Source organism: Phascolarctos cinereus, unplaced genomic scaffold, assembly GCF_003287225.1.
Source record: "Phascolarctos cinereus isolate Bilbo 61053 unplaced genomic scaffold, phaCin_HiC Scaffold_8;HRSCAF=390, whole genome shotgun sequence".
NCBI lineage: Eukaryota > Metazoa > Chordata > Mammalia > Diprotodontia > Phascolarctidae > Phascolarctos > Phascolarctos cinereus.
This window is the reverse complement of record NW_027556291.1, coordinates 11,566,826-11,711,004: the sequence shown is the minus strand read 5'-3', so window position 1 is coordinate 11,711,004 and position 144,179 is coordinate 11,566,826.

Below are 144,179 nucleotides of genomic sequence, written 5' to 3'. Positions count from 1 at the left end.
TAGCAGATCTAAAGCAATATTATAAAGTGGGAATCATCAAAACTACTTGATACTGGCTCAGAAACAGAGTGGTGGATCAATGGAAGAGATTAGGTGCATAAGACACAGTAGTCAATGTCTATAGCAACCTACTATTTGATAAACTCAAAGACTCCAGCTTCTGGGAGAAGAACTCACTATTTGACAAAAACTGCTGGGAAAACTAGAACAGAGTATGGCAGAAACGAGGCGTAGACCAACATCTCACACCGTGTACCAAAATAAAGTCAAAATAGGTACATGATTTATACATAAAGGGTGATACCATAAGCAAATTAGGAGAGCAAGGAATAGTTTACCTGTCCGATCTATGGAGAATGGAAGAATTTATGACCAAACAAGAGACAGAGAACATTATGAAATACAGAATGGATAATTTTGATTACATTAAATTAAAAAGATTTTGCACAAACAAAATCAATGCAACCAAAATTAGAAGGAAACCATAAAGCTGGGAAATAATTTTTGCAGCCAGTATTTCTGATAAAGGCCTCATTTCTCAAATATATAGAGAACTGAATCAAATTTATAAGAATATAAGTCATTCCTCAATTGATAAATGGTCAAAGGATACGAACAGGTAGTTTTCAGATGAAGAAATTAAAGCCATCTATAGTCATGTGAAAAAATGCTCTAAATTGCTACTGACTAGAGATATGAAAAATAAGACAAGTCTGAGGTACTACCTCACACCTATCAGATGGCCTAATATGACAGAAAAGGAAAACGATAAACTTTGGAGAAGATGTGGGAAAATTGAGACACTAATGCAGTATTGGTGGAATTGTGAACTCATCCAATCATTCTGGAAAACAGTTTGGAACTGTGCCCAAAGAGCTATAAAACTGTGTGTACTCTTTGATCCAGCAATACCACTACTAGGTCTGTATCCCAAAGAGATCATAAAAAGGGAGAAGGACTTACATATATAAAAATATTTATAGCAGCTCTTTTTTTGTGGTGGCAAAGAATTGGAAATTGAGGGGATGTCCATCAACTGGAGAATGGCTGAACAAGTTATGATATATGAATGTAATGGAATACTATTGTGCTATTAGAAATGATGAGCAGACAGATTTCAGAAAAAAAAAAACCTGGAAAGAGTTATGTGAACTGATGCTGAGTGAAGTGAGCAGGATCAGGAGAACATTGTGCCAAGTAACAGTAACACTATGTGATGGTCAACTCTGATAGACTTAGCTCTTCTCAGCAATGCAATGATCCAAGACAGTTCCAAAAGACTCATGACAGAAAATGCTCTCCACATACAGAGAAAGAACTATGGAGTCTGAATGCAGATTGAAGTACATTATTTTCTCTCTCTTTTTTTTTTGTGGCTTTTCCCTTTCGTTCTGTTTTTTTTTTTCTTTCCCAACATGACTAATATGGAAATATGTTTCCATAATTGCACACGTATAACCTATGTCAGATTGCTTGCCATCTTTGAGAGAGGGGAAGTGAGAGAGAGAGAGAGAGAGAGAGAGAGAGAGAGAGAGAGAGAGAGAGAGAGAGAGAGAGAGAGAGAACGAGAACTTTGGAACTCAAAATCTTATAAAAATGAATGTTGTAAACTATTTTTACATGTAATTGTAAAAAAATAAAATTCTATTTACAAAAAAAGACAGGGATGGACTAAAAAGAGAAAAAATATGGACTTTAGGGATGGTACCTATTTTGTCTAGAAACTAAGTCATTATGGAGATACAGGATTTAAAAAGTTGCCTGGATTTCTCTTAAATAGTGTACTCTCTATAGCTAAAGGGATTCCTACAGTAGGGAAAAAGGACTTTTGGTATATTATACTGTACCAGAATACATCTTCCTAGCTTTTTTTGGATACTAGTCATTAAGATGTGTCCAGTCCCACAGAGGGATATGGTTTTGTCTGGTAAGGTATCTCAAAAAGTAGAGTCCCAACCAACGAGGGTAGCAGTCATCACTTCAAGAAAATTGGATTGCAAAGGCAAAAATGTGGTTTCTCATTTAGAATACCATCACACAGTTTAACGAGCTGAATTCTAGTTGAGATGTTGTCTTGATAACTTTGTTTGGGATCTTGGCTTGCTCATTATCTTTATCCAGCTGCAAGAGAAGTAGATTGGTGAACTGCTTGGCCACTCATTGGGGAATTGAGGCTGAATTCCAGCAACCAATCAATAAAGATTTATTAAATGTTTGCTGTGTTCCAGACACTGTTCTAGCTGGTGGGGATACAAAGACAGAAAATTAAACAATCTCTCCTTTCAAAGAGCATATATTCTACTGGCAGAGGCAACAGGTACATATATAAGCCTACACAGAATAAATACAAGGTAACGAGAGAGGGAGGGCGCGAAGGGCCTCATGGAAATGGTAGTGGTATTTGAGCTGGATATGATGAGGTAGAGTGGAGGAGGGAAGGCACTGTAAGCATGGGGACAGGAAATGGAATGTTGTGCCTGAGGAACAGAGATGAGGCCTGTTCAGCTGGACTGTAGAACCTAGGAAGGAGAGGATATTATAAAGAGGCTTGAAAGGGAGGTTGCAGCCACACTGGGAAGGGCTTTGAAGGCCAAACAGAGGAATTTCTATTTGATCCTAGAGGGACTAGGGAGCCACTGGAAGGAAGTGGAAGCTTCATCCAGTTTGAGAAGAGTAACGTAGGTTACTGATGGAGCTGGAGATGCCACCATTCCATTTTACATACTCCTTGGGCCCATAATCTCATCGTTCCTTTTTTTTGTGTACAGTCAGGTTCAGGGATGCCAATGTGGATTGTAAATGTAAGGGGGAAATGACAATTCTTAAGGCTAGAGATACTCGAAGAAAGGCTAGTTATGAAAGAACTCCAAATGCTTAGATCTTAGTTAGAGACAGAAATGAAATTCCTCTTCAAATTGTACAACTTACTGCTGATTAGTATTAGCAGATTATGAAAAAAAAAGTGACTTTAGGTAGTCATTTTCCTCTTCAATTGAGGAATCTATTCTTGGGGAAATAATCTATAGGGAAGTCATCTTTCCTGTAGATGAAGGCAACTCTGGAATGTGAGTATTTAAAAATTATGGCATTTATTGGGCCCACACCTCACTCAAAGTCCTCTTCTGATATCTCCTTATGGTATGGAGCCGATGGTGGCTTCTCAAAGGCTTTACTAGTGAACCACATGCTCTGGGATCTGGTCCTTCTGACTTTGGAAGGCCTTGTGTATGGGCTTGCCCTGGATGGCCACATGGCTTTTCTCTGAGAATCTGCCTAGCTAAGTTTGGGAAGGATCATCCCCAGCAGCCTGGCCACCAGGGGATGAACTGTTTCATGTTATAGAGACTTAATAATTTATATCCTAAGACATTTATTCATTATTAAACCAAAGGCACATTTGAATTAGGAAAAATCTCAAAGAAATGGGTTACAGGGGGTAGCAATCTTAGTGGAGGGAATATCTACACTGATGAAGTCCTAACTCAATTGAAGTAGTGGCTATATCAAGACTGTATAATTCTGAGGGGTAGGAGGAGGGGGGATCAAACCACCTCAGATATGGGAGAGATCTCCAGGCACAACAGTGAGTGGTCTCATCAGAACACTGAAGGCCAGGGAGTTCAGTGTAGTTGGACTACTCTTGGCTCTACCAAAATTACTTTGCCAAAGGCTGAATGTGGGCATGGAAGAATGTATGTCCTAAAAGCAAGGTCTTTTATAAACAGGCAAGTCTAAGTTGAGAGCAAAAGGTGAAGTTGGGGCATTTGCACTGCAGGCCTCTTCCATCCCTAGATCTCCATGTGTTCCATAAACCCTCTGCAAAGTGGGGGCACCATGTGGACTTGAGACCTTCCTCTCAGGCCCTTAACATGATGAAGTTATCATTCTTCATCACCCTTTTTTTAGGAACACAATCAGATCATTTGTTTCCAGCCATGATTGTCTTTGATAAGATCCCTTATGCCACGCATGTCTTCCATTCAATTCATCGCTGAGAATATTCTATTAGGCAGTTTGGGCACAGTGGGGTTACATATGGGAGCTGGCCACGGAATCAGAAAGAACTGGGTTCAAGCCTCGCCTCTGACACATGCTGGTTAGGTATCCCTGGGGGACTCCTTCACTTCTCAGAGCTTCAGGACAGTCTCTGTGACTACAAATGGCAGAAGAATTGCTGGTCAGTTTTCTCACTGCAAGTTCTCTCCATCAGCGAAATCACTGGTCTGAAAGCAAAACCAACCTACTACAGCCTGTTCATGCTATGCCAGGGGTGGGGAATCTGGGGCCTTGAGTGTGGCCTTTTGACTAAGTCCAAGTTTTATAGAACAAATCCTTTTATTAAGGGGTTCTATCCTCAGGGCTCAGTTCCTCAGTCTCTTTAAATCCAACGACCTGCCCCTTTACCTCGTTTCAGCCACATGTGGGGATTGCCACACCCTGGATCTCACCACTCATTACCCACAAGTGTTCTTCCTTAATCAACAAGTTTGCCATTCCTCTATCTGACCACAACCTCCTATTATTCTAGCTTTGCTTATGCCTTGTCCAGGGCTTTCTCTCTAAAAAAAAAAGTATATGTATATGTATATGTATATGTATATGTATATGTATATGTATATGTATATGTATATGTATATGTATATGTATATGTATATGTATACACACATATGTGTATATGTGTATATGTATGTATATGTATGTACGTATATGTGCATATATATGGAGAGAGACAGAGAGATAGAGACAGAGAGGTAATATTTAGAGAGAGGGAGAGCACTAGGTGACACAATGGATAGATGGGCCTGGGACCAGGAAGACTTACCTTTGTGAGGTCAAATCTAGCTTCAGACACTTACTAGCTGTGTGACCCTGGGCAAGTCATGTCACCCTGTTTGCCTCAGTTTCCTCATCTGTAAAATGAGCTGGAAAAGGAAATGGCAAACCACTCCAGTGTCTTTGCCAAGAAAACCCCAAAATGGGGGCACAGAGAGTTGGACACGACTGAAAAAAGTGAACAACAACAACAGTTTTTATCTATCTGTCTACCTGATGGGGAGCCACTGCTGTGCTCACATGGAAAATTTAACAATTGGCTCAGGGGCCAATTTGAGCCAGCTCCAGTATACCACCGGCTTCCCCTCTCTTATTTTCTGGTTCAATCTCAGTCTCTACTGGATTTTCACTCATCTCATGCTCCTAAATGTGGACGTTCCCCCAGGGTCTGTCTCGGGCTCTCTTCTTTCTCTATACTTTCTCTTGGTGACCTTCTCACCTCTCATAATTTTAATTTGTATCTAGATGTAGATGCTTCCCAAATCTATGTCTCTTTTGTGTGCTTAGCTGTGGATATCCACCTCAATCTCAACATGCTTCAAACAGAGCTCATCACCTTTACCCCAAATCCTATCGCTTCCAAACTCCCCTATCTCTGTCAAGGGCATGATCTGTCCAGTCTCCTAGGTTTATAACATTGATGTTATCTGAGATTCCTCACTTTCTCTTATCTCACATATCCAATCAGTTGCAGAATCTTACTATGTCAGTGACATCTCTAGCATTTCATCCCTTCCCTGTTACTCACATGGCCACTACCTTAGTTCAAGTCCTCATCATTTCTTGCCTTGACCATCACAATGCTCACCTAAATGGTCTTTTTGCTTTGTCTCTCTAGCATCAAGACATGCTCGCAACCCAGGAAAACTTTGAGACACATGAATAGATGTTTGAGCTGAAGAGCCAAGGATGAGCCAGCCAGCCAAAAGGATGAGAAGCCAGTCGTGAAGATGGATAACCAGGGATTTCAAGGCACAGTGGAAAACTGTGGATGGAGCAGCAAGGGGACCCCCTTTCCTATAGCAGAACCTCTGAAGCAGTGAGCAGATTGGCCAAGCTCCTATCATGCCTTGCCCAAGCAGAAGAGTTGGAAAACCCATAATGTTGGGCCTGGACCCATCTTGTACCAACTCCACTCTATCCTTTACCTAGCTGCCAAAGTGACTTTCATTTAGCACAGATCTGAATACCTCACTCCCTGGCTCAATCAACTACATTGGCTTCCTAATGCCTCTAGGATAAAACAGAAAGGCCTTTGTTTAGCTTTTAAAGCCTCATCGTAGTGTAAATATGTTTAACACGATTGCACATGTGTAACCTGTATCACATTGCTTGCTGTCTTGGGGAGAGGGGGAAGGGAGAAAAATTTGGAACTCAAAATCTTATAAAAATGAATGCTGAAAACTATCTTTACATGTAATTGGAAAAAAATTAAGTACTATTTACAAAAAAGATGAAGCCTCATTGTACATGATTCTGCTCCCACATGAGACTCCATCTCCCATCTGTGTGGCCTTGCAGTGGCTGTTTCCCAGCCTATATGTAACTATTTTGCATTTATTTGCTTGTTTACTTATCTATTTATTTATATTCTGTATTTCCATGTATTTCTATACTTGCTCCCACCATTAGAAGGTGAACTTCTTTAGCAGGGATTTTTTCATTCTTTGTCTTTGCATCCCCAGGATCGAGCACTGTGCTTGGCATACAGTGAGTGCTTCATAAATGCTAGTTTATTTATGGCATAAAAACGGTGTGATTCTTAGCACCCTCTAGCCCTTTCTGGGCCATTAACTCAGAAACAGAATAGAAATGCACAGAACAGAGGGCTATTGTGTTTTTGCTTTTGTTTTACTGCGGGTCGATAAATTTGAATCATTTCATGAAATCCAGCTATTTAACATGTTAATAGGGAAGAGAGTTCCTTTTCCTTCAGGCTCAATTTCCTTGTCTGTGGAATGTCGAATTATGGGCTTTTTTGGTCTGTTTGCTTTTACCAATCCACGTTTTTATTGTTCCAGTCAGTCATTAGGAGGCTGCAAAAAAAACCCTTCCTTTGGAAGAGTCTGCAGAATCACTGAAGATGCACCAAGATCTGAAAACGGGTCCAAGCCCAGCAGGAGGAATCCTCATCGACAGCCAGTCCTTTATGACACAGAACCCAGGCCCACTGGCATTCCCCAACACCTGAAGATGACACTGAGACTAGCAAGCTTGGCAGGTGGGAGGTGAACCATTTAAAGGATGCTGTGGCTTCCTGGGCAATACCTCATTTGGTGATTGGCATATGCTTCCCATTTGGCAATGAGTCTACTCTTAGATCTCACTACAACTGGGAACTTTCCTTCTCATCCAACTGGCAAAGCATGGGAGGTGACATTGCTGACAATCTAGGTTTTCAGGGGGGAAAAACCTGACCTCACTAACCAACCTGCTACACTGCTGGGTCTAGAGGCACTTTCTGCCATGCTGATGGCATGAATACTCTGCTTTGCTGGGGCTGGGTCCCAAAAGGGTCAGGTCGCACAAGTATATATGATAATGTTTATATACATACATACATATATATATATATATATATACACACACACACACACACACACATACATACACACACATATACATACATACATATGTATATAATGTGTGCATACATATATGTATGAGTGTATATGTGCATATATGTGTGTATATGTGTGTGCATATATGCATATATACATATATATATTTACACACACACAATGATGTGCTATAATATGACGATATACTCTGCATACATTGAACTATATAAGAGATAAGAAGAGACAGACCTTTTGTTTCCCTGCAAGAAGTAGTATGTCCCGAAAGCCTTAATTGGGTAGTATGAGATGTTGACGTCTTACCCCATCTTGACAGCCAAATCAATGTTATTGAAGGCAGCCTGTAGGCATTTGTGACAGCCTACAGATTAATACCCTTAGCCAATTTCCAAATGGCTGTGACACCCTCAGCCAGCAAAGTGTGTTGGTTTCCTGGGTTTGAATCAAAGGCATTTCCTAAGCATGCTTTAAACAGGTAAGTTTGCATATTGAAAATTCCAACCCCACATACCTGGTCCAAATCAAATTGAACTTTACTTCCAAGCTGTTAGTTTATCGCACTGTGTGAAGATGTGTCTGAAATAGCTAATTAGGGAGTTCAGCCTCGTGTCAGGTTTGTCCAAATGGAGTCAGTCTGGCAGGCAGTATTTTGGGAAGGGTCTACATCTCATCCAAATATATGCATTAGAAGTGCAGACACAAGTTCTCTGTTTTGTTTCTTTTGAATTTCCTAAAGATGCATTTTTAAAATTTGGGGGTGATTTGCATTCTATTCAAATCAATTTCCATGCCCCTAACTCCAGAACTCATAAGCCATGCCCTTATCGGAGTAGATAATTTAAAGGGGGAAACGAATTCAAAATACCTGCTCTTGCAAGAACTAGGAGGGAAGAAGATTTATTTACTTGAAAGGGTGCCTAGCAACTGAAAGTGCCAAGGTGCCAGCTTTGAGAAGGGATCACAAAGGGAAGAAGAGGAACATGAAGAATGATTCTTAGTTTTGCTGCTATTTTTGGCTCTGGCTGTATTTCTTTTTGGTATCAGGTGGTTCTAAACAATCCTGAAATTGGCTGTCAAGCTCATCCAGCAGTTAATAATGGCATCGCTAATGGTTTGTAAATTTCGACAGCTGCCATCATACCAAGCTGAAGCCTGAACCCAAATAGCATTTCATTCTACTGAATTAGGGGGGTACATAGGGCACCCCAAACCAAAACACACATGGGAATGGAAGGGAGTTCATCTATTAATACCTGTACTACCAACAGGCTTCCATTCCCCCATATATAAGGTGAGTGGTTTGGAAAAGATGGCCTCTCTGGTTCCTTCCAGCTCTAAATCCTGTGATACTAGATGGGAAATAGTACAACAGAGTAGACAGAGTCTAGGGTTTAGAGTTAGGAAGACTTGGGTTCAAATTCTGCCTTCAATATTTTCAAACTGTGTGATTCAAGGACTAGTCACTCACTCACCCGCTTAGCTCCTCATCTGTAAAAAGTGTCTAATAATAGGGGCAGCTAGGTTGCGCAGTGGATAGAGCTCCAGCACTGAAGTCAGGAGGACCTGAGTTCAAATCCGGCCTCACATCAAACACTTGACACTTACTAGCTGTGTGACCCTGGGCAAGTCACTTAACCCCAATTGCCTAAAAGCAAAAAACAAAAAAAAACAAAAAACCAAAAAAAAACAAAAAAACAAAAAAAAGTGTCTAATAATAGCACCCGTCTCACCCAATTGTTGGGATGATCAAAGAATACAAGCCAAGTCATTTGCAAACACAAAAGCCCTATTTTAAAAGTAGATTGTAAGCCCTCTCAGGGCAAGAACTATCTCACTTTTGTATCCGTATCTACAGCAGCTACCACAGTGCCTGGGACAAGAGAGAGGCCCAGTAGCGCAGTGGATAGAGTGCCAGCACTGGAGTTAGGAACATCTGAGTTCAAATCCGGCCTTTGACACGTACCAGCTGCGTGACCCTGGGCAAGTCACTGAAGCTCTGCCTGCCTCAGTTTCCTTATCTGTGAAATGGGGATAATGATAGTACCTACGTCTCAGGCTTGTTGTAAGGATCAAAGGAAAAAATAAGTGTAAAATGCTTAGCACAGTGCTTGGCACACAGTAGGTGCTATATAAATGCTATTATTATTATTATTATTATTTTTAATAAATGCTCATTGATTAATTGTCATTTACCTGGTAGGGTGGCTGAGAGGAGCAAATGAGATAATGGCTGCCATCTTGAAAGTGTTACATAAATGTCAGCCATTATCCAATTCAGTGCGCATTTATTAAGCGCCGGGTTAGATGCCAGGGATACCAAAAGTGAGACCCAAAACACAGCCCTTCCCTTCAAGCAGCTTCTATTCCCATGGAGCAAAAGCCTGGATTTTATGTCTCTTAAAGGAGGAGGGAGGACAAGAGTGTGAAGGGAGTGATCCCTTTATGTACTTCTTCCTCTCCTCAAGAAGAATGTGACCGAAAGAGCAAGAGCAGGTAGAACAAACAGGAAAAGGTACCTTGAAATGATCGTGGGAAAATGATAATGCCTCTCCTGGCTGGCCCCTAGATCCAGGCATTTACATACTGCCGGGATTAGATGAAAATGAAATAGTCCCTGCAATCAAAGAGCTTGTGCTCTAACAGGTGAAACAATATGTGCTCAGCTAAGTCTCTCCAGACTACATACCACAGAAATTAAAGGTGGTTAGGGAGGAACGGCAGGAGCAGACAGTGCTTCATGCAGTGGTTGGGGAAGACCTGGCACTCTGTGCTTTGGGCTTCTTAGCCTGAGCTGAGTCTGAAAGGATGGAAGGGATTCTATGAGGTAGAGGTGAGAAGAGAGTATATTTTAGGTATAGGAGATATCCAGGGTAGAGAAAGAGGAGACTGAGTGCCATGTGAGGAAAGGAGGAAGACAGTTTAGCTGGACTATAGAGCATAGTATACTCTCAGAGAGGTATGTGTAACGAGGTTGGAAGGATGGGTTGAGGTCAAGTCAAGAAGCACATTTATATTTTATCCTCAAGGTAACAGGTAACCGTGGAATCTATTCAAGGGGGAAGTGCCGTGGCCTACCCCAAACTTGAAGAAAAGCTCTTGGGCAAGCCTAGGGTGGGGAGAGATGAAGCAAGAAGATCAGTTATAAGGTCACTGCAGTAATCGTGGTAAAAGGTGATGAGGGCCCATTGAGGCAGTGGCAATTAGAGCAGAAGGGAATGGATACAAGCTACAGTGGAGGAAGAAACAAATTTTGTCAACTTGAAGAGCACATAGGGTGAAGAAGAGGCAGGAAACAAGGACAGCACCAAGGTCGTGAGCGTGGGTGACCGGAGGGCCAGCAGTGCCTTCAGTAAGAGACAAGTTCCATAGAGGGGGCATGCGTGTGTGTGTGTGTGTGTGTGTGTGTGGATATATGTGTGGGTGTGTGTAGGTATGTGGAAGTGTGTGTGGGTGTATGTGGGCGTGGGTGTGTGGGTGGGTGTGGGGGGGTGGGTAGGTATGGGGGTGTATGTGTATATGTGGGCGTGGTAGGGGAAGACAAGCCTCTTTTGGATGTATTGAGGTTGAAAAGTTGCTAATATGGCATTCTGATTTAACCCTGTCCCTCCACAACCACGTAGGTCAGTATTTCTCAAAACAAACCTGTCTAAATGTGGGATAATTTATTCCAATACTTATTCTCTCCTTGGAGATTGCACTTACTCATCTTTCGTATGTTTCCGTTGTTGGGAGGGGGGCAGGCTAATATTCTGTCCACTTGATTTTATTTTGGGGGTGTACCTCAGTTACCTCTCTCTTTGTTGTTGTTCATGATTAGGCTCAGGTTGGCAGGGTATGTCATTCTGGGGACAGCTTTAGTTCCTGGTTTTTGGCTATATACTGTTTGGATATAGACTATATATGCTAGTATACTATTCTATTCCTTCCAATGATTTCTCATTGTTGCAGAATAAACTTATGTTATTCCAATTTCCTTTCATTTATTTTGAAGGTGTTCCTTCTGGTCACTTGCAGAACATATTTGTCATTGAAATTGTTCAATTTAACCACTATGTGTTTTGAGTTTGAAGAACAGGGTTGGTTTGTTTCTGAGAAGAGCTATGAAACAAGACTGACCCCAAAGTGGGTTTTAATCCTCTTTCCTTCGGGCCCATAACTTCCCATGCTGATCCCCCACCTCATTTCTTTTCTCTTGTCTCTTCTTTCATTTTTAGCTTGAACAAATCAGCTTATATTGTATCTTGCAGGGTGGAGACTGGAAAGGATGATCCAGGAAGAGTCTCCACAATCTTGGGGATCCCTAACCAAGGGCTGGCCACTAATCATAAGACAACAGAATTTTTAGTTTTAAATGTCCACTAGGTAGTCGTTGATATGAGAATGGAGCTCAGGAGAGAGAATGGGGACTGACATATACACCTGGGAATCATCTTCACAGAAATGATAATTAAATGTATGGGAAAGGCTTAAATTCATAGAAAGATGGAAAGACCAAGGGAAGAGCTTTGGCAATATATCCCCAGTTAGAGGGTGGGTGTGCCATGGATGAAGAACCAAGCAAAGCAGACTGACATGAGGAGGTCAGACAGGCAGGGAAGAGCAATGTTACAAAAACCTAGAGAGGAGGAGAAGAAGGAAGTCAATAATGTGTCAAATGTCGCAGAGAGATCAATAAGGGTGAAGACAGATAATACCACCAGATTTGACAATCAAGATCATTGGTAACTTTGGACAGAGGAGTTTCAGGTGAGCAGTTAGGTTGGAAGTTGGACTGCAAGAAGGCTGGGGAGTGAAAAGAAGTGGAGATGAGTACAGAATTTGGATGAGAAAGGGAAGAGATATAAGACAATAACTAGATCAGAGTCTAATAGAGGGTTTTCCTTTCTTTTTTTTTAAAGGATGGTGGAGATGGGCATATTTACAATCATGAGGGAAAGACTCAGTAGATAGGGAGATATTAAGGATTAGAGAGAATGGGGATGGTTGATGACATAAATTGCTAGAGGAGATATGAGGTTGTACCCCTGAGCTCTGGGTAAATTCTTAGGCTAGCACAATCTTCCAGAGCATCTCAGAATTTGAGAGGTGGAAGGGACTTCCATGACTACGTAGTACAATCCATACATGAAGAAATCTTCACTGTGTTGTATACCTTCACTGTGTTACAAGTGCTGCTTTTCGAGATCCAAAGAGGAACTAGCCAAGTCTCGAGGCTGCCCATCCCACATAGGGCCAGCTCTCATTATTATCAGGATTTTCTTAGCATTCAGACCAAATCATCCTGTTGGAAATTTTGCCCTTTTTTTTTTCCTGGCTTTGCCCTCAGGCCAAATGGAACATGTCTAATCCCTCTTTCGTATGACTACATTTCAAATACTTTATGACAGTTGTAACAGGTCCCCAGAGTATTTCGATAAACATCCCTGATTCCTTCAGCCAAACTTCATATGACATGAATCCAAGTCCCTTAACCATCCTGGTTGCCATAATCTGGAAGTGTCTCATTTTATTTATTCATTTATTTATTTATTTATTTATTATTATTAATTTTTCTTGTGTCTCATTTTATTAATATCCTTCCTAACCTACACTGCCTAAAACTAAACACAAAAATCCAGATTGTTCCCTGGCTATTACCTCTAACCAGGACAGAGCTGTGAGTGATCATATTACCAAAACAATCCAACAAACCCCATGTGACTGTATAAAGAAATTAAAAAAGCCCAACAAAATACAGAACAAATTTATGCTAAAAATCCTGAAAAGCATAAGCATGGAAGTATCCTTATTCAATAAAATATGATCAAAGTTTTATGCAAACACACATACACATTAAGATAATTATGAGGTTTTACCTCATAACCAGAAAAATGATGGAGAGAATCAGGTGGAGGGCCTGTGGTAAGACAAACAGACTAAAGCACTCTGGAAAATAATGTTATAAAGTTATAAGAGAGTTCAAATTTATGCAAAAAAAAGTGATTAACTTATTCAAACTCTTTGATTCATTCATGCTACTATTAGAATATATTAAAAAGGAGTCGAATGGCAGGAACAAAGAAATAAAAGAATTTAATAAAATATTTACAGCATCACTCTTTGCAGAAATTGTAAAAATTTGAAATAAAGTGGGTGCCAATCAAGTGGGAAATGGCTGAACATATGGTAGTAAATGAATATAATGGAATATTATTATGCCAAAGGAAAAATAATATGATTTTAGGGTGGGGGTCAATTGAATCAATTATTTCAATCCATTTAAAGTGACTACCTTAATCAAGGGAGAAAATCTCTAGTTAATCAAGTGATTAAAGGCATTAAAACAGGTGTTGAAAGCCCTTAATCAAGGAAGGACTGGAAGCCATAGGATGAGTTGAAAGGATGTTGCACAAGAAGTGGACTGAAATTGGCAGAAGAGACTCAGTCAGGCCTTGTGAGTCTGGGGAAAAAAAATCACAGCTCAGTTCAGAGCCCGGTAATTTGAAAGGTAGGCCAGCCTAGAGAAGCAGGCAGTCTCTTGTTTGGGAAGAGAACATAAGCTTCTATCTCTTCCTTTCAACCTTCATGACAGGAGCAACTTGAGAACCTTGAAAGGTTTAGGATTTGGACGTCTTAGTGATGTCCTAACACTGTCTGTGGAGAAGCAGCGGCAATTGGAAATGTCTTGGAGGACCAAGTAGATACACTGAGGAAAAATGGCTTCAGAACTCTATGAGAGGGGCAGCTAGGTGGCACAGTGGATAAAGCACCAGCCCTGGAGTCAGGAGGACCTGAGTTCAAATCTGGCCTCAGATGCTTGACACTTCCTAGCTGTGTGACCTTGGGCAAGTCACTTAACCGTGATTACCTTGCCCCTCCCACCAAAAAAAAGAGAACTCTGTTAGAAGCCTACCAGAAAGCTACAAAACGCCAAAGGGGAGGCTCATGAGGACTCCTCAAAAGGAGAAAAGCACTTCTATTCAGCTAGGAGTTACCCTTTGCGCATGTGCTCACTAATTTTGAGCCCAATTTCCTTTGCACTCTGTATGTTCTTGGGAAGAACAGCCCTCCAGTTTGGGATATATATATATATATATATATATATATATATATATACACACACACACACATATATATACATATATACATATATACAATATATATTTTATATATGTATACATATATATATATACACACACACATATATATACATATATACAATATATATTTTATATATGTATACATATATATATATATATGTTTAGCGAGGCAATTGGGGTTAAGTGACTTGCCCAGGGTCACACAGCTAGGAAGTATTATGTGTCTGAGGTCACATTTGAACACAGGTCTCCTGACTCCAGGACTGGTGCTCTATCCACTGCATGCCACCTCGCTGCCCCGTTGGGGGATATTTTGTAACCCCTGTTCTAACAGTACTTTCTGGCTTCATTGGACAATAGTCTGCATCCTGCACTCCATAATCCAGCCAAATTGACCTCACACATGACATTCCCATTTCTATGCCTTTGTACCTGTCATCTCAGGTGCCTGGAATGTACTTCCACCTCAGAGACCTTCTTTCCCTTTAAGATGCATATTATACACCATCTTAGGCACAAAGCTTTTCCTAATGCATCCAGTTGCTGGTACTTTCCCTCCTACACTACCTTGGATTTAACTCTTTTGTATACACTTGTCTTTATCAATTTTGCTATATATATATATATTTTTATATATACTGGTTGCCTCCCCCAATGGAATATAAGACTCTCGGAAGCAGCCGAGGGTGGATCTGGGGCTGACTTCCTTTAAATGAGAAATTCTTGTGAATAATTTCAACTGTTGCCCAGTATTGTTAATGTGACCCTTGCTCACAGGAAGCAATAAGATGCATAGCAGACCTGGGCTGTTGGGTCATGTGGCCAAAGCTTTTCAAGCATTCCTGCATTTTTTGCTAACTCCATTTGAGGCTTTTTATGTTTAACTTATGCCAGACTGTCTCTGTGGAAAATCTCCAATAAGATCAAGATTCTGAGCTCCTGACATTAATATAGTCAAAGATAAAAATACAACTTCATGATCACCCTCCCCCTCACCTGCTTTTATCTGCACAAATATTGAAGGCAATGTAGCATCCACAGTAGAAAAAAGTGACGTCATTTTGTCTAGTGAAAGAGCACAGCTCACTGACTGAATAACCAGCACTGATAATATGCTAATAACACAGACTGGATTGCCTGTAAACTCGCCCTGGACAGAAAAAGACCTGGGAGGTGAGACTGATACTTACTGCAGCCTTTTTTTATTTAATGAGTAATTCATTGTAATTAAAATGAAAATGAAAGAGCTTTCACTCTAGGCCCCTAAGACAGTTTATCAAGGCTGCAGCCTACCTTGCTGGAAAGGTGTATCCCATCACATTCTCTTTTCCAAGGAGGAATTCTATCTTTAGTGTCTCTCTCTCTTTCTCTCTGTGACTCTGTCTCTTTCTTTGTCTTGGGGCTGAGTTTTTGGCTACGTAATTTGGGGAGAGAGTATAATCTTTCCACTCAGTGGATTCAGGTTAGCCTCAAGAATTTGGCACAAGAAGTATCCTTGGACAGAGATATAGTCCATGGGGCCATGAAGAGTCGGACACGACTGAATAACTGAACAACAACAGGAAATAAGCATGAAGCTATGTCAGGGTTAAAATTCTCATTTCTGTCTTAAATGAAGGATTTCACAAGCACTAAGGAATACTTCTTCCTCCTGCCACCCCCATAGTGCTTTGAGGAATCATTCCTTCCTCAGTTTACCTGAAATGCTATTCACTGTTTGCAAATCTCTTCAACCTCAAAACAAAGGAATCAAGTGCTAAACATAGAGCTATTGAAGCTAAATCTACAAGAGAAGAAGATAAACTTTCCAGCAAGGTAAAAATCTCACAAACCAATCAAGAAGTACTTGTTCTTCACTTACTCTGTACAAGACAATGAATTGTAGTAGCTTAAAAGAAACGCGAGATGCGCAAGTTTAGAGACATCTCCACTTCAAATGTTCATATGTACTATTTGTGTCCAGCCTCTGGTAGAACCTTCTGAGCTCGTATGGGTCTGATCAGTCACAGTTTCTATGGGCAACTGGCACCCAGGGCAGTGGGAGGTCAGAGTTAGAGATGAGATGGTAGAGTCTTTGGGAAGGAGACTGACAGTGGTCAGAGCAGGCAGTTGGGGTCTCCATGATGTGTGACACTGATCCCAATCAAACACTGCGAGGCTGAGCAGAAAAAAGGGCAGATGTGGGGCATGAGAGAAAGAGGCGATAGCACAGAAATTGGAAAGGAGCCCATGATGGAACCCCAGGAAGAATACAGGGGAAAAACAAGGTTAGTGCCAACAAATCAGAAAATCAAATTCAAAAGAGACTAGAGTGGAAGAGAAATAAAGATAAGGACAAAGAAATAAGACAAAGAAAAGATATTTGTTTTGTTTTTTCAGGGCTGGGAGGACAGTAAAAGAAAATGACTAAAAAACAGGAGTTGGAGGAAGGAGGGCAGAGAAGATTTTGAGCTAATCATTGAACTCAGCAGGGCTAGAGAAGGGACAAAGTATTCACTTAAAAGAGGAAGAGGATTGAAAAAAAATGGTGAAGTACATGGAGGAATGGACAGATCCCCAAATCAGCATTTTCAAAAGAATATACGTATTTTTCAGGACATTGGATTATCACAAAAACAGACCATATCATAGAACACAAAGAAATTCTAAATAAATGTAAAAAAGGGGCAGATAAACTAGTCATGTCCTTTATGGAATACAACACAAGAAACATAATGACTAACTTAGGGAACAAAAACTGTCAAAGCTGTCCCCCCTGGTTACTTGTTATCCTTAGTATCACTGGCCGAGTTCTGTGGGTGCTTGGTCCAAAGCTGGGGGAACTGAATGCTTCTGTGTTCACTAATGAGTTGTCCTGATGGGATCCCTTCTGCTCCTAACACTTCTGTGTTCCTCCTACTGACAGCTGGCTTGCCTTGTCAGCATCTGTCACTCTTTTAAGATAGGATACTTACACCTTTACTTGTCATTGCTATTTTAAAAATTCTTGTGGCAGTTAGGTGGCACAGTGGGTAGAGCTCCAGTCTTGGAGTCAGGAGGATCTGAGTTCAAATCTGGCCTCAGACACTTGGCACTAGCTGTGTGACCCTGGGCAAGGCACTTAACCCCAATTGCCTCACCCAAAAACAAAGCAAAACAAAACAGAAAACAAACAAAAAAATTCTTAAAACATATGAATGAGAAAAAAAATCCTTCACTTGGCCTTGTCACCCACTCCCTCAAACTACTATCCTCAATTTCCTCTTTTTCACAAATTCCTAGAAAAAGAAATAAGCACCTTGCCTCTACCTCCTCTCTTCTCACTGTCTTTTAGACTCCTTCTGATCCTTGCCACTTGAATTAAGTTGTTTTTTTCTAAGATAACCAACAATCTCATAAATGTGAAATCCAACAATTTTTGAAATCCTCATCATCTCTCCAGGGTTTTAAAATTTTGTTTTTTTCAATTAACAAGCATTTACTTTCTCTTTCTCCACCACCTCTTGCCCTTCCCCAATTGAAAGAAAGAAGAAAAACAAAACCCTTAGAATAAATATAGTCAAGCAAAATAAATGTACACATTGGCAAGATCCAAAAAAAGTATGTTTCAGTCTACATCTTAAGTCTATAACCTTCCTCTTCCTCAAAAGGTAGGTAGTATACTTCATCATAGATCCTCTGGAATCACAGTTGGTCACTAAATTGATCAGAGTACTTAAATCTTTCTAAGATTTCTTTATATTATTACTGTAATTATATAAATTGTTCTCTTAGTTTTTGTACACTTCACTCTGCATCAGTTCATGCAACTCTTCCTAAGTTTCTCTAAAACGGTCCCTTTTGCCATTTCTTATGGCACAATAACATTCCATTCCATTCCTAAGTCATAATTTGCTCAGCCATTCTCCAATCGATGGATAATGCCCTGATTTTCTCATTCTTTGCCACCTCAGAAAGAGCTCTTATAAAAGTTTTTGTATGCATGGCTCCTTTTTCTTCTTTGCTCTTTTTTGGGACATAAGCCACATCAAAGGGAATACATAACCTAGTGAGTTGGGGAGTATAGTTCCAAACTGCTTTCCCCATGGCTAGATTCATTTCATACCACCAACAGCACTCATGTGCTTGTTTTCACACAACCCTTCCAACATTTGTCATTTTCCTCTTTTGTTATCTTTGCCAATCTGATAGGTGTCAGGTGGAGCCATAGAGTTACTTTACATTTCTCTGTTAGTAACTTGGAACATCTTTTCATATGGCTATTGACCCCGGGCAAGTCACTCAACCTTTCTTTGCCTCAGTTTCCTCGTCTGTATCATATGGGGATAATTATATCAATTACCTCATGGGGTTGTCATGAGGAACATAAGAAATAATAATTGCAAAGAGCTTAGCACAATGTGGGGCACATAGTAAGTGCTATATAAAAGTTAGCCTTCAGCTATTATTATGATAACATGGATTTCTTCCTTTGAAACTGCCTATTTATATCCTTTGACCCTTTACTACTGGGGAATGGCTCTTAGTTTTTCATGCAAACAGTTATAATTGTGCTGAACTTCACTCTATATAGTCCTCTTACACCTTTTTTTCTCACTTCTTTTCCCCTAAATCTCTACCACATCTTCCCCTTTACAAAGGAAATGAGGGTAGATGCAGACTACGTCCACTCTCCTGTCCCTCTTCTCTTTGAACAGATACCATAGAAAGCTTTTGGTCTTTCCTTTTAAGCCATCTTCCTCATTGGCCTTCTATGGTGGCAACTGGTTTTGCTTATTACTAATCCATCTCTAAACTCACCTCCCTCTTATTCCCTTTTCTACTCTCCTGGTTGCCTTCTCCTTCCCAGTTTCGCACAATGTATTTCTGCATCAAAATCTTTGCATGTGTTTGACCTGGCCTCTTTGACCACTTCAGGTGGAAGTGAAGTTCAACCATGGATATACTGAAGCCACAGACCTGATCAGGGCTCAGAATCACATGGCTGCTGCCAATTTCTCTTCCTTCTTGTTGCCCATTATATGTCATTATGTCTATATGACTATTATATATACTACTTGTATGTAGACACAAAGAGTAAAATTAAAAATTATATATATATATATATATATATATATAATGTGTGTATGTGTACATATATGTATATACATATACACATACATACAGACAGAGAGGGAGAGAGGTAGAGGTACAGAGGAAGAGAGAGAGAGAAAGAGAGAGAGAGAGAGAGAGAGAGAGAGAGAGAGAGAGAGAGAGAGAGATTGAGAAAGAGGTATTATACCCCTCAAACTTGGTTCATGCTAAAGCTGAGACCTTAACCACCATTGGGCCTACTCCTTGTACATTTACACTTGTACCAGGCATCTCAGAGATGCAAACCCAGGGACAGAGCAACACAGATGTAGGTGAAGAGTGGACAACCTGCAGCCTCAAGGCCACATGTGGCCCTCTAGGTCCTCAAGTGTGGCCCTTTGACTGAATCCAAACTTCACAGAACAAATCCCCTTCATAAAAGGATTTGTTCTATAAAACTTGGACTCAGTCAAAAGGCTGCACCTAGAAGGTCATGTGTGGCCTCAAGGCTGCAGGCTCCCCACCCCTGGATGTAGGTACTTTCTGTGCCTGCTCGCTGCCCACTATATACATCTATTTCTACATCTATACCTACCTATAGGTATCTGTATCAGCATCATACACACATTATCTAGAAAGAGTCATTAATCTCTCTTACTCTCTAGATACTTAAATCTCTCTCTATATAATGCTATATACACATATATATCTATCTATCCAGAGGTGGGAGGAGGGAGGGAGGGGGAGACAGACAGACAGGGACAGAGAGATAGAATTCCTCAGGCCTAGTTTATGGCAAAGATGGGACTGTGATCACTAGGTGCCTGTTCCTCTTCCTGGTGCCCTTGTCAATGACTGTTTTGAGACCCAGGTTAGAGCTCATGGCCCATAATATAGAAATATGAATATAAATATACACATATATTTATTTTGACATCTATATCCAATTTTAATTTAGTGAGCACTATATATATATATATATATATACACACACTATAATATATATACTTTTATATACCCAATACACTGCCATATATAATGTATATGTGTATGTATACATACACACACACACACACACACACACACATACACACAGAAAGACAGAGAAAATAGAGACAGAGAGACAGACACAGAGAAAGAGAAACACAGACAGAGAGAGAAAGGGACAGAGAGACAGAGACAAAGAGAGCTCCTGAGGCCTGATTCATATTTAAGCTGGGAACATGATCATGACTGTATCTAGTCCTTGTCCTGGTATCCTTGCACAAGGCCCCCTTTTAAATCACGTCCAGGGACAAAGAAACACAACTGATATATAAATATACATGTATATGTGCGTATATATGTATGTGTGTGTATATATAAGCACATATCTTTATATTAATATACATTTATATTTCTTTTGTATCTATATATTTAGTGGGCTATCTAACATACATCATATATAGGATATTATTATTATTACTATTATTTTATATATATACAATATATAAAGACAATCATTTCCAGAGAGAGAAGAGGGGAGAGAGACAGAGACAGAGACAGAGACAGAACACTTCAGGCCTGGTTCTGACCACTACTATGCCGAGTCCTGGTCCTGGTACCTTTTATACAAGGCCCCTCTGAGGCCCAAAGCCAGGGACAGAGAAACACAGCTTCAGGAAGCTTCTATTCCCTACTCTTAGTCTAGAACATATAAGTGATGAAGCCAAAGCAACGCGAACGGTTGGTTTGGGAGTTTATCATCACAACACAGTCTGTGAGGCTGCCGAAGGCCCCAAAATATGCCCGAAGGCCAACATCATTAGTGCTCGGGCTGAGGCCCCCAACGAACAACTTACAAAACTGGACATTATCCAACACGGAATAACCCTGCCTCCAGCCTGGCTCCATTGGGCCTCTGAACCTGGAGGGGTGGCCAGTCTTGAGGAAAACAGAAGCCTCCACAGAGAAGGAGAGGCCTCAGGAGAGAGAGAGTGAGGTGGCACCAGAACAGCCTCACGAGTGCGAACAAGTGGGCGGTCCAGGAAGGAAGTAGGAGAGAAACCGCGCGAAAACGAAAACGAGGCTCACGCGCACCAGCTTCCCCGCCCTGCCTTTCCCGCCTTCCTCAGAAAGTCTGCACGGGAGCAAAGGCGCGAAAAGTAAAAAGAGTGTCATGTGCACCAAGATTCCCGTCTCAGTGCGCCTGCTCAGAACAGCTCAGCTCAGTGGCTGTTTGGGGCCACTAAGTCGACCGCCCCCAGTGGGAAGGCGAGTAACTGCAGCTGAAGGGTCTTCCACAGAGGCAGTTGGAGCCCCTCTCAACAGAGAGCCTAGAAGGTGCGCTTCGCCCAGCGAGTCCTGTGTTTAGGTCCTGCCGCTGATTCTAGCCAGCAGTAAGACTCTGGGCAAATCCTGTGGCCTCAGGCAATCGCATAGGAGAACTCATGTCTTAACTTGGAGAGTGCAGGCCACCTCACAAGGTAACACTGGTGTATCAGTAATATGCCAGAGCCATCAAATTTTCACATGAAAGATGCTTTTAAAAAAAAAATACCAGCAAGCAATCCTAGACACAGACCTCAACTACCATGCACTTCCCTCCCCCCACCTCTGCCTTTCAAGAGAATCCTAAATGCTTGTAAGTTGCTTTCAAAAATCAGACATGCACACAATCCTAGAGCTTAGCCACAATTACCAAACTTCCCTGACTTTGCCCTCTGCCCCAGACACATACATTGAATCACAGCTCCTTGGCATAAGGGTGTGACAAATATTTGTGAAAAATAGCAATGCTAGATAGTCCTAAAGAGAAATCGCATCCACTGAGTCACTGCTGTCACTGATACCTTTTCCCATTTCTGTGTTTTCTTTCACATTTTTCCCCTGGATACTCTAACATTCTCTTTAATATTGCATTCCTCCTCCATTCTCTTCCCAGAGAAACAAAAACCATTATAACCTTGCTCAAGACATAAAACTCATGCCTTTTCTATTTCCTCCAGTACCTGATAATGATGGCTAATATTTAGAGTTGCTTGAAGATTTGCAAAGCACTTCCCATGTGTCATCTCATCTGACCTTCACAGCAGCCCTGTGAGCTATAAGCTTTTCTTTGGCGTTCAGTTATTTTTCAATTGTGCTTGATTCTCCACGACCCCATTTGTGATGTTCTTGGCAGCAATACTGGAGTGATTTGCCATTTTCTTCTCTGGTTCATTTTACAAATGAGGAAACTGAGGCAAACAAGGCCAAGTGACTTGCCCAGGGTCACATAGTTAGTAAGTGTCTGAGGCAAAATTTGAACTGAGGAAGATGAATCTTCCTGACTGCTGTCCCAGTGCTCTAATCACTCTATGTACTTTGTCATCTAGAAGTATAAGCTGCAGATAATAAAATTCCCATTTAATATATGAGAAAAATGAAACTTACAGAGGTAATATGATTAAGGCAGGTCTATTCCACTAAGAAGTGCCAGAGCTGGTATGTGAATTCAAGTTTATCACCCAGGCCACTCTACTTCCCTAACATCAGTCAGTCAGTAAACATTTCTGGTTTTGTTTGTTTGTTTTTTGCTTAGGCAATGGGGTTAAGTGACTTGTCCAGGGTCACACAGCTAATAATGTTATGTGCCTGAGGCTGGATTTGAACTCAGGTCCTCCTGAATCCAGGGCCAGTGCTCTATCCACTGTGCCACCTAGCTGCCCCTCAGTAAACATTTCTGATGTGCCTACTATGGGCCAGGCATTGTGCTAAGCTCTGGGAATACAAAGAAAGGCACAAAGACAGTCTCTGCTTTCAAGGAAGCAAGGGACAAGCAACTACATACAACTAAACTAAACAGAGGATAATTTGGGAATACTTACCAGGGAGAAGGCACTAGAATTGAGGGGGATTAGAAAAGGCTTCCGGTAGAAGGTGGGATTTGAATCAGGACTCAAAAGCACAGACGATAAGGGAGAACATTTCAGGCATGGGAGGGGGGTAGCTAGTGAAAACGCCTAGAGCTGGAGAAATAGCAAGGACACCACAGTTGGGAGATTTTGGAAGAAGTGGTGTAGTGTGAGACTGGGAAGGTCGGGAAGGAGGCAGGCTATGAAGAGCTTTGAATGTCAGAGGATGTTATTTTTGATCCTGGAAGTGATAAGAAGTCACTGGAGTTTATAGAATAGACAAGTGAGACCTGAGCTTAAGGGCCTACATCAGGGTGGGGGCAGTGTCAGAGGAGAGAAAGGTTATGAAGGATGTTACGAAAGTAAAATCTACACACCTCAGCAACAAATTAGAAATAGTGGGCATAAAGAACTGAGGGGGACACCTAGGTAGAAGATAGTGGTGTCCTCAACAGTAATAGGGAAATTAGGAGAAGGGAAGGTTTTGGGGGAAAGATAATAAGTTTAGTTTTGGACATGTGGACTTCAAGATGTCCATGTAGATGTTTATGGGACATCCACTCTGAGATATCCAATAGGCTCTTGGCAATGTGAGATGAGAGGTTAGAACTAGAGAAAGGGATTTGAGAATCATCTACGTAAGGATGATAATTGAATTCATGAGAGTTTATGAAATCACCAAGTGAAACAGCATAGAATAAGAGCATAAGGAGGCCAAATATGGAGCGGGGGGGGGGCACCTCCAGTTAGTGAGCCTGACTTGGAGAATAATTGGGTAAGGAAGAATGAAAAAGAGGTGCTCAGGAGGAGATGCAGGAGAGAACAGTCTCACAAAAGCCTACTGAGAAGAGAGTGTTAAGGAGAAAAGGGTACAGAGAGGTCAAGAAGGATGAAGATTGAGAAAATATCAATACATTTGGCAATTAAGAGATCAGTGGTAATTTTGGAAAGACCAGGTCTAGTACAATCCAGAAAACACAGGAAGCCATGCAATTGACTAGGTATTATTTTGCAAAGTACAGTTAATCCCATCTCTAGCTGCAGCTCATAAGAAATGTCAAAAGCCTAAAGATCATTAGGATCACCTACGAGTACCTTCCAGGCTAAGATTGCTTTCCTTCTGCTCGCATATCTCTTGTATGTACTTGCGTGAATGCTGTTTCCCCCATTAGAACAGAAGCCCCTTAAAAGTGTAAATGATTTTGTTTTGGCCTTTCTTTCTATACCAAGCACTCAGGACAGTACTAATTAATGACTGCTTGTTAACTTACTAATTGACGTATCACCCTTCACCAGAGTAACCTTACCCATCCTTACCCATTGGAGAGTTTCTTGTTAATTTTTAGCAGGAAAGTAACGTGATCACTCTGTTCTTTGCGAAAGCTAGAACAATATTTTGCATTCAGAGAACCTAGATTCCAATTCCAACTCTGCCATTTGCAATGAAATGGTTACTGGCAGCCCACCTTATCTGTTGGTGCCTCCGTATCTCTATCTGTGAAATGACCTTAGAAAGCCTCTGCATTTTCTCCCTCTATGATTCTATGCTTAGTAGAGGAGGCTAATGCGGTAGTTCAAGCTTAAAACAGTCATAAGTAGGGTATGGGCAGTGGCAATGGAAAGTAATGTGAGGTTGAGAGATTGTAGAGAAAAATCACAAAGAAAAGTGAGTCCTAATACTGAACAAAGAAGCTAGGTGATTCAGTGGATAGAGCATGGGGCCTGGAGTCAGAAAGACCCTAGTTCAAATCTGGCCTCAGACACTTACTAGCTGTGTGACCCTGGGCAAGCCACTTAACCTCTGTTTGCTAATCCACTTAAGAATGAGTGGCAAACCACTCCAGTATCTACCAAGAAAATGCCATGGATAGTGTGCTGCGTGGAGTCGTGAAAAGTTGTACATGCCTGAACAGCAACAACAAGTTAACAAACAATTAAACCTCATCCATGAGTTTGTAATGCTGTTTCCTCTGAACAGAGTAGAAATTCCTTCAAGGAAGGAATGTTCTAAGCGCCTCGGTCCAGGGGAGGGAGAATAGGAGGGGATCTCACCCCATCCAGCACTCCTGCTGATCAAGGGGATATCAGTCAACGTTTAACAAGTAGTTATACAATCCGTTTTTTTAGGTTCAATCTGCATTATTCGTATTTTCTTAAGTCTAGGCCCTCAATCAAACAACAAAAAAAAATGAAGCTCTAGTTTGTAGCCTGAAGATTTCCTAAGTGTAAATGCTCACACTGAGTTTAACAATCTGCTTCCAGCTGGCTTCATCCCAGTCCAGTCGCAGGGGCCTCCTTCAACCGACAGAAACTGGCAGTGGAGGGTCTCCTCCTGCCTTACCCACCACGGACAACTCTCTACTAAGCCCAGGTAAGAGGAAATAGAATCAGCAGATTTTGACTGACTAACCCGGAATGTTTTGCCTGTGAGTTGGGAGCCAGCTGCATCTGGCTTCTGAGGAGAGAAGCCATTTTAGATCGCTTTTCAAAAAGGCACATTTCTCCATGTATCAAAGATGCCAGAGGATGCATCTTGCCCAGAGGCAGCGGGTGTGAACTAATGAAACTCTTCTGATACCTTTCAGCTTCACTTCCCTTGTCTCTTCTTCCCTCCCTGGCTGCCCCCTCTACTTTTCAGAGACAAGTGGGCTCAATGTCCCTTTCATCAGTTCCCTAGCTTGCTCTTTCTTCCCAGTCTTCCCTGTAATGGTCCCTGGGCCCCAGCTCTAATCGCTCAAACAACTGTCTTTCCACCCTTTGCAGATCACTGTGGAAGGGTGCAAATTAATTCCAACTTGAAATTCCTGCCTGTGCTTGTCTATGGGGAATTTTATTTACTCGCTCCTTTGCTTCCCAGCTCTGTATCTTTTTCCTGAGGGCAGAGGCTTTGTCATTGCCCTCCACCTTGTGCATGCCACATGTCAATTAACACTTTTTGAGTGTCTTTTGAGAGTTCTCACACCTGGGGCTTGGCCTGGCTTGGAACCAGATTCAAGAGCCCTGTAATGGTAGCATTGGAGGACGGTGTACAGTATTTTTGTGAGTTCTTCCAATAGCTGCTAGAAATCCACAAACATTTATCTCTCCTTGGAGAACAGCAGAGCCTGGCTCCAACTTTTCCACTGCCCTACAGTCAGTCACTGAACTCCAGGTAAACTTCACCTTTTGATTTTCACAAGACTTCAGGTTGGGGAGCAGGGCTGGCTCAGCCCCTGATTCGCTTGGGATCATTAACAAATAGTATGGCTTTAATGGAACTGAGAGCTCTCTGAGAACAACATGGGGGGCGGGGAGCAACGCAAAAGAACCAACAAGCCACAGCCATTACAGATCTACTCTTAGTTCAAATTAGTATCCATTCCAATTTCATTACAACAGAGCGAAGTGGAAGAAATGGGTCCCTCAGAACCACAAATCAATACATAAACCCTGATCAATGGACACAAGACTCCTCTGGATATTTGCAACCTCTCAGAGCAGTTTGGCAGGCTGGAGCAGGAAGCAATCCATTAGGTTCTGAAAAGAGGAAAGCCAGTAAAGGTAGGCTAGATGTCAAATTCTGGCATCCCTCATCCATCTGGTTTATGGGAGCTAGCCTCTTGAGCCTCCACTTTCATCACCTGAAGTTGAGTTCTCCTACAGATACGGAGGCTTGAATTTTGGAACCTTTAATTATTTAGTAATTGTTGGGATCCAGAATGTGTGTGGGGGGGGGGCAGCAACAAGCAGAAATGGACAGTTTCCCACTGGAAAATGGGAACCCTCATACTGGCCCAAGGGCATCATGTTGATTAAATGTTTCAAAAATAGGAATAGAAAACCCCAAACATATAAGTTCCCTCTAGGCCTGGTCATCTTCCTTTAGAAAATGAAGAGCTAGGTGTACCCCTGCACTTTTCCTGGTAGGGAAAGCATCTGCTTTTCATATGGCACAGTTCTCACTGATATCATGCTTTCCCCAAAGAGAAACTTCAGCGTGTGGCCATGATTAGTCACAGGCTGCATCTGTCACACTTTATCATGTTCCAGCTAAATGAGCTATCATAGCATCCCATGAATTACTGACACATTTTGGAATCTATTCCTAACCTGCAACCAAGATTTATGGCAACCGCCACCACAAATCCCAAGGTGACTTGTTCAGTTAGAAATGTGGACTGAAATCACATGAAGCCATCACTGGGCTATGACACAGCAGTCTTGCAATTAGCTACTCGCCAGGGCTGAACGACAATTTATGCCCATTAAAATTCAGAAAGAATATAAAAAATACAGATGTTAAGATTTCATATATATATATATATATATATATATATATATATATGTATGTATATAAAAGTATGCATATATGTGTATGTATATATTATAGACTGCAGTTGAGTTTTAATATTTTCTGGGTTGGAAAAAAAAATAGGAGAATTTGGTCTCCAGGGGCATTGGTTTTCATAGCCCCATCTGAAGAAGTCTCATTTTGAGCTCTACTTGGTACTTAATTCATTGAGTAAGGACTCAATCCTGAAGTATTTTGGACTTGTGGCTGGTTCCCAGAAGAGAAAATCTGTCAAAACCTTTTACCTAGCCCACTAAGTTAGCCCTCTGGTGAAGTCTGGTGCCCCCAAACAGCGTTGGAGAATAAAGTTGGATAAAGAAGGCATTGTGGGTTAAAATGCTATTGACTATTTGAGATCAGAGGGAAGATGGGCCTATGTATGCAGCATCCAAGCCTGGTGGGGAAGGAGAACTCAGAGTTAAGAAGAGGTTGTGAAAGATTTGTGCCTGGAGAGACTGAGTCAATTGTTCCACTGGGAATTTGGGAGGAAGGAGATGATATTAAGCTTTGACATTCAGAAGAATTCTTTTAGTTCTACATTGTCCTGTAATTATTACGGCTCTGTGGGCCCCTGCTTGTTCTGCAGCCTCCGTTTCTGCCGAATGGCTTAGCATACCTACAGTGAGAAAATGTGTAAAAAGGAAAAACGCAATGAATTTAATAATCTGTAGTTGGTTTCACTGCCTTAGGAGAGGATTCTAAAAATATATAAATTATTTCAGGGTCACTTAAACTGCTAGCGAAGAATGTAATTATTGGTTAGGGTAATGAAGACTGAAGCTAATACTCAAAGTGACATTCCCCCCCAAATTAAAAAGGAAAGTTTTCAACTACTGCAGCATTCATTTCTAAAGTGCTTAGAGAGCAGAACGTTCAGATACTATGGGCAGTTAGACGCTGGTGAACAAAATTCCCCTCTTAGGCTTTTAAAGGGCAGAATTTTTCTTTGTTCTGCAGTCACTTGGCACGTAGAACCCCCATCACTTAAGTCTGGGGGAGCAGCAGGGTTATATCACACAGAAATGCATAACCAGCACCATTTTGGAAAGCACTAGTTGGGGGAAGGGAAAATACGGCCTTGCAAACAGGAGAATGTCAGCAGGCAATCCTTTGTATTTTCTACTACCAGCCCAAGGTTGAAGCAGCACCCACTCAGAAGCACAAGAAACACCAGTCATCTCAGTGGTAAGTCAATCTGACGGTCAAGTTTTGTGAGTTAGGACCCAAAGGAAATGACTAGGACTTTGGGGAAATCACTGTCAGAGAAATAAAAAGAAACAGCACTACTCTTACCTGAAATGAGCTCTTAGATGGTCAGTCAACAAGCATTTTTTAAGTGTTTACTCTATGCCAGGGACTATGCTAAGTACTAGGGATATAATGAGAGACAAAGCTATCCTCAAGGATTTCACGTGCTAATAGAGAACGTGAAATAATATCATTCAATGCCTGATAAGCAACAGCTTATATTTCAAGAAGGATAGTCTTTGGATTTCATAGGACAGCGGGGTCTACGCCTACATGCCAAATCATATGGAATGCACAAGTATGGTTGGTTCTGTTTATTCAGGCGATCTCTACGGCTGCTTGGTGGGATGGGGACTCATCCTGGGCCCACCCCTCACAGGGCTGCCTTACGTGGCTCACAATGACATGATGTTTTGCTTTTCTTCTGGTAGACTGTGTCAGTGTCACCTTAGCCTTGCCATGTCCCCCTCTGCTGCCCAGAAATAAGTGCAGAGATGTGAAGAGGGGAGCAGAAGGCCCCTGCTTGCATCTAATGTCCCCAAGAAAAGGAACTGAGCCGTCTACCTATGTACCAGGATCTTGGGGTATTGGATTTGGAGTCAGGGGCTTGGGTGTGAAGGTTGGCTCAGCTATTTACTACCTGGGTCACTTCACTAACTTAGGGTCTGTTTCTTCCCATGTAAGATGAGCGGATGTCTAGGGTTCCTTTAAGCTCTAAGACTACAATTCTCTTTGCCTTGATCTTTCCTAGAAATCAATTTTAGTATGGACCTGATAAGTCTACTTTTCCTTCAGTTCTACCACCACACCATCAAATCAGAGAGGAAAAAGTGGTCTCCCAAAGCTTTCTTGTGTTTCTCTTATAGAATGATTAGGTTTGAAAAACAAAGCATTATGGATTCACAGAAGAGGTTGGACCTTGCCCACTTGAAGAAGTTTTCCTGTTCCTGCAAACCCTACTGGTGGAACATCTAAACTTGTGTTCACCAGAAAGGGGATGCTGAGGATTAACCTGGAAGATCACCTGTCTACTTCGAGTAGACATATTTTTTCCCAGTGGGTTGGGTTAGCTTCAAGCTCCCAGTTTCAGTGCTCAAAATTCCCTTTTCCTTGACCCTATAGAGATTTTCTTTTAAAATTTCCCTATCTATGGTCCCATTTTTCTGTTGGGTCTCTTAAGGCTGCCTGGCTTTTTAATGTAATGGTCATCTTCATATCTTAATAAAACAAATATTGAATTATATGCATGACTGGGCAAGCATGACATGGCTTTTGCTAGCATATGTAAGGTGTAGAAACCTGGGGGAAGATCCTATTCGATTGAGGTTCCATCTCAGCACACTGCAGTGCACTGGAAATGAGTTCCAGCTTAATGGTGCTGAATAAGAGGGTAGTGGGGAAAGGTGGAGATCACTGATTGGAACCTAATTAAAAAACACCTGATAAAAACACATGGCGCCAGATGGTAAAGTCAATTTCCCAGTACTCTACTGGCCCAGGGATGGAATGTGTTGACATTCCGCAAGGGTAGACTGACAATATCAGTGGTGAAACCAAAAGGATTTCTTTAATGGGGTTAGACTTTCCGTTTAAAACTACTATGTACCTCAATACATAAGTGGAAATCAAAAATCTAATTCTCTATTTTCATCAGCTTCCCAAACTCTACAACACTTTCTAGTGCCTATTACTATTGAATATCCCCAGTATTCACTTAAAAATTAAACAGTAATAACAGCATACTAATACAATGACATAACACAATGGTGATAGTATTATCATAATATGACATGACAATATCATCTTTTCTTGGAATAATTATTTCTCTTCATTTTTAAGAGCAAAAATGTTATCCCTATATAAACTTGTACTGAAACATTGAGGACTGACAGAGAGCTACTGTACAAAATCTCAAAATAGGAGTAGGGATCAAAACGAGCCTTCACAGTTTCCTCAAGAACAGGCTGTGCTATCGTAACCTGTATTTCCTTTTCTGACTTGTTGAACAGGAGATCTCTGTAGACAGAGGAAACCTGGACTTTGGCAAAGCACCTGAGAGATTCTCTCTTGCTAGTCATGTGGACAAAATGGAGAGAGAGAGAGAGGCAGGCAGGATAACAGTACAGGCAGGCACAGTGTGGCTGGACTCAAACAGCATTCTCATGAATAGTTCCATGTTAGCATGGACAGAGGTCTTTAGTGGAGTGGCCCAGGGATCTAAGCTCCACTCTGTGCTGTTCAACCTTTTTATCAATGACTTGGCTAAAGGCATAGGTTGCCCACCAGTTGAAGTAGCAGGGACAATTAACATATTGGAAGATAATCAAGACTGAAAAAGGTTTTGCAAGTTCAATATGAACTAGGAGGACGCTAATCCTGCTTCCATTCTGTGCCTGAGTCACATGACATCTGAGCTCTTACCTTCAGGCTTGAGAGCCACATTGCAGGAAGGACAACGAAGGCCTGAGAGCATCTAGAAACAGGTGACCAGGATGGTGAAGAACTTCAAAACTGTGCTAACTACAAACTTGTGGAGAGAAGTGCAAATGTTCAATCTGGAAAAGAAAAGCTTTCCAGGGGAATCTGAGTGCTGTCATAAGATTTTAAAGGCTGCAGTTTCATGTACAATCATCTTTTTTTCTATTCTACTATGTTATGGAAATGCTGGTTTTATTTCTTAAGGTCAGAATAAATAAAATTTTAAAAAGGGATAGAATCAGAATAGAATGTTAAAAATAAATATAAAGAAATAAAAAGGAGGGATTGGGAAAGGCTTCTAACCCTAATGCTCTATGCTCATCATGGCTTCATCACCTTATATGGAAATGAAGTCCTGAGAATGCCATGAAAAAGCTTAAATGCAAGTAATTACGTGGGATTTTGTACAATATGCTCCCATGCTTTATGGGCATGATTAAGTAAAGTTATATATATGTGATTTTCTTTGGCAGGCTTATTGCCACCTGAGCACTTTATGTAATGCTTGAACTGCTTTGTGAGAAGAGAAAGAAAACTGTGATACATACATATGTATATGCACATATGTACATATATGTATATGCATATCTATGCAGACATATATACATGTATATGCACACACACGTACATTCACGGTAGAAGGTGCAGAAGAAGAAGGACTGCCAGGAGCCTAAGGGCAGCATGTCCTTAGCAGCCCACTGTGCCACAACAAGGAACTTGTAAAACCCTGGGAGAAGAATATTCATTTTTTTTCCCCCTTGGTGTGTCCTTTCTAGGATAACATGTAATTCACAATTGACCAAGGCTTTCAAAAAACCTCCAGAAAAAAAAAAATCAGCTTTTTCTAAGGGAACAATACTGAACAGTAAACACCCTGGATTTTATAGTCTTTCCTCTCTCCAAAGAAATTTGGGGTAGGGGCAGGAGAAGCATCTTGCTTTCCAATTCATTTCAGGTGGTGAAGAACCTTTGCCAAGAAGTCTGGTTGGTGTCAGAACAGAAGCTTCAAGAAACTGGTTGAATCTTAGGTTGATAAAGGTTACTGGTTTGGTTTCAAAACATAATTTTTTTACATCTTTCATTTTTTTGTCCAATTATATCTGTCTCTTCATGACACCTTTTTTTGGGATGGGGTTCTTGGCAGAGATACTGAAGTGGTTTGCCATTTCTTTCTGCAGCTCATTTGACACATGAGGAAACTGAGGCAAACAGGGTGAAGTGATGTGAAAGATGTCATGGAGGTAAGCATTAGTAGGACTTGGTGACTTCCCAGATATGAGGGACAGAGGGAGAAAGAGTCAAAGGTAAGTTGATGGTTTTGCATGTAAGTACCTAGGAAGAGGATCATACCATTAACAAAAACAGGCAAGTTGAGAGAAGAGGCCGATTTAGGGGGAAGGATGATAAAATAGTAGGTACCAGTCTGAGAATGAAACTTGCCCCCAGCATTACTAGAGAGTCAGACCCCTTCCCTGGAGCTTCCCTGGAGTCCACACAACTCATGGCACTAGTGAATTTGCTCTAAAATGAGGCTCTTTCGCTTGGGGTTTCTCAGGTCTGGCCCCCACGTGGCCCACCAGCATCTCCCGTGCTGGCTCCTGCCTCTCCACTGTTCTGGCTTGCATGCTTAGAGCTCCCTGCTAGGCTAGGTTAAAACAAAAGCATCTGGAGCTGAAGTGAGGAGAACAAATAGATGTGAAATGGAACAGGTTTGGCGGTATCTCTACAGAGATCTCTTTTTATTGATGGAAGTGGAAATTGTGCCTGTGAACCATCACCTTAATGTCTGATGTGTTCGAGGAACGAGCAGAATAGATGCTAAGGCAGATAAGGTAAGGAAGTGTGGCATTTGCCTTACTAAATAGACGCACAAGAAATCAGTACTGGACGCAATACAATTTGAAAGGTACTCAGAAATCGATTTTTCGAGATATCTCAGAATGGGAAACTTCCAAAAAGAACAGAGAAGATAATAAAAGATGTTAATACTTAAAAAAAGATGACTGAGAAAATATCAGCAACTCCAGACCCACAGAGTCACTTTCTGATCTCTAGAAAACCTTTCTGAGGATGGTCAATGGTGTCAGGATCAATGACATCCTTAGCAAAAAGCCAAGGAGAAAATGAGCAGGCTTCCCCAGGTGATCGCCATTTTAATGGTAAACAACTGTGGGGGGTGGGAGGGGGGAGGCTCTGGAAGTAAACACGATCGCTCTGCTTCTAGAAGCCTAGCCACAGAGTCACTTTCCATGGGGGCTTTTCTTTAGTTTTTAATTGCACTCTTTAATCGTCCCTGCTGGACACCACTCTATTTATTCCTGACCTTTTCTCAAGCTTGTCAGACTTGTTTTGACATTTACTCTGATCCTGTCATTTGTTATCATCCAGGAATTTAATGTGCAGCCTCCCTTGTCACTTTAGGGGGAAAAAAAATGGAATGTTAACAAACACAGAATTGAATCTGGTGGAATACAATTCAGTATCCCACATTAACCTTGAACTCTGGTTAACGTCTCTCACCCTGGCTCCTTGTCTCTTACCTGCACCGTCACTGAGGTTCAGATAAGAAAGGAAAGGTCAGGGGGTAGGCTCGATATAAGGGGCTACCTCTTCACCTGTGGGAAGGTCATAATTTGAGAGTTATTAAAATGACAGTGCTTATATTCTTCGTCTTTAAAAACACCACATGGCATGCTTAATCATGCCATATACTGCTTCAGATCCCACCTCCTAAAGCCCATAGCCCCAACCCCCATTGGGGAATGTCTTGCTAATGCAGAGAAAATATTCCTCTATTGTGACTTCCCAGTGAAGGCTGACAAACCTGTTCAGGGTCTTTTTTCACCAGCATTTTCTCCTTGCTGCACCCTCTCGGTTATGGTTCACTAGAGTACTTTGTGGGTGATTAAATTCAAATTTATTTTTCTATCAATATAAGGTTCTGAAATGTGCCCTCATGCCCATAAGCTGTATTTTGTGCTAACAGATAATAGGATAATTTTCCTAATGAAAATATGTAATATATGCTATACCAGGGAAGTTTTAAATTGTGGTAATAACTCCTTTTTTGGTATCTGTAGTCTCTACTTTTTTGATTTAACTTTTTGTAAAAATGGCTAGTGATTTTGCTGATTATCCTCAAATGGCTCAATATGCACATTCTTAATGATACTATGAATAAATTTGTCAACATTTTGCTGGATAAAACACCTATTTGGGGGAGTTTATAAACAGCTACAAAAACCTATTCAAAATAAATTCCTTTAAAAATGTTGCTGACAATTTGCTTTTTAAGCCAATTTTAGAATAAAAGGAGCTATTTTTAATTGAGATAAGGGTTTTTTTTTGTTTGTTTTAAATGAGCAATTTACTAATTCCAGACAGTATTTATGTGCACTCAAATCTTTTTTTTTTCTTTAATAGAACCTTTTGACAGGAAATAACTGCTAATGCCTTAGGCCCTCTGTGGGAACCCACTACTCTGCTCAGGCCCTTCAGTAACTGTTTATGAATATACGATGGAAGATGTTTGTCCAACATCAGGTTGATGGTACAGTATGTGGCTTCCACAGTAACGTAGGAAGGAGAAGGTAGGATCAAGAGCTGGAAAATCAGGAAAACCTGAGGACAGCAGAACTGGGGAATACCTACAGTTCTCTCTTGGTGGGAAGAATACCCCACTGAATAGTTTGAGTTAGTAGAAAAGCCATGATGTAGGATTAACCTAATTAGAGGACTCTGTTTTCACAGGCCCCAAAATGGATTGATAGAAACTATCTGCTCTTCATCTCCCAACCTTCAATTTCCACGTTCTGTCAGTACTCAGTGCTGGCCTATAGTAAGCAGCTAGAAGCAACTGTCCAACTTCTCACCTTTCTCTGTAACATATAAGGGGATGGAGGCAAGAGAAAGAAGTCACTCATTGTATATACTCAATGCATACAATGTGATTTTTTCCAATTTATTTAGCTATCAGTCATGTATTGAATTTCTGGGAAGTTATCATCTCACTCCAGTTTATCAGATGGTCATTAGTGAAATTTCATTCATTCATTCATTCATTCATTCATTCATTCATTCATTCACTCACTGAGACTGGGTCCCTATCTCATCTAAGCTGGAAGTGGAATGACCTTTTACTGGCCCAATCCTACTACTGATTAGCATGGGAGCAAAGACCTGTTCTGTTTCCAGACCTGGCTGTTTTGCCTCTCCATAGATAAAAACGGGAGAGTTCATCATTACCAATGCCCACCACCCAATCTGGCCTGGCCTACAGCAGCTAAAAACTCCAGAGCTCTAGCAATTCATCAACATTAGCTTGCCTGTTAGCAGGGATTACAGATGTATGCCACCATACCTGGCAAAAATCCATCTTGAAAAGGAAGCTGCTCTTGTTCCCCATTCTGTGAGGCCAATTACACTTTCTATTGTAACTCAATTTATTATTTTATTCATAAGACTGAGGGGGAAGGTTATTATTTATGCTATGTGTGTGAGAAATCTGGGAAGCTTCCTGGAGATGGTGGCTTTAGAGATGTTTGTTAAAGGATGGCTAGGAATTGAAAAAGGAGAGATGACATTCGAGGAATAGGAAACCATGGGAACAAATACTTAGAAACTGGGTTTGGGGGGGCAAAGCATAGTTTTTAATGTTAAGGAGGTGGAATTGATATGACTTAACAGTGGACTGGATATGGAGGGTTACAGAATAAAGAGTTGAGAAGGCACTTCTGGGGTGCTAACCAGGTGGCGACATCAACAGAAATTGAGAAGTTTAGGAAGAGAGTAAAGAGAACATTGGTGATAGCTCAACATGCTAATTCACAGGTCAAATCATAGTTCATGTAGACAAACAGCATTGCAATTGTACCGATAACAATTTTTTGGCTACTGGCCATTTCAGCAACATAAAGACAAATCTGTGGAAGTTGAGATGAGACCTTTTCCCAGGCTCATGATTTTGGTTGGAGATTCTTGATGCTACAGTTAATTCCGAGAATGGTATAAATGAGGAGATAGATCAGATGGTAAGAGCAAGACTACAAACAGGCCATAGCTTTCATTTCTATTAGCATAGCTCAGAGATTACAATAATTCAGGGAAGCAGGCAACGAAAAAAAAATGAAGCCTACACCTACTTCCTCCAGAGGCACGTTGTAGATAAAAGTGATAAAATAGGTGAAATGGTGCCAAATCAGTGCAATATAGATAAAGTTGAATATCAATTCAACAACAAAAGCCTGCCTTCAAATGCTAAGGAAGGGTGATAAGTTCAAAGTCTTGGACTCAACAATCCAAAAGTTCTTTCCTTCTTTCACAGGAATAAGATAATATATACATAACACTACAAGCTCTTGTTGAAGAAAACCCCCAAGTAAATACGAGGTGATCTTACTCCAATTGCCACCTATAATTACATGATTTGTGGTGTTTTCTATATTGTATTTGTTATCTGACTACTCTATTGCCTGCTATTGATTTCCCCTTGATTCACCCCTCAAGATTAAGTGATGCATAATTTGCTTACAGTTTGATATTACCCTGTCAGTCTAAGTAACATCGGTGTGAACCGATACACGTAACTCCTAGGACTGCCAGATAGCAAACATGTCAAAACCAGAAGATGCACTTTCCCCCATTTAATAACAACTTATACCTCTCATCAAAAGCTGCTTATGGAATTTCTGCATATTCTATAGCTACCTGAGTTCTGGGTGGAGGATTCTATTCAAGTTTCATAATATTTTGACAAAAATATTCTCCCACCAGTCCTTGGAGATTTAAAACTCGCTACTACCAAACCTCCATATTGGGTTAGGTCTCAGGCTGAGGGTGAGGATTACAATCCAGGCTTTGGTAAAGAACGCTAAGGAATCCTGAAGTGCAATGCACTGAGTTCTTCATTTCATTGATTCGTACTCAAATTTCAATCCACCTCTATAAAGCCTGAATCAGGCTTTGTTTGGATGAGTGTGCCCAAAGCAGTGCCTCATTTTTTTGGTGTGATTGACTGGTCCTGCTGGAAGAATCCCACTAAAATGAACCACGCACTTTCCTAGACCGAGATCTGTTCTTTCTAGCTCAACTGGTCTGGTGATTGCTTCTACCTCCTCAAGAGCTCATGTATTTGTGCCCTTTTCTCCACTTGTGGCCACCAATGTAGTTTCATCACCTCTCACCTTGGCACCTGCAAAAGCTGCCTGATTAGACCGCCTGCTTCCCATCTCTTGCCTGTGCAATGCGTATTTCCCATGGGTGGCAAAATCATCACAAACAAGCCTGCATGAAGAACTGAGGGGACATCCAAAAAAATCAGAATCCATTATACAATTATGTTCCAGCAGAACTGAGAATTTGAAGAAAATAGATGAATACCTATAAGCATATTGTCATGAAAAGAAAACTGTTTACAATTTAGAATGTCAATAAATAGCTTGATTTGGTCCCCAGTTACAAGCCAAGGCAGGGAGAAGGATCAGACAGAGAAGGGACAGTCTATGGGACGAGTGACCTTATGAATATCAGCCAAGGCCCACAGGTAACTAGAGAATACAGAAAATTCACACTCAGGCTGGTTCACATCTGGTCAGACATGGGCCTTGAGGGTAGCAGCGTTTCAGGGGAGGAGACAAAGACTGTTGAATCTGCTCATCTGTTGTTTGCCCTGAGCAGACTCAATTTTTTGTTTTTTGTTGTTAAATGTTATTGTCTGAGGTTTTTTTTTTAATTCTTTTTTGGGGGGTGGGTGGGGAGAGTTGGCCTTCCCCACCTTCTTGAATAAAGGAATCCAAATCATGGGAGACTGTGTGCATGACTACACATTTACACTGCAAGAAAGGGTTATTCTAAAATTGTATCACTCATTTCAAGAAAACACCTTATTAAGCAATTCATTAAGCACTTAATAAGCATTTTGCTAAGTAGAAGTCCCTGTGTTAGGTGCTCAGGATCACGGAGACAAGGAAAACAACAGTCTGTATCCTCTGGAGCTGACCTACTATGTGGGGATACATATTAAGCAGTTAAATAAACACACACTGATCGGAGAAGAGGCAAAACTCTGCTAACTAGGGGATCAGGAAGGGCTTCAAGCAGGAGTGGATACTCGAGCAAAGCCCTAAAGGAAGCTTAGAATTCAAAGAGGTTTTGCCAAGGTGGGAATGTGTGCTGAGGATGGAGACAGTACAAAGGTACAGAGGTAGGAGATGAAATGCCAACTCAGGTTGTCTGGAATGTGGAGTGTGTGGAAGGAAAGAATGCAGTAAATAGGGAAGGGCCAGCTCCTGAGCCAGCTAGCAAAGGACTTGAAATGTTAAGCTGAGGCTTTGTATTTTATCCCACAGGCCACAGGAACAGCTTAAGGTACTTGAGCAGAATGACAGAGTCAAACTTGCACATAAAAAAAAAGTTTTATTCATGTCTTTTGTTTTAATATGCTGGTCTTTCCCAGAAAGACCCCCATCCCTATTCCTTGCCTTCATTGTGAAAGGGATCTCCTGTTTTCCTATTTTTTAAAAGTGATATGGTCTTTTACTTAGGTCTTATAACCATTTGGAAATTATTGTGGTATATGGTATAAAATGATGGTTTAAATCTATATGCCAGGGGGAAAGTAGAAAGAACAGTTGCTCTCTCCAGTTTTTCCAATAGTTCTTGTCAAATAGAGAGTCTTTCCCCAAGCAATTTATGGCTTTATCCAACACTGGGTTTCTCATTCAGTTATTGCTGATTCTTTAACTGGTTAGGTAGCCTCTTCCACTGAGCTTTCCTTTTTAAACCAATATAAAATAGTTTCTGATTATTACAGGGTTACACTATTATTTAGAATCTGGAAGTGCTATCCCCCTCCATTCCTTGTCTTTTGCATTTTCTCCTGAAAATTCTAGACCATTTGTTCTTCCAAACAAATATTATTTTATCTAATTCCACCAAGTTTCACCTCAATAATTTGACTAGTATTAGAACTACATCCGTAAACTACTTTAGGTAGTATTGTCATTCACAATTATGTCCTAGCAAACCTGAGAATCTGAAGGAAATTGATGACTACAAGGTAGAAGTGTTTTATTATATTTATATGTCTTCGATGTTTCTTGGTAGAATGACTCCTATCTACTTTATGTCTTTTGTAGTTATTTCAAATGAAATTTCTCTTTCTAGTATTTCATCTCGGCTTCTGTTAATTCTATCTAAAAGAGACAGTAGTTTGAGGATTTATTTTGTGTTTTGATACTTTACTGACATTCTTACCCATTTCAATTAATTTCTTTATTTTCTAGGGTTATCTAAATAAGACATCAACTCATCCGCAAATGGGACTAATTTTTTCCAGCTAACATTGATGTCTATACTTTCTTCTTCTTGTCTTAATGCAATCACTTGCATTTGTAGAACTGTGTCATAATAATAGTACGTGCGTGCATGTGTGGATGTGTGTGTGTGTGTGTGTGTGTGTGTGCATGCACCTAAGAGTATTTTTGCTCTATCCCTTCATTTTTGAGGAAAAGTTTCTTATGTCTCTCTATTGCAAAAAAAAAAGCTAGCTATTTATTATTTTTTAATTAATTTATTTTGATTTATCAATAATCACTTCCATATGCTTTTGAGTTTAAAATTTTTTCTCCCCCTTCCTCCCTACCACCCTTCCCAAGACAGCACACAATCTGATATAGGCTATACATTTACATTCCTATTAAACATATTTTCACATTAGTAATGTTGTAAGTAAAAATTAAAACCAATGGGAGGAACCATCAGAAAGAGGAAACAAAACTCAACAGAAGAGGAAAAAAAATAGCAATTCAAGTTCCATAGTTCTTTCTTTGGATGTGGATAGCATTTTTCATCACGAGGCCTCTGGAGATGTCTTAGATCCTTGAATTGCTGAGAAGGGTTCAGTTTAACAATCTTAGTCATTGCATAACATGGCTGTTATTGTGTACAAAGTCCTCTTGGTTCTGCTCACTTCACTCAGCATCAGACCATATAAGTCTTTCCAGGTTTTTCTGAAGTCAGCCTCTTCATCATTTCTTATAGCACAATAGTATTCCATTACATTCACATACCACAACTTGCTCAGCCATTCCCCAATGGATGGGCATCCTCTCAATTTCCAATTCTTTGCCACCACAAAAAGAGCTGCTATGAATATTTTTGTACATGTGGGTCCTTCTCCCGTTTGTATTGATCTCTTTGGGATATAGCCCTAGAAGTGCTATTTCTGGGTCAAAGGATATGCACCTTTTTATAGCCCTTTGGGCATTAGCTATTTATTTTCAAAACATTCTTTTTATCCCATTAAAATAATGGCTCTTCTATGATGATACATTTTTTTAGGGTTTTTAGTGTAAATAGGTGCCATAGTTTGTTAGATTTTTTTTCTGCATCTATTGATATTGTCGTGTGCATTTGTTATTTTAAGTATGATTAATTAGGTTAATTGTTTTCCAATTATTGATCCATTCTTGTGTCTCCAGTAAAAATCTGGTTTATGATGAATTATATATATATATGTATATATATACATATATAAATATATGTATGTGTATATATTTACATATATACGTACATATGTAGAGAGAGGGGGGGAGAAAGAAAGAGAAAGAGGGAAAGGGAAAATATACTATAGTCTTTTTCTGGGATTTTATTTAATTTTTTCATTAATACTCTTTAGTAATATTGGTCTAAAATTCTTTTGAATTTCTTTATCTCTCCTTGTTGTAAAAACAGTTGGATAGAATAAATTCTAAATTACGGAGAATAATTTGTGTTCCATAGTTATTAATCAATTCATCTTTAAGCATTTGCTAAGATTCACCTATAGATTTTTTTCTGGAACCAGGATTTTCTTTTTGATAGTTCCTAAATGGCTTCTTTAATTTCTTTTTCTGAGACTGAGTTAAGACTTCTGTTTTGGGGGGTTAATTTGGGTGTTTTATAGTCTTGTGACAGAGATGAGAGGAGCATTATATTTTCATATATATAACCCTTCATGAAAGATCTACCCTGATACTAGCAACCTTCTTCTAGGTCTTTTAATGTTTTATGGATCCCAGGGCAGGCACCCAGGCTGACAGTGACACCCCAGGTGGTGACCAGATGGACTGAATTTTAGGGTGCATGTCTATTCCACATATTTTCAGGCTAGTCAACCTAACCAGGTCAGCTTCTAAAAAGCAGAAGGAGTATAGGACAAGACGATCAAAACACTGGCAATATCAATCTGAAGTCAGTAGGATTATGTAACTTTATAACAAAAAAGGTCATTACTAGGGATTCCAAGAAAAAACATTTATCCATGTTTGTGTGCTGGGTGTGGCATTCATTTGCCTATACAGACTGAAAACAGGTGAATTCAAAGAACCAAACATTTAAAATGTCACGTAATTGTTTAATTCATGCTATATATTGCTTTATTTAACTTATAGAGGCTAGGGAATAGGGACTGGACGTGTCATTTCATTAGTAGAGGGAGGAAACTCCCTCTATTTATGCAGATTTCTGCTGTTACTGTTCTCATTCCACTGTGTCTGACTATTGGTGATTGTATTTGGGGTTTTCTCAGCAAAGATACTGGAGGGGTTTGTCATTTCCTTCTCTAGCTCCTTTTACAGATGAGGAAACTGAGACAAACAGGGTGAAGTGACTCACCCAAGGTCACACAGCTACTGAGTGTCTGAGGCCAAATTTGAACTCAAGATGAGCATTCCTGACTTCAGACCTGGCACTGTGTGCACTGTGGCGCCCCCTAAGCAGCCCAATAGTGCAGGCCCAATAGTGCAGGTACCCACTACCTTTCCTGCAAGTGAATAAATATAATATGTAGCCACTGTAAAACCTGATGAGTAGTGAGTTTCTAGTTAGCCTAAGGAGTTCCACAGAAGCACTTTTACACAGATAAACTAAGTGAGCACTGGACTAGGACTGCGTGTCGTACTTGCAATGTCCTCTGAAAACTCAGCCATGCTGCCTGATACCCAACGTAAATGGATGTAGGGATTTACACAGCTTGACCCAGAATGGTCCAGGGTGAGTCCTTATGCATTCCCTCATGAATCTAGGTCACATGTACCAGGGATACAAAGATAGAAGCACAAAGAATCCCTGCCCTCTAGCAGCTTATATTCTACTAGGGAGAAAGAAAAACAATGACATAATAGCAAATGCTCGCTAGCCATTGTCATTGACTTTGCAAAGAGCTTCCCTATAATTCTCATTTGATGACATGGACACAGATAAGTAAATATAACTTACATACAAGGTAGTGGCAGTGGGAAGTATTAACAAGTAGGCAGGATAGGCTCTTATTGGAGGCTGGATTTGAGCTGAGCTTTGCTGGAGGCAGTCAGGGATTCTAAGATGTAAAGATGAGGGGGAGACAATTGAAGGCATGGGAAAGAGCCTGCACAAAGGCGCTGAAGTGGCAGATGGAGAAGAGGAAGGATGGAATGAATGTGTAGAAGTGTGTGGAGGGAAGTAATTACTCATCACTCTAGATCAGACATTCTTAAGCTGGGGTCTGTGAATTTGTTTTTGTCCCATTTTGATAAATACACTTCAAAATAATGTGCTTCTCTTGTACTTCTATCTGCTTGATTTAATGCATTTAAGAACATGATCCTGAGAAGGAGTCCCTGGGCTTCAGCAGACTGATGGGCAAAAGGGTCCAGGACACAAAAATGGTTGACAACTGTTATGCATAGTCAGGTTGGAGCAAGGTCATCAGGAGTTTCAAATGTGAAATATACAGATCTGGTTTTTATCCCAGGAACAAAAGAGAATCATGGAAACTTCTTGAGCAGTGGATAGACAATTCCATTCACAGTCTGAGTAAGGGGCTGTCTATGTCAGGTGATTTGAGGGGCAATGAAAGGCTCCCTTGTCCCAAAATGTCTCCCTTGCCTTTCTGTCATAGCACCAGAAAAACAATTCCTGGAATCATAGCATGCTAGAGCTGAAGGGGACCTTAGAGCTCATCCGATCTAGCCTTTTGTCCAAGATGATGACACTCGGGCCCAGAGAAGGGCAGTATTTGCTCAAGGTCCACCAGCCAGTCCGTAGCAAAGGTGGGACTTGAACCAAGGTCTTAGGATTCCATGTCTACACTGTGGGTAGCAGGGGCTTGGTCACTGACTGTGCTGCTTTCTCCAGACTGTGGCTTTTCATTAGGATGGAAAATGTGCAGTGCATTTGGGAAGCTTAAGTTCTAGGCACAGCCACCGCCCCCCAAAAAGGTGATCTGTAAAGAAGCAGTTCTCCAGGCACTTTGACGGTTTCCCCCAAACGTTGCATGTTGGGAAGCTCCATGAATCTAGTGCTGTGAGGATGGGGAGAGCGAGGGGGCTTATGTCTATCTCAGGTGAGGCAACCGAATCTGCAGCTCTTAGGAGCACTGCCAACTTCCCTTCCTGATAATGGACGCAAAGTGATATTAAAGTCCCCTCATAACATGTACTCTGAAGGAAAAAGTACCAACTGCATGGTGGCTTTAGTAATCAGATACTTAAATTTCCACAAATACTTCAGCCTAGGAAGAATCACTTTTCAAATGCTCCTTCTCCCCCTCCCCTTCTAGCTCCAATTCATCTCTATACCATGGTAGAGCTGGTGCCCAAATGAGAGCCTAGGGAGAAGGAAAAACTAAGGCGGACCATTCCAGAGGGAGAGAAGCAATAAGTATTCATAGGAGAAATAAGATTGAAAAAGTCATTAGAACTGCAAGCAATTTACAGCCATCCTTGACCTTTTCCAGAGACAAGGATGGTCTATTTTACGGTGAGAAACAGTCTGTTTAGAAAAAGCAAACATTGGTGCTTGGGGAGGAGTTGTTCAGGCTGCTACCACTGTGGATGGCAAGGTTTCATGATCCAGAACTCGGAATTTTGTTTATGATCAATAGCTATAACCTCTTTGAGATGTTCCTGGCAAATAGCCCATCATGTTTGTCCTTCATTTTCATTTCATTTTGTCCTTCATCTTTGATTCACCATTCATCTTTGGGCCTGTCTCTCATCCTGCTCACAATGACTGCTGGGGAAATAAAGCATGAAATAGGGAACCTCACGTGGACTGGGAAACTTTCTTTGCCCCGATTTGACCATTTGTAAGCGTCAACTTGAAACAGGTTCATACTGGGACTGGAGGCTAGAGGAGCAGTCCATGTGGCCCCAAGCAATAGATTTGGGGCAGGGAGTCTCTTGTGCCCAAAGCTATGCAAGTGACAGGTTAAATTCCATTTTTATGTTGTGATCTTTCTTCAATGAGAGTGACTGCTTCTTACAGGAAAGATAGACTATGTGGGAACCAGTGACAACTCTTATCTTTATGACATGTATCAATTTATATCCAAGTGACATAAATCACTTTTTATATATTTTTTCTGTAATGGAAAAATACTGTGGGGCATTTTAATAACCAATAAATTATATGTTTAATGAACCAGACCCAAATATAAGCGGTATGAATCAAACACCCCTTAGAGTGAGGACTGGCTAGAAATTCAGATCACATTGGCTCCAGGCTATTAGATCCTCAGTAATAGACAAGAGGAAGGCTTATGCTTCATCTGATCATCCAGATGAAAATTCTTCTTGTGACTTAATCACTCATTTTCAGACCTTGCTCTCTGATTTACAGCTTAAAATGTTCCTCAAACAAATCGGCAGTGAAAACACTCAGTTTTACCTTTAACCTCTGGAAACCATTACTCTAATACAGTAAATCCATCAGACTTGGGCATACTGGAGGGCTGGGGGTGGGGTTCTCCTGCACTCACTTAGCCTAGGTGGCAATGGCCTTTTCATGCCACACTCCAAACACTATTGGAAGCTCCAATTAAAATAGTTACAGAAATGGGCATGCACAGTGTGTATGTGTATATGTAGATGTGCATATACGTATGTATGTGTGTATGTATATATCTATGTATGTATGTATGTATCTATCTTTCCCTGGAAATCATTGTAGGAATGGCTGACAGGATGAAGAAAAAAAAAGAAAACAAACAAAAAAACCCATATCAAAAAAAAACAAACCCCAAACTTGGGGCACTGTAATGACAGTATAAAAGCCCAGGTCACAGGATCACAGGCTTAGAGCTGGAAAGGCCTTGAAAGGTAACAGAATCAAAGGTCCAGAACCAGAAGAGACCTAAGAGCTCATCTAGTCCAACCTGACCATTTTACAGGTGAGGAAACTGAGGCTCAAAGAAGTTAAGTGACTATTCTAAGGTCATACAAGTAGTAAAAAAGCATCAGCTTTGGAGTCAGGACATTGGCATTCTCTATTTACTAACCACTTATGTGACCTTGGGAAGGTCGCTTAATTTTTCTGGACCTCAGCTTCCTCATTTATAAAATAAGGAAGTTGGATTGAGGCTCCTTTCATCTCTGGAAAAAATATATCTATATATGTATATGTATCTTCATTCATATGCCATATGTTCCAGAAAGAATCACTCAAATAGCTTTGCTTAAGTTTTACTAAAAGAAATGCATGCTGTCGGGGCTGGTGGCGGGGGTGGGTGGGTGGGATGGGCATGAGCAATGGAGTATAGCGGAAAGCAAAGTGGCCTAGGAGTCAGGATTCCAGACGACTCCTTCAGCCCTCAGGTTCCTCATCTGAGTAGCTTGGACTAGATGGTATCCCAGCTCTCAAAATTCCATGATCCTATATTACAAAGGTCTGAGTTGGCATATGGGATTCTATACAAGTGTACTGTACTTTATGCTACAGATATGTTTCAGAAAAGTTGCAGACGTCAGATTTTTGTAAATAAAAATCTATTTTAAATTCAGATACAGTAGGAGATATAGTTATTTAAAGAGACTGAGTGTTGTGGAGCTCTCTGCAAAGTAAAGAAACAAAACAGCCCCAAACCTGATTTAAAAAAAAATTGTGAATGATCATACCCTATTTAAAGAAAAAATTTCAATTTTGATATACTGGGTTTATATCAAGTATTGGTGTGTTTTACATAATAATAGGAATCCTTTCTAATGTACCGTTATCTCTGGGAAAAAATGTAATCACAGAATGAGAAGCTCAAGAATTGGAAGGCCCTGCAGTGCTCACCTGATCCAGTCTGTATCTGAACAAGAACAGAGTCTACACTCTAGCTCACAAGTGGTCAGCTAGCCTTAGCCTGAAGATTGCCAATGAGAGAAAAACCACCAACTCTCGTGGCGGCCTGTGGCATTTTGGACAGTACTCACTTTGAGGACCTGTGAGGATTCAAATGGATATGCATATGCATATGTACATGTATATGTATATGTGTATGTGTATGTATGTGTGTGTATACGCACACACACACACACACACACACACACACAAATGTGTACATTGCTGTTGTTGTTGCTACTGTTTCACTCTCCATGACCCCATTTAGGGTTTTCTTGGCAGAGATCCTGGAGTGGTTCGTCATTTCCTTCTCCAGCTCATTTTATATATGAGGAGACTAAGGAACAGGGTGAAGTGACTTGCCCAGGATCACACAGCTAGGAAGTGCCTGAGGCCACATTTGAACTCAGGTCCTCCTGACTCCAGAACCAGCACTCTATCTACTGTGTCCCCTAACTGCCTCAGTGTAGATACATATGTGTATATAAACACATACATAAAAGTATATCCACAATACACAGATGTATTCTCTTTGAATATATACTTGGGTATGTGTTTGTGTGTGTGTGTGTGTGTGTGTGTGTACATACCTTCTCTCAAATATGCTGTCGTCTGCCTCTCCTGTCTTGTTCTAAGCTGTCTATCTTGGAGATAGACCAAGGGGAAGGTAGAGAAAACATGTAGGTTTCAAGCTACCTGAAAGTCTATGTGGCAAGTCATGTCATATTCATATTTGGAAGGTCTATTCCCAGCCCCTGCCCCATTTCCCCTTTCCTCAAATACTGAGTCATTTCTTTCTCCAGCTGCATTTTCCAAATTTGTCAAGATGCATTTTTGCCAATTTGGGGTCAATGGGAATTTCAGAGAGATTTGGGTAAACCTGAAGCAGTAAATTCCCTTAGGCATCAGGAAGAAACAGGAAGATGGCATTGGTGCCCTAGTGGCAATAGAAGTCATGAAAGCAAATTCATTCCTCCCTAAACTTATAGATGAAAGACTAAATTGAGGGACAGAGTTGGCTACCAGGCCTTCCTGAAGCCTCTTGGTTAGAAGGGGTTCTAGCTCTTGTCCATCACTGTATATTCAGGTCAACAACCCTCCTTGGTCAACAGTATCAAAGACAGTGGATCAATCCAATGTAATTATCATTCTCTTAAGGTGACTTAGGGTGACTAATGTTTTGAAATGAACCACAATAATTTCTTCTGCAGATTTGAAGACAGATTGCAAATAACAGGGGAAAACTGGGGGGAAATGCAAAGAGCTTACTAGCTCAAGATCCCAGGACACCATTTGGCATCACTTGGGAGGGAGTTCAATTCTACTCTCTGCATGCTGTGGCCTTCCAGCATTGCTCCAAGGATCAATAAATTAGAGTTTAGGGTGTGAGCTGTTTTCACAACAAATCAAAAGCAGTAGAATCATCTGACTGTTGTGACTGTAGGCCTGGTCAATGGATGTTCATAACAGGGCAGGCAGCTGTGGGTTTCCCTATAATTAATAAAAGTATCATGCTGACAAAATGCTTTCCTGACTCCCACACAGTATCATGCACTCCAATGATACAATCAGCCAGAGGACATTTGCCTTATTTCCTTTTCCTTTCTCTTCCTTTTCCTAGCATTGAAGACCAGCTGCTCAAAATATATCCCAAAGTAGAATGTGTGGCTTCAGAAAGTGGGGAGATCCTCCTTCATTTGAGATTTGCCAGCAAAGGCTGGGTGACCACTTGTCTGACACCTGTGCATGGGGTTGGGTGACCGACTCTGAGATTCTGTGATTCTGAGATGCACAAGAGACCCAATTTTATGACAAACAATACCTTTGTCTCCGATGAAGAGTCAATCCTTTTTGCTGCCAAGGGCAACCTCTCTTTAAAATGTTTGTGGATACCTTTTAAAGATGTCATTGCTACTTCCCAATTCCTGCACCATAGAAACCTTCCGTGTAACAAAGATGAGCAGTAATGCCAGATGAACCAACACAGAACTCATCTCTCACTCAAATAGAAATGGGGCCACTAAACCATACAGAAGAATCCCTGTGGGCAGCATATCGACTTAGTTTAAAATGTTATGTTGTCTGTTTTCTTATATTTTATTTTGTTAAAAATTTTTCAATTACATTTTAATCTGGTTTAGGCTGGACACGAGAGTGTCGTAGACTGTGTGTCTGCCACCTCTGTCTTATAGAACATCAAATCCAATGGCCTTTTCTTAGTCATTATCATTCTCGACCTCTCTGTTGCATCTAATATTTTTGATTATCCTCATCATCTTGAAATTTGCTCTGATGGTTCTCTTCCTGCCTCTCGGAATATTTTCTTTATCTCACATTAGCTTTTGTCCCTCCTGCCCTTAAATGTAGCCATTTCCCAAGATCCTTAAAAAAGGGCTAATGAATATGGATAGACAGCTTTCAAAGGAAGAAATCCAATCAATAACCATGTGAAAAATGCTCTAAATCATTAATAATCAGAGAAATGCAAATTAAAGCAACTTTAAGTTTTCACCTCACACTCCCCAAGGTTACTATCAGTGCTTACTACAACTATATCCCAAAGGGATCAAAGAAAGAGGAATGTGACCTATATGTACAAAATATTTAAAGCATTACTTTTCATAGTAGCCAAAACTAGAAATGAAAGGGGTGTTCTCCTTTTGAGGAATGACTAATAAACTATGGCATAAGCATTTCATAGACTATTTTTTTGTGCAAATGAAATTATGAAATGGAAAATCTCAGAGGAAATGAGGAAGACATCTATGAACTGATGAAGAGCAAAATGAGCAGAACTAGAAGAGTGTATATGACAATGACACAGAGAATAAAAACAACTTACAAAAACTTCAGAAGATGTGAAATGAAAGACTCCCGTCACCTACCAGAGAAGCAAAGAACTTAAAATGCAAAATGAGGCATACGTTTTGGGGCCTGGACAATGCAGGAATTCTTTTTGCTGAATTATGCATGTTCTTAATAAGGGTTTTATTTTTCATTTTTGTTGCTTTTAAATTGAGGGGAGTGGTCAGTGGGAGGGATAGATTACAAATGTATGTCAAAATAAGTTATTTTTAAAAGTAACATGCTAACATAAGAATGCTAAAATCATATGAAAAATGATCACAGGATCATGGAAGCTGGAAGGGACCTTAGTAACCAGCTAGTCCAACTTTTTAATTTTATAGATGAGGAAATTGAGGCCCCAGGTGGTTAAAGTGACTTTCCCAAGGGCATCCAGGTGGTAAAACACCTGATGCAAGATCTGGCCCCCGGTCCTCCGACTCCAGAGCCAGTATTCTTCCCACCATGTAGTGCTATGGACTAGTAGTTCCCACTCTTTTCTTTGTAACTTGTATGCGCCTTCAGTCTCTGTTTCGTATCAGTGTTAGTGAACTCCCTTCCCCCAGCTACGTTATAAACTCCTTGACAGAAAGCTGTGATACCTCCACGGCTCCTTTGAAGTTCCTTGGCCTAACAGTGCTGTTCAGTTGTTTTTAAGTTGTGTCCATCTCTTCAGGACCCCATTTGGGGTTTTTTTTGGGCAAAGCTACTAGAGTGGTTTGCCATTTGCTTCTCCAGCTCATTTTACAGATGAAGAAACTGAGGCAAATAGAGTGAAGTGACTTGCCCAGGGTCACACAGCCAGTAAACATCTAAGGCTGCATTTGAATTCAATAAAATGAGTCTTTCTGACTCCAGACCTGGCTCTCTATCCACTGTGCCACCTAGCTGCCCCATACAATATATTAATACATATATTAAATATACTATTATATGTGTGTATATTTTTTTCTCTAACATATACACATACTACTATTGTAATAGGTAGAAATCTCCAGAGCATCACCTTAAGGAAGAGCTAGAAGTGAATATGTGATTAGCATGCGAACTCACTGTGTGACCTTGATCAAGTCCTTTTCCCAATTTAAGCCTTGGACTTCTAGCCTCTAAAATGAGGGGGTTGGCATACCATGTGTTTGCAATGACTAGTCAGCCCCAACAAGCTGTGTGGATGCACCTCCCTCTCTCTTTGTTTCCTTTTTTTCTTTCCTTCCTTCCTCCCTCCCTCCCTCCCTCCCTCCCTCCCTCCCTCCCTTCCTTCCTTCCTTCCTTCCTTCCTTCCTTCCTTCCTTCCCTCCTTCCTCCCTTCCTTCCCTCCTTCCTCCCTCCCTTCCCTTGGAGAAGGCAGAGTTCTATGGCAGCAGATGTTGCACACACTGTCTGACGTGGCTGCTGTGTTGGCTGATTTTTCTGAAGTGCTGTTCTTTGTTACAAGAGAAGGCTCTCTGGATGGCAAGAGGGGTGAGGAGGTGGACTATATATGGAAATGATGGTGATATAAAAACAAAAAATTTCAACAGGAGCCAAAAAAGAATAAAGACAAGGATAAATAAATAAAAGGGGGATGCATTTCATGATCACTCAGGTCCCCTCCTGCTCTTAAAGGTCCATGACATTGTTTTCTGAGGGGTGGTTGCTGGTAAACAACAATCATTTCTTCTAACACAGGAGGGTGTTTGGGAAATCATATGCATCACAGAAGCACATATGGTTCTTGGAAATCATGAACACCATTTCCTGTGACTGAAATTCAGTAGACTAAATGATTTGGAATGAATCGAGTGATTAGAATGATCCTCTGCAGAGGAAGCTAAGACTAACAGGCCTGGTTTCCACTCAGGGTATAATAATTGTCTCAGGAAACGATTCAGACTCACATGTTTGACTTTGTTTTCCTGTGGTAATCTTTATCATGAGAATGAATTCCTAGTGCCACTTTCTCTTCATTAAATCTTTGTCATGAGCTAGCATTATCAGAATTTTAATACCTCACCAATTCTGTAAATTTCTCGCCTCCATTCTCTTCTGACCTTTTTAATATTCTGTGTTTAGATTACTTTACATATTATACTGTTTTACAAAATGCTCAATGCCCAGCAATTCCTCTAACTGGATGTAAGGCCACAAATGAGACTGGAAAGCACATATGGCTCATTATGAGGCAGTTGGTTTCATAATTGCGACACTATCCAGACCTAATCCACTTTCATTGTGATCACTAGGTTGCCTGTAACATTGAATTTCTCCTCAGTGTGATCACCATCTGCATTCCTGCACTATACTTCAAGGTAAAGAGGCAAGGTGAAGATTCACATTGGTGAATCTACAACGAAGTCTCATCTCTTGGATTCCTCATTCTCTTGGAATTTTCCTCTTTCAGAGGAATAAAGTGGTACCCATCAAGGGGAAATCATTACACGTTGTCCACTTCTTCTTGTTGTATCAGAGGATTCTCATTGCCACGAATGGAATTTAGGGCATTTGCATCCCATATTCCCATGCCTGAGTGTCCCCAAGCATTCAAGAGTATAGGTTTTAAACCTAAAAAAAGAGAGTAAGGAAAAAATTCCTGCTCATGTATGGCCAACGAGCCCATTCAGAGCATCTTTAATGTAGGAACAAGAATAGCAGTAGAGATACCTGAAAATTTATCAGAGATAAAATCCAAGAGAGAGCAATAAATCTGATAGCCTCAGATGTATATAGCAAAACTCACAAAAAGCAAGATGAACTAAAAATGCAAGAGGTAAATTTGACTTTATGGGTATCAGTGAGACTTGACAGACTAGGAATCATGACTGGAATATGGCAGTGGAAAGGTGTATATATATTATTCAAAAGAAACAAGTTAGGTAAAGTGAGGGGGACACAAAGCATTTTATACGAAGAAGATAAATTTCTGTGAGGCAAATCAGGAAGAAGAGGGACAAAACAGGGTAGAGAAAGCTCGGCTAAAGAGAGATATCAAGAGATATCAAGAGGGAGAGGAAATCAAAACAATGTTGTCATCACACCCAGACATGTGTTGGCACTCTCACTCTACTAAGGAGGAACAGTTATCATTCCTTGACTTAAAGATAATTTCATTCTTCCAAGGGCAGAGGAACCAGTGAAGATAATTTTTCTTCTGGATGTAATTCCTCCAACAAAGAGGAGCTGGTTGTTGGGGTGGTTGCGATGAGGAGATTGTGGGAGGGCAGTAACTCATTTCAGAATCTGTCACAGACAAAACCAGTCTGACCTGGACTAAAACTCTATACGGAGAGGCATCTATGGATGGGCAAGGGTCTCTCAAGATTGAACTTGTGATGACACAAAGAGAAACAACTCTGATGAGTGAGAAAAGGGGAAATCTAAAATGATGAATGTGGATGCACAGGGAACTCATGAATCAAATTAGATAAAAAAGCCAAGTCTAGAAAATGGATATGCAAAGGATGAAAAATATAAAAGTATGTTTCAATCCTGGAAGAACAGTACTTTGTAATTACAGTGCTCATGTTTACCCCCCTCCCGAGAGAGAGAGAGAGAGAGAGAGAGAGAGAGAGAGAGAGAGAGAGAGAGAGACAGAGAGAGAAGAAAATATACAGCCTTCTCTTTGCAGAGATGGGGAACTGTGAGCATGGAATGTTACATATATTGTTAAGCTCAGTTGATATTTTGGTTAGTTTTACTAAACTTCTTCTTTTTCCTCTTTTTTATTCTTTATATGTATTATATTTTCTCTTTTCATTCTTTATTATAAGAGATAGCTCTCTGGGAAAGGGAGGGGAAAGGAATATAATAGGAAATGAAGATGATGTGAAAATGAAAGCTATCACTAAAATATGAATAGAAGGGAAAAAGTAAAAAAGAATAGCTAAATTTCTGAATGAACTGAGGCTAGAGAGAAATGTAAAGGATAACAAAAAGAATTTTTAAAGTAGGCATAGTGTGATGGCTCTACAGGGAATGGAAGAATGTTAATTTATGACAGAGAGAAGGCAAAACTACTCATTCTGTTTTTCCAAAAAGAGTGACTTTTGGACTGGAAAGGACAAAGAACCATATGGCTAGTAGGAAGATGAAATATCCAATAAACAGGGAGATAGTAAGAGAGCATCCCAAAGTCCTTGCTGAATTCCAGTCATCAGGTCAACATCATAAGGCCTATTACTGGCAGATTGCTTCCTGAGAATCACTGTCAGTGAGCTGTTAAATAATCTAGAGGAAGGGAGATGTGCTGTAAGATTGGAGAAAGACAAATATCTTGATTTTCCCCAAAAAAGGGGAAAAGAAAGGAGTCTGCAAACTTTAGGCCAGTGAGCGTGACTTTGATCCCTGGCAAAATTCTAAAATGTCACATGAAAGGAATGATTAGAGAAAGAGAAGCTGTGATCACACTGGTACCTGAAGAGTGTCCAGAGGATGGCACTCAGGCCACTGAAAGTTTACCTTGAGCCCATGTCATATGAGGAGAGGTTGAAAAAATAGAAATATTGAGTCTACAGAAGGGAAAAATATGACAGCTCTCTTTAGATGTTAATTTAGGCTTGATGTTAGGAGAAACTTAACAATTGTAGTTGTTCAAGGTTAGAAGCGGCCGCCTCAGGAGGTTATGGGCCATCTCCTCTTGGAGGTCTCCGAGCAATGACTGGCTGACCACTAGTTGGGCATGTATTAGGATGAATCCACCCTCAGGCACGGTTTGGACTAGGTGGCTGCTGAGGGTCTGGATAAGGTGTGAGTTGGTGTCGAATTGGAGCCTTGGAGGTTTGGGTTTTAGATCTGGCACTTTCACCAACTGGCACCATGACCTTCAGGAGGTAACTTTACCTTCCTGGGTCTCAGTTTCTACAATATTAAACTAAAGGATGATGAAGATGATGATGATGATGATATCATGACAGCTGTGATGAGGATGACGGCTGGCTTTTCGATAGTGCTTTGAGGTTTGAAAAGAGCTTTATGTGCATCATCCCAAACATGTGAGTTACAATCATCCCCATTTCATAGATGAGAAAACTAAGCTATAGCAAGGAAAAGTGGCTTGCCTTTGGGCGCATGGTTAATAAGTGTTGGTGGCAAGATTCTAAGCCGGGCCTTTCTGAATCCACGGCCCGCCTTCTATCCGTAGTACTCAATGCTGCCTACAGTGCTAAGCCCTTTTTATTCCAGCTGTAAATTTTGAGGTGGGCCTGGTGGAACTGCTTTGGTTAGGAGCCTCCGTAGGGATAGTGCTCTGTCCAGACATGTGGGGGAGAGGGACAAATCCATGGGCCTGCTTGAAGATGTCTGTGCACAGATTTTGCTTTTTCTCCTCTGGACAAATGCTTTTTTGCATCCAATTCTCTTGGTGGACGAATCCCACTTTGACTGGGATTGGAGCATAGGAAGAGAGGAGGTGAGGAAGATGAAACAGGGCCTATTCGGTGCCAAAAGTGTAAAGCACACATGGTCTCTGTCATCATGTGAAACATCATTTTCACCTGTGAACAAGGTACCTCGTCATCACTTTTGTGAGTTGTGGTTTCTCAAACGCATGACATTTCAAGACAATCAGCTCAGTGGGCAGGTATGCCAATGTAACATTCCTTGCCTACTAATCCAGGTAGGGTAAAATAAAAATTCAACAACACCTTGCAAAGTTTGATAGCCAGGCTTTGAGACCTTGTTTTTTATATGATAAAAACACTTTCATTTTGTACAACATGAGCTGGAACAGTCTTGTGGAATAGGCTGGCCAAAGGGAAAGGAGTGTCTACAGCGATGTCCAACATTGTTCTGCCCTTAACCTTCTTGAGTGACTGAAAGGTAGCTAGGTGGCACAGTGGATAGATCTCTGGGCTTGGATTTATGAAGACCTAAGTTCAAAACTGGCCTCAGACATTTACTAGCTATGTGACCTGGGGCCTCAGTTTCTTCTACTGTAAAATGGGGGGTCATAATACCACTTACCTCAGGGGGCTGTTGTGAGGATCAAATGAGATAATATTTATAAAGTGCTTAGCACAGTGCCTGGCACAAAGTAGGCACTTAAACGCTCATTGCTTTTGCCTTCATCCTCCTCCTGTTATGTTTTCAAAAACCCCTTTCTTATATCATCCCTGGGAGTTTGGCCATGCAGGTAGTAGCTCCATTTTTCCTGATGAAGGAACTGAGACTCTGGGCTGGGGCCACGTGATATGTAGGGTCCCTTCCCTTCTAAGTCCATGACTGTATGATCCTAAGACAATTCATGTGGCCTGCCTCTAGTTGCATGGATTTTACGTCTGTGTCAGAGGCAATCCTGGGCTCTTTCCCGTAAGCTACAACACAAGCCACTTGCTATACAGAGCTCAATAACCACTGCAATGTGTATAGTTCTCATTATTTTAAAGTGAAAAGAAGGCATTTCTGAAGAAAACATTCTCTTGGGGGTGATGAGTAAGGTAGACTGTTTCCTTTCTTGTAGCTATAAACTTTATTTTCTGCATTCTAGAGTTTGAATGATTTGGGGGCTGAAAATACCCAGCTCTGTTCCTAGATGCTTTGCTGAGCCAATTATAAACGGTCTTGGGGAATGAGGTGAAGAACAGAAAGAACGTTGTGGGCCAGAATCCAACAGCTATCTGGTGACAATCTCATCTTCCAAGTTGTGGCTTTTGTGTTTATGCACACACAGCAGAAAGGATGACCTACTTACCAATTGTCATTATTGCCGACTTTTACATTTTGGGGAAGGTGTGGGGAAGGGGGCAGACCTAACAACTTCAACCATGTAGGAAAGCTGCCAGGATAGAAGTTTTCTCCATAGGTGTGGACTGGCTATGCATCTATACTGAGGGAGCTAGGTGGCTCAGTGGATAGTGTGTTGGACCCGGAGTCAGAAAGACCCAAGTTCATATTCAGCCTCAGATACTGACTAGCTCTGTGACCCATGGCAAGTCTCTTAACCTCCGTTGGCCTCAGTTTCCACATCTCTAAAATAGGAATAATAAAAATACCTATCTTTTAGGGCAGTTGTGAGGATCAAATGAGATAATATTTGTAAAGTGCTTTGCAAACCTTATGGTGCTAAATAAATGTTAGCTATTATTATTACTTACAATTTTAGAGAATAGATAACTACACAAAAATGCCAATAGTTCTGTGATCTCATTAGTGTAGACATTCCCTTCAATGACGTAGACCACCACCTGTCCCGGTGTGCCCAATCTCACTTTCCCTTGATGTCACAGTATCAAGAGAACACATGGAGAACCATTGGTTAACCTTTACTCTTGCCATGTGACTGGTCCATCTTTTGCACTCATATATTTCTCTGATGCCATCCTTAAATACCATTTCTCATTCATGACTCATCATTTGTAATGTGTTAGAGCCCACATAAGCTCACCCCACACCTCTCCGTTTCTGGGTTAGCCACATTTTCAATCCTTCAGAGACTCCTGTGTCCTACCAGTTGTATTCGAGTAGCATTTGGTGACGTCTACCAAGGAGAATTAGCATGTTACAAAGAGCTTTGGGAAAGTAACCCTTCTATCTCTCACTCTCAGGCACTGCTGGGTTGCTGTCATGTATGAAGGACTTTCCAAAGTTCTCTGTCCTGAGTAACAAGTGGCCTATGTGGCTTTTCACAGAAAACCCTGACTCTTCTGCTAAGGAAGCATATAATGTTGATCATGAAATGTCACTCCCTAGATATGGTTTATATGTGAATGAAGAGCCACCTCAGCAAAAAGTCAGGGCTTCTGGATAATTTAGTGACGGGAAATTTTTTAACCTAATGGGACTCTGTGTGACAAAAACTTTTAAGATGATAATAGTCTCAGATAAATTATGATCTGCTAGTTCAACCCCCAGAAGGAAAGAATTCCTCTCTACTATGTTGCCACAAGAGTTACTAGAGGATTTATAGCTTTTGCAGGAAGACTTTAATATTTATCTGAAAGAGTCTGAATTAGAGGGGAGAATTTAGAATAAAGCAGCGGATTCCCTCACTGGGTGACAAATCTTCCCACTTCAGAATGCCTAAAAAACCAAGGCATTATCGCTTGGTTGTTTTCTGATCTGGCCCAGAGATGATGGGACAGTTTGGTTTCGCAGAATTAAGAAGGGATTGAAAAATGAAATGCAGAAGATTAGGAGAGGGCCTAGAGAGTAGCATGGGTAAGCATCCTCTGTTCAGAAACTTGAGGCAGTGACTTCCCAGCAGTCAATGGGCAACTCTTCCAAACAACACTTTACTGTTGATTCCAATCACCACATTAATTCAACAGTTGACAACCCTTTTAATGACATCAAGTCTTAGCCAAAGTGTGCACACGCATGCGCACCGCACGCCCCCCCCCCGCCCCCCAGACTTTGTGTAGCTTGGAAGCAGCCAGAGTTTAGACAGGTAGATCTCTAAATCAACAGAAAAACAGCACCTCTCTCTCAAGGAAGCCACCAGGGATAGCTTACGTGCTAAGCCTGTTAAGGAGGGGGAATTATCATCAATGTCGGTAGACACAGGCAAGTTGAGCAACAGATGTGGGTAATCCACAAGAACTCTGGCATCCAACAACTGTCTTAGCTGTGCCCAGCTGCGCATCTGCCAGAGCTAATCCATCATAACACAACCTGCTATTTATTTGCCTTACAATGATGGGAATTTAAGAGGAAGATGAAAGAGAACCAAGGCCTAAAAAGTAATTAAGAATTTTCTTGAATTTCAACTTCTTCCTTCGATCTCCAATCATCTGCACTGTTGGCAAGATAATCCAAGCCTTAATTGTAACGATAGTAATCATCTACTGCTAAATTAATGTGGTGGGGGGAAGAGGGGAGGCGGACAAGTTTTCTGGGTATTTTTTTACGTCATGTGCCAACTGCCCATGAAATCATTTGAGCTGTTGCTGGAACTTAGATGAGAATATTATTTGTCAGGCAATCATCCATACATAATTCATATTCTGGATCTTTTATATAAGAAACATCTAATAGTAATCTAACCTTGCATAATAATGCTAAATAAATAAAGAATTTGTGGGTTATCACAAGCAGCATAAGACGAGAAACAAGATGGAGGAATATCTACTAACAAAGCTCAACTAGATGAAACAAATGGCCCATATGCTGTCCTAGAGCACGCAAGATGAGCATGGCATTCTCTTCTTGACACATGCCATCTTCCATGTCACTCACAGTTGGTTTCTATCCTTTTCAAATTCTTATTTTTCATTTCTTGTCTAACCGATGCATGAACACAGTGCTAGGCTCCTAGGTTCTGCCCCCTACGTTGGGGGATACTTAGTGCTGGCCAGGCATCTTACCAAATGCAGCATAATGTTGGTCACAAGAGGGTTATTGCACAAACATCATAGAAAAAACAACTCAATGCTAAGGTCTGCCTGTTGGTGGTAGCATTCTTGTCTACTAAAGATGGCATACCTATACATTCACTATAATTATAAACAAAGCTCTGCAGAATGACGTTCTTGGCAGATGGGTTTTGTCTTGATTTGTCCTAATCCAATTTAATTCAACGAGCCTTTAAGCAGGGTATAAGTAGCATGTGCTATGTGCAAAACACTGGATTAGATGCTCAAGCTATAAAGGTAAAGTCAAGAAACACATCTATATCTATATCTATATCTATATCTATATCTATGTATATACATACATAGTTTAAGGTGGGAGAAAACACCAACATTAGAGAAATTAGAAAAGGCTTTCCATAAGAGGTGGCACCTGAGTTCAGTCTTGGAGGAAGCTAGGGGTTCTAAAAGGCAGAGGTGTGGAAGGAGCATGCTTCAGGCATGGGAGATAGTCTGTGCAAAGCTATGGAGGGTGGGATATGCAAAACGAAGTTGAGGGAACTGCCAGTTTTGCTGGAAGAGAGACTATGTGAAGGGAAGAGTGATCTCATGGAGGTGGAAAGTTTGAAAGAGGATTTTAGGGGAGAGAAGGGGCACATTTAGCAAAATGGAAATGCTATGTGTTTGTAGCTCCCCCCCCCCGCCTTAACAGGGATAACTCTTTCAAAACCAGGGCTGGCGCTGCTCTTCCTTTTGTCTTGTTCCATAGTGGGTACCCAGGGTGTGGCTGAACACTTGGCCTCAGTCTAGCCAAGGTGTACTTCTTAATTCAACAGAAGCATTCCTTAAAGCTGGCATGGCCTAAGGCTGAAGGAATACCATACGTAGGGCCACATGGCTACGGAGAAGATGGAAATAAAAACTCTTATGGAGCAGTTTGGGAGGAAGCATCATTTATGGGTTGCCTTTTTACAACCCCCTGAGTACTTCTTGAATTAATCCAGTTCAGTATGAGAGAGCCATCAGGAAGCATTATTTCCACTATTAGCCACGGGGGAAGTTCTTGTGACTTGCTCTTTTGCATCTGGCAAACATCTAGTTGCGATATAACAAATGTCATGGAGGAAAGATTGATCTCCAGATTTACTTGGGAGTCTGGGGTGGGGGGGGTGGAGAGTTCTCTTATTGGCAGACCACTCGGCTGCCTCCCATCCCCACCCCTCCCAGAGTTTGCTGCAGAATTATGCAAACAAGAAAGCCATGCCCAGGTTCTGCTCCTCCTGCCTGACTGCAGCAGCCCCACAAGAGGCTAGCTGGACCAGTGGCATGGCCTAGCTGGCACAGAGGCTGGGCATCCCAAAAAGGAAATAAGGGAGGCCTCCCGAGAGGGAATCACAGCAACTTGCCCAGATGAGCAAATTACATTTTCCTCTTTGAACTGTTCAGCATTTGCCGGGACATCATTTGGGGATGCCTTTGGGTCCCATTGAATCCCCATGTAGAGAGAGAGTATGTGTTAATAGAGGGTCAGAGTTGTGGCTGGGGAATTGTATCTGGAAAGTTATAGAGGATGAAAATCTGGCCTGAAAGAGAATCCAGTTCTGAATGCTGCATTATGACACATTTGCACAGAAATACTCCCTTACTGGGAAGCATTTTTCCAAAAGCCTCAGTGCCCCTCAGTCTTGTACCATGAATGTCATTTCGACATCAGAACACCAAGTTCTTTGTATGGGCTTTGATGGGTCAAGTAGCATCCCCTTCCTCTACACAGGTCCTCAATTATATGTGCACAGCTTGTAATGGCTCCAGATACATAGCTTCATCAAAATCACCCATGAGTCATTCCTGCCCTACCATAAAGCACAAACATGGAGGCAGTAGGATGTCATGAGTCTCCCGGAATGGAATGAATTCTTATCACAACCAGATTCTCCTAGGCAAGCCACCTGAAGCTAGACAGCAATGGAAAGCTTGGCACAAAATGGTGAACAAGTTCAGAGTTGGTGTGGAGTGCCACGTGAGTCCCCTTCTTACCCCCAGTCTGGGGTTCCTCCTCCATCTCCGCCACGCCTCCTGAGCACCTCCTACCGCCATGTGTTCCCCTAGGAGCTCATCTCTTGGGTAGTTCCTGAGTCTAAGCAAGGGTTAAGTCTGCGAAGGTGATTCAAGCTAGGGTATCCCTGGTTTTAAATGGCCATGGGTTTTTTCTCTCTTAGTCAATTATCACATTTCATATTTGCTAAAACTATTTTACCTGCCTTAGTTCTGAAGCAGTAACTAGAAATTAAACATCCGATGACAAGGCCAGTCAGGACTTATTGGGGGGCGGGAGAGAGAAGGGTAGGAAGATGGTGTCTGTCTGCTACATGGTTGCCATATGAGTGGCTCAAGTGGAGGACAAAGAAACTCTGAGAGCTGAGCTGTGAACTGCTGGCCAACCAGAGAGGGAGGTGCCCGTTCCAAGTGAAGGTGGCCTGCAGCACGGGAGGGCCAGATGATACTGAGATTTGTGTTCTTGGTGCTGTTGGGGGTAGTGTTCAGTCATGTCCAACTTTGCATGACCCCATAGGAGGTTTTCTTGGAAAACATACCGGAGTGCTTTGCCATTTCCTTTTCCAATGGATGAGGTAAACAGAGGTTAAGTGACTTGCCCGAGGTCACACAGTTAGTGAGTATATGAGGTCAGATGTGAACTCAGGTCTTCCTGACTCCAGGCCCAGCACTCTATCCACTGAGCCATCGAGCTGCCTCTACTGAGATTTCTCCAATGCTTTAAATATATCATCTCATCTAAGCTTTACAACTACCACACAAAAAAGATATTACTGGTGATACTATTCCCATTTTACAGATGAGGAAGCTGATGTTTAGAAGGATACAGTGACTTGCCTAGGGCCACACTGCCAGTAAATATCAGAGACAGGATTGGCACCTAGTCATATTGTCCTGACTGCAAGAGCAGCAGTCTATTCACTACATCCTGCTGTTTCTCACAGAGCTGCAAAGAGCAGCAGGTGTTCTACACAGAAGCCATAGCCACAAACAAAACATCAGTGTTGACCTACAGGGTGGGAGGGAAAGGGCTGCTGGCCACACATTTGTCTTTTCTGCCACATCTCCAGAAGGTGACCAAATCATCAGCAGGGTCATCTGAAATGTGGACAGCATTCTAGACAGGGCATGCCACGTGCAGAGAGAGAGAGGTGGGGGCAGGGGGAGGAGGGCAGCCACTGGCCAGTTAGCCGTGTGTCTATGCCTCTGAATGAGAAAACACCAGTTAGTGATTTATGGAGGTAGCTTTCAGGACTTGCCACAGTTTACTTCCCTGTCATTTTGCATCCATGAATTATTCATAGTTGGACGAGCCATTTTTCTGAATTTAAGCAACCCCAGAATAGAAATGCAAAGGTTTTATTGAACTAAATACCACTTAGGTCTATGCAAACTTCAGGTATGATGCCAGTTGGTCCATAGGCTCATGATACAAAGCCATCCATTAAACCTGTTCAGCTCCTTTTAAGCTCAACCCTGTTCCCCTCCAAAGGCTGCTGCCATGCTTTCCAGAGTAACCCACCTTTGAAGGATCCTGTTTGCATGCACCAGACTACCCTAATCTCTGTCTTTTTATAACATTTGCTGCTAGAAGTTAATTACACAAGTGGTTCATATTTTTCATTCCAATCCATCATGACTCTTCTCTTGTCCAAGGTGATAAGGTGCCATTTCTATGTGAATTTCCACTCCACTGGGAGAATTCTCACATTATGACCTAAACCAACACAGTCTATTTCTGCCTTCAAGATAGGAGAGAACGAGATACGCAAATGCAAAGAGCAACCAGCATATCTTAATGAATGTTCCCTGTCACTCCAAATTACATACTGAGGACAGCTTTCTGGCACATTAAGATAGAACAACGGGGGAGCACTTTGAGTTTTCTCCTATGGAAGGGTTATGGTTTTTTGCCAGTATCAACAACAGGAGAATTTAGTCTCCGAATTCATTGAAATCAGGGGACCCAGTTTCAAGATCATCTCCCATATCTGCCTGGTACTATATCACTGAGTTTCCCACATAAAACAACAAAAAATACTTGCTTACACTGAATGACTAGCTCCCCAAAGAGAGATTAAATGAACCTCTTCTGGTGTGACTGGGATCAACGATTGACAGCTAGAATGGACCTCAGCAGTCATCTAACATTCTACAAATGAGCCAGGAACAGACTCATCGGAATTTGTAGAGAGCTTACGGGGACAGGAATTGTGGCCGCCTGGCTTCAGCTGTGTGGGGCTTGCCTCTATGTCTCCCATCCTAACACTTTCATCCTCTTATTTTAATTTTTAATGTTACACTAAAGCTTTAAAAAAAACATCACTGACAATGAAAAATGAATCCCCTCCCAGAAGAACTCTCCCTTATAACAAAGAGCAGCAGTTAAACAAAGCAAATCAACATATGAACCAAGTCTGACAGGGTATGCAGCATTCTGTGCCCATAGTCTACCAGCTCTACTGAGAGGAGGGAAATATGTTCCATCACTACTCGTGGGGACTCAAGACAGGTCCTTACATTAATCTGAATTCTGACTTTTATTTAGTGTTACATTTTTTAAAACATCAGTTGTACTCACTGTTCTCATTTTATTCTTCCTAGCATCTAAGTTTTCCTACATTCCATGGCAATAACTTCCTTTTAACTCTCTGTCTCAGCCAGCCTTAGAAGGAGCTATGGTACAATATGGTACCATCTCATGTGATATGTCAGGGAAAGAATAATAGCGATTATATCAAAATAGAGATACCTTCCTGATTTCTTTCCATTTGGACATGGCTACTCGGTGATAGACAATCTGATGTCTAGGAGTAGGAGAAGGAGCAGAGCATAGTGTGATGGGGGAGTGGCCAATAGTTCTTGGGGAAGATATAATGATTCTCTGTCTTGTTTCAGGTCTAAGAGCAAGCCTAGTTATTCTCCACCTGCTTCTAGTCCTCCTTGTGTCCATGAGGGACTAAGGGACCAGTACTGTGAAGAGACAAAGGTTCTTCTGATTAACTGTGGAGTCAGAAAGCTTTTCCTTAATGGTGGCAGAACTGCTGTGAGTTGCCAGGTTGGGGGAAGGGTGGCTGTCCTATCTCTCAACTCACCATGTATCCATGAGCACATGGCACCTGGGGTGTGTGTGTGTGTGTTTTTTCCTGATCTTAGGTGAATGAATATTCCGAGGGGGAGTGCCTAGGTGACCAGAAGATCCATCAGTGGGCCTGCCAACAAATAGAGCAACAGAATTTGCTGGAGTGATAGTAGCCAATGACAGAGAAAGTGTCTACAAATAGAGGTAGAAAAACAGTCACATGAGGATGGCAATAGCTTCAGGGTTTGTGACTTCTTGGCTGTGGCCTTTAGAAGGCACAGATCCTTGATATCCAGCAGAGAACTTATACCTAGGAGAAAACCTCATAAGGACTCCATAAAGGGAGGAAGAGACTCCAGGGTTAGGAGTCTTGAGATATGTCTCAGCCCCTCCATGTTCTCTCTATGCCTACTTTCATACTTTAAGTTTGAGCCCACTCTGTCCAGAGACTTTGGGTGTTCAAGGGGAGAGTGCATCCCGGTTGGTCACTGTTTTGTAACTACTGTGCTTTCTATACTTTCTCAATAAACCCTTTTCTAAAAGCCAATTGATGCCAACTGCTTGATTGATAACGGGGAAGACACTGAATGGAGACTCAGCTACTACAATTTTCCTCAGGGTCATCCCTAAAACCCTGAGGGGAATAGTATTCACACCTGGTGACCCAATCTGCCCCTGTGAGTTGGAGTTGGGAGAGTAAGCTCAAAGAGGGTTCTCTAGGATTAATGGAGGCAGGGACAGCTGCTTTACTTGGCAGAGATAGCAGCAATGACCAAGAGTATTCTAAGGCAATAAACATGATCAAAGAGATGGGAAGGGCTCTGGGGGGGGCGGGGCTGCAACTACCATTAGGTCAGGATCAGAGTCTCTCTTTAATAAATCTAAAAGCAGTCCCTCTTCTTCCTGGCTCAACAATAAATCCCCAAAGCTGTGCCAACTCTCATTCTCCCAAGCTAATTGGCAGAGTGTGTTACTGCATTGGAAGATGGGCACAAAGCACTCATTAAGGCCCCATTTTAGGAGGAATTTTGGCTTCCTTAGAGGATGGATCATCAATCAGATCCTGGGAGCCAAGGCTATCCTGAGCTCTGGTGCTGGTTGGTACCAACAGGCACGAGTGAATGAGGAATACACAACACAGGTCAAAAGGAAGAGGAGATAGTGGGTGGTTGGCTGGGCTCTGCAGTGAGCTGACATACAAAGTTGATCGAGATGAAAGGATTGTCAAGGTGAAGACGCTTCAAGTGATTTTTTTGGCAGGGGATGCCAGGCTCAGTTTACCTTGTGTCTAAGGCAAGTAGACAGAAGGAGGAAAGGCTGAACCAAATGTGCCGCTGTTATACATTGGTACCTTATTAGGTCCTTAATTGTTAGTTTGTTTGAAACAAAATAAAACAAAAAAACTTCTATTTGCATCTGCAGTAATTGCTAAACAACAGCTCCCAGACTGAGAATGATGATTTTTTTTTTAACCAAGGGGGTAAGAGAATATTTTCCCCAGAACATCTAGGCGGCTTTCCTTTTTCTTTTCAAATGGCACTATGGAATCTAGTACCTAGATTACTTTTGAGTCCAGACTCTTTGAAGAACACCATCACCCAGTGGACTAGTCAGGGCTGAATTTGTAGTCACAGAGTCAGAAGGGACCTCAGAGGTGAGCCTACTCAATCTGTATCCCTAAAAACCACACCTCTACAATAGATAGGACAAGTGATCCTCCCGCCATTTCCTGAAGACCTACAATGCAGGGGGAAGGGGAATGATTAACTCCTGGAGCAACTCTAATTGTTAGGAAGTTTTTCTTGACACGAACCCTAAATTTTCCTCTGCAATTTGCCTTAGTGCCATGGGTTATGCTTTCTGGGATCATATGAGAACAAATTCAATTCCTCTTCCCAATGGAAGTCCTTCAAATACCTGAGGAAAGCTCTCCCCCACCATCTTCCCTTCTCTAGGCTAAGCATTCCCTGTCCCAGATCCTCATTTGGCGTGAATTCAAAGCCCCTTGCCAATGTAGCTCTCCTTTGGTCTCTTTGCTGCTTAACACTGCCCTAAAATGAAGTACCCAGGAGTGAAGACAATACCTCCAGATGTCTGGTCAGGGGAGAGCACACTAGAATCATTTCCTCATTCCTGGAAGCCAAGTTTCTCTTAATGTAGTCAAAAATAACATTAACCTTTTTGCCTTTCCAGGTTACATTGTTCACTCATATTGAGCTTATTGTCCAGTGAATCCTCTAAATGGCTTTTGAAGTGAGAGAATCAAATCCTGGCACTTAACCACAGATTACTTAATCTCTCTGGGCCTCAACTTCCTCAAGGCATTTGGCCTAGATGAGGTCTTAGGGCCTTTTCCACTTCTAAATCTTTGATCTCCAATATTCCTTCTAGTTTTATGAGCTATACATTCATATTTATTATAAGAAATGTTGATGCCAAGCTGAATTAAAAACAAGGACACGGTTCTAAACTAGAGGCACTTTGGGGTTAGAGGGGTAGGGAAGCTTTTATCTTAGGCCTCTGAAATCAGTTTAATACCCCTGAGCTTGTCTTCTTGGAGAGAGCACTGAAATGGGAGTCTCTCATACATGGTATGAACTTGGGTAAGCCCTTTGTTAGTTGAAGGAATTGCATTAGATGATATCCAAGTTTATAGAGCAGAAAACCCAACAATAATGACATTTGACATTTCTATAACCCTAAAGATTACACGATGCTCTACATACATTATGCCATTCAATTATTACTGGAATTTCTAAACAGGACAAGGTGAATCAGTCCAAAATGGATGGTTTTGAAAAAGTGGCTAGCTAATAACCCTGGGAAAACAGAGTATTTGTTGCTGATTGGGGCAGGCCCACAGCTGAACACAGGGTATGAAGGATGCCATATTCACCAAGCCCTTTAACTTTGGTTTTAATTTTTTGAATGTGCTTTCATCAGAAGCAGAGGGGGAGGTAAGAGGTAGGTGCTAGAAGGAAAGGCCACAGGATTCAAAATGTGCAATGTCAAAGGTCCCTCCTTGTGGTTCCATGAGCTGCCACAAAGGGCTGGGCATACCTGCTGAAGATGGCTTGGGGAGGCACACAGGGACTGTCTTTAATAGACTGTCATGGTTTTAAATACCACATTGTAACAATACTGCAGGTGATTCTCGGGGAAAATGAGCATGATGGTACAATTCACAAAATCTAGTCCTGCACTTGTTAACAATTCTGGATATAGAAAAAACTTCCTTTTTAATGGAGTATGGTAGATAGCAGTAATACTCTTGGTCCATAAACTAGCTCAAAAGACCCCAGTTCTATGCTGACTCACTTCACTGGCTGTGTGATATTCTCAGACTCAGACATTGAGTTTTGTTATTCTGCTTAACTTTCTCATCCCCCAACTCACGCTTCTCCTTTTGGAAGGTGTCTGATGCAAGGCCTTCCAGAGAGGATTCAGTCTCGAAAACAGCTGAATCCAGGGTCTCAAGGAAACTCACCTCAGCAGACACCCCAGCTATCCATTCTCTTCCATTTAGCCTATAAGGGTTGTTATCAAAATCTTTGGGAGTGGAGGAGGGTGTCACGTGGTATAACAGGCCTGACTTCTCTGAAGTACTTTCAGTTGTTTGCTGATGAGACTTCCTCTATCTCTTATAATGGGGAATTAGGGCCTCAGGAATATATGGAGGTTTAGGTCACTGCTCCATGGCCTGCAGTGAACCTGGCCTAGTGCTCACAGGGCTGCTGGTTGGCACCTGTTTCTGTGTTTTCCTTTTAAATAAGTAAACCTCATTTCACTGTAAAACAGCAAGTCTCCCATGTGGCCTCTTCCTACACCTCTAAATTTGTCCATCTGACTAATGTATGGAGTCTCCATTTTTCACCTCTGCAAAGTGGGACAAAAGTAAAAAAGAGCAGGCCACACACCCCATTCTGAGATGGGATTGGTGCCGTAACTTTATAAGAAACCAGTTATTTGTGCGTGAATTTGTAGCCAACTACGGGATGAGCCCAAGGCTGTCAGGGAAATGTTCTTGTCCATACCCAATACTTTACAAATTATCACTAAAGTATAATTGGATTCCAGCTAATTTGGGATTATGCAGTGGCTGATTATCCACCATGGGGATTATCCCACCCAAGAGTATCATCTTCTCTTGCCAATAACAGCCACAGAATCTTCAATCAGATTCAATCTAAGAAATATTTGTTAAGCACCTGCTATGTGCTAAGTGTGAAGTTAGGAGATGGGCATACAAAGACAAAAATCCAATGGACCTTTCCCTAAAGAGTTTCACTTCTTCCCTTCCATCTCTGCAATGTCCTTTGGGCCAAGAATCATAAGTGTGTAATGAGGGGTACAAGCCTGGTATATTTGCATAAGACTCTTCTCCCTGGTACAGAGAGAATGATTACTTACTACTGTATGCTTTCATTTGCGGCAGTCATGGTGTGAGATCTTGGGAGATGCCTTCCTTGCTTTGAGAGGGGGCAGATGTGCTTCTAGACCTTCTTTGAGGGAGATGGAGAGAAAGAGAGAAGGAAAGAGGGAGGGAGGGAGAGAAGTAAAGGGAGGGGGAGAGGAAGAGAGAGAGCGAAAGAACACAGAGATCTCTAGAGATAGAGACAAGTTGGAAATCAAGGAATCAAGGACCTGTTGAGATGCTGGCTTTTCTTTATGTTCTCTCTCTGTCTCTTTCTGTCTCTGTCTTTCTCTCTCTCCTAGTATATCCTTATGAGTAGAACATCTCTGACTTTTGTTTGCTATCTGCTTGGATAAATGGATTAATTTGCTATTTACTATTTCAGGATCTACAGTGCAACTAGCATTTGGTGGGAAGGAACAAATTCTCTGGATATAAACTTCAGGCACTCTTTTCTCTTTAAGGGATAATAACCAGGAAAGCAGCTTGAATATAAAAAATGTTTTCATTGGATTGACAGTCCTTTGCGGGTGGTAGACAGCTATAACACCAGACTGGTAACTCCCCCAACCCGGGACAGCAGAGTGGCCAGCCTAGAGGCCCCAATCTCCTGCTCCCCTCTAAACAGGAATCTTGGAGATGAGTAGGCTAGATTACAAAGATATCTATTCATGCCTCCTGATGAGTTATATTTAGACAAACACATATGGCTACACACATAGCCTACATGGGCATACCTTACAGGATCATCATAGATTTAGAATTCACAGGTACTTTTTTTTTTTGGCTAGGCAATGGGGTTAAGTGACTTGCCCAGGGTCATACAGCTAGTGAGTGTTTTGTGTCTGAGGCTGGATTTGAACTCAGGCCCTCCTGAGTCCAGGGCTGGTGCTCTATCCACTGCACCAGCTAGCTGCCCCTCTCACAGGTACTTTCAAAGTCATCTGATACAATCGCCTCATCTTACAAGAGAAGGGAATTGAGGCCAGGAAATGTGAAATGATTTGCTCGAGGTCACACATGCAGTAAATGACCAAGATGAGTAGTTGAGTAACTAGCTCTTAATCTAGGGTGAATATTGTAAGCAGCTTCGACAAAATACCTTTATTTCTCATTGGGTGGCTTTACCATCATTGGCCAAACATTTGCAGATGATGAAAATGAGTACTGCGTGTACCAAGGGATGGTACTGATCGAACATGAGGTTCATTTCGTATGTACCGCTGACCCCCTTTCAGTAGGAGGTGCCAGTGTTTATTTGTATGGAATGGGTATTTATATACATTAATGAAGGCCTTGACAGGAGAACTGAAACCTTTTTATATATTTCTGTTGATGAGCCCTACCTTGGCAGTGGAGCTCATGACGACAAGGTTTTTATAGCCCTGTCAATGCCTAATTTAGTAATATTTGTTCTAATAGTATTTTTGAGCTGACACTGCTCGGGGAAGAACCTTACTTTGTCACTATCAGAACAGAGCCTGAACAAGTAACACTGGAGAATAACAATCAAAGAGCATATTGATTTCCTTTGGCAAGTTTAAGACACTACCATCATTAGTTTTAAGTCCCCAAATCATTGCAGAAGCACTGGCTCCTCTGAGAAGGTGACAGTGAGCAGCGAGTAGCACCGGCCTAACAATCCCTTTAGTTTCTTACCTAGCGAACAAAGTTTTTACTTGAGATATAAGAGCAATTGAATAATCTAATATAAATGTTTTATGAAACTGTATTGTCAGCTACTGATGTTTTACAGAAATGCACACGGGGGGGTGTAATTATTTAAAGTTGAAAATGTGCTGAACAGAACTTTGTTTTAATAAGCATTTCTGAAGTTAAATAGAGAGAAGTTCAAAGGACAAATGCTTTTTAAATACAATCATTCATTTCATTCCCCATGTTTTTGAGATGATTATTTCAAAGGCTGCCACTGAAATTCACAAGGATTTCCTTTGTCTTAATTGTTAACACAATTAACTGTAGTCTAATATCTGCCAGTTTGAACAATAAGACTATACATTAATGAGCTTTATGCTAATTTTTATCCTCAGCCATCAATTTTCCAGACAAAAGCACATAAATATGTGGCACTTCTCTCTCCCTTTAAACACACTCTCATGTTTGTTTATTTTGCTCACTAGCCATATCAACTGCCATATGAGTGTATTCGAGGCCTGGATTTCTTAGCATTATTAAAGTGAAGTGAATTTCACAAGCATCACAGAAACATGGAGCAGAGCTCTATTTGATAAGCAAGAGAGCTGGTCTTCCTTAAATTGCTCTGCAGATCTTGAAGGAGATGCTAGCTTAGGATGGTCCATGAGTCTCACTTCGCATTTTAGGATGAGTGGCAAGCAAATGTTCAGCAAGCCAAAGAGACTGGGAGAAGGGAAAGAATGTGGTGGAGAGATATGAAGGAAGTAGGCCCAAGTCAGGGCAAAGAGTTAGGATCGGGACAGGCCTGGCTCTTACTGAGATTTCTCCGAGCTTAATGTTTGTGTTCAAAAATAAAAAAAAACACCACTCCCTTGAAACAGACTAACTTCAAATGAGCCTTCTGGAGAACTACTCTGTAGTATGGTTTCTTCAGGTGACTCATCGCTGGACTTGATTTAGTTGATGCCTGGTATGATTTGAATGATGTAGCCTGGAAGGGAGTCATTGGGAGATAATATGTTGTTGTGTCTCAGAAGAAACCTCGGTTCAACTGCCACATTGGAATTTTACAAGCTGGATGATCCTGATCTAGTCACTTAGTCTCTCTGGGCCTCAGTTTCCTCATCTGGAAAATAGGGATTAGAATGCCTATGACACAGTCTACTTAAAACTTAGTCTATAATTCACACTCTCATGAGTTTGGACAGGATTCTGAACTATTGTTTCAACTTCTTTCCATGCCCTTCTGGTCACGTCACTTGGCCATTGTGAGGATCAACTAAGGTAATGTATGCTAAGTGCTTCATAAGAAATGCCTGCCACAGAGGGGCCCAGTATGATAGGGTTTTTGTTTTCAGAAATACAATTACCTGCACCAAAAGTCAACATACTTTTCAGCCTTCTGAATAAGCAGGGGGACTGAACAAGGCCTGAGGGGGCCAGACAAGCAAGGAGCCTGAAGAAGAAAAAATGAGAAAGAAGAAGAAAAGTGGGTCTACAGGGAGGAGTTGAAGAGAGAAGACCTCTACAAACGGCTTCAGGGCCACAGCTCTTTCACTCTGTCTTAGGCTCTGTTACGACTTCCATTCTCCCTACAGATCTGGCCTCCGATGGATTTATGGTGCTCGATATTTTGAAGAAAGAAAAGAATGGCTCTGATCTAAAAAACTTCAGAACTACTGACTTCTATGGGACCCCTTGGGGGGGGGGGTTTGGTAAAAGCAGAAATTATTGCATGGAAAAATGTCCCTGTGTGCCAAAGCTCATACTACTAGTTATTACATATAGCAGAAGTAAACTTTCAATGAGTGAGAAGGGCTAATTACCTATTTGGTAGCTTAAGACATTCTCCATCTTTTACATTTTCTTCCCCCTTTTAGTTATTTCGTTGCTTATTAGCACCTCTGCCAGATGGTGGAGAAGAAAGAGAACAGGTGAAGTTTATTTTTATTGGTTCCCAAAATGTGGAAGGTGTCACACTTTGGATTGGGTTGGCAGAGTCCAAACTGGGGCACTGTGCTGCCTAACACAGGAATCACCTAATGGGGTTCATCATCTAAATCATACAAGATGGTACCTGAAATGGCTGTTAGTCTAGGTGCTGATTTCCAGACCAATGTACTTTCTCTCTTCAATGAACAGAAACATTCCCCTCCCTCCAACCACATGGAGACCATGATCCCAGTCCTTTGCCAGCCTGTGTATCTTGACCCCATTCCCTAGCTGGATGTCGCTCAAGTGCAACTGGTAAGATCCTACTCTTTTGCCTGGCCTCACTTCACCTGTGTACCCCCAGATCTCTCTGGGGGATGGGCCACCCCATTTCTGGGTGCCACTGTAAGCAGGCTGGAGTGTGTTCTGTGATGTCCCCATCTCTCGTCTTGACCCCAGGTGAAGGACTTTCCAGTTACAGTTCTAAGGATGTGGAAAACTCCTTTGAATTTATGAAAGCCTAATCAAAGACTTTAAGTAGGAACCCCCCCCCCCCCGCAACAATCCAAAACAAAACACACACTCAGCAACAACAACAAAACCTTGCCTTGTAGAGGCATAGAGCATGACAAACTTTAGTCCAGCTCACATCCAGACATTAAACCTGAATGAGTGAGTTTTTACGGTATTCACTTCTAAGAAGTTTGAGGATTATCTACAGATTTTTTTTTATCTGTACTATTCTTGTTTTATCCTTATATCAACTGTCATACTTAATGACTCCTTCACGTTGAGTTATTCTTTGTGACACTTGGTAGAGAAAGATTAAGACTTAGAGGCCATATTCTATAATGCTGCTCTTGGTTAGGCCATGAGACCGTCTCAAAGGTAAGAAATCCTCAAAACGGAGTCTTTTGGCTACCGCCATCCACCACTAAGTCCCACTGGTTAAAAGTTCAAAGTATAACTTTTGCCACTACTATATATTCTCTCATGTTATATAAGGAGATCGTGGTGTGTTTCTGGTCTCACAAATACACCAATAGAACTGTGATCTTATCAATTTAGAAATTTCCTTTAATGATGCCAATTATAATGCATCCATATCTGTCCATACAATGACATTTTTATCCATTCATGCCCTCCCAGAGATTTACTACAGGGAGTGCATCCAATATGCTGGAGTTTCCTCATTGTTTCCCAACATTTTAAGAGTATATTCTTTATTTTTGTTTTGTTTTGTTTTTGTTTTTAGGTAATTGGAGTTAAGTGACTTGCCTAGGGTCACACAGCTAGTAAGTGTCAAGTGTTTGGTCTAAAGCTGGAGTTGAACTCAGGTCCTCCTGACTTCAGGACCGGTGCTCTATATGAAGGGTATGTTCTGACTGTCCACCTGTCTTCCCTCACACTCACCACATGATCAGCCCATTTTCTTGTTGGTTCTATATTGCAGCCTCTTCCCACCCACTATGTCCCTCTCCATTACCTTCTCTATGATGCTCATCTTTACCTCTTTGGAGGCAGTGGTCTTCCACATCTCACTGCCATATCGCAACACTGGTGAAATGTTAGTATTGAAAAGATGGACCTTAACTTTTATGGATGACTTGGGCGAGTAAAAGAACTTTACAATTTTCTAAAAATCAATTCAGTCCACTCTTCTTTTCAATTCTGGGCCCGGCTCTTTGCATATACATATATACAAATACTTACATATGCATACACATAAATACACACACACGCACACACACACACACACACACACACACACACACACACACACACACACACACACACATATACATGCACTTGTCATTTCCCTGGTGCTTACTGCTTACGTGGTGCTTGCCTTTTCTTGATGAGCTAGAGGTGTGAAATTCCATTGGCCTCTTTCATTTCTCTCTCTTAAATCATGCTTTTCCATAGATTTCTGCTCATCATCACCTTTTCCCACCTTTGCACTGAGCCACAAAATAGCCGAGTATTATCAAGTTCTTCAGAGACTTTCTTTACTATTTCATCCTTAGTAACCAGTCTGGTGTGTGTACCACAGTTGTTTTCCTGCAAATACTTATCATTTGTTCCGCAATATGTAATGACCATATGGCCCACGAAATGATGTTTCCTGTAGGATTGGGACATATTATAAGACCCAATGTGCCAACTCCTTTCTTTGATTCTCTAAAGAGTACCTGTGAGCTGTTCTATTTAGCTGTGACTTCCTTCTTTCTTCCATACTCATTTAGAGCAAGAATGTCAAGACTGACTCATTTCCTCCATGCCGATCCTTGGTCACTGGACAAAAATCTCAATTTAGGAATATCACTGCTCACTGATTGACTCATCTAAAAATGGTATCCTTCTTAGCACCCTTTTTTTTTGCCCCTTGTCTTAGAGCACTGATGGGATACTGGCAGGCGACTTCACATATCCAGTAGGTGTCAGAAGGAAAATGAATGGACTTGAACACAGGTCTTCCTGGCCTGAGGCCAGCTCTCTAGCCACCACACCACAGGGCTCCTCACTGTGGATTGACTACATTTGACCAGACAAGGAAAGGCTTACTGTGAATGTGGAAGTTATCCCTATGTCACTGCTCGTGCATAGTCAGGACCATCAATTTGTCAGAACTGAGATCAGAATTTATAATAGACAAGAAATAAGAATAGTAATGAGAATACCACATGGCAGAAAATTAAGAAGATCTAACCTTGAATTATTGAAACTAGCCATTGTACGTAGAAAATGGGAAGTGCACAACTAAAACAGCATTGACACTAACTATAATAATTTTGTCTTAAAAAAAAGAAAAAAGAAATGTTTGTAGACCATCTACTGAAAGAAGAATGGCTAGACAAACTGTAGTGCATGGCTGTAATGGCATATAGCCTTGCTCTGAGAAACAATAAATATGATGAATACAGAGAATCAAGGAAAGACTTAGATGAACTGATGAAAAGCGAAATAAGCAGAACCAGGAAAACAAAAGACACAATGAAAAATGGCAACCATAAAGGAATCAAAAATGAATATTGAGAGATGACAAAAACACTTGGCCCCCAAGAAGAGGCATGAGAAGACACTTCTTCCTATTCTTGTGCAAGGACAAGGGGTTACAGATATGGAGCATTTCAGATAATATTAGGATTTTTAATATGGATTGGTTTTGTGGAATTTTTTCTCTTTATCTTTTAAAAATATTTTTGTTATAAGGAATAGTTGGAAATGAGAAGGAGCGATAAATGGGAAAGTCAAAATATTCTTCACAGGCCCATGTCAAACCATACCATGTGTCTGCTACAGATAACGTAATCTACATAAAACACTTCCCAGAGGCACCCTATGTTACCAAAAAATACCAGGTAGTCACTTTTAACCTGTTAGGGAACAAACCATGGTAGGTGTTACAGTGATTAGAATGCTGGACCTGGAGTCAGGAAGAACAGAGTTCTAATCTAGCTTCAAACACTTATTAGCTGTGTGACCCAGGGAAAGTCACTTGACCTCTGTTTGCCTTAGTTTCCTAATCTGTAAAAGGAGGGCAATAATAGCAGAAGTGTTGTGATGATCAATGAAACATTTGCAAAGTGCTTTGGAAACCTTAAGTGTTATATAAATGATAACTATTAGAGTGATTAAATCCAGCTCACTAGGTGAAAGGAGAAAAAAATTCACAAGCAGTGAGAGGAAGGAACAATTCCCTGAACCCACTATGCTGATCTCTCTCTCTTTAATTTTCTCTCTCTGTATATAGATAGTGAGAGAGATGGATATATCATATGTATCTATATCTATATATACTTGCACACATACACACATATATGTGTGTATATATATACCCACCCACTGTGTGTATATATATTATATATATAACATATACATATGTATATGCATATGTATATATATATATATATATATATATATATATGTAAAATATACACAAATATAATTCTAGCCTTTTTCTCTTTCATACCATTTCTATTTTCTCTGTAAACAAATCAGGACTCTGATATTAGAATCCAAGTGTGGTGGTTCCACCGTACTCGAGGGAGGAAAAGGTTTAGTAATAATTTTTGAAAATCTTTGCCCTTTGCCCTTTTTTCTGTTTTCATCCTTGAATGCTCTTATGACTTTGATTACTTGGATATCTCGCCATGCCTTCTTTAGACTGGTTTTACCCTCTACCACTTCCCTCTGCTTTATGAGACAATACTGTTCATAATCTTTCATCATCCATCTCTGTGAGATTTTACCAGAAACAACCAGGTCAAGGAGTAGTAGTAGTGGCAGTCAAGGTCCCAGATCCCCCATGAACTTGGCCTAAGGCTGTATACTGGGCAAGGAAGAAAAGAAGCAATCAGTAGTCATATGGCTCGGACCCGGAATCAAGGTTGCAGCTTAGCCAACAGATTCAGGCTGGAGCCTACAGGTAATTAACAATGACTAAAAGCTCAGACTTTAAAATGATCTAGTCCAACTCCCTTCATTTTATAGAAGAGGTAAGTAAAGGCCAGTGAGAGGAAGTCACATGCCTAAATGTACACTGGAGCCAGGATTTGAACCTAGGTCTTCTGATTCCAAATACCATCAACTTGGGCTCATAGGATCCTAGATTTTGAGCAAGGTGTCTGTCATACAGGTTTCTTTGAATCTGTCCCTTTGGTCATTCCTTATGGTGAGATAATATTCATATACCATAATTTGTTCAGCCATTCACCAACTGATGGACATCCACTTAGTTTCTAATTTGTTGTCAGGATAAAAAATTCTGCTATAAAATATTTTCACAATCTCTTTGGAATGTATGCTTAGCAGTTATCTCCCTGGGTCAAGGGCATGCACAAGTGCATTTTTAGCATTTTTATGCATAATTCCAATTATTTTCCAAATCAGTTGGATCCAATAACAGTTCCATCAACAGTGTATCAGTGTGCCTGTCCTTACACAGCAAGTGGAACCTTAGTAGTTTTAATTTACATTTCCTTTATTATTGGTGATTTGGAGTATTTTTTATTTGGCTATTAATAGTTTGCATTTCTTCTCTTAAAATAATCTGCTCCTATTATTTGACCATTTATAGTTCTAGGTTGTCAGAAATGAATTACCTGACCAGTGTGAGTGCCACTGTTACTCTAAGCAGTCTCAATGGTGGTACCTATAGGGCAGCCTGCTCACGCTTTTTACAAAAGGATGTGGCAGGATCCTCCCACCTTTACACAAGGAGCAGCTCCTCAAGGGCAGGGACTGTTTTTGCCTTTTTTCGGGGGGTATTTCTAGAAGTTGGCATAGTACATGGACACAAAGTAAGTTCTTAATAAATGCTTGTTGACTGATTACTGGAATTTGCTAGCAATAATGTACAGAAAGGCAGATGATTTGGGGAGTTTATTCTATATCTTAGTAGGTTCCTCAAGTTCTTAATTATTTTATTATTTTACTCAAATCTACCAGTAACACATTATATTATTTACAAAAAGCAGTTTTTCCCTCTTGGCCTATACTTATTCTTTCAGTTTCCTTTTCATATCACACTAATAGCTATAGCTAATATTTTTAAGAATTATTTCAAATACTAGAGGTCATAAAAGATATCATTGTTTTACCTTTGATTCCAGTGGAAAGGCTCCTGGTGTTGTTCTGCTCTTTGTTTTAGATAGATACTGTTTTTTCAGATAAGGAAAAGTCCATTTTTCTGTGCCTTCGTGTATGTGTGTGTGTGTGTGTGTGTGTGTATGTGTGTTTTAAAACTAAGATAGTGAGTATTTTTTATACCTAACATAATTATATGATTTTATTGTTTTCTTGATTTTGCTATTAATGTAGTTTACTATATTTATGGTTTTCCTAATACTGAATTAACCTTGCATTCCTAGCATAAATTCAACCAAACCATAGTGTATAATCTTTTTAATATGTTGCTGTAGCCTCTTTATTAAATTTTTATTAAAATCTTTGAACCAACATCTATTAGAGATATTAGTTTATAGTTTTCTTTCTCTTTCCCTGGTTTAGGCATCAGGGCCACATTTGTCTTATAGAAAGAGTTTGGTTGGATGTCATCTCTCTCTATTTCTACAAAATTAATTGTTCCTTGAGAGTTTGAGAAAATTTGCTTGTAAATCCATCTGGTTCTGTAGTTTTCTTCTTTGGGAGTTCACTTATGATTTGATCAAATTTTGTTTTTTTGAGACCAAGATATTAAAATTTTCCAATTCAATCTCAGATCATCTATTTCATATTTTATAGATATTCATCCATTTTATTTAAGTTATAATTTTTACTGTGATAAATTTAGACACAATGTTTTTTTTTTACATTTGTTTCAAGTTTTCCCTTTTCATTTTTTATGTTGGCATTTCTAATTTCCTCTTTTTGCGAATATATTAGCTTTGTCTATATTTATTTTTCTTAAAGCTCCTAATTTTATTTATCATTTCAAAAGTTTTTTTTTTTGTTTTGTTTTCAACTTTGCTTACCTCTTCTTTGATTTTCAGAATTTCTGGCTGTGTGTTCAGTTGTGTTTTTTGCTGTTCCAATTTTTTTTTCTGTTGCATGACTGGGGGAAAAGGAGGTTGTTACGGCTGTGGTGGTGGTAGAAACTTTCCCAGTGGTATGTGCCCAGTGGTTAGATTATAATTGTCCTTGAGGGCTAGCATCTGGCTTCAAAAGAGAGAGAGTGGGAGCTTGCACAGCAGAGGGATGAGGCAGAGTGAAGAAATGATGGGAGTCAAGGGCAAATGTTATTGTGCTAGAGATAAGCTCCATGATTTGCAATTGTGGAAAGGGCAGGATGCAACTCATCTTTCTACCCTCTGACTAGTTGATCATACACCCCCAGAGTCAGGAGATGGCCTCCAATTTGGAGCCCACTGTGCTAGAGGATGACCACAGTATGAATGGCCAAAGTACTTCCTAAAAGATCTGGGAATAGAAAGAGATATGAATTGGGAGTCGGAGGACCTGGGTTTGAAACCCTAGTTTTGCCACTAACTACTTTTGTGACCTTCAGCAAGTCACTGAAATCTCTATGAATCTCAGTTTCCTCATCTATAAGATGAGAAGATTGGATTATATGACCTCTGAGGTTCCCTTCAATTATAAATTTATAATCCTAATTCGTTTTTCAAGGTGCCATTTTATAAGTGTAACAAATGCTGAAGTTGGCATCAGGAGACCTAGATTTGATTTCTGCCTTGGTGACTTCTAGTTGGGTTACTCCGGACAAGTCACTTTCCCTCTCTGAGCTTTTGTTTCCTCCTCTATAAAATGGGACCAATAATCCTTGTGCTTCAGAGTTGTGAGGAAAGCACTTTATAAGCCAGAAAGCATTATAACCGTGTGGCTTTCAGAGGGTTCCTGGGCAAAGAATGAACTTTTTCTGCCCTTGATAACAAAACTCTGGCACCTGCCAACATAAGGTGCCACTGGGCCAGTAGCTGCAAAGTGAAAAAGAAATCCCATTATAATTCTAATGCGATGGAGGAGGAGAATTTTAAGAAAATTTATCAAAACAATTACAGGAGAATACTTTCATTAAAAAAATAAATTGGGATAATTAGAATAGAATCATAACTCTTTGCCAAGTGCTTCTGCTTCTACTCCATCTTTGTTACCTTTAACGATCTGACGTTCATTTCAAATTAAGTGCTTCTTCTGCAGTGTGCAAAAATCCTGATTTACTGTTTGACTCCATCCCTAGCTTAGTGGGAATGATATAGAATGATGTTCTTTAGCCAGAGATTCTCCCTCTTAACCTTGTTGGATTGGAATCCCTCTTTCCACATCTAAATAATGCAGAAAAATGGCCAACACGGGTAGCCTTGTCAGAATAGAATCAAGAGCATCTTTCCCATAGGACAGAGAGACAAGGGAAAAGTGCTGCAAAAGTTACAAAGCTGTGACAGGAACGCATTGTGCACGTTCATCGAACCTGTTCCTTTGGCCTGGAACTTCCCCCTACTCTTCAGTCATAAATGACTTTGTTAGCTAAGACTTTAAAGGAACCATAATGGGCTCATTTGGCTAATGTGCTGTGGGTACCTCCAAGTTAAGCTAGTACTTTACTCCTGATGAGGCAAATCAGTGGTAACAAGGGTATAATGCAGGGGCAGCCTTTTAGGGCTACATCTGGCCTGCCAGCTTAGAATGGTTTTTATGTTTTTAAATACAATAAAACTTTATTTTAAAATGCATTTTACTTTTAAAAATGCAATAAAGTTTATTTTAAAAACCATTTTTAACTTGGCACAAAAACAGTGACTTCTTGGATTTGGCCCACAAGCCATGGCTTGCCAACACTTGGTATAAATGATCTCATTATTCAGAGGGATGAATTGAAGCTGAAAGAAGCCATAGTCACCAACTAAGACAGCAGGCTCAGATAAGTCCTCTCCTACCTCCACATATTTGCACAGGCTGTGCCCCCTACTTACAATATTCTTCCTGTTCACTTCTGCCTCTTGGGGTCCCTAGTTCCCATCAAGATTCATCTCAAGTGCCACCTGCTACATGAGGCCTTCCCTGATTCTGCCTATTGTTAGCATTTCCATTTGAGGCCTCGCCTTGTTCCCTCAGCTCAAACTGTTTTGTAGTTACTTTGAATATACTTAATACTCCTCTGGATACACACTATTTCCCTCCAGTAGACTGTAACCTCCTAGAGGTTAGGAAGAGTTTTCTTTGTGTCTCTGTACCCTCAGCACCCAGCACAGTGCCTAGTATACTAATATACTAATATACAAATATTATATATATATATATATATATATATATATACATATATACACACACACGCATACATATACATACACACACGTTATACACACACACACACACACACACACACACACACACACACACACATATATATATAAATACATATGTATTACATATACAATAAGAACATAATAAAAGCAGGTTGACTTGAATTCAACAAAAGCTGAATGACTCCGGGGAGGGTGAATTGTAGAGGGGAGTCTGTTTCTGGTGGGGCTTAAGCCCCCAAATCTAAAATGACGTGGTTCTGAGAACGGTCTCCGAAAGAAGCAGCCACTTTGACCTTCCTCATTCCCAATCAGAATGGCCAAGGATTGGATCTTATTTACCCAGTGTCTTCAATTAAGAGCCTAGCCAAGTAGGCAGAGCAATCCCTTCCCAGCAGAGGTTCCATCTTATTCAGCTTCCTACTCCTCCTGCCCATCTCTGAATCCATTTCCAGCATGCATTTCCTTAACTCATTAAGACAGGCACCGACCCCACATAAATCTTTCCCCTGGGTTACTCTTCCTGTGCCCTAGTAAATAATCTTAAAAAAAAAAGAAAATAGAAGGCTTTTAAAAATAATAGATGAACCCTGGAGCCAAAGATCAGCGAGAAGTGAAGTGTCTGAAAACATCAATAACAGCCCCAAACCACAAAGCAGATTATAATAACACTTGTTCATCTTTAAAATGCTTGGTTGCTAAAAAGTAATTAGCCTTCCTCTTCAATTCTGCTATTCCCATCTTACAGATGGGCAAGGTTGACACAGAGGGAAGAGGTATGCCCAAGGCCAGGTATTGTTAGTTCTGGATGGGGGTGGAATTTAGAAACTCTTGACTTTCATACCTGCTTTTTGATAGTTTGTTTATCCACTTTGCCCACAGTAGGTGCTTTGTGGTCTTTGAATTGAGTCATTAAGTGGGGCTCTGAAACCCATAACTGTGAAGATTTTGGTTTTCAGAAGGTGCCATAAAGAAGTGTGACACTTGATACATTTGAAAGGGGAACCCATGAGTGAACAGCAGCTCTTTCTCTGCCAGGGAGGCGTGGTGACTGAATTACTTCCAGTTTGTGACTTTTTAAATTTAACTGAAAAATAAGCAAATAAGGAGATGTTAAAGTCACTTTTCTTGAGCTTGTCATGGCTGAGGAAACATCTGATTGTGTACATATGTGGGGGTGGATAAAAAGGAAGGGTTGGTGATGAGGAGTTTGAGAGAGAATTTCATTTAAAAGAAACAAAATCAATTTATTACCTGAGATTAAAAAAAAATCAAATCATGAACTTTGGCACTATATGGAAACTTGGAATGTCAAGCTCCCTCCCAACACAGGAACCTGCATTGAGATGCTACTGATAGACGGGAAAGGGGAAGGGAAGAAAATAAGCATTTATAGAGTGCCTATTATTACAGTGCTAGGCACTGTGCTAACTGATTTATAAATATTATCTCGGTTTATCCTCACAACAACCTTGAGAGGTAGGTATTCCCCTTTATATTATTCCCCTTTTTACACTTGAGGCAAACTGAGGTCAAGTGACTTGCCCAGGGTCACTTAACTTCAACTAAAAGCATTTCCAGTGATGGGGGCTCATTACTCACAGGGCACCCCATTACCCATGTGGACAGCTATGTATTGATAAGTTCTTCCTGACACTGGGCCAATGTTTGCCTTTGCCCAGTGGCCCTAGCTTTGCCCTCTAAGCTACAATGACTCCCTCTTCCACGTGACAGCCTGTTCAATATTTGAGGATAGCTGACACATCAACTCTTACATCTTTTCTTCTCCAGGCAAAACATCTCCATCACTTTTCACTTTTCCTCGTATGACACCAGCTCCAGATACCTCGCCATCTGAGTTATAGCACTACTCTGGACGTACTCCAATTTGCCAATTTTCTCCTTAAAATGTGGCACTAAGAAATGAGCACAATCACCCAGCTGTGTCTGGCTAGTATAGGGTGAAGTGGGATTATTTTCTACCTCAGTCTGTATACCATACTGCTAAGAATGTTGTCTAAGCCTGCATTAACTTGTATTTCATGGGCATGTCATATTGCTGGTTCATATTGATTTCAGAGTTAACTAAACAACTAGGTTCTTCACATGAAATTCTATTTACCCTTCTCTCTCCTATCCCATACTTGTACAGTTGATTTTTTAAACCAAGCTGTAGGACTTACCCCTATTAATTTTTACCTTGTTAGCTTTTTGCAAAATGATTCTCATATGAAGTCTATGACCTATCCTAACTAGCTTTGTGTTATCTGCAAATTTGATAAGAACACCTTCGATGTCTTTATAGCATTCATGGAGCTTTGTGGCATGGTCCTAGAGATCCCATTCCAGGTTGTCATCAATCCATTGTCCAACCTCAGTATTGCCATTCAACCAGCTCTTGACACATCCAACTATCCCACCATTCTGCCCACATTTCTGTATCTCATTCATGAGAATGACATGAGACAACCTGCAAAATACCTTACTGAAATCATGACATCTTATGTCTATATCAGTTCTCTGCTCTATGAGTCTAGTAACCTGATCACAAAAGAAAATGAGGTTAGTTTGGCAAGAGTTGCTCCTAATGATTAGTGCTTCTCTTTCTAAAAGCTCACAAGACATCAGTTCTAGCTTTTTACTGTGGGATCAATATCATGCTCAAATGATTTATAGAGTTTTCTGGAATCTACCTCTTTTTATTTTCTGAAAACCAGAATTCCATCTAGTCATCTTGATCCTTCTAAGATTTCTCCCATCCTCCATGATTCTTCAAAAATTATTGGCAGTGTTTCCCATCAATAATCTACTGCTACAAGTTCTTTTTGTACTTAAGTATTTAATTGACCTGAGTCGAGGCATCTGAACATACCTAAATCATGTAGGTGTGTCTCAAGAGCTCTTTGCCTATTTTGGCATTCGATTCCTTGTCATCCACATTTAGTCTACTCATTCTGGTAGCAAGATAGTGATACTTTAATCTGTCATCCAGAAAGAACAGAGGGGCAGTTAGGTGGCGTTGCAGTGGATAGTGTTGGTCCTGGAGTCAGGAAGAACTGGGGTCAAATCTAGCCTCAGACTGTGAGACCAACTGTGAGACCCCGGGCAATCGCTTAACCCTATTTCCCTTAGTCTCCTCATCTATAAAATGAGCTGGAGAAGGAAATGGCAAGCCATTTGCAGATGTTTGCCAAGAAAATCTCAAAAGGGGTCATGAAGAGTCAAACATGACTGAAAAATGACTAAACACACACATAGAAAGAACAGTTCCTGCTCGACTAACCTCTTGTATTTCATATTTTTTAAGACTAGTGTATCAGGGGAACGCAGGTGATATGTGACACTAAGATTTCAGCAAAGTAGTTGTTAGATTCTCACATGAAAGCTTATGGATAAGATGGAAAGATGTGGCTGAGATCATATAGCCGGGCAAAACCAGGACAGGTAAATGATCAGACACACAGAGTAGTGTCAATGTCAATTTGGAGGGACATCTCTAGTGGAGGGCCTAAGGTATCTGTTCTTGATCCTTTGTAGTTCAAAAATTTCATCAATGATGGATAAAGGCATAGATGGCTGAATTATCAAATTTTAAGATGACACAAAGGATAGCTTGGACTTTAGATGAGAAAACCAGTATCTAACAATACCTGAAAAGGCACAAACAATGGGCAGAATATCTAATAACAAGAAATTTAGTAGAGATAAACATCCCTACACTTGGATTGTAAAACATCAACTTGACAAGTACAGGATGAGGATGGTGTTATTTTACAACTTTTTTTTTTTTTGGTGAATGAGATCTTCAATTTTTAGCAAAGTGTAATCTCGATATGAGTCAAGAATATGACATGAGAGTCTAAAAAGCTAAGATGATTCAGCCTTACATTAAAGGAGGCATCTTGTCTGGAATGATGGAGGTGATAGCTTTATTATAGTGAATGCATCATTCCATACCTATAATATTATCTAGGCATCATATTTTAGAAAGAGAGGGCATGAAAGCTGTATTCTAGCATCTGGGGATCTGTCATGCTGATGAAAGAATAGATTTGGTCAGCTCGGCCCCAGAAAGTAGAACTGGGAGTGGTGAGAGGAAGCTACAGGAGTCCCACTTAGGCTTGATGCAAGGAAACATGTCTTAACAATGAGTGCTCTCCAAAGGGGGATGGGCCATTTTGGGTCTTCAAGGAAAGACTATGTGACTACTTGTTGGAAAGGCTCTTAGAAAGGTTCCTCTTTACATACATGTTAGGCAAGATGAGCTCCAAAAGCCCTTCTGATGCTATGACTTCTCAACATTACCCCATAATCCTCCAACTATAGACCAAACTCTTCCTTGTTCTTACTCAGCTTTAGCCTTTCTGACACCATTTTTACAGACTTTCTTGGTTATGTGCCTATGATTCCATCTTTGGAAAAGTGCTTTGAAACCCTGTGTTCATTCGAGAGTGCCTTATGTAGACATAATAGTCTCTTTAGATGTCACTTCTACCCAACCTTTTTTTTTTTTTCAATCTGAGATCAGGATAGTTGAATGCATCTTTTCCATTTCCTACTCATCTTGTGCCATCTGCCCTTCCAGAGTCTCTGGCCATGGGATTATGCTCATATTTTATCTGAACTTTTTTTTGAAATCCTTTTTTGTAAAACCTATGAACTTGTATCTGATTCTGCCAAGTATTCCTTTCCTTGGCTGTCACAAACCCTAAGATGGCACGGTTACTATCTTTCAAGTTTCATTTTCCCTGCTTCACCAAACACTAGCCTTTGTTGCTTTCTGACAGTTGATATTGTTAGCAATACAAGCACTGCTTTTATTTGCATGAGAATCAATTCTTAATACCATGCCAATATATTGAATAGATCCAAGATTTCATGGACTTGGGTATTACTCTTATCATTGAAGATCACAAATCCTCCATGTCTTCTCAGTAAGTGCAAGCGACCCTTCCCTCTTGTGCTTTTCTTGTGGAAAAGGTGTAGAGGTGTGGGACAGATAATAGTTCAGTCAGGTTCATTTGGAATTGGTTCAATGAGCACACCAGGGAGCACTCATTCCCCAGCCTTCCTTAATTTTAGGTCCTTTGTTCTACTGTTTGCCCCCAATTTATGCTGTAGGTATCTTCTTAGTATGGTACCTTTCCATTAGACTACGAGCTCCTTGATAACAAGGACTGTCTCTTGTCTGTCTTTTTAAACCCCTTCCCTTGCTCCATGCTTAGCACATTCTGGAACACAGTAGCACATAGTGTTTAAGAAATGCTTCTTGACTTGCCTTAATGGGTTATGTCAATTTAAAGGATCAATAGGAACAAGGAGGCTTAGGGAAGATGCCATGAAGAAGGAGATAATGTCTAGTAGAGAGGGCTTAGCCTTGTTCCACTTGGCATCAGAGGGTAGAACTAGGAACGTCAGCTGGAAGTTGCAGAGAAGGAGATTTTGGTTCCATATACAGAAAGACTAAATAAAAATGACAGCTCTTCAAAAGGGACATGTTCTGCCTTGAAAGGCAGTGGCTTCCACTCACTAGAGGCCTTTGAGAAAAGTTTGGATTGGATGCCCATCTATCAGGTATGTTGGAGAAGACACTGGAGGGCCTCTGAGCTTCTAACTTTGGTAATCCTTGAGCATGTCTTCCTGTGAATTCTTCACAAAGGATGAAGGATCAAACTTATTTGATGCCTTCCTCTGCTCGTTTTCATGTTTTCTGTACATCAGTGCAACACCAAGTCTGTTTCTTGCTCTTTCTAGACAAATGGTCAACATCTTTTCTAGCCATATAAATTCCTGATAATGCCTTTTATGGCAAAATGCTACAATGTACTGAAACCCATTGGGTATCATTCTATTTGCCATCATGCCACCTGCCATTTGGATTCTTCTGATGTCTTGGTGTACCATGACCCAAAGCATCGCGAGGAGAACATTAGCATTTAAAACATGGGCCTTTGTAGATGCATTTTGGAATCATGACAGCATTATATAGCTGTCCATATGTGATCCAACCACATCTCTTTCTCACATTCAATTCTATACATATATCTATATATACAATATACATATACAGTGTATTTATATGTGTACTATTTATATAAATATTGTGTGTATGTATATATATATATGCACGTGTGTTTATGTATATATATGTATATATATGTATATATATGTATATATATGTATATATATGTATATATATGTATATATATATATATATATGCACATGTGTATATGTATGTATACACAAATTGGGGAGCTTTTCATCTAGTTGCATGCATAATAAGAATATAGATATTTTGCCTTTGATACTTTTGTGGTCTATACCGGAGCTTTTGAAACTTTTTCCACTGGTGACCCCTTCAGCACTTTTTAAACTATGGATTATGACCCATAGTTTAAGAAGTGCTGGTCTATACTATGAAAATATCATTGGTAGTCGGGAGATCAGTAGTAAACTACCATAATACTATCTTTTCTGATTTCCTCTCCTTTTATCTTAACCCAAAAGTTTTCCACCGTGATTCTACCTTATGGTTCATGGTTTCATTTTCAGGTATCAAACTTGTTCATGTATAATTTTACTTCTTGACTCTCTTTGTTAGATCCATTTCTTTGGAGTGAGACACACCTTTCCACTGTTATACTCCTTTCATGAGTTGCATCCAACCAAGTCTTGGTGAAAGCTATGAGAAAAATGTATTGGAACACAAACATTGAAGGTCATAAGTCTCACTCCACTTCTCATTACATTTTTGGTGAGAGTCACAGGATTCTGCTTCTATATTCTTGGTGTCATCCACTGGTCATATTATCTAGTTTTAATTTTTTACTTCTAATTTTTATTTTTTCTCAATTACATGTAAAAAAATTAAAGATTCATTTTTAAAATTTTCAGTTCCAAATTCTCTCCTTCTCTTCCTTCCCTCATCACTCCTTGAGAAGGCAAGCAATTTGACATATTATCTAGTTTTACAGTTTATACTGAATGTTTTTCTCCCTCCTCCTATAATTTTTAAGTTTTAGGTCTCTTTTATTTCTCACTAAATACATTCTTTCTGGTTCTCATATGATATACCCTATCCTTTACCAAGTGTTCACTCTTTTGGTATCATAAGCCATGTTCCAGAAAACCAAATATTGTTCTTTGAAACCCACAAAGCAAATAATTTACTTCTTTAGTCTCCACTCTTTTCTAATGTCATGACCAACAATTGGAAGAATATGTAAACATCACCTGTGCCTCTGATGCATTCAGTTTCATAAGCAGGACATAAAGGTTACTAGAGCTATCTCCCAGGTCTCTTCTGGCTATGTAATTCATTTCCATGTGAATCTACAGAAATGGATCATGGCTTGGGGGCTTTGCAAGGTTTTTCTATGACACCTCAGCTACACATTCCAGCAACTAATAGTTCTCTTCCTAATTAGGTAAGACCATGCCATCTTCATTAGATGGAAGGCATCAGCCATCATTATGAGTCACTTCCTCCTAGACCTGGTAACAAAATTCACATAATATCACCTGTGAATGCTTTTATTCCTTGGAACATAGGAAATGGCCCTTTTCAATTATCAATCAAATGTCATTAAATATTTGTGTGCTAGCTATGGGGGATACAAACACAAAACAAAAGATATATTTTGCCCTCAATGAGTTTATAGTCGACATTCCTTTTGTTTTTTTAAAGATGGTCTAGATTCATCTTTTATGGGAAGTGAGTCACAATGGGACAATTTTTTTTCTCTTCTTCTTTTGCATCATATTTTTATATTTGTCAAACTCTTTCCCACAGGCCTAGTGGTTGAATTGATTTTTCATTTTTATTCATATCTTTTTGTTAAACTATCTTGAGCCTTGATGGCAAGGGAAAGGGTGAAGAGCTGAGAAAGAACTAAGAGAAGGAAGTTAAGTAACAGGAAATAGCTACGTTACATCATGTCATACCATTGAAATCCCAGGCTTAGGAAATAATGGTGCTAGAAGGGGTCCACTGTGGTCCTCAGATCACTTCCTGCTCACAGACAGAATAGCAACCCAAATTGGGTATTTGCTTCAACAATCTCTTTAGCTCTGACTTCCATGGGCCAAATTAAAGAGATTACCTTTCCTGTTCTACAGGAATAAGGGACCAAACCAACTTCTTTGTCTCCCACAAAGTCCATACCAGTGAGGTATGGTAGATAACCCAGTGAGGTATGGATGTGGAGTCAGGAGATTCCTGAGTTTGAATCCTGACTCTGCCACTTCCTAGTTGATTATGGGCAAGTTATGGAAACGCTCTGAATCTCAGTTTCCTCATTTCTAAAATGAAGATAATTACAGCACCTACAACAATGGGGTATTGTGAGGATCAATGGAGAATACAGGTAAAGCATGCTGTAAACCTTAAACTGTTATAACATTGAGGGCAAATGACCCCCCCCCCCCCTTAGAGTCTATAGGATAAAAGAGAGGAAAGTGGTCATAGATTGACACACACCTTAGATTTCAAAGTGTTGAGAGGAGGGATATTTAGGATACAATGGACTAAAAGTCTAGAAAGGAAATTAGCCCAGGAGGGATGGGAAATTCTCAAGAAGAAAATTCTGAAGATGAAAAGAGAAACAATTCTAATGAGGATGATGAATGGGAGGTGTCACTAACCAACTGAGATTTAAATAATATATATTCAGAAGATGGAAGCAAAGAGGATGAATATGAGATTATGCCATAGTCCTATAAAAATCGTGTCAGGAGTACTCAAGTTCAGAATTAGCTGAGGCTTGTGAGAGAAGCTAAGGACAATAAAAAAGAGTTTTAGGTTTTTTTTTTGGTTTTATTTGTTTATTTTGCTCCAACGCAGCAATAAAACATTACAAAGGGAAAAAAAAAGATCTCTAGTGATTGGCATACCATCTCCTATACTAGGAGGCACCTGCCAACAAGGAGTATCTCTTCTCCTGCCTTTCTGGCACCCCTGCTCCTTTGATTTGGCTCAGTAGTACCTCTATTGGAGGGGCTGCCATCCATTCAAGATGCCAAAAGCATTGCATGAGGTGTGTCCGGGAACCACTACTTCTCCACGGGGCATTATTCTCTTTCACAATGCAGATACTCATACCCATACAAGCAATGACAAAATATCTCCATCACAGTGAAACAAAGGAGATGATTCAGGGGAAAAGACAAGAGAGCTGGAATAAGCAAACTTGGGTTTGAATTCTGACTCTACTCTTTCGTATCCATGTGACCTGCTTCCAGTGACTCTACCTTTTTGGGCCCTGGCTTTTTCTCCTCTGTAAAATGAGGGGGCGAGGTTAAAAGATCTCAGAGATTCCTTTCAGATTGGAATTCCCTTATCCTCAGATCTCTGTAAATAGGTGCAGCCTGAATAGCGAGCAGCCACTTGTGTCCCTTTCATATTATCTTCCCTTCCTAATCCCTGAACCCGTATAAGAGAGCCTCACTTAAGCTTCTGCCCAATTGGAGGCCTCCTTTTTAACCGTATGATGCTAAGACACTTGCGCTTTGGATTGTGAAATTCATTTTGTTCTGACTTGGGGCAAACCAACATCCTGGAATATACTGCAGATGGTTACCCACTTGCCAAGGCATTTGCTGAAACGTGAGTTTCCAACTCACTGAAACTTTATTTCCCAAGTGCTCAGGAGACTCCGCCAGCACCGTGATGCTCCAGCATATAGGGCTCTGCGCACGAGCACAGGATAAAGGCAGCATATGGCTCCTCTCACTATCCTTGAAATTGAGGGGGTTTTAAGGCAAAGTCAGAAGGGAAAGACATTTCTTGTGCCAAGAAGCCCTCACTGAAGTCTCCTTAGCAGCAAGGAGAAATTCTAGGCAGATGTACAAGAAAACAGGCCATTCAAAGCCTACACCTGCCAGAAGATGCACTCTAAGTGGTGGCTGTTTGCATGTCTGTGCTGTTGAGCTAATTCTGTTAGTGACCCTTGGGGATTTTGAGCACCTGCATGATAGTTACTATGATAGCAAACCCAGAAGACTCTCCCCGGCTCATCATAGCATTAGGTGGAAGAAGAAACTGCTGCCAGCCAATGCTGCACTTCCATGCCTAAGTTAATGTGCTCAAACTGGACTTCAGTGCCTTCCCATTGCCAACTGCATTCAAAAGCCTCAATCTCCATAGGAGACATATGGAATGGATATTACTTGATACAGAAGGAAAATGTGTGCTCATGGGAGGTTATTATAACATACCAATGTTACTCTTTCATCGAGTGGAAATCTGAAATGCAAAACAGCTTTAGCTGTCAAACTCATGAACTTGACCATTTACTGAAGAAGATTTAGAATTCTGTTCCTGTACTATTAGACAATTTAAACAATGCTAATTTTCCTTCAGCTCATTGTGTGGAAATGTAGCCTTTATACTGTCTGTGAAGGTTTGGATGTCTAGCTAGTTGGAGGAAACAATGAAAAGGAGAGATACGAACTCCCTCCTCTGGCCCCCCACCCTCAGAATGGGGGCATTTCTGGCTTTGTACAGACATTCCCTTTCTCCTCCTACTAGGTAGGACCTAAGCTTTAGTTACCACCTATCTCTCCCCCTACAAAGAGATTTCTCTCTGCATGCATGGGATGGAAGGGGAAGCAAAGGAGAAGATAATCTGGCCCAGCAGTTGAGCCTCCTGTCAGACAACAATAACAACTGACCCACTTTTGCTTAAAAGCAAAAGCCTTGGATCTAGTTTTACTTACTCTGGGATGTTGATAAAAATTAATAAATCACTACTATTTTCTCTCATATAATTTAAAAGATGGCCAGTTGGCACCCAGATTTACTATTTACTTTATCCTGAATACCAAGATAAGTCATTTCCCCTCTCTTTTGAAACGCTCTACTAAAAAAAAAATGATAAAACAAAATGAAAAGAAGTTACGCTCCATCGTATTTTTCTCTTGAGAAAGCCAGCATTGAAGCGTTAGGAATACCAGGGATTATGAACAAACCAGAAATAGAAAAAGCTTTGGAATAAATGCCTATTATCTTGGGTAGCAAGCTAAGGGGGTTAAAATACCCACCTCACTGCCTGATACCTGTGCTCCCCAAATGAAAGTCAGCAACCCCTCTTGCTTCGTGGTAGCAAGTGGAGATACCTTGAGCATCTGGCACTCTAGCAGCAGTGCTATCATGCCATGCAGAACCGTCTGTGGGGACTCTTCTATTTCTTTTTCTCCTTAGCCCACTCTTGCTTTACTTTTGTCTCTGTATGATTGTCTTTCCCTCATGTGGTCATCATCTTCTCACAACCTTTGTACTGTCACTCCTGGGAGTTTCTCAGTATCTTCCAGGACAAGAAGAAACACTACAGTCTCTATGGATCTACATCTCCCAAAAACACACTCAGCGCTCTCTCTTCCTTAGAGGAATTGGGATATGATTTGGAATATGTAACATGATTTCCCCAAAACTTAACTACGTGCATATGTTGGCAACACACTGAAATTAGAGCGATAACAATGGCATTTCTGTCCTTTGTGTGGCACAAATGCTATGTATGAGGTGTTCCCTAGAATGCTAAGCCATTTTCTGTTAATACGTAATGTGTGACTCCAGGCTCTCTGCAGACTGTTTCTGCCATATGCATTGAAAGAGACCCACAGGGGAATTCAAGAATCTCAAGGTTGGTAAGTGGGCACATTTACATTCTCTGGACAAGCTAGAGAGGAGCAACACAAAGAACCACAAAGTCACCATCTTGGGAACATTTCCTCTCCATCTCTTTAGTGCTCAACAGAATCGCTGAAAATGTGGACAACATTTTATGCATTTTTAATCTGGCTCTCGGACATAATTTTTCTTCGACATAAAAAATTCAGTCCTAAGGAGCTTCAAAGTCTTTGGTTCCATCATCTCACAGCTCAAGTTGAAGGCTTTAAAAAATGATGCCATTTTATATATCACCAGTGTTAATGAAAACATTATGTTTAATTCTTAAGGAACAGTCTGAATTTGAGCTATGAAGTTCTTAGAATCACAGCATAGGCAGCACACTTGTTATTATTTCATTGGTTAAAAGAAAATCTCAGGTGAGGAAATTCCCTCCTCCAATGTAGGTCAGTGCCTTCTCTGTAACTTGTAATCTTCTGGGGAGAAAAAAAAAACCCACCAAAACATTTATTAAGCACCTACCATGTAACACTGTCAGTCTTCTTGGGACCATATACTCATATTAAAAATTCACTTCTCTGTAATCCTGACTATTTGGAGTACTAAGATTTTGTAAAGTCAATGTACTTTTCAAGGCTCAGGTTGAACTCAATCATTAGGGCGGATTATTTACAGACCCAGAGAAATCAAAGAGTTGTCAAATGGATCAGTAATAAAACAGACAAGCAACTGTATAAAGGTACACAGTATGAAGCCAGATACTGTCTGGACACTAGCTCTCTAGTAGAAAAAGCCTCTCCCTCACAACAGGAGAGCAGCTGGGCCCAGGCCCTCCAGGAGTCACACAGCTGGGCTTCTGGCCCTTCCAGTGAAAGGAATGAATCCCCCTGAGACAGACTCAACTGGCTCCCAAAATCACTAACCAATCTACACTAGGCCTCAGTTCTGCCACTTAATCGTATAGGAGTTTCCTGAAGTCACTGGCTGGTACTAGACACTAAGCACGTGAACTTTCTACTAAGCCTGAATGATGGAATACTCTACACCCAGGATGGACAGACAGGCAACATACATAGACGTCACTTATGAAACTATGGGGTTTTGTTGGCTTTAGCTAGCCAATCAATAGCTTCTGTTAAGTACCAAGTGTGTGTAGAACAATATCTTGTGTGGTTGAGGAGACAGAGAGAGGAAGGAATAGAAATAATCATTGTCCCCAAGAAAGTCCAAAGCAAATGTAAGAAATCAGGATACATACATACATAAATATGTATATCTATGTCTATCTATCTGTATGTGTATATATATATATATATATATATGTATGTGTATATACATATATGTATGTGTATACACACACACACACACACACACATATACATATACATACACACACAGAGGGATGTGTATATGCACATATGCTATAACTCTCTGTCCCAACTAAGTGCACTACCGGCCCCAGCATAGCTCAAAGAATCCTAGATCGAGGGTTCGAGGACATGGGCTGGAATCCTGGCCCTAGGTCAATTTGGGATGGTCACCAATGAGCTCGCTCTACCTAAGTGTCTTCGTTTGTAAGATACAGGGTTTGGACAAAATTACCTTTGAGGTCCCTTCTACCACTCAATTTGATGATTTCTTTTCTGTATATATCTCACTATGGCATACCATGATGTCTTTGCTCATCCTATTAAGGCAGCTAAGTGGTAGAGTGGGTAGGGAACTGAAGTTGGAATCAGGGAGACTTGGGTTCAAATCCTGCCCCATACACTATCTGGGTGACCCAGGCCAAGTCACTTAATCTCTCTCAGTTTCAGTTTCCTTATCTGTAAAATGAGGATAATGACGGCACCTACCTTCCAAGGCAAGATTTTATACACATCCACATGTGTGTATATATATGTATATAAATATATATGTATGTAAAATAGATATAGATAGATGTATTGATACATAAGTATGTATGCACATATGATGCTTTGCACACTTTCGATGCTATTCAATTGCTAGCTATGATCATACCATTCCCTAGTCCTAGGGCACCGGCTTTTTCTAGTGCCTCCCGATCACCATCCACCCAGCCTTCAAAGCTGAGCTCATACACTCCCCTCCTCTGTGAAGCCCTACCCGACCAACCCTGTTTGATAACGATTTTGTCCCTTTCTGAGCTTGGCCAGCACTCGGTAGCTCCCATAAAGGCTTACTCTGCTTTGTTCCATTCTGGTGCTTTGTGTATGTGTTCTATCCCCTTGTATGACTTTAAGCTCTCTGAGGGTTTGACACTATATCACCAGGCCTTTGGCCAAATGCCCTGGATAGAATAGGCACTCAATGAATGCTGAATCAAATTGTTGCTGGTGAACTCGGTTTATCCTCCACCATTCAGTAGTGCCATTGGGAGATGCTAACCCAACTGCTTAAGCTGCTGGAGGGCTGTAAACAGTAAACTCAAGTCTCACCACCATGGAGGAAGTTGGACACGGTCACCAAGCTTCTTCACACTTGACATCTGAGAAAACTGGAGTTGGAGCATCACACCCTTTTTGCTCTCTTCACCAAAGTGTTCTGGACTCAATTCTCTAGATACCTCCCTACTTTGTCAATATCCTTCCTAAGGTGGGGTACCCATAATTTTCTATAGAGATAGGAATTAGACCCATAATTTCGCTGCTGTTGGTAATACCAGGTAAACAAACTTGCTCTAGCAGCACAGGTGAGCGCCTCTTTGAGAGTTGCCTAGAGTTCTGTAGCCACACAGTCAGTACTGAACCTAGATCATCTCCCTGGCTCTCTATCTCCTATGTCACACTGCCTCTCCTAATTCTCTATATAAATATAGACTAAATGGGGCAGCTTATAGTCTGATCATCCTCTCTCTTCTTCCAGACACCGTTTCCCACGATCATGTTGCCTTTTCATTTTCTCCACACGCCTCACGCTGAGCTCACTGGCCCTTTTCATACAAACTGTTGTCTAGCTGCAATCTAGGCTTCTTGGAAGCTTTTGATTACTGCTGCTGTGTTTAGTCTGGAGCACAAGCTTAAGTTCCTTCTGGCCTTTAGAGCCCTGGCCATCACTTGAAGGGACCGAACATCTTCTGCTTTTATATGTCTTCATACTCAGTTAGCTGCCCGTGCTTCCATCTTCTGGACATGGATTTTTACAATCTTGATTGGTCAGTAAGTCCACTAACCCTGTCCATCACATTGTTCTTTTTTAGAAAGCTTCCCGGTCTTCTTTCTCAGCAGAAAAAGTGTTTTTTTTCTTTTGTGAGAATTCCATTCTTTAGAACATGCCATCCTGCCTGAGCTAACTCGCTCTCTAGAATCTCCAGGGTGGGGATTCTACTTATTCTTTCTTGAAAGTTTGGTGAGGCCTGGGTAGCATTCCAGTCAAATAGGCCACCATGCTCCCTGAAATCAACGCTCCATCTCCTCACCTGCTGCCTCTAGCCTTCACAAAAGTGGTCTACAATGTATCTGAAACGAATTCCCTTCTCACCTTTCCCACATAGAATCCCTAGCCAAGAATTGTGGAATTTCTAGATTGGTGTGTCCCTCAATGATCATCTAGTCTGACTAATACTTGTAAAAGACTCTCTCTCTCCATCCATCCCTTTTGTGGGCAGTTCTAATTGTTTGGGTGCGTTTCCTTTCTCAAAGCCTCAATTGTGTCTCTGCTCCTTCCATCCATAGTTCTTAGTCTTGTCCTCTGGAGGTCAAGTACAACAGGTCTAATCCTTCTTCCAAGCGACAGCCTTTCAAATACTTAATGATTGTTCTCAAGGTATGTGGTAAATTCTCTATCCTGGTTGCCCTCCTCGGAATGCTTTCCAGCTTACAACTGTCCTTCCCTAACTGTAGTGCCCAGAACCAATGCATGATGCCAGATATGGTCTGACCAGAGCAGAATACGGGAGAATGTATTGTAACACATGATGTAGTCTCAATGCAGATCACAGTATGTTAGCTATTCCAGCTGCCAAGAAACCTCTTCTTCCCTCCTCTCTAGTCAAATGGTCCTCACCCAACTTTAGAGACTCATCCTCTCTTACCTATGTTATCGTAATAGGCTCATAACATGTTTCCTCATTTCCAGTCTCTACTACCAGTTTTTTTTTAAAGAAAAAAAAGGGATTTTATATGAAATAACTTCTGTTATATACAGTTATTTTGTTTAATTGCATATTAGATTGAACAAGGTGGCAACAAAGTTGTCCTGTTTGGGCTCCTTCTGAATGCTTTTGTTTTACTGCGTATTTTTTAAATGACACATTGATGTTCTTTCACTAATTACCATCTCCTCTTTTCCCAACCATAAGTCCTCTCTTGTGATAAATATAGTCAAGCAAAACAAATCAAGACATTGGCCATGGTAAGAAATGTTTGTGTCACCCAATCTGTCACCTCTCTACCAGTAGGGGGGAGGCATTCTTGGCTCTCAGTTCTATGAACTGTTGCTCCATTGACTAGAGTTTTCAAAGTCATTTTTCTTGACATTAGCCATCCCATCCTTTGTACATGCTGGATATCTGAGCCACCTAGGTACTGTGCACACATTGGATGGGGGCTACAAAATAGGGCCCAACACCACCAGGTTATGGCAACTGATGAATGCTACTTTTCCAGAGTGAGTATGAAGAAACACTCTTTTTCATTCAAATGGCCTTGAATGAGGCTACTATATTTATCTAAGCCAGTATTTATGAATTGGGTTTAGAGAATAAAGGACATTGCTATTGTTCTGTTTTTTATGACTCAGACCTAAGACTTATCCAACTGAAGTGAAAGAAATATAAAACTCAGGGCTCAATGGAGAAGTATAATCTTCAGCTAAAAGGTTTATGGGAATGAAACATGGTATATGTCTCAAAAGAGAGATTACAAAGGGATTCTTTCTTTTTCTCTTGGAATAGTTACTGACACTCTTTTTTTCACAAAGCTGTGGTAAGATGAGATTGTTGCTTCCATCTCTTCTGCCCACACCCTGGTTCGGGCTGCTCTTGCAGTATCTGTGACCTTGTAGGAACAAAAGGACCTCAAACAGTGTCACATTTCTGGCCTTTAAACATTCGTTTTTAAGAACAAAGATGTCCAATTTCAGATTAGTTAGAATAAGCTTCAGATAAGCATCCAAACTCTTAATCAATGTTTTTCTTACCCAGCTCTCAACAAGCTTTTGAGGCCTGCCCATCACAGGAGATTTCCTTTTTATCGGCATCTGGCTGGATTCAAATGAGCCAGCTAACCCTCCAATATCACAGGAACACATTTGGGAAACATGGTGTTCAAACAAGGGTAGGTGTGTAAAATCAGATGGGGACACTTACTACCAAATGAAAGTGAAATAAGCTATGCCCATGTAGTTTCTGTTGTTCAGTCACTTCAATTGTGACCAACTCTTTGTGATCCCATTTGGGGTTTTCTTGGCAAAGATCCTAGAGTAGTGGTTTGCCCTTTCCTTCTCCAGCTCATTTTTTTTTATAGATGAAGAAACTGAGGCAAACAAGGTGAAGTGACTTGCCCAGAGTCACACAGCTAGGAAGTGTCTGAGGCCACATTTGAACTCAGGTCCTCCTGACTCCAGGCCTGGTGCTCTGTGCCACCCAACTGCCCTATAGGGACCATATGGGGACATCTACAAATGTCGTGACAGATTCCTGTGGCAACCAGAGCACTTTGTTCTTCTATAGAACTCCCCACATTTACCTCTAGGATAAACTACAATCTTGCCTGTTTGGCTTCTAGAGTCCTTCAGGACCTGGCTCTACAAGCTGGGTGCTAACTTAGGGGATTTCTATTGTTGGTCTCTCAATAATTTCACTGAAGGAAATCACCACTATCTTCTAAGAAGCCATAATGTGCCATTTCCCAGAATCTCTGAGCTGGCCCTTTGGTCTAACCGGTAATGGAATAGACACTCCCCTTACAACATATGTAAGTGGTCATCTAGCCTTTGGGTGGACAACTGGTGAGACTATTACCTTGCAAGGTGTCTACTACCCCTTCAGTATGGCCCTTTCTGTTAGGAAGTTTTCCTGACACCAAGGTTCAATTCGCCTCTTTGTAGCTCTCTCTCCCTGCTCCTATTCTTCCTTCTGGGGCTAACAGAATGAGTTCAACCCTCTTTGCTTCCCTTGTCTTCTGCTTTAGGCTGCAAGTGCCTAGTTCTCTCACCTAGATATGAACTCAAGCCCATTCACCTTCCAGAGAAGTGAAGATAATCTTGGGATATGAGGAAATGGGAGTGGATGAAAATATACCTAGATAGGAGACAAATTAGATGCAGAATTCAAAGGAACTTTGTTCCAGGTAAGAAAAGCAAAGACACGTTATTGCTTAGGTGCTTTGGGGTTCCAAAGTGATTACAGGGATGTTGCCTCCTGGGAGAATAGAACCTAGGAGTTCAGTTGGAGGGCAGGAGGACGCACAATGCAGGCAAAGGGTTACATCTAGGGGTGGTATGTGAACAGTAGGAAGGAATGGGGCCCTCATTTGATGGTGCAGGCACCTGAGAGGCTAGCCTCCACATCAGAGCCAGGGAGAAAAGACTATGTAGAATGTGAGCTCTGGAGAGAGGAGATGGGGCAGCACACAGGAGAAGGTCCATATCACATCATCATCAGCAGTAGACCAGAGATCAAAGGACAGAGGATGGCCACACTCTGCTCATTCTGTATGTGGAAGAAGAGTTTGTGAGTATATGCTGGGAACCAGACAGAAGCAGTGCTTACCCGATGCTCCCTGGAGGCTTTGGAACAGGAGCACTAGGCCTGGCCAACAGTCCTCTGGCAGATAGTGGTAACTGACTCAACCCCAAAGAAATGAGAGCTGTCAGCTTCTGGTGAATCACCTCTTCCAGACTCCATAAGAGAAGGCCGGGCAGAGCTTGCAAAGGAATACTTTGCGCGTAATACACGCTGGGTTCCCATTGACTGTTTGGATTTGTGAGCTATATGTCACATTCCAAAAGACTGGCAAACTTTCTTAGTTGCATTTCTACAATCTTATGCTGAATGGAGAGATGAGAAACTGGAACCTCTTGGAAACAGAAGCTTGTACATAACACTGATTAAGACACATCTTGAAATTATTGGAAGCACTTCTATAATTGTCAGCATTTTCCCCTTCTGCAGCTAGTAAGGTCCCCACAGGCCTTCTCTCCTACTTTGTTGTAGACAGAGGTGTGACTCAGAATTCGGGGGCCAGGGGCAAACAGCACAAAACACAGTCAGAGCAGGGGAATGAGTGTACAGGGCAGGAATACACCTCAGTCAGGCGTCTACAGCTCTCATTGGTTTTACTAACTAGAGAATAACCTCTGTTATTCCTCTGCCTTCAAATCTGATGCCACAGGACCGAGCCTGTATCTCCCCACTCTGGTGATGGCTCCACTTTGGAGCATTTTAATTATGACCCACTGCCTGTGCAATAAACATCCATTAGTCTCTCTTTCAAACTTCTCCATCTGGAAAACTGGAACAAGACTTCTTGCCAATGCTTCATAGAGATGGATAGTAGGAAGATGAATGAGCTACATAATATACCTTGAGCTCTTCAGAAAGAAGGACATTATCTGAAACCAATTAGTAATTATTCTGAAATGAGACTAGTGAGACTAGTGCTCACCAGTGAAAATAATCTGGGACATTTTAATGAAGGAAGATATCGGGACCCAGGCCTTCATCAAGGCCACAGAGGACTCTTGTCTTCCCATCTCCAAAGTAGCATTCTAGTAGCATTACTGCCAGCTGCATGTGGAAGTACCATTTGAGCCTCAGAAGCTTCAACGGCCTGAGAGATTGGAGAAACTCCAAGGCCTTGTGGTGTGAGAAGCTTTGAGCACCTCGGCCACATCTCCAGGTGCCTTTCGGCCAAAAGCAAGAGCTGGAGTAAATTACATTAACCAGCCTCCTGCTCAGGTAGTTACCTTTCCTTTGTCACCAGCATGACTGTTACATGATCTTTAGGACTTGCTCCCTCACCCCCACCTCCCCACTCCAGGAACCTAGGTGTTGAAATAAGTGATAAGCTTCCACAGTCTAAGGTTTGGATTTCTGAGCTGAGGTGGGCAGAGACTGAAGGGGGCGGGGAGGAGTCACTGGATTCCAGGCAGTAGCATCGGCTTTTATAATAAGGGTTAGGGTTAAATAGTTGCCATAAAAGGACTCAGGGGATCCAGGGTATTGCTCCCATCCCAGTGAAGCTGCCAGGCCTCCTGCCTGCTCCACCAGACCCCTGGACCTGCCAGTCGCCTTCACATCCCAGCCGGCAATCATTAAATTGGATTGACAGGCGCTGCCTTGAGACAACGGCAGGGTTTTAATGGAGCACCTCTAGATCACAAAGCAGGAAAGAGTATTCTCCTTCTACAAGGATATCATTCCCAAGTCTTGACACTATATTTGCATAACAGGCCAATGCAGTTAATTACCTAAGAAATCAAAACAGAAATGCAAAAAGGAGGAGGAGCTCCAGGGCCGAAATGCTTCTCTCCCATCCCCTCCCTGCTCCCATGCCTTGTCTCCATGACTGATGGTGCAGGGAAAGGTTATTTCCGGACAGCCTCCGAGTCAGATCCTTATGTAAGTTGCACCCCAACACTGGCTTCCATTTCAGTGTACTTTCAAAGGCCAAATGCAAAGTCTGACTGTTGGCAAGGCTGATTACTTCTGCCAGGAAATGCTGCTGCCTCCCTCATAGCGCTGGAACATGCCGAACCCTCCCATCTCCCTTCCCCAGGCCTTGCTCGGCCTCTGGCACTAAAGGGTAATCAGTTCTGGGACCAATTAATCCATCTAGGGATGTTATTTAAACTCCCATTATTTGTTATGACAAGGTATGCAATTCAAAACCATAATGATCAAGAAAACAGCCTTGCCGTCTGTACGTGTCAAGACATTAGCCTGAACAGAAAGTTCTGCCGAAGCAATAACAGCATCGCACTGACCTCAGGGGGGCACCTGTTCCCTCAGTGGTTAGTTGCTCTTCTTTGGCTTTTGATCTGCATGGAGCTCATTAGGAACTGGCCCAGACTCGGTTGCAAAAAACACTGAAATTCCCTGGTGCTTCCTCTGAGAGGTAAATAAATCCTACACACTTGGCCTTACTCATTCACTCACTCATTCAGTCAGTCAACAAGCATTTATTATTAGGCATCCACCATATGCCAGATATTGTGTGAGGCCCTGGGGACAGAAAGACAAAATGACCTTAAGGAGCTTCCATTCTGGGAGTGGGAAGGTTACAGGGGAAAGGAAGAATGGTATGCAAACAGATAAAGAAATGCAAAATATGCAAAGCAGGCACGAAGTATTTTTTTTTTTGAGGGAGAGGATGCTAGGAGACAGCTCAAGCAAACATGTTAGCTTGATCTCCCAAAGGATACGGAAGAGACTTCTCTCTGCTCCTTGATTAGAGTGGAAGGGCTGATATCAAGAGACAATGACTGGTTCAGGAGAGGGAAAGAGAGAAAGAGACAGAGGGGGAGAAACAGGAAGAATGAATGAGATCTTTGCCTCTAATTTCCATGGCACAAGAGCAATGGGACGGGCCAATGCAAGTCAAAGAAAGACTGGGCTATTTCTCTGAAAACTGAGGTGCCCAGGTACAAATCATTGTTTAAAAGGCAAGGAAACTGTCCTCCAGCAGGATTCACTCTATTCCCCCTGACTCATGGGAGACATCACTGTGTGAGCTATATCTTCAGGGCATTGAATGTACATAGGTACATTCAGGCAGGTAATAAATGTTTCTTGAATGGAATACTTCTCTTATTTACAGATTATGTTCTAATTTAGATCTATGTACCATTTCCTTAGGGCACTACAATAGAGTGCAGGGCTTCGAGTCAGGAAGACTCAACTTGCTGAATTCAAATCTGGCCTCAGACACTTCCAAGCTGTGTGATCCTGGGCAAGTCACTTCACTGTTTGCCTCAGTTTCCTCATCTGTAAAAATGAGCTGGAGAAGGAAAGGGCAAACCACTCCGGTATCTCCGCCAAGAAGACCCCAGATGGGGTCACACAGTGTCAGACACGACTGAAAAAATGACTCAACGACAACAACAATTTTCTTTCCCCTTATTCAGCCACAAGTTGCTCAAAAGGCAGGGACTGTGCCTGGAATAAATTCTATCCTTGCATCTTCGTCCAAGGTTGTGCACTTGCCTTGCTCAATAAATGCACTGGGCATGGAACGCAGAGTCATTTGCTTTTTCAAACCATCTCATGGTTGGATCACAACACTGTCTCCCCCCACCCTCCATCTCCCCCATGGAGCTGTTCCACTAGCATTTGCCATGCCCTGTGAAGGTAGGAGCTTCTGGTGGTTGTGGTGGGGCGCTCTTCTTCTATCAGGGCAGAACACACTAGGGGTGCATGCCCTAGCTACTGGCCTCCAAGGAGGCCGCTAGCACCAGCGCCAGGTGTCACCATCTTCCCTCCAAATATGGGTTTTCCAGATAAAGGTTTGCAGCAGGTAGCACAGAGAATCTGAGCTTGAATTATGCACATACATGGCATAATCAGAAAGAAAAGGCTTCCCTCTTTCCAGAAGTGTACACTCTCAGAAGAAGTGCTTCAGTTCTCCCCTGTCCCCAGAGTCCCCATTGCATTATTCATGGGGCAGACAATGGGCACAAGAACGAATGTGTTTGGAGGACTTTGAAGAGGCTGCGCAATCCTCCACTGTTCAGGTATCATTAGACGAGTCTAGCATTACTCTGGGTCATTAGAACAATTAGGAGGGCCCACTTGTGAGACCTGCTGCCCTCCCATAGCTGAGACTAAAGGAAGGGAAGACAAAGCCTTCTCTAACTCATTTGCCATAAGGGGTGTTAACAGGACACTGCAAAAACGCAGGATGCCAAATGAAAGTGGGTTGAGAAGAGAGCTGGAAAGAATAAAAAAAAAAAGGGGGGGTGTCATTCGTGAATGAAATATGTGATCAAGCCAGATATTCCCGTTAAGCTGACAGAGCATGTCAGATAAATCAAGCAAAATGAAATCTGGTAATGTTACAGGATGTCTTTTCAACACCTCAGTGTAGGAAGAAACAACGTCTCCAAGTACCACCGGGGTACGCTTTAATAGCTATGCACGAGGCAGATATGTGGAAGCTATCCACCAGATATGGTGTTTTCCCTCTCTCCCTCTCCATCTCTCATCGTTTCCCAGGGTAGCAATTAGGGACAAGGCTTCACTTCAACAACTGTACTCCTGTAGGACTTGGTGGTTATGAAAGGGGTTGGTACTTCACATGGTCACCAAAGCTATCCATCCCCCCCCCAAAAAAGCCCCCCCCCCAACCACTTTGGAGATGCTGGGCTCAATGGTGTGAACAGACATCAAGGAAGGTGTTTTTTCCACAGTACTCTGCCCCTGTCAGGTCAGGTGTATACATTTTTGCATGTTGTCTCCCTTATGCTGGTGAGCTCTTGAGGGCAGGAAACCCACCAAGTTTTTGCCTTTCTTTGTACCTGCAGTGCTCAGTACAGTGCCGGGCACTCAATAAGAGTTTGTTGACTGACTGACTTCCCAGAAATCACTGAATCTGTCACAGCCTTAGAGAACACTGGACACACTTCTAGGCACCCTGGTTTAGAAAGGATGGTGCTTAGCTGGATAGCCTCCAGAAGAGGGAAAAGCACCTGGAGTTCATTCCCTATGGAAGACTGGTTAAAGCCTAGAGAAGGTTCTGGGTATGGGGAGGAGGGCGGGCTATCAAGCTAAAGACTGATCAGATTTGCTCTGCTTGGCCCCGGGGGGGGGGGGGAATAATTAAATTCTTTAGCAAAGCTACAAATTTAGGCTTGAGAAGTGGTGGGGTCCCCTTTACCCTTCAAGCAAAGACTGGGTAACAATTTGTCAGTGACATTACAAACAGAATTCTGGCTCAGGTCCAGCTTGGGCTAAGAGACCTCTGAGGTCCCTTTCGATTCTGAGATTTTGGGGGCTGTAGGACTTCACAATTAGTCTGCCCAAAGTTACAGGCCCATTGCTGAGAGCTACCTTAACTTACCCCAATGAGTAGAGATCTGATTTAAACATATTGAGAACATAAAACAATAGAATGTTTTTTTGAAATTGGATCAAGATTTTATTGCTTATGTCTGGGCTGGCCCATGAAGTTCTCCTTCAGGGCATGGGAAAGGGGGAAGAGAAGCCAATAAACACTTCTGTGGTGCCAATTTTGTACCAAACACTCCTACAAATATCTCATTTCATGCTCATAACACTTCGAGGTATGTGTTGTTATTATCCCATATTACAGTTGAAAAAAACTGAGGCAGAATTAAGCGACTTACCCAGGGTCATATAGCTAGTGTCTGAGACTGGATTTGAGCTCAGATCTTCCTGATTCCAGGCTCAGAGCTCTGTTCATTGTGCCACCTAGCATGGTTGCCCTGTTATATGTGGTTGCAACCCACAGTTTAAAAAGTGCTGAAGGGGTCCTAAATAGAAAAAGTTTAAGAAGTCCTGCATAGACCGATGTGGGCTTTGACATAAGAAGCCTCCGGCTCAAATCTCAGCTCTGCTCTTCACTATCTGTATGACCTTGGGGAAGTTACTTCCCTACTCTGGGCCTTAGTGAGATTAAGATGTCCCAGAGTGGGACTAGATGACCTCGAAGGTTCCTTCCAACTCTGTGATGTGCTTATCAAACCTTTGCATCCAGGGCTGGCAATGGAGACAGCCATCTCCTTCAGTCCTCTTACTCTCTACAGCACTCAGGCCAAGGATTCCCAATTATCTGCTCAGCTATGGCCCGCCAGGCTTGGGCTTTAGGTACCAATCTCCTCCCTTGTTGTACCAGCCTCGCATCATCTCATTTGTTTTCTCTTCCTCTTTCAGTTATCTTTGTCAGCCAATGAGCATTTTGAAGCCCTGACCACCTGGGAAGTACTGTGCCCAAAGCTGGGGATACAAGGAAAGGCTGGAACTGTCCCTGCCCTGAAGGAGCTCCCATTCTAACAGGGTGACAAGACATAAACAACTCAATACATACAAGATATGCCCAAAACACAGGAAAGGGAATCCCTGAATGAAGGCATTAGCAGTGGGGGGTGGGGGGTGGAGGGCAGATGGAGGAAGGCCTTCCACAGGCCGTGAGGATTTGAGCTGAGGAAGTCAGGCTTGGGGGAAGGACTCAAGGCAGGGAAATGGCACAGAGGTAGATGGGAGGCCAGAGGCTGGTGTTCAAGAAACTGTAAGTAGGCCAGAATGATTGGCTCATGGGAAGTGGAGAGAGGAATAAAGCCTGCAAAGGTGGAAGAGGTCTGATTACAAAGAGTGTTTCTATTTAATCCTGGGGTAAGTAGAGAAGCACTAGTGGTTTAATGGGTGGTCAGATCAGGGGCTTTAGGAAAATCAGTTTGGCATCAGAGGGGTGGGTAGACGGGATCACGGAAAGATTTGATGCAGGGAGACCAAAGGGTCCAGGTAAGAGGTGAGGAGGACCTGAATGAGATGGAGTGGCTATGTAAGTGGACAGAAGTGTATGAAACATGTTGAGAAGGCAGAAATTATAAGATTTGGCAATAGATTTTCTGAGGTTTTGAACATGTGCCCTTAACAATAATAAGAAAGTTGGGAAGAGGGGAGGATTTTAGGGGAAAGATAATGAGTTCTGTTTTGGACACGTTGAGTTTGAGCCAGCTTCCAGAGCTGAACACAATTCTAGCCCCTTTCGGCTGATGCTTTCCTTCCTTCCTCATCTCCCCTGAACCCCGGGCCCCCGATTTTGACACCATTGCTGCCCAGGCACAAAGCTATGTAGCATAGCAGGAAGTGAGGGATTCGGAGTCCAAATAACTGAGTTCAAATCCCAGTTCTACCACACAACACTTGGGTTAACTGGGGCAGGTCACAGAGGCTGCTTTGGGGCCTAGCTGTGGCTGCTGCCAACGTCCCACAGGATGAGATCACTCCACAGACATGCAGGTGGAGCTCTATCAGAGATTTCCTCCAAGAGAGAGATCTAATATCTTGCTGCTGCTGCCACATTTTCTACTATCGGGGTCCATTTATGGTCAAGCCCCTTGCCCTGAAGGATTATTTGGGGACTTTGTGATGGTTTGCTTTCTCAAAGCATATTTGTTATTTATTCCAAATATGTGAGACATAGCGAGCCCATATTTCCCGCTTGTGTGGGTGAGAGGCTCCCAAATGTGGGTGGCTATCCCATAGGATGTGAATAGCTTGCATTAGGGCTTTTCCCTACTTCCCAGAGCCTTTTGTCTATGAGGCCTACAGGAAATGGGCCACAGTGATAGAAGAGAATGGATGCTCCTGCCTTTGGGGAGTAACTTTAAATGATCTGCACATGTCAAAATAAAATTAGATCAAAAGCTTTGTCATAATTAATTTTGGTAATAGAATGTGTATAAAAATACATGTATTGACTCCTGGTTTTGGTCAGCATCAAGATGCATTGTGCCTCGAGGTAAATATTGGTCTTATCCTGGATCAATATTTACCTCTCCACTCGATATCTAGTGAGGCTGACTTCAACACAAGTCAATATCTGCTTAATGTTTGCAAGCTGCTCCGTAGTAGTGTTTTCCCACCTTCCCTGCAACTCCAGGAGGGTGTGGAGCTGTGCAGCCCCCATCCAAGAGTCCCGTGCCCCCCTGCTGTTCACCTACAGACAAAAGGGTCATGTAACCTTCCTGTGTCCATCACTGGCTTTCTCCAAGGCCTTAGGAAGCAGGGTTTGCCATGGACACTCCTAGGGCCAGCAGACTATAGGGAGAATCTCTATAGGGAGAATCTCCTTTTATTTGGGATTATATGGAGGCCACAGTACAGTAACCTTAATCAAGGAAATAACATTAATTTTATGTTATGTGTTATATTGAAATATAATTTTTTATATCAAGGATTTTTTATTGCTATAAATGATGTCCTACCTATAACTTAGCAAATATACCTTTGATAATTGTCCAAAACTCAGAATAGTTAAGTGACTTGCTTGTGGTCACACAATCAGAAAGAAGGTGGTTGAAAGAAAACAGCATTTATTTGGTGCTTTCTATGTTCCAGACATTGTGCAAAGCCCTAGGGTTACAAATACAAAAAGCAAGTCACTCTCTGGCCTCCAGGAATTCAAAGACAACACCCATGAAGACAGCCATGGTCAGGGAGGGGATGCTTTGGTCTGGAAGTCACAGAGATGATGGGATTTGATTATTGTTCCAAGAGTTAGAGGTAGAAAGGAGTGGGGTCCTGGGACCACAGAGAGGTGGAAGCATAGAAGGAAAATGGTCAGGGGTCTGGACCTGGCTAGATAAGGTGACCTCTCCCCAATCAAAAGAGCATGGCTCCAGGGAGTTGGGGAAGAGCAAGAAGATGGCCAGCCATTGGATGAAATTGCCTCTCAGGTGACACCCAGCTTGAGATCTTGGATCCCAATTGTGAGATGCAGGATTTGAAAACAGACCTTCCTGACTGAGGAAAGTAAGAACTGGCATTCAGGCAGCAGTGCAATGTTTGCCCAGCATCTTACAAATATGCTCTCCTGTAAATCTCCCTACAGCCTGGCAGGGACGTACTAGAGAGATCATTATCATGCTTTATTTATGAAGGTCACAGAGCAAGCAAGTGCCAGATCTGGGATTTGAACTCATCTTCCTGACCCTGAATTCAGCTGGCTACCCAGAATGCTTTGCTGCCTCTCTCAAAACAAAACAAACAAAAAACCAAACCACTACTCCCCCCCCCCGGCACATCTTTCACTGATATTATGGTTTCCTTAAGATTATATTATCTGGATCTTCTTGTCATCAAAAACAAACTTCCATTATTAGTAGCATCATAATGTCAGCTAATAGCTTTAAGAGCAGATCAAGAACCGTCAGTCATGAATACATTCCATCACCTGCTCATTCGGAAGTGGTAATTGGGGGGCCTCAATATCAGGCTGAGAGGGACTTCAGAACTTCACCAGGTCCAGGGCTTCTTCTTTGTGGGGGGCATGAATTTGTTTTTGTTTTTGTTTTGTTTTGTTTTCTTTCTTTTTTTTTTGTGAGGCAATCAGGGTAAAGTGAGTTGCCCAGGGTCACACAGCGAGTAAGTGTCTGAGGCTGGATTTGAACTCAGGTCCTCCTGACTCCAGGGCCGGTGCTCTGTCTACTGTACCACTAGCTGCCCCCCTTTTTTATTTTTTACAAATATGTTGCTATTATTTCACTACAATAGTTTGTAATACTATGCATTTTGTTTATTTGAAGATACAATTCTGAGTGGGGGTGGATAGACAGATGATGGTAAAAAAAAAGAATGGGGAGAAGACCTGCTCTAAGCCAAACCCCTTGTTATACACGAGAGAACTGAAGTTCAGAGCAGGCAAGTCACTTGCCCATTGTCATATGTTGGTGGCAATCTAGAATTCAAACTTAGGTTTCCCAGCTCCAGCCAGTCCTTGAGCCCATCACCCTTGTCTATGTTTGCATTTATCGTCAAGTACCAAGTGTTACATTTAGGGTTTAGTTAAAAAAAAAAAAAAAGACAAAACCAAACCAAACCAACTATACAGATCTGGGGGCCACAGTAGTCCACAAGTTAAACTGTACCAAAAGTGAAGCAGAGGATGAGATTTATTAAGAGCAGAACACAACAGAAACACAAGTTCTCAGTCTGCATATTCACTGTTAAATCAGTTAAATCGAGACTGTTTGTCAAGTTTTGGTCTCCACACTTTAAAAGGGATATGCAGAAAGTGAGAGGGCCAAAGCCGTTTGACAAATGACTGATCAAAGGGGTGGGAAGGTTGCTACAAGAAAAGGTTAAGGGAATTGGATGGTTTTGATTTCCCCATATTGATTCAAATAGATGGCAGCTTCTATTACACCGAGATTCTATCAACCAGTATGTTCAAAGGGCTCTTGACCTATTGTTAGGATTTCTCCTTTAGTTGGTCAGCTGTTTCAGGGCTGGAGACTTTTCAACTGTGTCAACTTGATGAAAAGTGAAACATTCAATCTATCATCTAGAGGTTTTATCTATAATGTAAAACCTTCTGATATTTGCCAACTTTTAGAGGGCTGAAGTTGGACTCTGTGGCATTTTCTGTCCCCTCCATGCTACTCTCACTGCTTAGCTGGCCCTACTTCCTCTACTTCTTTCGGTCCCTCCCAGTTCTCCCTAATTAGCCCCTCCCCACTGCTTGCTGCTGCCACCCCCCCCATGCACAGCCCGAGTTAGCCAGCTGATCCAAAGTTCAAATCCTTAGAGCCTTCCCTTGACTACAAAATACAGGACAAACTCCTTGACAGTATTTGAAGTTCTCAATAATATGGACCCGATCACCTTTTCTATCCTTCTCTCTCAGTACTCTCTTCATTCTACAACTCCAGTGAGTCTTCAACATTTCCTGAGCACTGCCTGTCCTTTTCTTATATTCGTCTTTGCTTCCTTACTGAAGGGAATGTACGATCCCCATCTATGGAATTTCTTCCCGTTCCTTCAGGCTAGATGCTATCTCCCTACAAGAAACCTTTCTAGATCCATCCTCATCCCCACTCCAAGCCAGAAATGACCTAACCCTCCTTCAGTCTCTCATAGCACTTTTCCCCCCCTTTCCCCCCTACTTGATAGAATTTTATTTTTTTCCAATTACATGTGAAGACAGTTTTCAACATTCAGTTTTATAAGATTTTGAATTCCAAATTTTTTTCTCCCTCCCTCCCTCCCCAAGACAGCAAGCAATTGGATATAGGTTATACACGTACAATCATATGAAACACATTTCCACACGGTCATGTTGTAAAAGAAGAATCAGAACAAAAGGGAAAAACCACAAAGAAAGTAAAAATAGTCTGCTTCAATCTGCATCCGGACTCCATAGTTCTTTCTCTGGAGGTGGAGAGCATTTTTCATCATCTCATAGCTTTCCTGACTTGAAGCTTAAACTCTATCCAAATAGACAACTGTGCCTCCATTCTAATTTGTATCATATTGCACTCCTGTCTTTTCTGTCAAGTAACAAAGATTTATTAAGTGCCTACCATATTCTAAAGACAGTGCCAGGTGCTAGGGACGTAAAGGCAGAAAGAAAATAAAAAGGAAACAGTTTCTGCCCTCAAAGAGCTTCTATTCTATAATGGGAGTCCAGACATACATGAAGGAGGATATACACAAGCACATCTTTTGACTCAGAGATCCCACTGCTAGGCACATACCCCAAGGAGGTCAATGATCTAAAGAAAGGCTCCATATACATCAACATTTTTATACCACTATTATTTTTTTGTGGCAGTAAAAAATTAGAAACACAGTAGATGCTCGATTGGGGAATAGCTATACCAATCGTGCTATGTGAATGCCACAGAATCTTGTTTTGACATAAAAACACCGAGAAGCTTTGAAAGATTTATATGCGTGGATATAGAATGAAACAAACGAACCAAGAAAACGAACTGAACAAGAAAGCAATGAAAATGGAAAGTACAACAAGGAAAAAAAACAATGGAAATTGAATGTGGCCCCACAGAAGAGACAGGAGAAGATGGCTTTTCTCCATTGCGGAGACACAGGTCCATGGGTGTGGACCATTGCACATCATGGTCTTTTTGATCAAATGATTGCTTTTGTTAAATTTCTTTTTTCTTTTCTCCTTATGTTTTTATTTGTTAGAAGAATTGACTCAGGGAGGGTCAGGAAGAAAGGGAAAATATAAGTGATGAAAAACTGATCAGTAAAAATCTATTTTAAAATTATATACATACTTTTTTTCAGGGAGAGGAGAGCATTAATAACTGAGGAGATCAGGCAAGGCCTCTTCTAGATTCTAAGTTCCTGGTGGGCAAGGCCTGGGCTTTATTCATTTGTTTCCCCCAGCATTGAGACTGATGCTTCACATATGCCAGTCACACAATAAACACTAGCAAAAGGGAACAGAACGAAGCCCTTTTCCCACGTGTACTCCTGCCTTTCCCTAGCACACAGGCAGTCCTTCTCCAAGAAGACTGAGTACCAAGCTCAGACACCACCATGTTACTTAACACATCTTGTCATGCATGAGTATAATATGAATTCTGTGTGTGCACTGAGAGGCAACCACATCCCCTGGATATTAGACTAATGAATTAATTTCAGAAGTCAGTCGTCTTCTGGCCTCAGCTTTCTACTCCGTATCATACATTTCGCATATTGCAGGGAGCCAAGGGACATACTCTACAATATTCACTAGCTCAGAGTTCGTTTCTGGATTTCAGTGTTCCTTTAGAAGTACATTCTTATTTTAGACACAGCCTCTCACACAGCGTTCTCCCAGTGATGCATGCCTCTCAAACTCATCATTTACTCAAATTGTCTTGGCCTCTAAAGTGCTTCTCACTGTAGGAAACTGTTTCTAGAAACTTCCATTTAACAGTTTTCTCCGAAACTTTGTGAGGGACGCCACAACCACTTGTCATATTTCCCTAAAAATGTCCTTCTGTCTTTGCTGTTTAATGAACATTATTGTCACTACCAGAGTTACAACTACAAGTTCATACGTTAATGGCACATGGCAGGAAAGGCTTTCTCAGACAGGCCAGAAAGTAAGGGGAGGGGGAGGTTACTATTCCATGATGAGGGGAAACAGCCTGGCACCAGGCTGCAGGAAAAGAGCAGGGCAGGCCAGGGGCAGAGATCACTACGATGTGCCTAAGGAACACAAGTACTATGAACATTCTCAAGATTCAATGTCATTTTCTAGGGACAAAGCTCCAGTTACTCTGTCCTAGTTTCACCTCTGCTCATTGCTCTCTTATACTGTCTGTAACCCAACCCCAGCCCCCCAATGCCTCAGTGCTGAGGCCTTAGAAAAGACAGGCATTTTGCCTATGCCTTACCTTGGCTTTCATTTGTTACTTTCCTGTGTAGGTATGTTTAATTTTCTTTTTAGGGAAAGGAGGATGGGGGTGACGGGTTATGTTGGAAGAAGAAGAAGGAGTATTTGTTTCCTTCTTTTAAGGTTTCATCCCCATGAAGACCTTCAGAGATGGTAAAAATTGTGGAATAGCTGAGGCACATCTTCCCATCCTCAAATGCCCAAGCTTCAATATATTTGAAAATATAAACAAAGCCTGGAAGGGAAGCGAGACAGGCGGAAGGTTTGAAGTATGGGAGAAGTAGGGTAGGCTGTTTTTAGTCAACTCAGAGACATATAAAAAGTAATTTTCCTCATCTGTAAATTAAGACTCAATAATATTTAAGCCCTCTTCCAAGTTTAAACCTGTGATGCAAAGATTTAGAAATTAGGACATATTTCCTTCCTCTATCCCCTTTTATTACTGTAGGGCCTTAAGCAAATCACATCCCCAGATGATGATCTTCAAAGAAAAAAATCAAATAAACCATGCTCACTTTTCATCCTGGACAGCTACTGAGTCACTGTATGTATTTTTTTTTTTTTGGTTAATATCTTTTGGAGGGAGGGCAATAACAAAAAGGGAACTGTGTTTGATTTTTGTATTTTAATGTTTTACATCATGTTGATAGAGCAAAGGGACTAGAATCATGAAGACCCGAGCTCAAATCCAGCATTAGACCTTTATTAGCTGTGTGACCCTGGGCAAGTCACTAACCTCTCTCAGCCTTAATTTCCTAAATTGTAAAATGGGGATGATAATAGCACCTACCTCCCATGGCTGTTTAAAGATCAAATGAGATAATATTTATAAGGTGCTTTGCAAACCTTAAGGTGATACATAAATATTAGCTATTTACAACACCTGTAATGCTATAAACATTATGTTTATATAATCAATTATATTTTATGCTAATTATTATTATTGTTATCATTACTATTATCTCTTTCAACCTCAGTTTCCTTACTTGCATAATTTGGAGGTACAACTAGGGGATACCACGGGTTTCTTCTCTCCCTAGGTATATGAGCCACCCCTCCCAACACGACACATGACCATTTAAGTCACTGGTGACAGTCTTCATGTTGATTCATTTCATGAGCACATGGTAAGTACCTACTATGTGCCAGGAATACTCAGATTGAAACAAAGCATTTCTTTCTCTTAAAAGATCTTATATGCAATTGGGGAAAACAGCATATTTAGACAAATCAGGAAATCTGAAATATAGGCAAAGGAAATCCAAAGCAGCACCAGGGGAGGAGAGACAGATCAGGAAAGAACATCTGTGGGAGGTAGCATTGGAGTGGAGGTGGCAGCAGGGAAGGACTGGGATCACCCATGGGAAGGAAGAGAGACAAGAGATGGACTGTGATGGAGTGGGAAGAACAAGTCAGCCAGTTGGACTGGCCTACAGAGTAGGCAGAGGGGAATGATGTGCGAGAAGTCTGGAAAGATATGCTGGAGCCAGATTTGCAAAGGACTTGAAATGCCAGAGGACTTTGTGTTTTATCCTAGAGGCAACAGGAAGCCACTGAAAATTCATGAGGAGCAGACCTATGCTTTAGGAATATCAATTTGGCAGCTCTGCAGAGATGGATTGGAGAGGGAATCCACTGGAGCTAGGAGACCAATTAGCAGGCTCTAGCAATGGTTGAGGTGAGAGGTGATGAGAGCCCAAGCTAGGGCAGGGTTCATGTGAGGGGAGAGATGGAGACACGTGGGAGAGGGGATGTGAGGACAGGACCGAAAGGACAATGCGGCTGGCTGGATGGCAGAACAGGGGACAACTGAAGTTATAGACTGGGGTGACGAGAGGGATGCTGATACTCTCGGTGGAAAGTGGGAAGTGCAGAAGAGGGGAGGATTGGGGGGTGGGAAAAGGTAATGAGTTCTGCTTTGGACACGATGAGTTTAGAATGGGGAGAGAGATTAGGGCTGGATATACAGATCTGGGAGTCACCTGCCTAGAGATGATAAATGGACCCATGGGAGGTGATGAGATCACTGTGAGAGAAGATGGAGAGGGAAGAAAGAAGAGGGTCCCACATTCAGGGGTGGAAAGTAGATCCAGAGAAGAAGGGGGCAGACAGGTAGGAAACCCAGGAGGCACAGAGACCTGTGAGAAAGCAGTCTTCCTGACAGCACTCACCCCTTCTCCAACACTTGGCCTAACACTTTGTTTAATTCACCATGCTAAGTCACTTCCGAACAGCAAATTCAATTTCCAGGTAAAGGTTTTGAAACACAAAAACCACAAAACACAATACATTAAATTCACTTAAGCCACACGCAAAAATGTAAGGTACAAACTACAAGATAAGGGATAGCAGAGCCATCATGGAAAGACAATTAAAAGACCTGGGCCGAAATCCTGTCTCTGCTACTTACTTCCTGTATGACCTTGGATGAGTCACTTCCTCTTTCAGGGCCTCAGTTTTTCTCCATGAAATAAGGGACTGGATGACCTTCAAGACCCTCTCCTCCTGCTGTCGAGGATGCCATGATCATCAGAAATCACAAGCACAACATTTTTATCCAAAGTGGGAAGGGAGGGAATAGCAAATACCAAATTCTCATGTGCTGCCTCAAAAGCTGGAACTTCTGAAAAGTGGATATTTTGATGCTCTGAATATCCAATTCTGGAAATAACTTTTAAACAAAACTTGCTTATGCGAAACATTGAAACACGAAAATCAGATGCAACTCTTTTTCTTCTATTGCTTTCTTCTCTCAATAAATTTAGTTTAAAAAAAAAGATAGGTACAGAGACTCAGTAACTCACTGAGGATGAAAAATCAGCATACTGTTAGTTTGAAGGTCAACATCTGGGTTGAGAAGCATCATTAATGATGAGGACAAAAGCAAGTTGAGTAGAACACAACCCTAATTAAGAGTCTAAAGAGAAGCTGCTACAAGTACCTGGGATCAAAGCCCCTAGAAACATCATTCCACTCTTTCTAATAAGGTAAACAGACCATTTAAACGCCTGTCATGATACAGCTACAGTATGAAAAGCAGCTCATTAAACAGATTCCCAAAGCCTACAGAAATGGCCTGGCATGAATCATGGGGAAAACACTTCCCTGAAGCAGCATTGATCTGACTGAGCAGGCCTCAGTTTTGATGAGGAAATCTCCCATGTCCTTTGGCCAGGGGCTTAAAGGAAAACTTGGGCAAGTGTGGACTATTAGGCCTTGTGCCTTTGGTCCCAACTTTGGGGTCTATGGCAGATTGCTCTGGCAATGCTGTCCAGATGGAGGAAGAGAGTGAATGATTCCTTGCTTTTTTTTCTCATCCTGACATCATGGTGAAATCTTCCACAATCCCTTTCTCCTCTTTCTCCCTAGATATCACCTCTTTCTTGGACTCTGCAGAAGCCACCCTTGTATCACATGCCAAATCAAAAGAATTTACAACGTGCACGAAGTTTCCTCTGGGATAAGAAGCAGACTCTAACATTTAAGATCCTTTACAAGAATTTGGATCCAACGTGTCTTTCCAGATTGATTTCTCTTGACGCCCTTCAACTAATTGTGAAAAATCATTGAAAGCCATTTGATGGAGTAAAAATGGCAGATAGGAAGGTCATCAAAATTGTATGGGAGATTTCATCATGTCCTTTAAGTCCTACATAAAAGCTGTGGGCTAGCTGGAATCAAGGATTTCTGGCCAATGGAGCATCTGGCTTTCCGGCCCACCGCAGAAGACAACCCACTTGGGGAGAAAGGAGAGGCCTTGGCTCTGACCTTGGTTAGGTCTCCTTCCCCTGCCTTTGCCCCAGTACAGCTGGAGGGACGGCCTTGTGAGTCTTAAAGGGTCTGGAGAGCTTGGGTTTCCCGTTTTCCCATGGGCCTCCCAGCTCCATCTTGCTACCACAGTAGCATCTAGGGGCAGTGTCTCCATCAGGAGTCAAGGACACACTGGACTCAGCTCTCTAGGGAACCCAGCAAAGAAACTAGACTGTGACTAAGGGGAACTTTGTGAGCATCCCATGAATGGGAGAAAAGGACTTCCAGTCACCCACTTGGGTCTACTTTTCCATGGACTCTGTGTACTCATGGCTAAGTGTATATCAGATCTTTTGGGGTAGGCAATACTCTGGACCAATTGTTTTCACTGTACTGTCTTAGTAAATATCCCTTTTTAAAACCACTTATGGCTAGCTGACTAAACTATCCTCATTTGCTTTGCTGGTGCTTTGGATGGGTGAGCGAGACCCCTGGCATTCCTGACACAGTTTTCTAATGAGGCTTCTTGATATACAATGCCTTTCTGTCATATCTCAATCAGCTAAGGTGATCTAGGAAGGGAAGGAACTCTGAAATGTGGACAATTTTTTTTTCTGTAAATTTGATCACTAGCTTTTCTATCTGTTGGATACACCAGCCCTGGTAGCTAGCATCCAATGTTAGTTTCACATCTCTGTCTTCTTGTGGCAACTCCTGGCCACTCTTCACTTGGAGAGATGCACATCACTACATCTGTAGGTTCTATTGTGGAAGAAACATACAAAACAGGTGCTATGTTATAATGAGAGTTTCATGCTTGTTCATTTGACAGAGTCAGAAAGTCACTTTGGAAGGGACGTATCATGGGGAAACTAAATGAGCCACATTATGCAAGTGGAGGCAGTGTGGGAGAGTAGAGAGACCATGAGTGGGAGCTAATAACTGTGTGACTTTGGGCAAGTCACTTTGCCTCCCAGGCCTCAGTTTCTTTGTCTGTAAATGAGGGGACTGGACAAAGTGGCCTGTGAGGTGCTAAGATCTGATGCTTCCCCGTGTTCCATGACTGACAGAGCTGTTCATTTTCCAGTTTGGAGGGAACATCTTCTTGGGAACTGAAGGCATTTTCTTTGCACTGGCATGTGTTGAAGCCAAAGCATTATTTTTTTTTTCAGGAATCTTGATAGCACCACGTTGAGAGATATCCCTGGGGTTTTGGCAAATGCTGAGTAGAAGATCACAAAGTTGCAGAATAAGAAAAAAAAATAATTGTGTACGTGTTATCCTTTCACTGTTTGCAAAGTGGCACCTACTAATTGGATTTTCTTGCACACAAATGTATTATTTTCATATTGTATTAGTCCTGCAGCTCTTAAAACGCCACCTTCTTTCATAGTGTATGTATCAATACATTCATCCCTGAGGAAAAAAAGAGAATCTATAGAGGGGGCTTTTCTGGTCTTTGCTGACAGACCATTCTTGGACTTTGCCTTCCTTTTGGATTCTGATGATGCTTAGGTCAGGCTGGGGTTTGGAGCTCTCTTGAATGGCAGGCTGCATGTCATAGAGGTCGGTGCCAGCAATCTCGATAACACCCACTGTCGATTTAAATTTTACTCTTGGCCATTGATCATATGATGCATGTGGCCCCTGATTTATTTGCTTCAACACTCAGAGAGTCGGTGATTTCTTATGTATGGACAGCATCTGAGTTAGCACAGACTGAATGGAGCTTTAGCCAGGGGAACTGACATCTTTGGGGGTGGGGGATATGCTTCTTCCATGGCAGGGACTGCCTTCGCTACACCTCGTAACCTTTGTCATGGTCACGTGGTCCACAATGATTGACTAAGTAATCTATCACCAGGCCTGTACATGAAGCTTTTCCAGCTTGGTAAGCTCTGCCTGAGCTTGTGCACTGTTGGAATAGTATTCAGGGACCCAGGGTCACCTCTATTCTTCATTGTGGCATTAGCCCAGGACTCGAATAAAGATTAGAGTCAAGTTTTTCGTGCCGTTTTGGTTATGATTCTCCCCTCCCCATAGAAAAAACTATATATCAAACTCCCATATCTACACTGAAAATAAGTCCCACAGAGTTTGATGTGATATGTTGTACTGAATACTGATGAGAAAAATAGATTTACATGCTAATAACAAAGATAATGGTGGCTCTGTCCTCAAGCCAGAGTTCCTTAGGTATAAGATAATTACCACTTGACTCAGGCAAGAGGAATGCCTGTTTGTATACAATTCTTCTCTACTTTGTGGTGGACAACTGGGAGGCCTGGAAGCATAGTTCCTGGGACATAGCTTATTGTTGGGTATTTGTGATCCTCAGATTCGTCTCAAGAGGGACGTCTCTACTAGAAAAGTAAACTGTATATATTCTGTGACTCAATCATTCAGTTATTAGGCATAATACCTTAAAGAGGCCAAAGGTAGAGAAGAAAGGCCCCCAAATATTAAACAATATTGATGGCAGCATCTTTTATAGTAAGAAAGAACTGGAAGTGAAGCCAGTATTCCCATTAACATGGAAATGGCAGAGCAAACTATGGGACAGGAATGGAAAGGACTATTGTAGTGTCATTAAAACCATAACTGTGAATAATTCAGAGAAGTCTGGGAAGATTTGTACAGACTGTTGCAGAATGAAGTAGGCAGATCCTGGAGAGTTTACATGATCATCAAAAGTAATGTTAAGTGAGAAACAGAAGACCTAGGAACTCACTGTCACTCAATGCAGTGACCAAACAGGATTTTAGAGGACAGATGGAGAAATGTGTTTCCCACCTCCCCGCAGAAGTGAGAGAGAATCTGTGATGAATGACTTAGGCAACAGGATTACTATGTTCATTTGGCTTACCTGTATTTCTTTGTTATTAGGTTTCTATTTGTGGTGTGGAATAGCAACAATCATTGCAAAGGCAAAGCAATGATTACTTTTTAAAAAGCATTTTAAGACCCAATCATTTATTATGATACAAGCCTCTTGAGGGCAGAGATAATCTCTTGGTGTCTTTGGATTGCCAGCACATAGCAGAGTGCCTTAAGTAAAGAAGGCCATTAAATACTTGTTGAATTGAATTTAAGAGGCAAGAACTTCATCCCTTTGCTTTAAAAGAAATGGGGAGCATACCTTGTACTGACAAATCACAGCAGTGTTCTGAGCCAGCAACTGGGCCGTATTGCCCGGACTTTTCTTACCTTTAGGGCCTGTGTTTTCATTGGTAAGGAAACTGTTAGTGAAGAAGCTCCCTCTGCCAATTCATCTTGACAACTGTCCTCCCACTCAGAGTCTTAGGGACTTCCTGAGGTTAAGTCATTTGTCCAAGGTCACACAGGCTGAATGGTGTGTCAAACGGAGGACTCGAAAGGTTCTCGACTCCCACACTAGCCCTCTATCCACTGCATCACACAGTCCCTTATTAGCTCCCTATGACAAAAGGGCATCTTTCCCATGAGTTCTTTGCTGTTAGAAAATGTCTCTTTTGCTCATTATAGCCTACTTTCTCCTGGCCTAAGAGTAAACACCATTGTGGAGCTAATTCAGTCCATGGTGGACCCAGCTCCTCTCCTCATTGTTTCAATGATAATCAGCCCTGGCCCTCACCTCTCCCCCTTTACCCATGATACACATGGATAAGTATGTCTGGGAAGGAAGGTTTGGGCAAAGGCAAGGGTTGTGCTAAATCTAGTTCAGACCAGCCTGGGACAGTGAACTGAAGAGGTCAGTTTTCAGCATGAATATTCACACCTAAGAAATAGACAAATGCTGAAAATCAGGGTTTGAACTATAGTTGTGTTGTTTGTCTAGACTTAAGAAAGTAATAGAGAAAATGTCAACAATGCAGATTAAACTTAAAGTGTGTTTTGTGTGTGTGTGTGTGTGTGTGTATGTGTGTGTACATATATATATATATACATATACGTATATGTGTGTATATATATATATATATATATATATATACACATATAATATATATACATATATATGGGGGGGAGAAAGGGAGACACACAGAGAGAGAGAGAGAGAGAGAGAGAGAGAGAGAGAGAGAGAGAGAGAGAGAGCGTGAGCTGTTAAACATTTCCCAGCATATGTCTGAGATGGCCTGAACTGACCATGTCATCCTCTCAACTCCAGTGACTCCCTATTGCCTCCAGGGTCAAATATAAAATGCATTTTAAGGCCTTCACAACCAGCTCTCTTCCTATTTTCTAGTCTTTTTGTACTTCACTCCCCTGCACATGCCCTGTGATTGAAAGGCTCTGGCTTCCAGAGCATTCCATTTCTGGTTCTCACCCAGGACATATCATCTCCATACTCTTTGGCTTTCTATTCCATGTCCCTCATACCTGGAGTGCCCTTTCCTACTCCCCTCCTCTACTTTCTGGCTTTCCTGGTTTTTTTCAAGACTCAGGTGATCAAATCTCATCTTCTACAGAAGGCCTTTGCTAGTCACTGCTCCCCCCTCTCCTCTGAAATTATTCTACATTTGCACTGTTTATATTTTATATATACATAATTATCTGTATGTTTCCTTGCTCAGTGGAATATGAGCTCCTTGAAGGCATATAGTTTTTTGGTCTCCCCAGCACTTAGCACAGTGCCTGGCACATAGTAGGTACTTACTAAATGCTCTTGACTGACTAGTTTCACAAATCAAAGTATCTAATACTGATGAAGATGTGCTACTGCTATGGCTTTGGTTATACTGTGATATTTTTTTCTAGACTCATAACACCAACCATGCACATTTCTAAATAGCTGTAAGGTTGGGATGTCTTAATAAGCTGGTTCTCAAAAACAAGTCTGATATGGTTATGTTCAACTCACTTCAGTTCAATAAACCTTTATTAAGTGTCCACTGCTTACTGATGGACAAATTCTTGGTTGGGGCGGGGGGAGGAAGAGAAGGGAGAATTAATTTAATCAAATAGTATTCAAGTATCCCAGACTCAGAGAAGCAACTTCAAAACTGGGACTCAGTAACCTGCTAAGCTGAGCGAAGTGTCATCTAAATAATTCCAAAAACAGAAATGTGGAAACTTCCTTGTTAAGTATGAAGAAACAGAACTTGAAGGAGGCTTTGAGAGTTCACACCTTGGAAAGGATGTTAATTACAAGTAGAAAAATCAAAACAATGCAGCTCAATTAAATCTTAGTAGAAAATATGGCAGCTGGATCCCAAGGAGACTTCAGAACTTCAGGCTCTCTCCATTTCTTCACCTTCTAATTCTTTGAAACAAGGTCTATAAAATATGTTTCTCACTGGGTTGTGAAGCCAACCTCTAGCATTTTATGGTTTAACTGTAAGCTGTTGACTTTTTGTAGCTTAAATTTTAGTTCAAGTGATTAAAGGTACTTGGAATTTGGTGCTTTTTAAAAAATCTTGTTTAATATTTTATTTTTCCCAATTACATGTAAAAACAATTTTAACATTCTTTTTTTTTTTCAAATTTTGAGTTCCAAATTCTCTCCCTCCCTCCTCACCATCCTGTTGAGAAAACAATTTGACATAGGTTAAATGTGTATAGTCATGCATTTCCATGTAAGTCATTCTGTGAAAGAAATAACAGATAACAACAACAAAAAAAAAACCCAAGAAAAATAAAGGAAGTAAAGAAAAAGTATCTCTGATTTCCATTCAGGCTCTACCAGTTCCTTCTCTAGAGATGGACAGCACCTTTCGTCATAAGTTTTACAGAATCGTCTTGGATTATTGGATTGCTGAGAATAGCTAAGTTATTCACAGCAGATCATCATATAATATTGCTGTTACTGTATACAATGTTCTCCTGGTTCTGCTCATTTAACTTTACTTGAAGTCACATAAGTCTTTCCATGTTTTTCTGAGAACATCCTGCTCGTTTCTTAAAGCACAATAGTACTCCATCATAATCACATACGACGACTTGTTCAACCATTTCCCAATTTATGGACATCCCCTCAATTTCCAATTCTTTGCCACCACTAAAAGAGCTGCTATAAATATTTTTGTACACATAGGTCCTTTTCCTTTTTGTTTTTATCTGTTTGGGATACAGACCTAGTAGTGGTATTGCTTGGTCAAAGAGTATGGTTTTATAACCCTTTGGGCATAGTTCCAAATTGCTCTCCAGAACGTGTAAATCAGTATATAACTTCACCAACAGTACATTAGTGTTTTAATTTTCCTACATCCCCTCCAACATCTGTCATTTTTCTTTTCTGTTATATGAGCCAATCTGACAGGTGTGAGGTAGCAGCTCACAGTTGTTTTAATTTGTATTTTTCTCATCAATGGCAATTTAGAGCATTTTTTTCCCCATATGACCACAGATAGCTTTGATTATATTGCCTGTTCATATCCTTTGACCATTTATCAATTGAGGAATGGCTCTTATTTCTATAAATTTGACTCCGTTTTCTATATGTCTGAGAAATGAAATCTTTATCAGAAAAACTTACTGTAAATTTTTTCACAGTAATTATTACCAATTATGTATTTCTCTCCATCCTATTTTCCCCATTTATCCTACTCTCTCTCCTTTTACCCTGTCCATTCTCAAGAAGTCTTTTGCTTCTGACTTTTACCTTCCCCAAACTGCCCTCCCTTATATCAGCTCCCCCACCTCATCCCCTGCCCTTCCTACTTTCCTGTATGATAAGATAGGTTTCTATACCTGAGTATGCATATTATTCCTTCTTTGAGCCAATTTCAATGAGAGTAAGGTTCATGTGCTCCCTTTCCTGCTTCCCCCACTTCCCCTTCCACTGTAAAATCTCTTTCAGGGCTCTTCCATGTCAGATAATTTATCCAATTCTACCTCTCTCTTTCCCCTTTCTCCCAGCACATTCTTCTTTCTCATCCCTTAATTTTATTTTAGATAACCATACCATCATGTTCAACTCACACCTCTGCTTTCTGTCTTTGTATACTTCTAATTGCCCTAATAAAGAGAAAGTTTTTAGGAATTATAAATATCATTTCCTCATATAGGAATATAAACAGTTAACCTTATCGAATTCCTTATGCTTTCTCTTTTCTGTTTACCTTTTTATACTTCTTTTATATCTTGTATTTGAAAGTCTAATTTTCTATTCATCTCTGGTTTGTTTTTCATCAAGAGTGCTTGAGAGTCCTCTATTTCAATGAATATCCATTTTTCCCTATGAAGCATTATACTCAGCTTTGCTGGGTGGGTGATTCTTGGTTGTAATCCTAGCTCTTTTGCCCTCCAGAATATCATATTCCAAGCCCTCCAATCCTTTAAAGTAGAACCTGCTAAATCTTGTGTTATCCTATCCTGACTGTGGCTCCACGATATTTGAATTGTTTCATTTTGGCTGCTTGCAGTATTTACTCCTTGACCTGATAATTTTGGAATTTGGCTATAATATTCCTGGGATTTTTTCATTTTGGGATCTCTTTCAGGAGGTGATCGGTGGATTCTTTCAATGTCTATTTTACCCTCTGATTCTAGAATATCAGGGCAGTTTTCCTTGATAATTTTTTGAAAGATGATGTTTAGGCTCTTTTTTTGATCATGGCCTTCAAGTAGTCCAATAATTCTCAGATTATCTATCCTGAGTCTATTTTCCAGGTCAGTTGTTTGTCCAATGAGATATTTCACATCTTCTATTTTTTCATTCTTTTGATTCTGTTTGATTATTTCCTGATGTCTCAAAGTCATTAGCTTCCACTTGCCCAATTCTAAGTTTTAAGGAATTATTTTCTTCAGTGAGCTTCTGCACCTCCTTTTCCATTTGAACAATTCTACTTTATAAGGAGTTCTTCTCTTCAGTGAATTTTTGTATATCTTTTTTCCATTCGGCCAATTCTGCTTTTCAAGGTATTCTTCTCCTTATTGGATGTTTGTGCCTCTTTTTAAGGTGTTATTTTCTTCAGTATTTTTCTGTGCCTCCTTTACCAAGCTTTTGACTCTTTTGTCATGATTTTCTTGCATCATTCTCATTTCTCTTCCCAATTTTTCCTCTACCTCTCTTACTCAATTTTTAAAAATCCTTTCTGAGCTTTTTCATGGTCTCAGACGAGTTCATATTTTTCTTGGAAGCTTTAGATTCAGGAATTTTGACTTCGTTGTCTTCTGAGTGTGTGTTTTGATCTTCCTTGTCATCATAGTAACTTTCTATGGTGAGAATTTTTTTCTGTTGTTTGCTCATTTTCCAGTCTATTTCTTGACTTTCAAATCTATGCTAAAGTAGGGCTCTACTTCTCAAGTGGAGGGGGCACGGTCCCAAGTTTTGGGGTTTTTGTGCAGCTGTTTTCAGAGGTAATTCTGGGGACCTCTAAGTTTTTGGCTCTTCCAAGGTAGTATGAGCTAAGGAGAGGTGCGTTTTCTACTGTCTTTTACTGTGCACTGGTTTGTGAGTGACCACAAGCACTCTTTTCAACCCTGGAACTGTGACCAGGGTCTCTTCTACCCTGTGGCTGAAAACTCTGCTCTGCTGGTGCTCCTCCTCCCACCAAGACTAAGACCCAGGACTGTGACCCAGATCCAAGTATAGACAACGCAACAGAGTCCTGCCCCTGGTGCCAGCAAAGGGACCCTTGTAAATCTCCTTCTGACCCATTGTCTAATCACCTTGTTGTCTGTGGGCTGAGAGTTCTAGAGTCCACCACGCCACTGATTCAGTCCCCTAGAGGCCTGCTTCTGGTTTGCTGGGGCCCAATCTACATTGGACTGGACACCTCTCTCACCCTGGTGCAACAGACCTTTCGTGGTAACCTTCAAAGTTGTCTTGGGCTGCAAAAATGTTTAATTCTGTCTTTTTGTGGGTTCTACCATTCTAGAATTTGTTTAAAATCATTATTTAAAGGTTTTTGGAGGGGTGCCTTTACTCTACCATCTTGACTCCATCTCCAAATTTGGTACTTTTTATCACAAAGGGTACATTTTCTAATTCTCTTGACTGGGTATTTTGAATGACAAATTCAATCAATAGACCTGGGCAAAGGACAGTTGTTAGTCAACCTGAAAATTCCTGGGGAAGGGAAAGTGGTACCTAGAAAGATACTGACAATTTGCTGGGTTTTTTCCTACCATTAATAACATACTGTATATCACCTTCCCATTTCAACTGGTAAAGTGGCAAAGCATCACAACTGGCAAGTTTGTATGAAACCAAAGGAGACGTTAAGACATAAATAAAACAAGTAGGAAAAAATGGCCGGTAGGACCTGTCAAAATATAAATTATTCATTTTGTAGACATTTGGTTCAATAAGTATGATTAGCAGCAGCAAGGTAGTGTATCAGTCAGTGTTCATACTACCTTGAAATTCTTGATGAATTCTGGGGTAAATACTAGAGCTCTGCTTTGAAGGGACCTCTTTAAACACGATAATGGTAATGACATTAAAAATAGCATTTATATAGCAGTTAGAAGTTCATAAAGCATTTTCAAACATTATCTCATTTTAAGCCTTACTACAACCCTGTGAGCTAGGTACTACCTGCATAGTACCATTGATGCTCATTTTACAACTGAGGAAACAGGCTCAGAGAAGTGTTTTGCCCATGATCACACAGCTAATAAGCATTATAATTATTATAAGTATTTGATTTTCACAGGAAGACAAATTAAATTTAGAAAGATTCAGCTGCCAAATAGAATTACGCACATCTGCGCTCATGGGAATACTCACACACATATCCACACACAGAGATAGCATTACATAGGATTGAAAAGATGATGGGTTTCATTCTAAGAACCAGAGCACCTCTGACCCCTAAAACAAACATCTGTCTTTCTGGCTGATTAGGTATTACGTTACCTGTACCACTCTTTACCAAAGGGCAGCTTTTGCTTCTTGGAATTGCTGTTTAATATAAATAGTTCAGCAAACACGTAGGGTGACACTTTTTGAACTTTGCCTCACACCTGTTCTCCTGAGAGGCAAGTGCCTTTGTTGTATATCTCAGGCTACGTTACCTACCTTCAAGAACAAGCAGGGACATGCTCTTAACTAATTAATTTATTTTTAAATTTGGGGTAAATTTGCTTTTGTTTCATCTAACCTTTCCCATGTATCCCTGTCATCTCCCCTCCCAGACTTATTCCTTATAACACAGTATAAAAAACATTTCAGGAAACCTAACTTTCCCATCAACCAAGTATTCCATTCAATCAAAGGTTCCATAGCCATGGTTCCCCACATCTGTAATGCACTCTTAGAACTCTTCTTTGGGGCCAACATTCCAGTTCAAGTTTGTTGTTTGTGTTGTTGCTGTCCTTTCCATATACATTGTTGAGGTGATTATGATGATCATTTTCCTGCTTTTGTTTACTTCATTTAACATTAGTTCATATAAGCTTTCCCAAGTTTCTCGGTATTCAACATTTCATATTGCACAGTACTGTTCCACGACATTCATATACCACAATGCATTCAGCCATCTCCCAAACATGTACATACTTTGCATTCATTTTTTTTCTGCTACAAAAGTGCTGTGATCAATATTTTGGAGCATATGGAAACTTGTCTTTTAATTACTGACCTTCTTGGGGGTATGTGCCTAATAGTGCTCTCTCTGGATCAAAAGGTATGGAAACTTTTGTCATTTTCTTTGCATAATTGTAAATTGTTTTCCAGAATGGTTGGACCAACTCAGAGTTTCATCAATAGTATATTCATGTGACTGTCTTTCCATAACTACTTTAACATCAACTATTCCTATCTTTGCCAATTTCCTGAGTATGAAATAAAACCACAGAACTGTTTTGATTTGCATTTCTCTTCTTAGTGATCTGGAGTAGAGATGTCAAACACATGGCCTGCAGAATCTGTGAGGTCCACAACACTCCCAAGTGTGACCCAAAACAGATTAAAATATGATTGGGAAATATTTCACAAAATAAAAATATAATAGAATGTGGATAATATTAATATGTGGTTTCCTAAGTCAATATGTGCTCTCAGGGATCCTTATATATAGTTTAGTGAACCCCTGTTTCTATTTCAGTTTGACACCACTGATGTGGACCATTCTTTTATTTGATTCTTTATCAATTTGCAATTCTTCTTTTGAGACTTGTTTATATTTTTGGACCACTTGAGGGAACTTTTGTTATGTTTTCTGTTAGTTCTCTATGTATCTTAAACATCAGACATTTAGCAGAAGTATTGGATGCAAACATTGCCCCCTCCCCCGGCCAATCAATTTCTTCCTTTCTTATATTGGCTGCATTAATTCTGTTAGTAGAATATTTTTTTAAAAATTTCAAGTAATAGAAATAATCTATTTTATCTTTTACAACTACTTCTGTCCTCTGGTTAAGAATCCTCCCTCTAGTCATAACTGTGAAAAGTGTTCATCTCATTCTCTTATCGTTTTTTTTAATGGTATGACATTTACTATTCAGGTGACACTATCTTGAGTTTGTCATAGTATATTACATAAATAAGATGTTCTAAACCTAGCGAATGTCAGATAGCTTTCCAGTTTTCCCAGACGTTGCTTGCCAAATTAGTTCTTCCTCAAGTATTTTACATATGTAATTTTATTGAACATTAGATTACCGAGTTCTATTATCTCTGAGTCTTCCTTATCTGGCCCATTTCCCTGATCTGCTTTTTTTGTTTTATAATCAGTACCAAGTACATTTGATGATTATGGCTTTATAGTATAACTTGATGTCTGGTAATATTCTCCCCACCTTCATTCCTACATTCCCTCACCACCATTATTTCCTTAAGAATCTACACCTATACCTTTCATTTCTCCAAATGAATTTTATTATTTTATCAGGCTTTACAAAATATCTTAGAAGTTTGATTGATATAGTACTAAATCTGAAAATTAATTTAGGTAGCACTTTTGTATTATATTGACACAAGCCAGGCATGAGCATTAAATATCACTCCTATTATTTATGCCATCTTTTATCTCCAAATAGTATTTTATAATTGTATTTATATACATCTGGAATGTGCCATGGTAGATTGTCTTCCAGATACTTTATGTATGTTGTAGTTATTTTGAATTTCTATTCTTTCCTCCTTGATGTTACTGCCATGTAGAAATGATGTAAATTTTTGGTGTTTATCTCTTGCTAATTTACTAAAGCTATTAATTATTCTATGAAACTACTTTACTTATTCTCTGGGGTTGTTAAATAAATCATCATTCAATCCGCAAATAGGGAATGTTTTGTCTTCCTTTTTCCTTTCTTTAGGCCTTAAATTTTTTGTCATGCTACTGCTAGCATTTTTAGAACTAAGCCAAATAGCAGCAGAGGGAAAGAGGCATTCTTGCTTTGCTCCCAGATTTACTGGTAAGCTTGTAATTTTTCTCAATTGCCCATACTAGTTTTAGACATTTACTTCTGGTTTGAGATGCAGATTTGATCATATTAAATAAAATAGTCCTCCTATGTCTATGTTTTCCCATTTTATTTTAGCATACATGAAAACTGCCCTTTGCCAAAGGCTTTTTTCTGAATCTGCTGACAAAATCATATGGTTTTTGACATTTTTATTTTTAATGGGATTAATTCTGTAATTTTTTCCTCCTAACAGCCAACTATGCTTACACATTTGGTACAAATCCCACTTGATATTGGGGAATCCTTTTTTTTTTTGCAATATATTCTCAGGACTTAAAAAAAATTCAACCTGATATGTATTAGTAATACTGGTCTATCATTCTCTTTCTCTGCTTTCTCTTTCCCTTATAAGAAAAAAAATTACTCATAAAATAAGCTTGGTAGAGTGTTTCCTTTCTCATATTTAAACAATAATTTGTGATGCACAGGTATTAATTATTCTCTAAAAGTTTGATACAATTCTCTAGTAGATTAAGCCAGATCGGGTTCCACTCTCTTTCCCTCCATTGGTAGTTTCTTTAAACCTAGTTCAGTTTCAATTTATGAGATTAGATTGCTTAAATGATCTATTTGATCTAGTGTTAATCTGAGTATTTAATATGTTCACAGAACACCTCATATTTCTTTTAAAATTCTTATTTTTGCTGTTATGCTTTATAGGTGCTAATAATTATTTTTGGTTTTTGTTGGGATTTCATCTTGTCCATTTTTTAGGTTATTTTATTTTATGCATTTAAAAACATTACTTGAAGAAGGGCTCCACAGACATCATCACACTACTAAAGGAATCCATGACACAAAAAAGATGAAAAACTCTTCATTTTACTAAAAATTTATTGATTTTTGTTAATCTTTTTGAAGAATATACTATCAATTTTATCAGTTATAAAGTCCTTTGGTTTTTCTAACACATCTATTTCTTCTTTAATTTTCAAGATTACCCCCCCCCCCCAACTTGTGCTTATTTTGGGTTTATTTGTTTATTTTCTACTTTTTAAATTGCATGTTCAATTCATTAACCTTCTCTTCTCCTATTTCACTAATTTATGTTCTCAGGGATATAGTTTTTCTCTGAGAAGGTTTATCTGCCTCCTTGAAATTTTGGTATGCTATTGTCATCATTGTTTTTCACATAGTTATCGTTTTTATTATTTGTTCTTCAGCAAATTCATTATTTAGGACATAATTGCTTCCATTTAGGGATGCATCTCTTGTGCTGCCTGTATTAACTGCTATTTTTATTTCATTAAAGTCTGTAAAGGATGTGTTTAATATTTCTGCATTTTATACTTAATTATATCTCTTGTCCCTCATACATTATCTATTGTTTGAAAGGTATCACGTGGAACAGGAAAATAAATCTATTCTTTAATGTTACTATTTAGAAGATGACATCAGTCTTTCAGTAATAACATTTTCCAACAGTTTGCTCAAATCTATATAGCTCCTTCTGTCTATCTTTCTGTTTTATTTTCCTGGCTCTAAGAGAGAAATATTGAAGTCTCCTACATTATTGTGCTACTGTCTATGTCTTTTTTTCAATTCAGTTGACTTTTCCATTAGGAATTTAAATGCTAAATTGTTTTGTGCATAGATATTTAGTCTCTATATTCATGCAAGGATGATATATATATATATATATATATATATATATAATATATATATATATATATATATATATATATTCCAAATTTATTCTTATAGACAACTTGATTTTTATTTTTGCTTTGTCTGAAAGCATGATTGTAATTCCTTTTTTGGATTCACTTGAAAAAAAGCAAATTTTGTTCTCCTCTCCTTTAATTCTGTGTCTACATTTAGATGCTTTTTTTGGTATATAATAAAAGATTACAGGGTTTTATTTTCTTACCCATTATGTCACTCTCCTTCACATTTCATTGGCTTGTTTCATCTGTTTACAAATAAAGTTATGATTTTTTAGGTCTTTCTTTTCTTTCTTTTATCTTCTTAGTATCTTTTTTAAAAATCTCCTTTAAATCAGTACTCTGTACAATTTGCCTATTACTATTCCCCTTACTTCTTGGATTTTACTAAATTTTTAATTGCTTTTTATTTTGTTTAGTTACTACTTCTCCCTCTCTTTTGTCTCTTTTCTTTCTGCATTCAATTAAATGGTTAGTTCATAAATCTTGCCTTCTGTCCTCCCTAGCAACTTCTTTTCTTTTACTTTAACTTTTCTTTAAAGAAGGTTTTTTCCTTTATCTCTTCATTATTTTTCTTCCCTTCCATTCTATTATTCTGAATTTTATTTTATGATTTTTAGGCTGCATCTTTCTTTGATCAAGATTTTTTCTATGTCCCTCATGGAGTTAGGACTTATGAAGTATCAGGTTCGAGTTCCTTCTTCTAACCAATTTCCATGTTATTTCCTTTATAGATCTTGTTCCTGTTTCCATTTTTTTTCTGCTGTCCTTTGATCTTAGAAATCTGAATTTAAGGAGGAGCAACGTCAGATGGAAATACCATTGCCTGATAGTAATTACTCTGTGTTACAAACCAGGGGGCCCACTCATAAGATCTTGCCATTAGTTTCTTTTCCACAGGTTATATCATCACATCTCTAGCTTACTGGTATCCCTCCTCTTTCAACCACCAATCTGGGTACCAGGTGTCTCTAGGAACTCATACATCCCTTATCCTCAGGTGATATTCTGTCTGCAAAGTCACAACATTCTCTCAGAGAAGGCAGTCTCCCAATGCACAATCTCTCCTACGAACAAAACCTAGAACAAATTTCCCATTTGCTATAACAGATACATACTTACTTCCTTATGGGAGTGAGACACCCCTTAACTCCATGTAACCTTCTCTTTTCTCAATTGGAATCAATCCCTTTCCTCTGCCATTTGTCTTTCCCATTCTGCTGTAGCATGCATGTCCTCTTGCCTTCTCTTCCTGCATACATTCCTCTCTGGTTTTTGTGATTCTGCTCTCCCTTGGTTTCATGCCCACAACATCTGTTCCCTTTTCTTATCTTCCCTGCTTTGATGGGGCCACCATCCTTCTAGTCATCTCAGAGTTAAATCTTGGTGCCATCCTTGATTCTTCTTTCACTCTCATCCCACGTGTCTAAACGATCACCAAATCTTAAAATTTCCTTCTTTACAATGTCTCTCATGGACATCTCCTTCTCTCCACTCACTCAGCCAACACACCCTACTTCAGGCCCCTATCATCTCTTACCTGAAGGACTGTAATAGCCTTCTAATTGGTCTCTACCACTGAGTTACCAAAATGATTTTCCTAAAGCACAAGTCTGTAACTATGCCACTCTCCCTCCCCCACCCACTCTCTGTTCAACAAACTCCAGTGGTTTCCTATTATTTTCAGGATCCAATATCAAGTTCTTTGCTCTTCACAAGCTGGTCTTTTGCTATCTTTCCAATCTCCTTACATCCTAAACTCCTCAACAAACTATGATCCAGTCATACTAGTCTACTTGTTGCTCTTTGCACATGACCCTCCCCCATTTCCCATCTCCATGCCTTTGTACTGGCTTTCCTCAAGCTTATATGCTCTTTCCCAGCCTCTGACTCTTAGAATCTCTTGTTTCTCTTTTTAAAAAAAAATTTATTAATTTATTTTGATTTATCAACAATCACTTCCATATGCTTTTGAGTTTAAAATTTTTCTCCCCCTTCCTCCCCACCACCCTCTCCAAGACAGTGCACAATTTGATATAGGCTTTACATTTACATTCCTATTAAACATATTTTACATTAGTAGTGTTCTAAGTAAAAATTAAAACCAATAGGAGGAACCATCAGAAAGAGGAAACAAAGCTCAACAGAAGAGAAAAAAAAATATCAATTCAACTTTCATAGTTCTTTCTTTGGATGTGGATAGCATTTTTCATCACAAGGCCTCTGGAGATGTCTTAGATCCTTGTATTGCTGGGAAGGGTTAAGTTTATCAACATTAGTCATGGCACAACATGGCTCTTATTGTGTGCAATGTTGTCTTGGTTCTGCTCATTTTACTCAGCATCAGACCATACAAGTCTTTCCAGGTTTTTCTGAAGTCAGCCTGTTCATCATTTCTTATAGCAAAATAGTATTCCATTATATTCTTATACCACAACTTGCTCAGCCATTCCCCAATTGATGGGCATCCTCTCAATTTCCAATTCTTTGCCACCACAAAAAGAGCTGCTATGAATATTTTTGTACATGTGGGTCCTTTTCCCATTTGTATGATCTCTTTGGGATATAGCCCTAGAAGTGCTATTGCTGGATCAAAGGGTATGCACATTTTTATAGCCCTTTGGGCATAGTTCCAAATTGTTCTCCAAAATGGTTGGATCATTTCACAACTCCACCAACAATGCATTAGTGTTCCAATTTTCCCACATCTTCTCCAACATTTATCATTTTCCTGTTTTGTCATGTTGGCCAATCTGATAGGTTGATGTGGTACCTCAGAGTTGTTTTGATTTGCATTTCTCTAATCAATAATGATTTAGAGCATTTTTTCATATGACTATAGATGGCTTTAATTTCTTCATCTGAGAACTGTGTGTTCATATCCTTTGACCATTTATCAATTGGGGAATGGCTTGTATTCTTATAAATTTGTCTTAATTCTCTATATATTTTAGAAATGAGGCCTTATCAGAGAACTGGTTGTAAAAATTCTTTCCAAATTTTCTACCTTCCTTCTAATCTTAGTTGCATTGGCTTTGTTTGTGCAAAAACTTTTCAATTTAATGTAATCAAAATGATCCATTTTGCTTTTCATAATGTTCTCTATCTCCTGTTTGGTCATGAATTCTTCTGTTCTCCATAGATCTGATAGGTAAACTATTCCTTGCTCTCCCAGTTTGATTATATTATCAGTCTTTATACCTAGATCACGAACCCATTTTGACTTTATTTTGGTATATGGTGTGAGATTTGGGTCTATGCCTAGTTTCTGCCATACTCTTTTCCAGTTTTCCCAGCAGTTTTTTTCAAGAGTGGGTTCTTATCCCAGAAGCTGGGGTCTTTGGGTTTATCAAATAATAGATTACTATAGTCATTGACTACTGTGTCTTCATATTTAACCTATTCCACTGATCCACCCTATTCTTAGCCTGTACCAAGCAGTTTTGATGATTGCTGCTTTATAATACAATTTAAGATCTGGAATTGCTAGGCCACCTTCCCTGACATTTCTTTTAATTACTTTCCTTGATATTCTGGATTCTTGTTATTATTTTTTCTAACTCTATAAAATAAGTTTTTGATAGTTTGATTGGTATGGCACTGAATAAGTAAATTAGCTTAGGTAGGATTGTCATTTTTATTATATTAGCTCGGCCTACCCATGAGCAACTGATGTTTTTCCAATTATTTAGATCTGATTTTGTGTGAAAAGTGTTTTGTAATTGTGTTCATAGAGTTCCTGGGTTTGTTTTGGAAGGTAGACTCCTAAATATTTTATAATTTCTACAGTAAGTTTAAATGGAATTTCTCTTTCTATCTCTTGCTGTTGGGCTTTGTTGGTAATATATAGAAATGCTGATGATTTATGTGGGTTTATTTTATAGCCTGCAACTTTGCTAAAGTTGTTTATTATTTCAAGTAGTTTTTTACTTGATTCTCTAGGATTCTCTAAGTATATCATCATGTCATCTGCAAAGAGTGATAGCTTTGTTTCTTCTTTGCCTATTCTAACTAATCCTCAATTTCTTTTTCTTCTCTTATTGCTAAAGCTAATGTTTCCAGTACAATATTGAATAACAGTCGTGATAATGGACATCCTTGTTTCACCCCCAATCTTATTGGAAATGCTTCTAGTTTGTCTCCATTACATATTATGCTTGCTGAAGGTTTTAGATAGATGCTATTTATTATTTTAAGGAAGACTGAACTTACACTTATGCTTTCTAGTGTTTTTAATGGGAATGGGTGTTGTATTTTGTCAAAAGGTTTTTCTGCATCTATTGAGATGATCATGTGGTTCCTGTTGGTTTTGGTGTTGATATGCTCAATGATGCTGATAGTTTTCCTAATATTGAACCAACCCTGCATTCCTGGTATAAATCCTACCTGGTCATAGTATATTATTCTTGTGATAAGTTGCTGTAATCTATTTGCTAATATTTTGTTTAAAATTTTTGCATCCATATTCATTAGAGAAATTGGTCTATAATTTTCTTTCTCTGTTTTGACTCTTCCTGGTTTAGGTATCAGTACCATTTTTTTATCGTAGAAAGAATTTCGTAAGACTTCTTCACCTATTTCCCCAAATAGTCTATATAGTGTTAGAATTAATTGTTCTTTAAATGTTTGATAGAATTTGCATGTAAATACAGCTGCAAGGTCATCTACAGTGTTCCCTCTCCTTCTCTCTGGCCAGGTATACATTTTCTGTTGGGGGTGACTGGAAGTCTCCCTAGACATAAGCACCCATAATAAAGTTTTAGGATGCTTCCCTAGGAGCCCTTATGAGTCACTAGAGAGAAGCATGGTTCGGGATCCTCTACCTTTCCACTGGGTGTCCCCATGCTTCCCTGGCTTCCTTCTCCCCATCTCCTCCCCTCCCTCTTTCTTTGCTATCCCACTCCACCCAGGAATTCCCTCTGAGATTATATTCCACTTACACTGTCTCCTTTATGTGCATAGTGGTTTGCATGTTGTCTCCCTCATGTTGAGCACAGGAACCATGGTTTTGCCTTCCTTTGTCTCTACAGTGCTTAGCACATAGTAAGTATATAATAAATGCTTATTGACCAACTGGGCCCAAGGGAGTTTTTGTGACCCTATTTTTTAAGCTTATTGCTCTAAAAACTAGACTTTTTTGATCTGTGGACAGAAATTCATCTCTGTTAGTGTTCCTTTCACAGATAGCTAACTGACCAACAATTAATGAACGCATCAGGGACTAGACAGAGTATTGTATCCTGCCACCGGATTAATGTTAAGATAAATCACCAAGAGGTTCCCAGAGCAGGTGACCTTTTGATGATTAAAACTACACCTAAAAAACTGGCCTTGTTTAAAAGAAACTGCCAGCTTCTCCAAATAGTTTTCAATCTGATTTTGTCTTTGCATGTGTTTTAGGGTATGAGGAAGATGGATGACAATTCCATGGTGAGCTAAAGCAGACACACACGTGTGCACATGCACATACACAGACATAAGTGTGTACATACACACACCTCACAAAACCCAAAAGAAATGGTAGAAATATATAAAACTCAAGCCCATGTGGCAAAGTTGATGGGGAGGAGGAGGCAGATGGTGGCTGGTGTGCAGCAACAGGAGGTGAGACAGAGTCTCTTTTCCATGGAGGGAAATAGCGTACTTACTTAGATGCTTTGTGGAATCTGGGCTCTTATCACTGTGTATACCCCCTCCAAGGATGCGAGTAATAATCCAGCCAAGCCCTCTCTCATCTTGGACGATTCTTGTATGCATTGTCTGTAAATCCATCACAGAGGGTCCACTAAATTTCCCAGGGCCCTTGTCCTAGAATTGATATTTTGATGTTGCATCAGGATACCCATGAGACACCCAGGAGTTGTCCATCTGTTATCCTCTCCACTCATCACATGACTGGTCCTGGCTTTTTTCTGGTCACACTTCTGTATGATAACATCCTTTATGCTGTTCCTTCTGCACTTCTGGACTCATTTTTAGTGAGAATGTCAAAATTGATATGATCTAATCCTTACATTTAGCTTGGCACTCTCTGCCAGTAAGAAATAACAAAAGGCCTGGCAAACATTAGCTGTGGCTGTTTCCCAGAGGGTGGGCTGTCTGTGCAATCAGTGTAGCAGAGATTGCTGGTCATGCATTAATTCTTCCTCAGTGTATGTTAGAACTGTAGCCACTTTAGTTAGGGAAGGTGATTTTATGAGTCATACATACTATCCACAAGCATTTATCTTAAAAGAGCACCAGCACAGATATATGCCAATCCTTTCAGCTGTCTCTTTAAACACAAAAGGAAAATGTGGCATGGTCTGGGGCTTCTACTTGGAAATCACGATCATGAACTTGACACTCTTTTTATAACCACTGAGAACAATAACAGAGAATCTTAGAATAAGATGGTAAGAGCTGAGGCATCAGTGTGGTAAAGTGGATTGAGCACCAGGTTTGGAATGAAGAACCAGGTTCAAACTCTGCCTCTGATTCTTACTAATTCTGTCATCAAAGGCCATTCATTTAACCTCTCAGGTGACTTTCCTCAAGACTCAAAAGTATGAGCAGGTTGCAATTTGAATCAGTGGAGGGAGTTTTCACTTAGATCAAAGCCTATGTCCTAGATATACTGACACATGAGACAATAATGGCTAACACATATATATGTTAATACTATATATAAATATAATTTTAATTTAATGTAATATAAATTACTACTACTACTACTACTACTACTACTACTACTACTACTACTACTACTACTACTACACACACACACACACACACACACACACGGTGCTTACTATGGGCCAGGTACTGAGCTAAGAGCTTTACAATGATTATATCATTTGATCCTTACAACAGTGCTGGGAGGTAGGCACTATTATTATAACCACTTTATAGATGAGGAAACTGAGGCAAACAAGAGGTTGACTTACCTCAGGTCACATAGCTAATAAGTGTCTAAGGCTGGATTTGAACTCAGGTCTTCCCAACTCTATTCCTGGCACTCTAACCACTGCGGCACTGCCTAGTTGTCTGATAATGTCCAGCAAACACAAAGCCAGGTGCTGTATTTGGAACTAGTTACCAGGACTCTGGTCCTAGGCCAACTAGACCCACTTCCCTTGCCCATGCTTGTCCATAGCTGCAGAAGGTTGAGTATGCTGTCAGATAACGTCGATTTTCTGATTAGTCTGAACTCTTTTTCCTTGTTATATGGGAAGATTCAATGTAGAGGTAGTTGTGTAAGGGGCAGTATCAAGAAATCATTGTACTGTACAAATCAAAGTGCATCAATAGATCGACAATAAAAGAAACCACACTCTTTAACTTTCTAATAGTATATACACAGAACACAGTAGTAGCCAGTAGTATGTGAGTTGACCTGGTTAATAGTTTTTCTTTTTTTAATTTTTTACTCATTTTAAACTTAAATACAAAAATGAAAGAAAGAAAAAAGGACATTTCCATATACACAGCAGAATATAAGAGAGGATTCAATATAAAATGATAAATTTCCATTTCATGAAAATCTATGAATAGTTTTTTCAAAACATCAACCAGCTCACAAGACTATCCTCAAACTCATTTGCTAGAAGTCAGTTTCTTTTTCTTCTTGTTTTTTCCTTGCTTTTTGGTGAGGCAATTGAGGTTAAGTGACTCGCCCAGGGTCACACAGCTAGTAAGGGTCATGTCAAGTGTCTGAGGCTGGATTTGAACTCAGGTCCCCTGACTCCAAGGCCTGAGCTCTATTTACTGCACCACCTAGCTGCCTCTGAAGTCAGTTTCATGACCAACAGAGATATAGCTCTGTAGTTTGCCATCACTATTTTGCCCTTCATGGAGAGGTGAAGATAATGTCCAAGTGCCATACCAACTGACCAAAAAAAAAAAATGGGCTTGGTCTTCCAAGGTATTCCTAAATTCTAGCTCTTCTTGTGTTAATTAAAAATGTTAAGACAAAGAGAATAGGAGAGGGGACACAGAGTAGCTTTCTTACTAGTTCATTAAATTTAACATTTATTAAAAACAACTCTGCATAATATACATCTATAGCTTCTTATCCAAACCTCTTTCTTGCTCTTTGTACTCTGAAATATTTGTGTTTACTGATGATTAAGTTAACAATAAAAACCAAAAATTTTTTGAAATTTCATAAACATTGTAACCACTCTCAGCAGGTCTGATGGCAATGATACCGATGATGGTGATGATGATGATGATGACAGTAATGATATTAACATTTGTTCATCTCTTCAGCTGTTTTTCAGTCATATCCAATCCTTCATGACCTAATTTGGGGTTTTCTTGGCAGAAATCCTGGAGTGGTTTGCCATTTTCTTCTTCAGCTTATTTTACAGATGAGAAAACTGAGGCAAACATGGTGAAATGACATGGTGAAACAGGGTCACGCAGCTAGTAAGCACCTGAGGCCAAATTCGAACTCAGGTCTTCCTGACTCCAGGCCTGGGGTTCTATCTACCGAGCTACCTAGCTGCCCCAATTAATATTTATATAGCACTTTAAGATTTGCAAAGTGCTTTACATACGTTTGTTCATTTGTTCCTCACAAGATCTTTCATCATTTTTATTGGCCTAGCATTGTACACTACAATGATTCCTAGCATCTGATTATTTCCAGGCCTTGCTGAATATCTCGAACCCACCTGATATGGGTAGTATGTGCTTACTAATAGTGATGATTTCGTTTTGGTTGCAAGTGGTAAAAAATTATGAGAAACATTATCCTGGGTAGAGGTTATAAAAAAAATCTAGCCATATCCTTCTTTACTGTCCTGGGTTTCCAATCCATCTTGACTTTATTTACAAGTGGATGATCAGATCATTGTTTCAGAGATCATCTGGTGTAATGCCATCATCTTATGGAGGAGAAAGTTGAGGCCTAGAGAGGCTAAATGACTTTGCCCAAGTTCATCAACCCTGGAGGGCTTACTCTATAGTCATAATGTATAAAAGTCTAACTTTCCTCTCAACTTATGCTTTGCAGGGATTGAGGGGGGAAGCTCTACTAGGAATGGCTACCTAGGAGAAGAATTATGCCAAAGGCCATGGTAGAACTTCTCTACTTGAGAAGGACTGGCTGCTGGGGGGGAGGGGGAGAGTGGCCCATCTTTGGAAGAAGAGAATGAGCCCCAGAAGGCCTCTAAGCTTGTAGGAGCAAAACCCCAATCATAACCCCAATCATAGGGGTGAAGAAATAATGCAAGGTGGGGGATTGTAGGTAATAAGACGGGTGGACAATGTGTTAAAAAAAAAAAAGGTTCAGTGGTGACACATCGATCAAATGCACAGGGGATGTGAAGAGAAATGGACTCTAAAGCATTATTTTGATTTCCAGGGTATAGTCAGACATATAGGCTTCTGCACCTAGAGTGGGGAGGCTAGTTAAGGCGGGAGAATACGATTTAAGTAGGATCATTTTAAAAAGGTGGGGAGGGAAGGGTAGGAAGATAATGCGGAAGAATTCCTGTCACACTGCAAAAACACATCAAAACACATCTGTTGTCATGCTTCTAGACTTTCAAGAAATATTTGTAAAAAAAAAAACATTTGTGAGACAACTAGCCGTCTAGATGTGCACAGTTCTCATAATTCTCAAAGAAATTCTACATTAAAGCTTCTCAACCTGGGGTATGTAAAGTCCCAAGAAACATGGGGAAATTGTCAAGGGGACAGAGAATACTTAGGAAATACCTGTTATCCTACTGACAAATTCCAAAAGAAGTAAGATCAATAAAACCATCTGTGGACTGGAATAAGGATGGTTGAGAAGAGGGGGAAGGGTAGGGTAGGAAACAGAGGGAATTTTTCTTCAGAAAAGGTATCAAATAACCCAAACCAGATGAAAATATTATGGGAAAATCTTTACCAAAATAAACAAAAATACAGTCAAACATAAATAATGTTAATACATGGTTTTCTCAGTCAATATGTGGCCTGCAGAGATCCTTATGTATGGTTTAGTGGTCCCTACTTCTATTTAAGCGTGACCCTGGTTTTCTGAAGAATCAGAGCCAACTGAAAGACTGATTCCTATCGACCAAAACCAAATGAATGAGGCTTGGATACATAAACCTTTCCATACTAAGTGAGAAAAAACTCAGCAATGATGACCCAGAGAATGATGAACTAAATGATCTCACTAATAACCTGAAACTCTGAAATGGTTTCCAATCAATGAAGCTTTATTTGGTGTCCTCTTGGAGAAGAGTATCCTATTGTGATTAATCAGGATCACAAAGCTTTACATCTATTTATGATAACTTATAACAATGAATCAGGGTTCTTAGGCCCATTCTCAACTGAACCCAAAGCAAGAAACTGGCTTGTAAAGAAGACATGCAAGTATCTCTTTCTTTCTTTCTTTTTTAAATATAAATTTATTTATTTTTAGTTTTCAACATTTACTTCCACAAGATTTTGAGTTCCAAATTTTCACCCCATCTCGCTCCTCCCCCCACCCCAAGATGGCATGCATTCTGAATATCCCTTCCCCTAGCCTGCCCTCTCTTCTATCTCTCCTCTCCTTCTCTTATCCCCTTCCCCTTCTATTTTCCTGTAGGGCAGGATAGACTTCTGTACCCCATTTCCTGTATTTCTTATTTCCCAGTTGCATGTGAAAACATTTTTTTAAACATATGCTTTTAAAACTTTGGGTTCCACATTTTCTCCCTTCCTCCCTCCCCAACCACCCATGGAGGCTGGTAAGCAACTCAGTATAGGTTACACATGTGCAGTTATGCAAAACACTTTCATAGTAGACATGTTGTGAAAAACTAACTCTATTTCCCTTAATCCTATCCTGCCCTCCCATTTATTCTATTCTTTCTTTTGACCCTGTCCCTCTCAGAAGTATTTGCTTCTGATTACTCCCTTTCCCAATCTGCCCTCCTCTCTATCATCCACCTGCTCTCTTGTCCCCTTCTCCCCCTATTTTCCTGTAGGGTAAGACAGATTTCCATACCCAATTGAATGTGTATGTTATTCCCTCCTTAAGCCAAATCCTATGAGAATAAGATTCACTCATTCCCTCTCACCTTCCCTTTCCCCTCCACTGTAAGAGACTTTTCTTTTCTGTTTTTTTTGTGAGATAATTTACCCCATTCTACCTCTCCCTTTCTTCTTCTCCTAGTATATATCCTCTCTCATCCCTTAATTTTATTCTCCAGATATGACCCCTTAATCTTCAACTCACCCTGTGCCCTCTATCTATCTATCTTCTATCTATCCTATCATACATACATACATACATACATATATTTTTTCCTCCAACTACCCTAATACTGACAAAGGTCTCATGAGTTATAAATATCATCTTTCCATGCAGGAATGTAAACAGTTCAACCTTAATAAGTCTCTTATGATTTCTCTTTCCTGTTTACCTCTTCATGTTCCACTGAGTCTTGTATTTGAAAGTCAAATTTTCTATTCAGCTCTGGTCTTTTCATCAGAATGCTTGAAAGTCCTCTATTTCACTGAATGACCATTTTTTCCCTGAAGGATTATACTCAGTTTTGCTGGGTAGGTGATTCTTGGTTGTAATCCTATCTCCTTTGCCCTCCGGAATATTATATTCCATGCCCTGCAGTCCTTTAATGTAGAAGCTGCTAAATCTTGTGTTATCCTGATTGTGTTTCCACAGTACTTGAATTGTTTCTTTCTGGCAGCTTGTAATATTTTCTCCTTGACCTGGGAACTCTGGAATTTGGCTACAATATTCCTAGGAGTTTTCCTTTGGGGATCTCTTTCAGGAGGAGATCGTGGATTCTTTCAATTTCTATTTTGCCCTCTGGTTCTAAAATATCAGGGCAGTTTTCCTTGATAATTTCTTGAAAGATGATGTCTAGGCTCTTTTTTTGATCATGGCTTTCAGATAGTCCAATAATTTTTAAATTCTCTCTCCTGGATCTATTTTCCAGGTCAGTTGTTTTTCCAATGAGATATTTCACATTGTTCTAATTTTTTCATTCTTTTGGATTTGTTTTACAGTGTCTTGATTTCTCATAAAGTCACTAGCTTCCAATTGCTCTATTCTAATTTTTAAGGAAGTATTTTTTCAGTAATCTTTTGGACTTCCTTTTCCATTTGGCCAATTTTTCTTTTTAGGGCATTCTTCTCCTCATTGGCTTTTTGGACCTCTTTTGCCATTTGGGTTAGGCTATTTTTTAAGGTGTTATTTTCTTCAGTATTTTTTTGGGTCTCCTTTAGCAAGCTGTTGACTTGTTTTTCATGATTTTCTTGCATCACTCTCATTTCTCTTCCCAGTTTTTCCTTACTTCTCTCTTACTTGCTTCTCAAAATCCCTTTTGAGCTCTTCCAAGGCCTGGACTGATTCATATTTTTCTTGGAGGCTTTGGATGTAGGAGCTTTGACTTTGTTGTTCTTCTGGTTGTATATTTTGATCTTCTTTTCACCAAAGTAAGATAATATAGTCTGACTCTTTTGCTGCTTGCTCATGATCCCGCCAATTACTTGAGTTTTAACCTCTTTGTTAAGGTAAAAGTCTGCTTCCAATGTGAAGAATGTACTGTCCCAAGCTTTGGGGGTTTGTACAGCTGTTTTCAGAGATACTTGTAGCTATCTGCAAATTCTCAGTTCTTCCAAGGCGGTATGAAAATGGGCAAGTTGTTTACTCCTTTCCTGTCCTGTGCCCTGGTCTAGTGGTGACCACAAGCACTCCTTTCTGTCCTGGAACTGTGAGGAGGGTTTTCTCTCTACAGCCACTGCAAGCTTCACCATGCCAGTGCTCCTCCGGTAAGGACCGCTGCCCAGAACTGTGACCCAGATCCAAGCACAAGCAAAGCAAGAGATTCCTGCCTCAGCACTGGCAAAGAGATCCCTGCAATCCCCCTCTGATCAGCCACTGGATTCCCCCTCAATCTGTGTGCCAGAAGCTCAGAAGGCAGCTGTCCTCCTCCCCAGGCCGCACTCTTGGGGAATTGGACCTGCGACCCCATGCTCCTCTCTCAGCACCGTAGAAACTTTTCCCACTGACCTTCTAAGTTGTCTTTGGCGTTTCTGGGTTGAGAAGTCTTGAAGCCGCCACAGCTGCCTGTGATTCAGTCCTCTGAGGTGTGCTCCAGGTTCCCTGTGGCCTACGCACCCATGCCACACTACACTCTGCTCCCAGCCCAGCATGATGTACCTTTCTGATCCATCATCCACGTTGTCTTGGGCTGGAAATTTGTTTCACTCTGTCTTTTTGTGGGTTCTGCTGCTTTAGAATTTGTTTAGAGTCATTTTTATAGGTATTTGGAGAGGTTTGGGGGAGAGCTCAAGCAACTAACTGCTTTCACTCAGCCATCTTGGCTCTGCCACCCTACAAGTATCTTTCAAAAAAAGCATATCCAGAATAAAATGGTCACTTCCCAAGAAATAGAACTCAGGGTCCCACTAATTTATTTAATTGCTCTGATGAACTCTGTGATACTAAAAATGTTGTTATGTAACAAAAATTAATTTCTTTATTTTTTATGTGCATATTCATGGTAAACTCTAGGATTTATTTCCTTTTCTGTTGAACAAGAGGTATGGGAAAGTTTATTGAAAACCAAGGAGCTTGGGGAATAAGAAAGGTCAGGGAGCCTTGTATTACACCAATATCACTACGTAAGACAGACTTGGCAATTTCTGGCAACCAACATCAAGGAGGCCTTAGGATGCTCTGAAACATGGGCTGATGATGACCCTGGAAATTTTTATCAGATCACAGCAAAAATTAATTCCACCTTCATAATTTATCTGTCTGCTTCTCAAAGAGAATATTAAAATACTAATTTCCTGCATTTTTGAGCTACTTTTAGTCAAATGCTTGGAAAGTGAAATGTGGCTCAATTTCTTCTCAGCTAAAATGCATTGCTCTCATTTCTAAGATAATTCTTACTTATTAAGCACTTATTGTCATCAGTCTCAAAAAAACATTTTTAGAATTCTTACTAAGATCTGCCAAGATCCCATACCTTTCCTTTGGCTGCCAAATCAATATACTGGTTTTGTTGTTGTTGTTGGGTTTGGCATGGGGGGGTGGTGCTCAGAGGTCTGATTTTCAAAGTTCCAATAGAACTGAACTCTGTTCTATCTGGAGCACTCAAGCATTTAATGCCATGACTACCTGGAGCATAGTAGGTGCTTAATAAATGATTCTTGACTTAACTCATGGTAGAAAATCAAGAACATCTCTGGACATCAAAGTAAAGAAGAAAAGTGAATGGAAACTTATTCATCTGCTTCATCCTTCTCTAATTTTAGAACAAGAAACTTCTGAGTTTTGACTATACCAATTTTTGTCCATTTGAGCAGCTAGGGTCCAGGGAAGAGGGAACTGATGAGGAATACGACGTTTTCTTTTCTCTAA